General features: G+C 39.0%; 3 protein-coding genes and 2 pseudogenes across 3 annotated transcripts; all 5 read right to left on the minus strand.

The window, feature by feature from the left end:
* Nucleotides 1-5,709: 5,709 nt before the first annotated feature.
* On the minus strand, nucleotides 5,710-25,282 carry LOC127436623 (solute carrier organic anion transporter family member 1C1-like; annotated as a pseudogene).
* A 6,780-nt stretch (nucleotides 25,283-32,062) lies between these two features.
* On the minus strand, nucleotides 32,063-52,059 carry LOC127436750 (solute carrier organic anion transporter family member 1C1-like). The gene is made up of 15 exons (XM_051691081.1): nucleotides 51,999-52,059; nucleotides 51,410-51,530; nucleotides 49,751-49,892; nucleotides 47,008-47,140; nucleotides 44,459-44,565; nucleotides 44,210-44,362; nucleotides 43,315-43,413; nucleotides 42,646-42,846; nucleotides 41,954-42,118; nucleotides 41,610-41,805; nucleotides 41,078-41,243; nucleotides 37,993-38,177; nucleotides 37,120-37,184; nucleotides 32,650-32,767; nucleotides 32,063-32,559 (listed from the first exon to the last, which is right to left on the minus strand). The coding sequence occupies exons 2-15, from the start codon at nucleotides 51,515-51,517 to the stop codon at nucleotides 32,334-32,336; spliced, it is 2,064 nt and encodes a 687-aa protein (XP_051547041.1). The 5' UTR covers nucleotides 51,518-51,530; nucleotides 51,999-52,059; the 3' UTR covers nucleotides 32,063-32,333.
* Nucleotides 52,060-57,522: 5,463 nt separating this feature from the next.
* LOC127436624 (solute carrier organic anion transporter family member 1C1-like) lies at nucleotides 57,523-80,460 on the minus strand (annotated as a pseudogene).
* An 11,925-nt stretch (nucleotides 80,461-92,385) lies between these two features.
* LOC127436776 (solute carrier organic anion transporter family member 1C1-like) lies at nucleotides 92,386-128,160 on the minus strand. Its single transcript, XM_051691148.1, has 15 exons — nucleotides 128,093-128,160; nucleotides 126,119-126,175; nucleotides 118,829-118,970; nucleotides 114,078-114,210; nucleotides 113,605-113,717; nucleotides 110,550-110,696; nucleotides 103,280-103,378; nucleotides 100,096-100,356; nucleotides 99,825-99,989; nucleotides 98,055-98,250; nucleotides 96,882-97,047; nucleotides 95,015-95,199; nucleotides 94,251-94,315; nucleotides 94,045-94,162; nucleotides 92,386-93,794 (listed from the first exon to the last, which is right to left on the minus strand). Exons 2-15 carry the CDS (start codon nucleotides 126,167-126,169, stop codon nucleotides 93,572-93,574), a joined length of 2,064 nt encoding a protein of 687 aa, XP_051547108.1. The 5' UTR covers nucleotides 126,170-126,175; nucleotides 128,093-128,160; the 3' UTR covers nucleotides 92,386-93,571.
* On the minus strand, nucleotides 119,961-121,654 carry LOC127436777 (uncharacterized). Its single transcript, XM_051691149.1, has 2 exons — nucleotides 121,376-121,654; nucleotides 119,961-121,190 (listed from the first exon to the last, which is right to left on the minus strand). Exons 1-2 carry the CDS (start codon nucleotides 121,393-121,395, stop codon nucleotides 120,410-120,412), a joined length of 801 nt encoding a protein of 266 aa, XP_051547109.1. The 5' UTR covers nucleotides 121,396-121,654; the 3' UTR covers nucleotides 119,961-120,409.
* Nucleotides 128,161-144,179: the final 16,019 nt, after the last annotated feature.

Consider the following 144,179-nt stretch of genomic DNA (forward strand, 5'->3'; position numbering starts at 1 on the left):
GCAAGGCTCCGGGGCCACATGGCTTTGCCGCTGAATTTTTTAGATCTTATGCTGCAGAACTGGCTCCACTTTTGCTAGAAGTTAATACGGAATCATTCAAGAATGGAAAGCTTCCAGCAACCATGACTCAAGCCCAGATCAGTCTGATTCTTAAAAAGGACAAAGATCCAAGCGAGTGTAAGAGTTACCGTCCAATTTCCCTGATCTAGCTAGATGTTAAAATATTGTCAAAAATGTTGGCTAACCAATTAAGTAAAGTTATGACATCACTTATACATATAGATCAGGTGGGGTTTATTCGGGCCACAGCTCTTCTGATAACATTAGGCGTCTCATTAATATTATGTGGTCAGTGGCGAATGATCAGACTCCGGTCGCTGCCATCTCACTTGATGCCGAAAAGGCGTTTGATATGGTAGAATGGGATTACCTTTTTAAGATTTTGGAAATGTACGGGTTCGGGAATACTTATATTGGGTGGATTAAGTTATTAAGCGGCGGTACAAACAAATTGTTTAATTTCAGATTATTTTACTTTGGATAGGGGCACCCGGCAGGGTTGCCCTCTTTCCCCTTTATTGTCCTGTCTTGCCCTGGAACCATTAGTAGCCACGTTAAGAAAGGAGGATGATTTTCCAGGGGTGGTGGTGGGAGGTGTGGCACATAAGCTTTTGCTTTACGCAGATGATATTTTATTATTCGTCTCCAACCCTACTAGATCTATGCCTTGCCTCCACAGAATTATTTATTCATTTTCTTAGTTCTCAGGACACGGAGATAATTGGTCTAAATCCGAAGCTCTGACAGCGTATTGCCCTGAAACAGCTTTTCAGCCAGGCACTTTCCAGTGGCCCAAGCAGGGCATTAAGTATTTGGGCATTTTATTTCCATCAAGTTTGAGTGATTTACTGTAATTAGTGTTAATTTTGACCCTTTAATAAAAAGGTTTTCGAGGGATGTTGACAGGTGGGCTTCTCTACATTTGTCTATGATTGGAAAGGTTAATGTTATAAAAATGAATTGTATTTCAAAATTCAACTACTTACTACAGTCTCTCCCCATTGAAGTTCCCCTCATTTATTTTAAACAATTTGATAGTATAGCCAAATCCTTTATTTGGAATGGTAAATGTCCTCGGATGCATTTTAATAAGTTACACAGGCCAGCTGACAAAGGTGGGTTATATCTCCCCATGATTTTATTTTACTATTATGCTTTTGGTCTCAGACATTTGGCACATTGGTCGCTCCCACCGGAGAGGACCCCTCCCTGGTTTTGCATTGAACAAGAAGCCCTTGCCCCTATTTCACCATTACAAAGTCTTACTTCCAAATTGCCCAGAAAGGTAAAATCTCATCCCGTCATTTCGCACTTGCAATCCGTGTGGTCAAAAGTTTCCCACATGTTCAATTTGTATATTTATCTGAATGTTGCCTCAAGCATATTGTTGAATTTAAATTACGCATTGATAAGTCCTCGTTCTGCTGGACGGAGTGGATTGAAAGGGGTGTTGCTACGCTTGGAGACATGTACAAAAACGGAGTATTGAGATCTTTTGATAAATTATACAGCAATTTGGGATTCCGAGGTCTCAGTTCTTCAGATATTTACAGTTGTGCCATTTATTATGTACTGTCTTTGGAAGTAGTATAAAGCCCCCTGAAGCAGCGGACACCCTTAGTGTGGTGATTGCTGCTTTTGGGAAAGGTCACGAAGCATCTGTGTACTATTCTTTGCTGATTCAGAGACTTTGCGATGGAGCTTTATCATCTCTCAAGGGGTTATGGGAAAAGGATTTGAACGTGGCACTGGAGGATGGCGAGTGGGAAAGGATTCTAAAAAATGTCAAATCTATGTCCAGAGACGCTAAGATATGTCTTATGCTTTTTACGATCATTCATAGTTTCTATTGGACGCCCTCTATGTTGTATAGACTTGATTTAATAGATACACCTACCTGTTGGAGATGCCAATCGGAAGATGGGGACATGGGTGGGTGGGAATAATAGGGATATAAATGATTCCATGTATTTATGTTCTGTTTGTCCTAATTTTGTATTTATCTTTTTATTTTTTTAATGTATGGAAGCAATAAAAAATGTTAATGGAAAAAAAAAAAAATGTTATTACCCATTCTTTTATTTAGTTATAACCGATAACCATTTGGAAAGGAGGCTGCAGAACTTATGAACCGGAAAGTTTTTGCTCAGAACGAACCGAAATGAAAAACATTTTGTTTTTAGTCCCTGGTTTGGATGTTGCTATGTGGTTGCTAAGGTGTTCTGAGTGGGTTTCAATGCATTGTTGCGCAGGTGCTAGGGTGTTCTTGTTGATTGCTGAGTGGTTGCTTACTTGACCAAGTCAAAACAGACCACTTTAATTTTTCTATGGTATTCATAGCTCGGGTCGCTCATTCAATGGATGTCTAATGGATGTCTTTTTTTTTTCACCCATTTTATTGCCTAGATGAAAATTTTAAGTCTGATCATTTAGAAAAAGTAATAGCACATCTCTCCTCTTTAGATAGCATTCATGTCTGAAGCACAAGACATGCATGTATGTGACAGAATGTATTACTTATTAGGGTTAGAGGTTCATATCCTTAATCCTGCCAATACTAATAGTCATGTTTGCCATAACAAACGCCACTAACTGTAGTTTCTGATTGTGTTCAGGCTACTGTTTTTCATAACAAATGGCCATGCATGATTTTACATGTGGCTAGGCTAAACAGGTGACAGGGTAAACAAACAAGACACAAACATAGAAAAGAGCATGTTGAGATATGTTTTAAAACAACATTTTTATTTAAACATCAAGATGTATTGGATAGTGTCACACCACACATTGCTTTCCTGGAATACACTGCCACCAGCTGTTACAAAGTTTCCATTGCAACAGACCTTCCAGTTCAGTGGTAGTAAACATTTTTGACTCCAGTGTCCCCATTGCCCAAGTCTGATTTAGCATTTTAATTGAGTTAAATTATTTTAATATAACTTGTAATTTTGCTGCACCACTGGAAATTTGCTGAAGGCCCCTAGTAGGTTGAGAACCATTGTTCTGTCTGCATCATTAACATCACTGCAACAGATTAATGTCTGTCAGTACTATTTGTACATCTGTTTTATGAATCTACATCATAAAAAACAGTCATTTTTAAGAATATGTAACTCATTTATTTATTTTGAAAACAAAACAGTATGTTTCACACAACTCTTATTGTAATAAATATCTCAATTTCCCTTCCCTACCAGTTTGCTTCACTGATGTTGGCATGAGGATTTATTAATGAGTGACTACCTATTATAGTGCTACAAGATTACTACAGTGCGCTTAGTAAATGGGAACAATATATCATTAATTTTACTTTTAAAAATACATAACCCCATTAATTTATCCTAATAAAAGAGAATCAAGAATATAACTGAAAATAAACTATTTAATGAAAACTGTTGGCCTTTAAACAATACACAACATCATTGTACGTCCTTATATTAAAATATATATAATTATTTATTACACATTTGTAACATTTGATTTAAAAATGTCTCATTATTTAGACTGTAAATATTGCATGCCAGTTAGCCTTATTATGCCTTTTATTATAACTGCATATCACTTAGGATATTCATTATTAGTCATCAATAAATATATGTATTACCTTTTAACAAAGGGAACTTTTAGTGTAAAGTACTACAGTTTTGAACATTAATTTAATTTAGGACCAACATATATTACATTTATGCCCAACAGTTATAATGTGTAGACCCTTTATTGCATTTAGGGTCTTTATTACATTTAGGACCAAAAGTTATTACATTTAGGAGCAAATGGTAATAAATGGGACTTTATTACATTTCGGACAAATAGTTAAATACATTAAGTGCCTTTATTACACTTTGAACCAAATGTTATTACATTTAGGACCTTTATTACAAATACGACCAGAAATTATTACATATCGGACAAAAAGTTGTAACATTTACGGCCTTTATTTAGGACCAATTATTAAATTTAAGCTAAAACAAAAAGCAAAACAAAACAAAACAAAACAAAAACACTAAGCAAAGGGAAAAGACTAGATACAGGTGCATCTCAATAAATTAGAATGTCGTGGAAAAGTTCATTTATTTCAGTAATTCAACTCAAATTGTGAAACTCGTGTATTAAATAAATTCAATGCACACAGACTGAAGTAGTTTAAGTCTTTGGTTCTTTTAATTGTGATGATTTTGGCTCACATTTAACAAAAACCCACCAATTCACTATCTCAAAAAATTAGAATATGGTGACATGCCAATCAGCTAATCAACTCAAAACACCTGCAAAGGTTTCCTGAGCCTTCAAAATGGTCTCTCAGTTTGGTTCACTAGGCTACACAATCATGGGGAAGACTGCTGATCTGACAGTTGTCCAGAAGACAATCATTGACACCCTTCACAAGGAGGGTAAGCCACAAACATTCATTGCCAAAGAAGCTGGCTGTTCACAGAATGCTGTATCCAAGCATGTTAACAGAAAGTTGAGTGGAAGGAAAAAGTGTGGAAGAAAAAGATGCACAACCAACCGAGAGAACTGCAGCCTTATGAGGATTGTCAAGCAAAATCGATTCAAGAATTTGGGTGAACTTCACAAGGAATGGACTGAGGCTGGGGTCAAGGCATCAAGAGCCACCACACACAGACTTGTCAAGGAATTTGGCTACAGTTGTCATATTCCTCTTGTTAAGCCACTCCTGAACCACAGAGTCAGAGGCGTCTTACCTGGGCTAAGGAGAAGAAGAACTGGACTGTTGCCCAGTGGTCCAAAGCCCTCTTTTCAGATGAGAGCAAGTTTTGTATTTCATTTGGAAACCAAGGTCCTAGAGTCTGGAGGAAGGGTGGAGAAGCTCATAGCCCAAGTTGCTTGAAGTCCAGTGTTAAGTTTCCACAGTCTGTGATGATTTGGGGTGCATTGTCATCTGTTGGTGTTGGTCCATTGTGTTTTTTGAAAACCAAAGTCACTGCACCCGTTTACCAAGAAATTTTGGAGCACTTCATGCTTCCTTCTGCTGACCAGCTTTTTAAAGATGCTGATTTCATTTTCCAGCAGGATTTGGCACCTGCCCACACTGCCAAAAGCACCAAAAGTTGGTTAAATGACCATGGTGTTGGTGTGCTTGACTGGCCAGCAAACTCCCCAGACCTGAACCCCATAGAGAATCTATGGTGTATTGTCAAGAGGAAAATGAGAAACAAGAGACCAAAAAATGCAGATGAGCTGAAGGCCACTGTCAAAGAAACCTGGGCTTCCATACCACCTTAGCAGTGCCTCAAACTGATCACCTCCATGCCATGCCAAAATGAGCCCCTACCAAGTATTGAGTATATATATAGTAAATGAACATACTTTCCAGAAGGCCAACAATTCACTAAAAATGTTTTTTTTATTGGTCTTATGATGTATTCTAATTTGTTGAGATAGTGAATTGGTGGGTTTTTGTTAAATGTGAGCCAAAATCATCACAATTAAAAGAACCAAAGACTTAAACTACTTCAGTCTGTGTGCATTGAATTTATTTAATACACGAGTTTCACAATTTGAGTTGAATTACTGAAATAAATGAACTTTTCCAAGACATTCTAATTTATTGAGATGCACCTGTATATTGTGCATCCTGACACCATTATAAAAACTCATTTAGAGGTTTCTGAACCTCATGATATTCCTCAGCAGAACATTTGTTCAGTGCTTTCTCCACTTCTGCATCACACAGTTTTATTTTCTCATATACTTGTTTATCATTCTGTACTTTCCTCTTCATGTGTGTGACTGTGAAGACAGCTGTTCAGTCACAGAAACAAAAACCTGACAGGGGTGAATGACATTTAATAAGCAATAATTACCTAATGTGCCTCTTTTTATTGAATTTGATATTCTTTACGAAGGCATGTACAGATTTAATAATATATTGTCCAGTCCTGTCAAGATCTGCTCACCTGAAAGTCTGCATGTCGTACATTATGCACACTCCTCTTCCGCCACATTTCTTATATAACCATTTCAGACAGGCAGAGTCCATAAGAGTGCCAATTGGAGCTGGGATACCACCTTTAATAGAATAAAAGATGTTTAATAGAAAGAATAAAAGTGCTGTTTTGCCTTAGACAGTTTCCTCCTGTCTAATGGGTGTTTCTTTGCAAGAACAAGCAGCAAAGGAGACCAGACAAAAGTCTGGCTCTATGAGTCTACAGAATTTAATGTATTAATAATCTAAATATTGATGGAATAGTGCTGTATGTTTAGTGAACTCACACATGACTCTTAAAACAAGCATTAACATGCCCACTGAGTGAGACTTCAGCTCGGGCTCCACACTCCTGGAAGAACATATGCCCATCAAATTTTTTTAAATGCATTTCATGCATAAAAAATAATTTTTTGTAAAATAATGTAATCTTCTATTGCATTTCAGATACATAAAATCTGCACAAAATTATTTAAACATTAATTTCCGACTGCAGCTTCAGTGCTATTCTAGGCATATCAGGCTAGAATGTGGAGTAAACAAATTATGATTAACCAACTAACCAACCAACCAGCCATAATATGATGGAAAGTGAAAAAGAACCTCAGAAAGATGATAAAGAGGGGAGTGCTACACAGACAGTACACAAAGAAGCTGAGAGACGTGAGATGTAGAACATTCTAGAGCAGCTTCTCTCTCGTGAACACTGTCCAAGCACTGCAGAGGAGTTCCCCTCACACAGACCTGAGCTCTGGACACATGAACAACAGTGGAAAGTCTTAGGAGACAAAAAAAAAAAAAAAAACTTCAATGACTTTGTTCTTGATTTACCAATGTGTTAAATATTTGAAGTTCCATATTATGCAAGTGAACAATTGTACCATGCTGCACTGCCAGAAATCACAGGTACAGTTTTGATTCAGGCTGATAAGATGCATACTTCACAGGAAGAAAGCAACGGATTTGTGCAAGTTTTATGAGGTGAATCTTTGAAAGTTATTCAGTTGTTTTGTTTATATGGTATATGATAAAAGTTGTATTGACATTTGCATTTTTATCATTAGACAAGACAGTTATAAGTTGCAGGGTACAGGAGTATGAAATGCACGAGCAGTTGAAACATGAGCTCATGTGTGTCCCCTGAGCCGAGGTACTGTTTAAATGAGACTGTGTTGCTCGCTGGCCTTTTATTGCAGTAACATGATGGCATGTACCAACAAAACAAACGGTGATGTGCCATTTAAATGTCTCAGATGGCTCTTTAACATGCAAGCAGGCGATTCTTGTCGCCGTCCAAGTTTTTGGGGAAATATTCCTTTAAAATAATCTTGAGTAAAAATTTGCAGTCAAAAACTGAACTCTTTTTTAACAGTTAATCATTTAACATTTGGTGGGAGAGAAGATCATTAGTATATCATAGAGATTTGAGATCAAAGGGACGTTGTTCACCATATTCAGTCTTGTGCCGAGGGTGGAATTACAGCCAGCGTGGCAGGGAGATATATAAGTGACTCCATTCTGTCCACACACTGGGTCCCATAGAGTTTCGGGACACCCACATTCTTCATTGCAGGAAGACAATAAACAGGTACCTATGTCCCAGAAACAAGAACCTGACAGGGGTGAATGACATTTAATATGCATTAATATGACTTCATTGGATCTGCCACATAAACAACATAAAAATAGAAGTTTATTTTTCTTAGCCTCTTGGAAATTTGTTTTTACTTATTTTAAGCATAAATCTCACACATTTTTTATTAGATTTAAACTTAAAAAAGACAAATAAACTTCAATTGAAGATGTATTCTCTGAAAACAAGTCAAAATATCTCATGCAATTTGCTTATCAAGTGAATTTCTTCTTTTTACAATTTAATGAGTATGAAAGGAAATAAAGGCACCCTTGAAAGGACACTGTGACCCCAACAACATCCATATTTTTGCAGCTGAGACCAAAGTTAGGCAGTGTGCAAAGCAATCCAGTGACAGAGGTGAAGAACGCCACTCGAGCAGCTCCCAGCAGACCCAATTTAAATCTCTTCATTATCACACCACTTAGAAAGATACCCAGAGCCACGGATGGCATAGTAGTCACTCCTACAAACACACACACACACAAACACACACACATACACACATAAACTGTCTGTGTAAGGTTGTCATTCCTTTAGCTATCTCTGTAATGCGTGTGTGTTGGTGTTGTTTTGAGGGGGGTCTTTTACAGATGTTTGGGGTTTTTTGGGTAGAGCTCTCGGCAGGAACCAGAAAGGCAAAGCAGCAAGAAGAGTCAGACTGCCGCAACCACAAAACCCAACCACCATGCCCCAACCCAACGAGAGTCCTGAGGGGTGATGGTCACACTCTCTAAAAATGGAGAAAAAAAAAAATATACAGACACAAACAATATATCAATATATCTGTCAGATCACTTTATAAATTATCTGCAGTAATATTTAAAGTTCATAATGTGACAGATTCTATAGGCTGGGATACTATACTCCTTACCATGGTACTACTGTGGTACATGTCCAAACAAACCTCCAAGTGACTTGGATTGGTTTTGATTTGGGAATATACAATTGTATGTAAATAACACTGTCTAAACACTGCCCCAACTCACCTTGATTCACTAAGCCAATGTCCACATAAAGACTGGAACACAGAGATCCAAGCGAGTAACCAAACAGTGGTCCAATCACTCCGATCTTGTGCAAACATCCTATAATCCGATTACCATGGAAGAGAAAGAAATAGTTGACTGAAGACTCTCCATTACATTTTCAAAATATGAATCACACAAGAGACATGGGTAAACTGGTTATATTAAAGGTTTACTTAATTAACAATTAAATCATTAATAATTCATGCAAAAAAAAGCAAAAAAAACAAAAAACAAATCTTGATATTTTGACCCTCCGTACTGAAAATAAAAAATAAAAATACAAATCATCACACTATTAAAAACTACTCGGTTGACTAACACAAAATGGGGGTAATTTCATCAAAACATCATACAGACCAGAAAAGGCATCAACAAGAAGAATAGAACAAGCATATTGTTTCACTCACAGACCAAGTATACTGTATAAACATAAAAATTAAAAGCCATATATTAATGTGAAAGCACACAGTTACATATAAGCTGTAAACAAATGTGGCTTTTCTGTCACATTTTGTGGTTGTAACTTCGTGAAACAAAGACAGTATAAAAAAACAGCAGATGCTCACGATTAAAACGAGCCCAAATACAATATATAATGCAAATGTGACGCTCCTGTTCTACCCACTCCATACAGGACTCGAACTGGCATCTCCGGCATGGGAGGCAGGTGCGCTAACAAGGAGCCTAAAGGCTACAGCCCCAGCGTCAGTCGCTAGTGCACCTCTTGAGGTCAAGAGAGTGAGGTTTATACACATTGCACAGCTATCCATCAGCTGGCTCCCGTTCCACTCACCCCCCTAAACCTCAATCCCATCCAGGTCACGGCACCATTGTGACACTCCTGTTCTATCTGCTCCGTACGGGACTCGAACAGGCATCTCCGGCATGGGAGGTGGGTGCACAAACAAGGAGGATAAAGGCTACAGCCCCTAGAGTCAGTCGCTAGTGCACCTCTTGAGGTCAGGAGAGTGAGGTTTATACACATTGCACACCTATCTATCAGCTGGCTCCCGTTACACAAAGATATTGACATACTATTGGAGGACATGCGAAGTGACCTCAGTTCAGTCATAACTACTGTCGGAATGAATTTAAGGTGTTGTAATGGATATGACAAGTCAGTAGGTTTGATGCAAGTATGAAGACTTGCTGCTGCTAGAACAAACACAGACATTCTGCATCAAGCATGTAGGACATGCTGCTGCTGCTGCATAATTAGACACTGTGTGTACAATCCCCTTGAAGAAGAACTAGACAGGTGGTGCTGGGGAGGAAGAGGGTTTCAGATATAAAACTCTCAATGTGCGATGCAGTGAAACTGGCTTATCTACAAGCAACGGAGGCAATTTAAATGTTAGACAAAGAGAGAGTACGCAAGTTGACTGGCTAACAGCTTAAATGTCCAATAGACCTATCAGATTGTGCCATGTAGAGTTTCATGACTGAACTCTAGTTACAAAGCAGACCAGTCACAGCTGTGTTTGTCAGATGTGATGTATAGTTACATTTTTGGTGAGGTTCACATAAGGTTATAGCAGTGGCTACACTGTAACAGCTGTAACCGTGCTGAGCCTATGGCATAGGGTCGTATAAATCAGCCTTTAGGATTAAACAGGCTGTAGTTTCCTGCTTTGCCTTTCAGATTTTGTAATTTGTAATATGTAAATGCCCTCTTCACCTATAAAATAAGCCACAGCATTTTGTAGTGAACTCCGGAATTTCTGTCACTTAAAAAAAACACACAAAAATTTTTTTTTTGCAAAGATTCACAAAACAAGCTGTTATGAAATATGCCACTCAAACACTCAGTCTGAAACTTTCAGGGACCTTAAAATATAAACTTTTGCAAATTGTTTGTAATGTTGGGATCTTTTTTTTTTTTTTTTAAAAAAAGGGAAATACAAAAAATGAAACATGGTAGAGGCTAATGTTAAATGAAAACAGAAACAGGGCATTAGCCTGCCCACATGCCTCAACACATACTTAATACATGCTTGTATCATTCACAGCACCCTATGCACTTAAGTACTTGTTCAAACAACTCAAAGCATCTTATGTATGTAACATATGCTTAAACACTCACAGTATTTTATGCATTTAACACATGCTTAAATCACTCAAAGCATTTTATGCATTTTTAACCAGGCTTTAAGGGCATGTATAACAGTTTAACACAATACAATTCTCATTACACATGTTCACTTAATTGAAAAACACTCTGGGCTATAAATCATTAAATAAGAGATGATTATCCCTTACAAGCCGGAGCATTCAAATTTGGGAACAATTATTCCCATGATTCCTGTCTCAATATCTTTGCCGTCTAATCACCAATTTTATTTCTGAAAACTGCCAGATACTCATGACAATATAAGCTAAAAGCACATATGATTGGTTAAGGGGTTACTGGGCGTGAATAATAAATGTATCGTCATCAGCGTCATCCTCCATTTGCCTGAGCGGAGCCAGAGAGGATACCCCGGGAAATTACCTCAAGTGTTGGACTTACTGCTTCAAATTGAAAACTGAGGCGATCTTTCGAGGTAAGACAAGCTATTGAACATGTGTTGTCAATATTGTCAATTGAAAGTCAAAATGTTTTAGTTACAAAGCATTTATTTGTAGGAGTAACGCTAGTTATTTCTGGATAAAATTACATGACCGTCGGTGTTCATCGGACAGGCAGCAAGCCTCTATTTTTAAGCAAATTTCTGTGAAACTTGCTAAATAAACATTAGCTAGCAACACTATGTACATTTTTAGCTAAATATCAATAACTTTGTTGGCCAGTTTTGTTGCTTGTGAAAAATCTGCCTGAAGTAATATGAGGCAGAGAGCAGACGCTGTTCAGACCTGCCTGGAAACTGACCTGCTAGTTAGATAAGTTATCTAGCTTGTTGATTTTCCCATGTAATAAAAGAAATGGTAGATATCTTTCTATAATTTAGCAGATAGCCTTACCCATCCATCACACAGACATGATTTTAGATTGTGTGTAGCTTCCTGTTCACAAGGAAAGTGTGAGAGGGCTGTCTGCAGTTGGACATTCTGGTTAGTCTACAAGCCTTTGGTGACTGCAAGCCTTTGTACTTTTTTTCTGTTGTAGAGATGGATAGAGACTATGGCTCCCTGCTCAGCACCCTCAAGAGGAGGAGGCAGCTGACTGCTGATGAGCTTAGGTTCATAGCAGAGGAGGACATGGCTCATGAGGGCATGAGCACACAGGAGGAAGATCTGCTGGACCAGGAACAACTGCAGGAAGACCCGGACCACGAGGAGATGGAGGATGAGACGAAACCTGATCCCCAGCCAAGACCATCAACTGGGTATGTATGAATGTGTATGTATTGTTTGTTTCTATTTCTCATATGAATGATACTCACAGTAACACTAACACTGTTACTCTTATTATTTTGGGTATGGCTAGCCATTCTCGCACAGGTCCCAAGTCAGCTAGAAAGTGTAAACGCTTCCCTGACTCTGTTTCTTATCCCTCGTACTCTGACATCGATTCACATGCACCAAAACCTCTCCCATTTAAGCCTAGCCATCCATTTGGTATTGACTTAGGTAGCATGCGCCAGGCTGTGCAGTCAACCTCCAATATGATCTTGTGAGAAATTTACTTTTTCATACTGTTTTTACTCAGGCTGTAGTTGTTGAGATATGCAGCTATCTTAACCATCAGGGGTGGCAGCTCGTCCTAAACTGTCCGTTATATTCCAGCTACCAAGGAGCTTGGATGGAGGTGACCCCTGATGAATTTTACAAATTTCTTGGGTTGCTTATTTACATCGGGTTTTCAATTCTCCCTGATTCCCATCATCATTGGGGAACCAAGTCACTTCAGGGCTCATGGGCGAGGGGATTTATGTCACGTGACTGCTACAAGGCTCTTTTAGCAGCTCTACATGTTGTAGACCCTACCACAGATGATAATCAGGATCGCCTTAGGAAGTTGCGTTATCTTATGGACCACTTCAAACAAAAATGCCAGCAGCTCTTTCAGCCTAACCAAAATCTCGCATTTGATGAATGTATGGTCAAGTCTAAAGCTCGGTCAGGATTTAAACAATACACGAAGGGCAAGCCTACTCAGTGGGGTTTTAAATTATGGGTAATTGCAACATCAGACTCGGGTTATACTCTCAACTTTAATGTTTACACAGGTAGTCATGATGGGCATGTCACTGACTTGGCCACCAAAGTAGTTGAATCGTTACTGCAGCCATTCAAAGACCAGGGCCACAATGTTTGGTTTGACAACATTTACACATCCCCAGCTCTTATGGTTAAGTTGTTAGAAATGGGAACTAATGCCTGTGGGACATGCAGGGTGAATCGTAAACTGTTTCCTGCAAAATTTAAAGACATCAAAAGATAGGAATGCAAGACACCTCGTGGGGATATGAGGTGGTGTAGGATTGAGGGGAATATACTTGTAATTCAGTGGAAGGACACGCATGCAGTTACATGCCTTTCCAATTTCCACAATGCAAATGGCTCAACCAGAATTACTAGGTTTGTAAAAAATGATGGCGACTGGACAAAAGAAGTAGCACTCCAGCCCACTGTCATCAGCGATTATAACTAAAACATGGGCGGTGCTGATAGGTCAGACCAAATGATAAAATCTTACGACATCCTACAAAAAAACTCAGAAGTGGTGGAAGACTCTTTTTTTCTACTTCATAGACATTGCCGTCGTCAACAGTTTCATATTGTTTAAGGAATGGCAACACATTCATGCGGCACCAGGGGATGAGCATAGACCGGTGAACTTAACCCAGATAGATATCAGAGAAAACCTGGCTCGTCAACTGGGAGGTATCGATATTCACGCAAGTTTCCCTTTGCATACACTAAAGCCTGTAGTCCCTCCTTCGTCATCACTCCACACAGCCCATGTCCCTAAATTTGAAGAGTCCTCTAAGAGATGTTGGCTATGCTATTGGAAAAGTAGGACTGAAAATAAAACTAAAGTAGCTTGTTGCGTGCCAGAATGTAATGGCAAAAGACTTTGCTTGGTTCGCGATACGAACTGTTTTCAGTCTTGGCACTCAGCTGAGTGTGACCAGTTACGCGGAGAGGCCTCGGTTGGGCTATGTTTACTGGTGTTGTTGTCCTCCCCCTCCCCTTTTTTCTCCCTCTCTTCTCTCCACAGGTATTACAGTTGTTGAGTATTTATGAATTTATATATATATATTCTGTTCCTGCACTCTTTATTAAAATATATATTTACTGTAGATAGTTCGAAAGTTTGATTTTGTATGTTTTGCTGTGTAATTCGTGTGTAATTCTAATGTTCAAATTAAATAAAGTGTGTGTTTTATTGAACACATAAAATGTATATTTCAGTGTTTGTGTCGTTCAATTTCAGATGCAATCTCAATTTATTATTACAGTTGCTCAAAAGGAGTATTTGAGGAGTGATCATGTGAAATGTATCTTAACATTCTGAATGTTTGTTTTATTCTGTTTACCCACTAATCACTAGAATGGTCATAACTTTTAAACAATAGATTATATTTCTAATCTGTCTGCTATTCTACACTGCCCACAAAAGTATTTATATTTCATACACTCTAGCTTGTAATTAAAATGGTTGAAAATGCAGTTGTCTGATGAAGTATGGTGGCCGGAGAAGATTTTTGTAAAAATTGCTGTGTGAAATCTTATTGATAAAGGATGATTAGCCTTAAATAATCATTCAAATATTTATATCATTTGAAAGCCCAAGTTATTCTCTTCAATATGGTATATACAGTTCAGGTGTATGATGTTATATGAATATGAATATAATATGAATTTGGATATGAATATCATATTCTGGCACAGAATGGAATTTTTGGAATTTGGGGCTCAGGCTTTAAAGGGTTAATACTAAATTATAAAATACCCAGTCATCACATGTATGCAAAAACATGGCCAAACTCCACATATGCATCCATCAAAAAGAATCCATAACAAACACTTAATTTTAACATATGACTCTTTTGAACACTTATTTAATGCAGTTTAACAACATTTTGTGTAAAATATTTACCCAAAGAACTCTCAAACGATTACAAAAACGGGAACTCTCCTGCACAACGCATGTTTCTCACATTTTTAACGAGAGAGTACCGGAAAGCGGGTGTTGAAAAACTCTTAAAGGGGTCATGTCCAATTTATGACTAGAGTTAAATTACGTGAAAGTTCTCCACTTGGCTACATACATGTACTCTACAAGGACATAGTTCTTCATAATGTGGCCCTTAAGAGCCAAGGCATCTACACAGTTATTTAAATAAAAATGATCTGTGTTATTTGGATTGTAAAATTAAATCATCCTTTAGCTATGGGATTACTTTTCTGGCAATCGCTTTTAACATTTATTCCTAATTACTAGAATCTATTTTTATGTTACTAGTACTATAAATATTCTATTAGTGACAAGAATCCTTTTAAATTTTACTAGTGTTAATTCATTAGCTACTATTACTTATTCCAATAGACCCTAGTATCTATTCAGTAGTGCATAGTACATATTGTTTATTCTAGTAATGACAAGTAACAATATTATTATTTTTTTTTTTTTACTGGTGACAAATAGAAAAACATTTCATTGAATTCTATGGGGTCTGTGGTTCAGATACCAACTATTCAGTTTTGACTAGTATGTATTCCAATAGTGACTAGTATTTGTATTCTTTAGATACTAGTATTTATTCATTAGATAATAGTTGTTCTTCCAATAGAGACTAATAACTCAGGTTACTCAGACTACTAATTTAATGTCTTAAATTGGTGTAACATGGCATAATTGTCAAGATCATAAGGCCCAATTGTCACAGTCTCTCCCCCATATTCTTCAAGGACTCTTATTTTGAAGTTTTCCCCTGCACTACATTTCCCAGATTCCACTGCCCTCATCACTTCCACCTGTTTCCAATCCTCCTCACCTGTCCTCCATTTCATCATTAATTCCTTTTTGTATAAATACCCTCCTGTTTTGTTCAGTCCTTGAAGTGTTATGTTTAATGGTTACAATGAGTGTTATTTGTTTGTTCCATGCCAGTGTTTATTATTAAAGTACTTAAAGTATCTATCTACTCCTGTGTCTCCTCTCCAAGAACCAATGTTACACCAAAATAAGTATATTTTACAAAGACAAATCAGAGTCTTCACAATGCAATGATGGAGTGGAGAGAAATAATATCAAGGAGGAAAATAAAGATGGAGTGAAAGGAAGTCTATTAGATGGAGGGATCAATAATTATGTTTAAAAACCTAAAATTGGTGTGGGACTTGTGTGCGTGGGAGCAGGAGAAAGAAATGACTCGCAGAATATTTTGTTTCACAAAATATAAATATGTAAAACATAAAATAGATGTTACTCAAATTTACTGAATGCATTTAAGGGACAGGCAGAATGTTATTCGTGTATTGCGCAAGAGCAACACAAAAATAAACAATTTATAGGTGCAGGGTTAGTGGCTTATTCATACAAATTCTTCCTTGTGCTCCATGAAGCGGAAAGTCTCTAAGTGCTATACTGTATGTTAACACTTTATTAAAGAAAGGTACAAAAAAAAAAAAACTTTGAAACCAACCAAAGGTCAATCAAATATTTGGCAATGTTAGAGTGTTTTTCTCTCTGTTTTAGTTTTTTTGTTTTTCCAGGTGGGAATTGAAAAAAAAAAAAAAAATTGCCTATGATACCAGAGCAGGACAGAATCTTAGAAGAGTGGGAGTGAAAAAATCACGTAGACCTCTCTACCTGCAGGCTTTTGCGGGCAGGAGCGGGACAAAATATTACATATTTTCTGCATGAGTGGGACAGAATCTCACGGGAGCGGGTCTGAAAAATCCATTCCACACAGACCTCTACTTTAGAATATAATTTAGGTCCAGTATTTCATGAACACCCGCAGCGCGATTTTGGGGAGCTGATGTGGAGGAAGATATTTGAGAAGAGAGAGCGCCTGTGGTACATTAACAGCAGCCACATGATCACTGCTAGGGACACCACCAGGCTTCTTTATGGGCACTAAAAACCTATGCATTGCACTAAAATATCTCTTATTACCGTCCTCGCTCGTGACGTCTCTGACTCTCTGGTTTGCAGCAGCTGCTTCTTGAGTGTGTCGTTGCTTTCGGCCAGTGACAAAAATAGAAAAATACTTCACATATCTGGTGCTGTTTTGTGATTGGTTGGGCGGTCTACAGCCCACTCTCAATGTCTGCAACACACAGCCTGCCCCGATATTGCTTTTAACCAATGCAAAAATTGGAAAAAAGTCTTTTATTTAAAACCGCGTTTCCCAAATGTTTAATTGGGTGGGCATGACTCACGTTTGGGTGGGCTCAGCCCACCCCTGCCCATGCCTACATCCAGCCCGATAGACACTATAAAAAGTAAAAGTACAAGTTTAATAAATAAATAAGTACAATTTTACAATAAGTAATAGTAACATGGAATAAATACTATTGGAAAAAAGTACTAGTATCTGATGAATACGTATGACTGCTGTATCTAATGAATAGTTACTAGTAGGCTTAAAAAAGATACTAGTTGTCACCACTGGAATACATCCAAGTCAGAAGTGAACAGTTGATATCTGAAACACAGATATCCCAAAAATTTTAATGGCAATAATTTGCAATTTGTTAGCAGTTATAGTGAAATAGTCATTACTGGTATAGTGACTAGTAGCAAAGGAATAAGTACTAATATCTAATGAATAATAATAATAATAATAATAATAATAATAATAATAAAACATTTGAGTTACTATTGTTAAACTTACTGGTAACTAAAAAAAGTACTAGTAACATAAAAATAATTTAAACTAATAAATAACTTGCCATAGCCATAATATTTTCTAGGTGAATCAACTTGATTACATATGTAATTCCTGTGTTTGGATTTTCTCTATGTAAACAGCACATTTCTGGTATTCTTTACCAGGTATCTGGTCGTGAAATAATTATTTGACATAACTTGACAGGCACAGACAAGGCTAATACAAATTTTATCACACTAGTTCTGTGTTAACATGTATAATGTTTTGGACTAGTGGCTATATTTTCAAAACCGTCTATATTTTATTGTTTCCTTACATACAGTGCTTTGCCCCATAGACTTTCATTGTCACTGCAACACAGTTTTTGTTTTAACAAACTTTATACAATTTTATGTTACTCACTGGCCCATGAGGAAGTGTGGTAGCACCACTAACAGCATTCTGGCAGCCATCAGCAGGGCTGCTCCAATCATCTTGGGCCTATGAAATTTAGCACCAAAGTAGCTTAACACAGTAATAACCAACAGATTACCTGCAAACAAATCTGACTCTCAATATTTACTGGATTAGTTCACCTATAATTAAAAATTCTGATACATGCTGTTATTTTTCTATATTTCTATTAAATATAGCACGAGTCATATGGACTACTTTTATGGTGCATCTTTTACAGCTTGATAGCCATAGTTACTGTAAAATGTCACATAACAGCATCAGTCGTCTGGCTCACTGGTATAAGTGTTCATCTAATGTGTGTTGCTTTCAGAATGAACCCTCATTTCTCATCAGTGTTCGACACATCTCAACTCACCCATTTCAAAGCTGCCATCGATGATGCCAACTGTTGAGCTTGGGATCTCAAACCATCTCTTAATCTGAGTGATGGTGCTTTTGGTGTAACTTGCCATCAGGGATTTGGAGAAATAAGCAAAGGCGAGCGCTGTAATGAATATCTTTCCAACACAAAGGGCAGAAGTAAAAACATTTAAAGGATTAGTTCACCCAAAAATAAAAATCTTTATTTACTTGACTTCATGACGTTTTAAACTTGTTTGCTATATTTTTCCAGTGAAACACAATAGAATCAGTTTTTGAAGAATCGTTAAATAGCTCTTGCAAAACAATGTTTGGCGCACAGCAAATAGTGGCCATGGCTGTTAAGCTCTAAAAGGAAAAAAAAAAAATACTGTATATATAAATAATAATAATAATAATAAGAAACACCATTAGAACAGTCCATATGAATTGTACGCTATTCAAAATCTTAGGAAAGCTGCGGGTGTTATATCGTCCGACCGTGGGGTGTACAGACAATGTGAATGTGTCCTGCTGTCCTAGGTTCGAGTCCGTAGTGTGTATATATATATATATATATATATATATATATATATATACACACACACCGGTCAAAAGTTTTGAAACACTTGACTGAAATGTTTCTAGTGATCTTAAAAATCTTTTGATCTGAAGGCGTATACTTAAATGTTTGAAATTAGTTTTGTAGACAAAAATATAATTGTGCCACCATATTAATTTATTTCATTATAAAACTAAAATTTAATTAAAAAAAAAAGCTTTTGAAATTGATGACTTGGACCGAATAATTAAGAAAAGCAGCCAATATGTTCCCAACATAGATGGGAACTCCTTCAATACTGTTTAAAAAGCATCCCAGGGTGATACCTCAAGAAGTTGGTTGAGAAAATGTCAAGAGTACATTTCTGCAAATTCTAGGCAAAGGGTGACTACTTTGAAGATGCTAAAATATAACACAGTTTTGATTTATTTTGGATTTTGTTTAGTCACAACATAATTCCCATAGTTCCATTTATGTTATTCCATAGTTTTGATGACTTTACTATTATTCTAAAATTTGAAAAATAAAAAAATAAAAAATATTAATAATTATAATTATAATAGAGTGCTTCAAAACTTTTGACCGGTAGTGTATATATACACTATATATATTTAAGCAATATAGTGAAATTTAAAAAAATTAGGAAAAACTGAGTATGGTCACAAAAAACACATTTGTGCATGGATCTACTTTCTTATGCGACAGATCAGAATCTGCCATTGCTGGTTCAAGACAAATGATGTGTCCAAGCCAGGGGCGGACTGGCCATCGAGAGAACTGGGACTTTTCCCAAAGGGCCAGCCATGAAAGGGGCCAAATGGGCCACGATAAGCTGAAATGGGCCGCCACGTTATGCAGAACAGGCCACAAAACGGCACTGCGATATGCCGAAGGGGGCAGCGATATGCAGAAAAGGACAGCGACACCCCCCCCACCTCAACAACTTTTGGGCCAGATTTCCCCCCCACCCCCGCTAAACAACTTTTGGGCCAGTTTCTATGTAAAATCCTGGGCCAATTTCTTTCCCAGTAAGCCCCTGGTCCAAGCCTTTGTTAGTAATTCAAAAATTTCAATTTAAAACTAAAATCACGGCTTGGGCTGTTTTGAACAAGTTATTGGAGAAACAAGGATGTGTGTGTTTGTGTGAGAGAGAGAGAGAGAGAGAAAGAGAGAGATGGAGCGTGTGCTATCACCTGTTGATGATGCTGTAGTCTGTTAGTCAGCTTTCTGAAGATAATTTCATTTTGGTCAAATTCATCCTGTTTTCTCAGTGGAAAAATAGCCATCCAAGCAGGGGTATACCTCCCTATTTCACGGTAGCAGGTGCGCAAGAGTCATTCACTATAGAAACTGCAATCTCCTCAACCATTTTGTCCTCTCCAATGTGGAAACTCCAGTAAGAAGTAAGCACCTTGAGTTTGTGTAATTAATCAGTCTGTTGTGTCTCTCAGCTTTGATAAGCCTTAATGCTGAAGTTGTTAGTTTAAAGCCATTTAAAGCTATTTCCTAGCTTTAGTAGTGTAGTAGTAATACAAGCGATCACGATGTGCTGTTGAATATAAACACTAAAAGACGCTGACTCACTTCACGTCAACCAACTGGCTTATACTACACACAAAAATTGTCTTTTGCCTCCACGTGCTGGGTAAAATATGTAATGTCACAATATTAAATGTAAAGATACAGATGGCTCTTAATACATCTGCACTGCTCTTACACTTTAGTTTAGAACAGCACGAACACAAGCAGAGTGATACACACAGTGAAGTGTCCGAGTGCTGATGGTATGAGACCATCAGTACTCATGGAATGTCTCTCGTCCAATCAGATTCGAGGACCGGAACTAACTGTTGTATATATATATGTTTCTGACAAGTTATTGGATAAACAAGGATGGATGTGTGTGTGTGTGTATGTGTATGTGTGTGTGTGAGAGAGAGAGAGAGAGAGAGAGAGAGAGAGAGAGAGAGAGACGGAGCCTGTGCGATCACCTGTTGCCACTCCCAAGCAAAGAAGCTGTCAGCTTTCTGAAGATCAGCTTTCTCAGTGGGAAAATAGCCGTCCAAGCGGGGGTATTCCTCTCTATTTCACGGTAGCCAGTGCGCTAGAGTCATTCACTATAGAAACCGCAATGTCCTCTGCCATTTTAAACAGTATGTATCCAATGTGGAAACTCCGGTAAGAGGTAAGCGCCTTGAGTTCTGTAATCAATCAGTCTGTTGTGTCTCTTGGCTGTGATGAACCGTAATGCTGAAGTTGTTCGTTTAAAGCTGTTTAAAGCTATTTCCTAGCTTTAGTAACATAGTAGCGATCACAGAGCACTGTTGTATGTAAACAGTGGCTGACGCGGATTCACTTCACGTCACCAACTGGCTCATATTACACATAAAAATGATCTTTTGCCACCACCTGCTGGCTAACATATGTAATGTAAAAAAAGACAAACAGTAGCTCTTAACACATATGTACTGCTCTTACACTTTAGTTTAGAAAGGCACGAACACAAGCGGAGTGATACACACACAGTGAAGACACAAGTTTGTTAAGTTTAGAAAGCAGAATTTTCCCCCACTCATCCATTATGTAGGTCTTCAGCTGCACAATTGTACCGGGTCTTCATTGCCATATGGTGTGCTCCATAATGCGCTACACATTCTCAATTGGAGACAGGTCAGGACTGCAGGCAGGCTAGTCTAGCACCCACACTCTCTGCTCACACAGCCATGTTACTTGTAATCCGGTCAGTATGTGGTTTAAAGTTGTCTTTCTGGAAAATGCAGGAATGTCCCTGGAAAAGATGGTGCTGGATGGCAGTATATGTTGCTCCAAAATTTGTACATATCTGTCTGCATTCATGGTGTTCTCACAGATGTGGAAGTTACCCATGCCATGGGCACTGACACACCCCTGGCCCATACAGACACTGGCTTTTGAACCTGATACTAATAACAGCTAGGATGGTCCTTTTACTCCTTGGCCTGGATAACACAATGCCTGTGTTTTTCAAAAACGTTTTGAAATTTGGACTCTTTGGACCAAAAAAAAAAACCAAAAAACAAAAAACACACAGTTCCACTGTTCTGCTTTCCATCTAAGATGAGACCGAGTTCAGAGAAGTCGGCAGCGCTTCAGGACAGTGTTGATGTATGAAATCAATATCAATATTTCAGAAATCAATATTTGGTGGAATAACGTCTTGGTTACTGATGTAACCTCTGTTCCCTGATGGAGGGAACGAGACATTGTGTCAATGTAGTGACACTAGGGGTTCGCGCTTGAGAGCCCCAATCACCTTTGCTTTATTCAGAAAAGGTCAATGAGAACTGGTGAGCGGAATTTTCATGCCGCTCTCCGTCCCGGACATATGGGTATAAAAAGAGATGGCGTGCATCACTCATTCAGATTTGTGCTGAGGAGCTGAGAGAGAGTCCCGGCCATATCAGCGGTTGGTTCAGTGCTGCAGCAGGAGGGACACAACGTCTCATTCTCTCCATTAAGGAACAGGTGTTACATCAGTAACCAAGATGTTCCCTGTCTGTCACTCACTCAATGTTGTGTCGATGTAGTGACACTAGGGGATCCTATAGGAGACACCGCAGGCGCTGAACCATGTCACAAGGTACGGAGGAGCAGACACGGGCAAGCTGCTGCGTGTCTCGCAATGAGCGCTCGACCACATCGTGACCTTTCAGTGAGTTATGTAAGGCATCTCCCTGGTTCCGTTAAGGGTGGGAGGAGGCACTTACCCAAGTAGGCTACAGGCGGTGGCCCTTCCTGATTTTGTATTAAGCAATTTCCCGCTGAGCACCTGCTAGAATAGTGCTGGGAAAGTGCTCTTCCCTCTCCAGGAGGGAAAGCACTACGGAGACCACATCCTACCTTCTGCTGCCCTCCAAAACAGAAAAAAGAGCTGCTCCGAGTATCTAAAGCTCTGTGTGCGGTCCAGATAGATGTGCAGGGCGTGAACTGGACACAGCAAGGACAAAGCCAGGTCTTCCTCCTCTGCAGGTTCACCACCTGAAGGGAGTGGTGGGAACATTGGGCACATAACAGGGCCGGGGTCTAAAGATCACGTGAGAGTGTGCTGGCCCGAACTTCAGGCATTTGCTGGTGACAGAGAGCACCCAGAGGTCCCCTTATAGAGGTGAGTGCCACCAGGGGGGCCGTCTTCAGTGACAAAGTGCTGAGCTCGGCCTGCTCCAGGGGCTCAAAGGGGGCACTCTGTAGGGCAGACAGAACCACAGAGAGATCCCAAGAGGGAATCAGGCTCGGCCTAGGAGGATTCAATCTCCAAGCACCCCTGAGGAACCTGGTTATCAGGTCATGCTGCCATGAGGGTCTCCCATCCAGTGTATCGTGATATGCTGTTATAGCAGCTATGTACATTTTCAGGGTGGAGGGAGACAGCCGTCTCTCCATCCCCTCCTGTAAGAAGGACAACACAGACCCGACCGCGCATCTCTGTGGATCTTCCCCATGGGAAGAACACCAATTTGCGAAGAGACGCCACTTCAGAGCGTACAGCCACCTCGTGGAAGGGGCTCTGGCCTGAGTGATCATGTCTATCACCGCTGGCGGAAGGCCTGCTAGGTCTTCTGCATCCCGTCCAGGAGCCAGACATGGAGGTTCCAGAGGTCTGGCCGAGGGTGCCGGAGCGTGCCCTGCCCCTGAGTGAGAAGGTCCTGCCTCAGGGGAATGCACCAAGGAGGGGCAACTGCCAGGAGCATCAGGTCTGAGAATCAAGTCTGGTTGGGCCAGTATGGCACAACCATCAGGACATGCTGCCCATCCTCCCTGACTTTGCACAATGTCTGTGCAAGGAGGCTCACTGGGGGAAACGCGTGCTTGCGCAGCCCCCGAGGCCAGCTGTGCCCCAAGGCATCTGTGCTGAGGGGAGCCTCAGACAGGGAGTACCAAAGGGGGCAATGAGAGGACTCTTGGGAGGTGAACAGGTCCACCTGCGCCTCCACGAATCTCTCCCAAATTAGCTGTACTGCGTGGGGGTGGAGTCTCCACTTTCCACGGATCGTTACATGTTGTGAGAGCACATCTGCTGCATGGTTGAGGACGCCCGGGAGGTGAGTGGCTCGCAGAGACTTCAACATCTGCTGACTCCAAAGGAGGAGGCGAGTTGCGACATGCGACGTGAGCGTACGCTGCCCTGGCGGTTTATGTACGCCATGGCCGCTGTGTTGTCCATCCGGACCAACGAGTGCTTGCCCTGAATCAACAGCTGAAGCCTCCGCAGGGCAAGCAATACTGCCAGCAACTCTAGGCAGTTGATGTGCCACTGCAGGCGGGTCCCTGTCCAAAGCCCCGATACTGCCTGCCCATTGCACATTTACACCCCAGCCCGAATTCAATCTCTGCCCATAGAAATGCCAGATCTGACCAATCGTCACACGCTGGGTGCCGTGGCGCCATGCCCACCTCGGGACTCGAGTCCATAGCCAGTGCTGGAGCGGTCTCATATGCATCAACCCGAGGGGGAGTACCACCGCCGAGGATGCCATATGCCCTAGGAGCCTCTGAAATTGTTTCAGTGGCACCGCTACCTTCTGCCTGAAGGTTTTCAGGCAGGCCAGCACTGAATGTGCACGCTTATTCGTAAGACGTGCCATCATGGTGCCATCAGTCAGTCGAGGTGCTGAAGCACAAGGTCCCTGTGCGCACACAATAGATCTCGCGAGTGAGCTAGGATCAGCCAGTCGTCGAGATAATTGATAACCTCCCTTAGCGGGGTCAGGGCTGCCTCTGCGACTTTGGTAAAGATGCGAGGAGACAGGAACAGACCGAAAGGGAGGACCTTGTACTGGTATGCTTGTCCCTTGAAGGCAAACCAAAGAAAGGGTCTGTGTCAAGGAAGGATCGATACATGAAAGTACGCGTCCTTCAGGTCGATGGCCACGAACCAATCCTGATGTCGTACTGACGCCAGGATGTGCTTCTGTGTCAACATCTTGAACGGAAGCCTGTGTAAGGCCTTGTTCAAGGCACTCAGATCCAGAATTGGGCGCAACACCCCCCCCCCCCAACCCCCCCTTTGGGCACGATAAAATAAGGGCTGTATAAGCCCTTGTGCGACTCGGCTTCCGCCCGAAGCTCGACATATCCCTTAGCCGCTCCGCCATCAAGGGTAGTCAGGGTGGACGAGCCCGCGAAGCGTGTACGGGCAGAGAAAGGCACCTTCCACGACTTCATGAGCTCCCCGTGCACTTCTGGGAAGGAGGGCACCGGGGCGGAGCGTGACCGTGAGTCATGTTCCGAGCGCAGAAACCAATCATTCAGCCGCGAACACTCAGGGCAGGGCGGAGGGTTCCACTCAAGACCGTCTGCATCGCTCGTGAACTCTACCGGGCAGAACGAGCATGCTGGATGATGGGAGGACTGCAGGGACTGAGCCGGTGGAAACAATCCCATATCCACATCCAGATTGCCCACGGTGCTCGCCGACCCAGCCATCTGAGTTTCAACCCAGGACGGACCGGGTCAGGAAGCAGCCGTGGTGGCTCTCTGCTTCACAAAGAAGGAAGAGAGCCGCGACCGCAACATTCTCATGGGCATGTTCTCACAGTGATAAAATGACCCCTCCACAAAAGCTGCCTCGGCATGCTGGTGACCCAAGCACTCGAGACAGATTTCGTGGCCATCCGGTGGAGAGAGATAACAGCCACACCCAGTAGCACAATGGCGAAAGGATATCTTTAAAAAGACACCAATCGTTTGTGTGAGCTCTTTTAGAGAAAACATACTCTTTTGAATATACTCTTTTTTTACACCTGTGGACTCAGCCACCGAAGCACCCAGGGGGATGCACAACACTCGATCGTGCGAGGGTGACTGCTGATACGCGCCGTAATTTTAGCAGCAAATAGCGAGGTGACGGGACGAACACACATATGCGCTCGGCTCCGAAGAACAAGTCTGAATGAGTGGTGCACGGCATCTCTTTTTATACCCGTATGTCCGGGGTGGAGAGTGGCATGCAAATTCCACTCACCAAATTTCATTGGCCTTTTCTGAATAAAGCAAAGGTGATTGGGGATCTCAAGAGTGAACCCCTAGTGTCACTACATTGACACAACACGAGTGAGTGACAGACAGGGAACCCTGATTTTCAGTCACAGCTTTCATGCATCTTGGCATGCTCTCTACCAGTCTTTCCCATTGCTGTTGGGTGACTTTCTGCCACTCCTGGCACAAAAATATAAGCAGCTCGGCTTTGTTTGATGACTTGTGGCCTTCCATCTTCCTCTTGATCACATTCCAGAGTTTTTCAATGGGGTTCAGGTCTAGAGATTGGGCTGGTCGTGACAGGGTCTTGATCCGGTGGTCCTCCATTCACACTTTGATTGACCTGGCTGTTTGGCATGGAGAATTTTCCTGCTGGAAAACCAATCCTCAGAGTTGGGGAACATTGTCAGAGCAGAAGGAAGCAAGTTTTCTTCCAGGATAACCTTAACGTGGCTTGATTCATGCGTCCTTCACAAAGACCCCCAGATCATCACCGATTGTCCACCTGGTCATCTAATGGTTTGACGGAGACCTGGAAACGCCTTCAAGCCACAGTGTCTCACACCCACTGTGAAATTTGGTGGAGGATCGGTGATGATCTGGGAGTGCTTTGGCAAGGCTGGAATCGGGCTCCTTCTTTTACTGATTATTCTGATAGATGACTGACTATTGCTTTGGTCTGTGACTTGTTTCAAGCTACTGTAATTATAGCCAGCATTTGAGAAGGGACCACCACTGTGAAATGTGGTGGAGGATCGGTGATGATCTGGGAGTGCTTCAGCAAGGCTGGAATCGGGCTCCTTCTTGTACTGATTATTCTGATGTAAAGTGGAAGAAAATGTATTTAGACTGAAAGTTTTCTGATATATGGGTCTTTGATAATGAATTGAAATGGTTCAATATATAGTGGTCATGGGTACTTGATATATGTTACATTTTATGTTTTCACTGCAAATGCTGGAATTGCCATTGTAGCTCTGTGATTGGCCAAAATGCTCCATTCAACTTCTCTGAAACCCTCTACTTTTCCCTGTGGAACACGGATGCTTGACCTCTGGCCTACTTTCTGTAAGATCTAAGTTTCTGTATTCTGAATTTTAGAATACTGAATTCTATATTGAATTTTTTAATATTGAATATCTTCTTCAGCTGCAATTTTTTGAGGTGATTATAAATCTGAATATTTACAGCTAATTTCACCTCTAAAACATTCAGAACACAAAATCTGCTGTTTAAAAATACAAATCTATAAAATACCCCACAAAAACAATTGGGAAATTCAATTTTGTAAAATGCCACATGTCTAAAATTCAAATTCACAAAATTCAAATTCACATTTTTTTGTCTTTTATTTAGCTCCTTAAACTTCAGGGGCAGGATGTGGAGTGAACTGAATAGGTAAGTCCACTGGTTCATTGTCAGTAACATCCACAACAGGTGCAGGTGCAATGGATCATGTGAGGAGAAAAGCAAGCCAGTTCTTCCCATCAGACAACAGGTAAGTGTAGTACCTGTGTAAGTGTAAGTGTAACAGGTAAGACAAGGACTAAGTTTTCGCATGATTTGAAGATGTTTGTAAAATCTTGAATGTGCTTTTTGTTGGAATGCACATACGCACCCAATCTCCCTTTTTGAAGTCAGGAGTACGAACTATTTGTCTAGAGTCCATGTAGGTTTTCATTTTTCTTTGTTGAGATGAAACACTCTGACTCAGCACACGAGCATCCTTGCAAGTGATGGGAGGAGAAAGGACATTAAGATGAGTGTGCATCTTTCTGCCATAAAGCAACTCAAAGAGAAACAGTCACGAGGAAGAATGCGATGTGGAAAGGTAAAATTAAAGAAAGTCAGTGACCACTGGTTTCCACAGCTTTTCATTCAGAACAGCAAACAGAATGCAACTTTTGAGCATGTGATGGACCCTTTCAATGGCTCCTTTCATGTACAGTGAAATGTGCAAACTCAGCTGATTTGAACTGGCATCCATTGCCAGACACAATATAGCGTGGGTTGCAATATAACAGGTTGCAGTGGCACAGCAGAGGGGCTAGCAGAATTGTCAGAGGACAGGCAAATTTGACAGTTCTTGATTTGCTCTTTGACCAAACAATCAATATCTGGCCACCAGTACAGTTAACTGATGCTCTATTTTGTGCGCACAATTCCTTGATGGCCTTCGTGTGCCAACTTCACCAAAATTTGATGCAGCGAGACATGAACAACAAGATGTGAACCTCTGAATACATAGTCCTTTTGCACACTCATTTCATCACGTATTTGAAAATATGGACGCAGAACTGTATCCACAGCAGCTGAAGAGGAAGACCACCCGTAAGCAATTTGTGTGCATAACGCACTCTGTTCAGAACAGGGTGCAGAGGCAGAAACAAACTCAGCAGGAGACATAGCTGACATTTCGAAGACAAAAATGCAATGAATTCAGGTTTGGCATCAGAGAAGTCCTCATTAGAAGCAGGGGGAGGCAGAAGGGTGGTAAGTCACATCGTAATTAAAGCACAACAATTGCGCTGCCCAGCATTCTGGCGCAGTCAGTGCCTTTAGAAGTCAGGAGCACAGTTAAAGCTTGGTGATCTGTACGCAGAAAAAATTTACAGCCCCACAATTAAGTTCACCATTTTTTAACAGCCCAGACACATACAATGGCTTCCTTTTCTACCGTTGAGTACTTGTGTTCATAGGGTCTCATGTCCTTGTGAATCTGAGCGAGTACAGCACCCAACCCGTAGTCACAAGCATCAGTCAATACCAAAGTAGGAAAGTCTGGGTGAAATAATGTCAACGCAGGTCTCTGGACTACCAACTGTTTAACAGCACCGAAGCTTTGCTGAGCCTCGTCCGACCATTTGAACTCTGTGCCTTTTTGGATGCAAGCACATACCGGCTGAACTACCATGGCAAAATTAGGCATGAATTTGTTGTTCCATGATAACAGTCCAATGAAGGAACGGAGCTGGTGCACATCTTTTGGAGCCGGGGCATGTAGAATTGCACCGAGATAATCCTCATCAGGTTGAATTCCATGTGCAGTCTCTGTATGGCCAAGTAAGCACAGACTTGTTTTTTAATTTGTTCAGCTGTAGGCCTGCCTCTTGTTTGCATTGAACAACGGCTTTGAGCGTGCGATTGTGTTCAATTTGTGTGTGACCCCATAAAATAACATCATCCAGATAGGTATCCACATTAGGCTGTCACTGCAAAACTGTTTCCAGCATATTCTGAAATGTAGAGGGTGCTGATGCTAGCCCATAAGGTACCCTTCAAAATCTAAACAGGCCCTAATGGGTGATGAAGGCAGTCAGATCACAGCTCTCTTCATGTAATGGGAGCTGAAAATACGCACTCTCCAAATCAATTGTAGAGAAGACAGTCGCTCCATGTAACATAACAGCTGTAATAACAGCCTTGTTGGGCTATTGCAAATCTAAGAATACCACCCTGCTTTTCCATACAACAACAACTGGGGAGACCCATGGTGATGCATCCACCCTCTCTGTGATTCCTAATTCGAGGAGTCTGTGAATTCCCTCACTTACAGCATTTAGAACAGACAAGGGTAAGCCGTGAAGTTTTGGGTGTACAGGACTGACATCTGTAGAAATGTTTTATTTGTTCACGAAGCCTTTGGCACATCCCAGCGCAACTGATGAAGTAGAAAGTCACATAACAAGAGCATACGTTGGCGCTGATGCTGGCAGAATAGAACAGCCTTTATTGCGTAGATGCAAAACCTTTTTAAGATCAATTCAGAGCAGAGCAGTGCTGGATTCAACTATGAAGACCGATGTGGTGCAGTTGACATCATCCTTGGTAACACTGACAGGTAAGCAGCCAAGTACAGGGATTGGAGGCTGCAAGTAATCTTTTTTGAAGTGTGCATCATCGTACACAGATTTCGGTAGGATGGAAACGGTAGACCCAGAAACCACAGTTAACTCAGTGGCACTTCATAATCATAATAGTAGAAGTGCATCATATTTTATCAGACAGCGAGTCATGCATATAAAGGATCTGAAGCTCAAGTAAGTCAATTTCATGTACTGAGTGTGCGACACACCTACGAAAAATGTCAGATTTTTTGACAGTTATTACACTTTGACGATGCAGCAGGACAACTGTGATCATTAGCGAGGTGTTTCATGGATCCACAGTGGTAACATGCATGGGCTGATGTAGCTGGTGAAGGAGAGGCAGAAGACTTTGAAGACCCAGCTACAGATAGTGGTTTTGGAGGTGGTCTATCTTGTGATCAGTCCAAACAGCAAAAGGGACCCCCGAACCCTCTAACCAATGGCGCCACTCCCCCAACGCCAAACTGACAGCCAGTAATTCCCCATTCCTGATGTCGTCATTCTGTTTCTCTGGGGAAAGATGGTGAGAAAAGAACATGCAGGGGTGCATTCTCTCATCTGACAGAGAGCTCTGGGACAAAATGTCCCCTACCCCCACCTCCTACACATCAACCTCCACCACGAACTGATGAGATGGGTCTGGGTTAATAAGAATGGGAGCTGAAACGGAGCAGCTCTTTAGTTTATGGAAAGTGGTCCTTGGCCTAAAATAGGTTGAAGACCCCTTCGTTATTGGAACATGTCCTTAGTTATTGTACTGAACTACACCTGTGGTTACTCTGTTAGGACACCTGTGTAAACTTGAGAAGAACTGACATACACTTAAAAAAATCACATAGAGACGTAGCTGCGAATATGCCTCAGAAACATGAAATTTGTTCTGAGAAACCTCTAGCTTCAGTTGTTTGCATATTGTGTTACCTATTCCAATTTAATCCATTTTATGTGTAGTTTAAGTGCCTAAATTCAGTTTGGGGCAACTGTTCAAGGCTTTGCCACCACAATTCATTTTCATTACAATGTCAAGTGTAGTGTCAAGTCAGTATAGAACCCATTGTTTCAGTACATTGATCTAATCATAATAATGAGAAGCCATCCATTATTTTCCCTGTGTTTTCTGTGGTGTAACAACAATTTCTACATTAAACTGAACGTACAATGCAAAAACAAAATTTTTATAGGAGCAAGCATCTTCCTGTAGCCTCAGTTCCATGTTTTCATGTTGACAACTCCTTCACTGAGTTGAATGTATATATGATCAGTTTAAAAATCCTTCAACAATTTGGATTTAATAAATATTTTTGGCTAAATCTGAAAGTCTTCCTTTACCTGTCGCATTGCGTTAATCACAAGCAGGCTTGATGATGTGCTAGCATGATACTTATACATGCCACAGCTGATTGGCTTGAAAAGTTACCTTTGATAATGATTTTCATTTAGCCTCCAATTTGCCTTTTTCTGACTCTTTTTATATGGAAACAAATAATGTTGCTTCATTTTAATATCCATTCTGATTGGTCAGTTTACTAATGAGAGGAAGCATTATGCCGCCAGCCTCCTCTGGAATTCATACCGATTCATACAGTGATGTAGACTCGCCTGGGCTGTTACACATAAAAAAAATATATATATATAATAATTAAATTTATTTTGTATTTTATTTTATTTTATTTTTATTTATTTTTTACATTATATGCATTCATAGGTGAATATATTATTAAACAACTGTTTAATTGGTAATTGTTGTTGTTATGTTCATTTTGAATAAATTTTTGATGAGGCTCAGCCTCCCTCTGACGGACCACCACTGTGTATACTGTAGTATTCTACCACATGTTCCTTTACTGGAATGTACTGCAACCAAGTGTTACAAAGTATCCATTGCATCTCAACAGACCACCTTGCTGCATAATTTACAATATACCATCAATTTATTGATGAATACACGTACATATGTCAGGTACAAAACAGTATGCTTTTCACAAACTATATTTTTGTGACAAATGTGTCTCAATCCATAGTGTTTTTTCTCTGATTTCAAAGTGTGAAAAATTCCCAATACTGAGTTAAAACGAGGGAAAAATACTTAATACCTATAAAAATTCCTATTTTTTGTGTTTGTGATTCTCAACAGCAACAGAACTCAACAAACATAAAAATAAAATAAAAATATTAAAATGCCTATATATATATATATATATATATATATATATATATATATATTTATATATTTCCCCAACATCAGATCTCAAAACAATAGATCTCAACAAACATGGACACAAAACCAAACAATTTCAACAGCATCAGATCTCTACAAACACAGACACAAAGCAAAGCACAGCAAAGCAAAACAAGACAATCATTATTAAAAATGCCTTTATTCTGTGTTTGTGAATTTAAATAGGATCAGATCTTAACAAATATAGATGCAAAGCAAAGCAAAACAACCATTGTTAAAAATACCTTTATTCTGTGTTTGTGAATTTCAATAGCAACAGATCTCAACTGAAAAATAAAAACACAAAACAAAACAAAACAAAAACATTATTGTATTTGGATTAACAACTTTTTCATTGTGTTTTGATGACATAAAAAAGCCATGGGAAAAGACTATATACATCTTTGAGTCTTTATAAAACCTCCTTCAGAGGTTTCTGAACCTCATCATTTTCCTCAGCAGAACATTCGTTGAGTGCCTTTTGAGGTTTTGCATCACACAGCACAGGTTTCTGCAGTTCTATGTTCTTGGACACTCGTTTGTCCATCTGTATTTTTTTCTTAATTTGTATGACTGCAATCCAGAAGAGAGCATAGCCAAGCACTCGCAGACAGCCAATCAGCCCCAGAAACAAGAACCTGACAGGCGTAAATGATACATTTTCATCCTATAGATGTCTTCTACAAATGTAATGCTTAAATAATCTAAATTTGTCCAGTTCTGCTCACCTTAATGTCTGAATGTCGTACATTCTGCATGCTCCTCTTCCGCCACATTTCTTACTGCCCCATTTCAGACAGGTAGAGTCAATAAGAGCACCGAAATAAATAGGAGCAGGGATACCACCTTTAACAAAATTAAATTGGAATAAAAGCAATGCTGTGCCAGATCATAATGCATATGGCATCTAAGACAAAAGAGTTCTGTGAAATAGTTTAAGGGCTTTCTAGCTAAAAACAGTTTTTTTTTTAAAGGTGAAGTAAATTCTGCACTATTAGCAACACCAAACACAGAAATTGCAAAAATAATGATTGTTTCCATGATTGCTTCCAAAAAGGTTTCACAAACACTCCCCCATCTCCATTAGTTGGACAAACAGGTAGTCCCAACCCAAACTTATTGGTTGAGCCAGAAATTGACATGCCAGACAACTTTTTCATAAAAAAAAAAAAAATAATAATAATTGTTGTCTTAACACTCTTCAACCCATGAATGACTTGCTTATCGTTGACTGCACATAAAAGCTGTTGCAATGTTGCAAAAAGTGCATAAAATGTCTCTAAGCATGACAGATGTAATTGAAATAGGTGTTTGAACACCACAGTTGTCTCTGTGACAGCCCTAAACTCTCTTAAAAAAATAAAAATAAAAAATAGAATCTGCCCCTGCCCGTGTGTGTTAGCCAATTTACATGGCCCATAAGTGATAATGGGAAGGAGCCCCATGTACGTGTTACCCTGGCGACCACTAGGGGTAGCAATGTATATCTATTGCTCACTTATTGTCTTTCGTTTGCTTATGGGTTTTGTAGTTATTGTTCATTGGTTCTTGTGCTTATAAGTTCCAGCTGTTTCTTGTTTTCTCATTAGTGCCATGTGTATTTAATCCCTGCGTTCCCCTATGTTCTTTGTCAGTTCTTGTCTATTGCTGGATGCATTTAGTGTGTGAGTGGTTGTTCTGGTTTTTGTCTTGTCTGAGCCTTGATTTGAGTTGTATTTTACCTTTTCTTTAATAAACTGCATTTGGATCCACACCCTCACTCTCAGAGTCGCCACTATGTTACAGAAGAACTGGCCTCCTATGGATCCAGCAGTAAACCTCCTTTGCCTCCATTAAGGAGCTCTCCCCATAGAGGAATATGTGGCTGACATTGTGATCTTTCCAATCTTGTGAAATGGGATACAGGTAGTGATAAAGGGCATTTTTAGGCATGGTCTGGAAGAGCCCACCCAGTCTGATATGCCAGGTGGCAGAGTGGGATGGTCACTGGCACATTTATTGACATTGCCATGTATTTAGAGGGATCAGATCTTACAGTGGGTGAGATGACTGATTCCATGCCTGAGTCCATGCCTGACTTACCTCAGCTTGTGTCCTCCAAGAAGAGGAGGAAGAGAGGGAGAAAAGGTGTTGATTTCCCAGAGACGCTAGAGGCCGCTGCAGCTCCCTCTTCTCCAGAAGCAGCCTCTACTCCCTCTGTGGCTGCTAACCCAGAGCAGTCACATAGGTGGTCCTGGTGGTCTCAACTTTGGTGGTCCCTGCCAGTGGTCCCGACCTCGGTGGTCCTGTTGGTCTCATCTTTGGTGGTCACTGCCTCGGTGGTCTCAACTTCGGTCCAGCGTGGAAGGTGGGGATCTGTCAGTTGTTCAACGGGTGGGGGGGGGGGTCCATCAACATGTGCTACCCGGTGGCTTTCGCTTTCGCTGTTGCGCACTGTCTCCGTGTTTATAATCACGTCTCCCGCTGACTGCGTTTGGATGCGCTCTACAATATGGAACAGCCTTTCAGTGGACAACCCCCCCCCCCAAGCCCGGGCCTGGGACAAAGGTGACCATACCCTTTATGTCGCTGGCTGCCCTGACCATGCCCTCTATGTCACTGGCTGCCCTGACCTTTCCCTCTGAGTCTCCGCTTCCTGCGGCCTCACCCCCAGAATCTCCAGCGGCTCCGCCCCCAGAGTCTCCAATGGCTCCTCCCCCAGAGACTTCAGTGACTCTGCTCCAGCGGCTCTGCCCCCAGAGTCTCCTAGTGTCTTGCTCTCTGAGTCCCCTAGTGCTTGATCAGTTAGTCCCCTAGTGCCTTGATCTTTGAGTCCCCTAGTGCCCTTACCTCTGAGTCCCCAGCTGCTTTGACCTCCGAGCCCTCTGAGTTCCCAGCTGCTCTGACCTTTGAGGCCTCTGAGTCCTCATATCCCATAACCTCTGAGCCCTCTGAGGCCCCAGCTGACCTGACTTTTGAGTCATCTGATTCCCCAGCTACCTTGACCTATGAGACCCCAGCTTCCCTGACCTCTGAGCCCTGTGAGTTCCCAACTACCCTGACCTCTGAGCCCTCTGAGTCCCCAGCTGTTCTGACCTCTGAGTCCCCAGCTGTTTTGACCACTGAACAATCTAAGTTCCCAGCTGCTTTGACCTCTGAGCCCTCTGAGTCCCATGTTGCTTGACCTCTGAGCCTCATATGGCCTTGACCTCAGGATCCCCTGTTGCCTTGACCTCTGAGCCCTCTGAGTCCCCAGCTGCCCTGACCTTTGAACCATCTGAGTCCCCAGCTGCCCTGACATTTGAGCCATCTGAGTCCCCAGCTGCCCTGACCTTTGAACATCTGAGTCCCCAGCTGCCCTGACCTCTGAGCCCTCTGAGTCCCCAGCTGCCCTGACCTCTGAGCCCTCTGAGTCCCCAGCTGCCCTGACCTCTGAGCCCTCTGAGTTCCATGTTAACTTGACCTCTGAGCTCCCTGTTGTCCTGACCTCTGAGCCCACAGCTACTCTCACCTCTGAGCCCTCTGAGTCCCCTGTTGTCTGGACCCTGTCAATATCTCCTGTTGCCTAGACACTGCCAGCATCTCATGGCCGTCTGCCGGGTTCCCAGTGGTCACCTGCTGCTTCGCCTGGTCTACCCTGGTCACGTGGACATCAGCCGGATCCCCAGTGGTCACCTTCTGCCTCGCCTGGTCCATCCTGGACACCTGGCTCTCTGCCTGGTCCGCCCTGGACTCCTAGCTGTCCGCCTGGTCCACCCTGGTCTCCTGGCTATCCGCCTAGTCCACCATGGTCTCCTGACCATCCAACCTGGTCTCCTGGAAGTTTGCCTGATCCACCCTGGTCTCCTGACCATCCACCTAGTCCACCCTGGTCTCCTGGCCATCTGCCTGGTTGACACTCGCCTCCTGGCCGTCATCCTGATCCCCCATGGTCTCCAGCATCTGCTCCTGATACCCTTTGTCTCCAGCATCTGCTCCTGATACCCTGTGGTCTCCAGCATCTACTCCTGATCCCCCGTGGTCTCCAGCATCTGCTCCTGATCCCCTGTGGACTCAAGCATCCACTCCTGATTCCCCATGGTCTCGAGCATTCGCTCTGGATCCCCAGTGGTCTCCTGTTGCCACACCTGGTCCGCCCTGCTGTTCTGGCCTCCCACCAGATCTCCAGTGGTCTCCTGCTCAGTCCGAGCCCCTGTGGTCTACTGTTCCACCCAAACCTCCATGGTCTCCAGATCCATCTGGATCCACTGCTCTGGAGGGGGGGGGGGGGGGGAGTCTGTGTAAGGGTTACTCTGGCGACCACTAGAGGTCTGTATGTATGTTTATTTTTCACTTATTTTCTTAAGTTTGTTTATGGGTTTTGTAGTTTTTTCCTTTTCTTTGTTCATTGGTTCTTGTGCTTGTTAATTGCAGGTGTTTCTTGTTTTCCCATTAGTTCCCTGTGTATTTAATCCCTGTGCTCCCCTGAGTTCTTTATCAGATCTTGTCCTTTGTTGGAATTATTCAGTGTGAGTTTATGTTCTAGTTTTTGTCTCATCTGAGCCTTTCTTTGTTTTGTATTGTACTTTTTCTTTAATGAACTGCATTTGGATCTACACCCTCACACTCAGAGACTCCACTACGCTACACCCCATCTATCTATCTCTGATAGATATGGCTGAAAAATGTTAACAAAGACATCCTTGTATGAATGAGTAAAGAAAAACCCAAAGTATTTAAATTTGCTAGATGCTATTTTAAAAGGAAATATGGATTGGAGGAGATTCTTTGCCCTGGATCAAACAAAAAATCAACCATTTTATACCCTGATAGTTGACTGAATTTATCAAGAATGATCAAGACTGAGTAGGGATGAAACTGGGTTGGCGATGAAAACTAAAAGTTAATCTGCATAGAGGAAAAGTTTATGAACTATGCCACAACGAAGATGCCCTCAAATCCATTATGACTCCAGGGGTGTAAAGCCATCAGGTCCAATAGATTTCCCCTTTTCCATTGGCATGATTGGCTCAGTATTTCTGATGAAGAGATGGGGCCACCAATGTCGTAAGCAGTATTTTCATCAATTTTGGGATAATTTAATAGTCCAAGGAAATGGGGCTCATTAGTGTAATCGAAGGACAGAGAAAGTATTAAATATAAATGTAAACAAAATGCACCTTTAACTTAAAGTACAGTATTAACAGCAGTCTGTAAATATTTATTGTAAGTGTACTCACCCAACACTCGTAAAACAAGCAGTAACATGCCCACTGAGAGAGACTTTAGCTTGGGCTCCACACACCTGGAAGAATAAGTGCTTATCAAACACTTCATAATATGCATATAATGACTAATATTTGTATGCTTGTTAAGTCATCATTAATTTTCTATTACTTCAATTTGAACAATCCCTAATCCCTATAGCAATAAACCTCTGCAGATTCATTCACTATTTTTGCTATGGATACCTGTTGAAACTTGATGGGGGAAGGAGTGTTTTAACTTTTTCTAGGCATTAACACTTATGATTTTCGTCAGTTAAATTGACAAAGGACTGAGGGAGAGACCCAAGCCAAATCTTGGAACCACAAAATCATAAGCCCCTTTCCCACCTACGGTCCCAGTACATTTCCCTTAGTAACTTTCTAGATGAGAACTCTTATGAGGAACAGGACACCTGTGGAGAGCTTAACCCTCTTGCATTCGCACTCACAAATGTAACCAGCCGTAGTGATGTCATCTAGTATCAAACATTTTTCTTCTGACGTTATTGCATGCATGATTCAATAGCAACAACAACAAATTTTGTTAGGGTTGTCTTATACAAACTCTGGTTGCATTCAAAAACATGAGCAGCTGCATTGCAGCCTAATCATGTAATAATTAAACCGACAGTGTTTTTGGATGAATGGAACTCTTAAGGAAACTGGTCTCTGGACAGTTTAAAAACCACCTTATTTTATCCTACCACCTTATACAGCCACCGAAGTACACTGTAGTACACTATCGGTGAATAGCAGCAAACTTCTGGCAACAGTGTACTACAAAACAAAGTAAAAAAGTTTAACTGTTGCATGATGATAGTATGATGGAAAATTATTAAACAGAACCTCAGTGATATGATGAAGAGAGGGGTGCTGCCCAGACAGTACACAAAGAAGCTGATAGACTGCAGTGCCAGAAAGATGTAGAACATTCTAGAGCAGCTTCTCTCTCGTGAACACTGTCCAAGCACTGCAGAGGAGTTCCCCTCACTCAAACCTGAGCTCTGGATACAGGTACAACCATGGAAAGTCTTAGGAGACAAACACAAAAAAAAAAAAAACACGCAAAACAATACAATAAGTACAACAAAAAATAAACTAATACATTAGCTATCAGTACCCAGTATAACTGTTTGGTCAACAAATGGAACATAGGGCATCACCATTATTTTTACAATTCCGTTTGGCCAAGTTTTCTTGTGTTAATGGACTGCAAATACACCACCACATGGCATAAGATCTTTTCACAAAAATCTGTTTATGCCGCAATGTAAATTGTGTACTGCTCCGTGCAGTTGTATCCACAAAGAGCTAAAGTATGAGTAGTGCTTATTAGTGTGCTTATTGTGTTCCACAGAAAAAAAAAGTCATATGGATTTGGAACAACATGAGGGTGATTAAATGTTGACCGAATTTAATTTAACTACTCCCTTAAAATAAACTGCAGTCTAAAATGTAACTATATTTAACTGTTTAGCATTTAACATTTGGTGGAAAAGTATATCACTGGTATATCCAACATGACCACACAGGAAGTCAGCATGTTCTTTCCGAGAGTTCTGGTACCCTTGGATCAGCCATGTTATGCCGACTCACCGACAAGCAGCATCTTCTATTTGGTGATGTCTGGTTCATGAATGAATCATTCCTTTGAACCGGTTCTTTTCACTGAATTGTTTAAAACTGTTTACCAAATCAAACTGAATCATTTGGAACAGTGGACAGATCCACATGTTACTCAATCATAGCTCACTCTCGACTTGAAATGAGCCGATAACCCATAGTACTATGATCCTAGAACTAGTGATGTATAATTTTGCAAACTCTTCCTTGCAATGAACCGCTCCGACTAGCTTGCAAATCAGACTGAATGCTCTGGTTGCAACAGTTTTCAAGTCTACAGTACACTGAACTTAGAACAGCCTCTTTCAAACATGTCCGACATGCTGAGAACTGATGATGAGCTGCTGATACTGAGCATGCGTATGCCGAGGGTTTCATTCAGGGGGACGAAATGAATGTTTCTAATACATTTTGCTGAACAGCAGAAAGTATGTACTGTATATACTGTATATAAAAAATAAATTCTGGAAATATGTTTATGACTTAATTGTGTTACCATTTTATCAATGTATGATGATCTGGTCATGACAGTTCTCGAGTCAACACTACACTGAACTGAGAACGATCTTTTTTTAGATTCGGATATGTCCGAATAACCGATGATTGAGCTGCAGATGTGAGCATGTTTGTGCTGAGGGTTTGCGAGAGAGAGGGTGAAATTAATGTTTCTAATGCATTCTGCAGAACAGCAGAAAGTATAACACATTAAACGTACTGTAAATATGTTCTTTATTCAAAGATGAGTAGTCACATGTTCTGATTCCTTCTCTGTGTCCCAGTCTTGACATAACAACTACTGAACTCAGCAGGCATGGTTCTTGTGCTTTGCCCAGCACTGGTCCGGCGTGAGCTGGCCTTCAGATACATGCCCCTGGCCCCTACATTTCAGAATTGCCATCAGGGCTATTGCCCCATTGGGGTGTACGGCCGGTCGCTTCTTGATGCAGTGCATCGGCCTGGCTTTGGAGAGGCCAGTCTGATACAACTTGACACAACTTGGTGGACTCGACAAGCCCGTCGATTGGGATGTGCTCGATGACCAGAAGATTCAGCCCCTGTGGAGGCACCCACTTTCACTATGGCCCCTCTGTCCTACCAGCAACCCTCTGGACTGTTCCTTGCCTTCCTGCTCTGTTGGCCCCCCTCAGATCTGTCCTGATGGCACCTCCCTGGTTTGTTCCTTGCCTTTGTTCTGTCCCGTTGGCAACCCCTGGTCTGTTCCTTGCCTTCCTGCTCTGACAGCGGGCGCCTGAATGGTCTGTTCCATGCATTCCTGTTCTGCCGGCCCCCTTCTGGTCTGTCCTACCAGCACCTCCCTGGTCTGTTCCCAGCCTAACAACTTCCCCAGCCCAGTTGTGGACTGTTCCGCTGGCCCTGCCCTGGACTATTCCATCCAAGGATGTAAGTTTCTTTAATAACAAATAAAATGTACTGGAAACATGCTTACAACTTTATTTAATTTTAATTTTTTATTATTTATTTTTATCAAAACTTCAGCTGAGAAATGTAATTTAATTTAACTATGTAATGAGCTGGATCATAGTTTCTGTAAAAAGGGGAAGATAAGACTAGTTTATTCTCTTTATATTCTGTAAACACACAGAACCTCTCTGCGTTTATGCATCACTGACTGTATTGGGTGCTTTAGGTGCAAAATAAAGGAGAAGTATCCAAAACCTCATCAATATCTGTCAGTTGTATTCAATGTGCAAGATTGCTGAAGGAAACACTGATGACAATAAACACCCTAATTAATAACTCAACAGAAAAAAAGTATTAATCTGCAATATGTGCCCACTTATAGCTTTATTTGAGTGTTTAAGCATCTATAGCATGACACTGGGATGCAGAATTACTTAATGGTGACATCATTATGTGATGACATAAAATAACTGGTGAATCGGTTCTTTGAACGGGTTCATTGAAACAAACCATTTGATATAACCGGTTCATGGAAATGAATCAAACTTCCCATCATTATTTCCTATCAGACACATTGGCTCCGGCATGTTTACCTTACCCTGAGGTGCAACCGGAGGCACGTTGCGTCAGCAGCGTGGGAAACAACTTGGTTCACAACTTGCTTTTGGCCCCCTCTGTGAACATTTAACCCAGAAAATTGAGCTAATACATGCCCATATGCTCATATACTTTTACCGCTTTGGCCACTGGGGGCAGTGTTTCGAATTTTGGTAAGCACGATTTCAACTAAAGAAAAGTCAACCTGATGTTTCTGATTTCACTATGAGATCAGTCTGGTATATCATATGGAGTATATGAGGTCAAGAGTAAATGGGCCATTGTTTACCATATTTAGACCGTTGCCAAGGGTGGAATTGCAGCCAGCGTAGCAGGGAGAGATATAGGTGACTCCATTCTGTCCACACACTGGGTCCCATTGAGTGTCAGGACACTTACATTCTGCATTGCAGGAAGACAATAAACTGCTACCTATATTCCGAACTTTGTTGGATCTGCCACAAAAACATCATACAGAATAGAATTAGGTTTTGATTTTTCTTAGCCCACTGGCAATTTAATTTTCTTGCTTTAAGCATAATTCTTACAAAATTTTGATTAGATTTAAGCTTAAAACAAGACAAATAAACCTTCAATTCAAGATATATTAATTGAAAACAAATCTAAATAAATTATGCAATTTGTGCTCTTAAAATGCATTTGAATGGCTGTTTAGGTAAAACTGATTAAGATTTTTTTTTTTCAACGCATTTAGTAATGTCACCAAGTCAGTCTGTTACTTTAGTAATGTGACCACTACTTAATGCTAAATACTGAAATATCATGATATGTATAATGAAAATAAAAAGAGATTAATGCACCCTTGAAAGGGCACTGTGACCCCAGCGACATCCAGATTTTCGCAGCTGAGACCAAAGTTAGGCAGTGTGCAAAGCAATCCAGTGACAGAGGTGAAGAACGCCACTCGAGCAGCTCCCAGCAGACCCAATTTAAATCTCTTCATTATCACACCACTCAGAAAGATACCCAGAGCCACAGATGGCATAGTAGTCACTCCTACATACAAAAACACATATAAACACACACAAAGCCAAAAAAAAAAAAAAAAAAAAAAATGCTCGTCAGTTTATCACGGATGTTAAAATGCAGATATTTTAAGTAATCATGGCAGTGGGAAGTTTTGTGGCCTCAGTATTGCTGTCACCTATGAGAAAGTTGGTCTTGGATGTGCTTTGTCCAAACTGTTGTTCCAAGTACTTGGGTGTGTATGTTATAACTATGACGAAGGCGTTAAACATCACAACATTGGAAATCAAGTACAGAAAATAAATCTTGTTCGTGAACAAACATTTCAGAGATGGCCAAAAATCTGCAATAAAAGCAAACAGACATTTTTTAGAACAAGCTCATTTATCTTATAAATAGTGTTATCCTCAAATTAACATATGATGAATGTAAACAAATGTAAATGTCAACATCAACATATATGTCCAAATGACTTAAGTCTGTCATGCAAACATGAGATATTTACTGTATGTCATTCAATCAGTTTATTTATTTTTTATTCCTCCTTGTTGGAGGCTTCTGTAAATATTTAGTTGATTTGTAGGGTTCCGTTTAACGTTACTCTATATTTAGTTTTGCGTAGTGCCTCTGGTGCCTAACAATGGCCTTTAGCTGTGACTATATCACAAGATAGCATGTATAGCCTCCCGTACCTTATGGCTTAATCAAGCATACTGAGTAAGTTATTCGCTGTATTTGACTTAGATTCTTAGACTATGTATATTGCAAGACAATCAATCAAACATAAACCATCCGTATAGACTCAGTTAAAAAGATTTAATGAGGCTTGAATGATATTTAATCCTTGCTTCATGTGTAAGGTTGTCATACCTTTTGCTATTTCTGTAAGGCCTGTGTGTTGGTGTTGGTTTGAAGGGGGGTCTGTTTCAGGTATTTGGGGGTTTTCAGGTAGAGCTCTTGGCAGAAACCAGAAAGGCAAAGCAGCAAGAAGAGTCAGACCGCCCGCAACCACAAAACCCAACCACCATGCCCCAACCCAACGAGAGTCCTGAGGGGTGATGGTCACACTCTCTGACGAATGAGATTGTAACGTATATAGAGAGAAATATACAAAATATACAGTACATATAAAAATACACAAAAAATGTATGTTAAATAACGGTGGTGCATAGTAATATTCAACAACAGCCTTTAATCTTTAATGTTTATACTGTAACAGATTCTATCGAATTGGACATTATTACCTAATAAAAAAGTACTGGGATGGTATCAGATGATACCACAGTACTTTGATATATTCTACGGTACAGACTGATTATCATGTTAATGTACAATGGTATTAACATCAAAGAATTAGCTTCAAAGTATACCATGGTACAACCATGGTATATGTCTTAAGTAACATGGCATTTTTTTTGGCACAGGTTCACAAATCCATGCTTATCCAATGGTGCTTTTTGGTATGCTTTGTTAGTGACCACTAAAATTTTAATTTGGCTGTTATTGTAAAAAAAATCTCTAAACACTGCCCAAACTCACCTTGGTTCACTAAGCCAATGTCCACATAAAGACTAGCACACAGAGATCCAAGCGAGTAACCAAACAGTGGCCCAATCACTCCAACTGTGTGCAGACACCCTACAGAACAATTGCCACGGAAGAGAAAGAAATAACTGACTGAAGATTGCAGGTAACTTTTTCAAACATGAATAACACAATGAACATGGGTAATCTGGTGTGATGTGAGGCATCATATTTTTTTATTTTATTTTTTATCCCTAAATGCAAGTTTTTTTTGTACCAATATGGTTTTATATGACCATTTTCCTCCATCTATCTGACTCTTAGAATTAAACAGCCCTAGTATGCTGCTATGCTTTTTTAGGCTTTTATGTAAAGACCCTCTTAACATGTAAAATAAGCAACAACACTTTTCTGCAAGCTGCATGATTTCTGACAGCTTCAATAGTTTTTTGGGTTAACCTCCTTGTGGTTGTTATAATGTGGTTCTCGTTCTCGGTGGGACACGTAGTGAGTTGTGCATGGATGCCGCGGAGAATAGCGTGAAGCCTCCACACGCGCTAGGTCTCCGCGGTAACACGCTCAACAATCCAAGTGATAAGATGCGTGGATTGACGGTCTCAGATGCGGAGGCAATTGAGATTTGCCCTCCGCCACCCGGATTGAGGTGAGTCACTACGCCACCACGAGGACCTAGATTGCATTGGGAACTGGGCATGCCAAATTGGGGAGAAAAGGGGAGAAAAAACAAACAAACTAAAAAACAATCTGTGCTAAAAAGTGCTGCTTAATCTGTTAAAATCAGACTGTAATAATTAGGCACCTTGTTAAAATTAAACTTAAGCTGTTTGTTTCTAATATTGAGATCCTCTGGAACACACAGCCAGGAACAGCTGTCTAATCATTTTCTCACCAATGTAAAAAGCAGAGTTTTCCGGGCGTGCATAGTCATCTATGAATGATATTCCCAGAGGGGCAATGGTGGCTTCCCCAATCCCACGGATAATGTTCCCTGCTAGCAGAATGACCCACATAGGCGAGCCTTCCTCCTCCCCTTTCTGACATCCTATAAAACACAGTGTTATTTTGCAACAGGCTGCATTTTAAAAGTATTACCACAGGTACACCCACATGCATTCCCGCACACAGCCACAAGCATTACCAGGAATAGGCTGTTGAAAGACATTCAGTGTATTGGGTGAGCAGGGGGATCTCCAAGTGAAATTATTAGCATCATTAGTGCGGGCAGCAATTGTCTCGTACTTGTACCTGTCAGAAAACACGCACACACACACACACACACACACACACACACACACACACACACACACACACACACACACACATGTTGGTGTGGCTATCCTTATGAGGACTCTCCATAGACATAATGATTTTTATACTGTACAAACTATAGATTCTATCTCCTAACCCTAACCCTAAACCTAACCCTCACAAAAAACTTTCAGAATTTTTACATTTTCAATAAAACATAGTTTATCGAGTAAGCGATTTGAATTATGAGGACACTAGAAATGTCCTCATAAACCACATTTATAGCATAATACCCTAGTAATTACTCGTTTGTAACCCAAAAAAAAATGTCCCCGTAAACCACCCAAACCCGCCCACACACACACACACACACACACACACACACATACATGAACACAGTTTTCTAAAGCCAGTGTGAGATAATAAAAAGTAGTTTCAATAATAAACATGAGAAGCAATTGGTTAAGGATTGTTCTAGGTTTAATTAAAATTAACATCTGTGTCATGCTGTTAATTACCACAGAATACAATTTTGACTTGTCCACCAGTGTGAAAAATGTAATTGTTTTTGCAATAATGCAACTTACAATGAAAGACTCTGAGGCAACTGTACCAGAGGGTTCAAAGCATAAATGTGTAGCTTGTTTTGATAAAGCACTTATATTAATTATTTAGTACAAAAATGATTAAAAAAAATAAAACATTATTATGTATGTCTAAATTTGTGATAGACCGATATTTAGGCCAGGCCGATTTATTGGCCAATATTTGGCCATTCTGTGAGCATCGGACGATAACCTTGTTCGCTTGGCCAATTTACAGAAGTGTTAACTTTCCCTTGTGTCAGTTCCAAAGTCTATCAATAGATTTGTCAATGGATAGTCAACACTTTCTGTTTTCAAGGTTTTTATGTAACTTTGAGTAAAGTTTGCTTAAAATAAGTGTTTGTTTCACTGTAGAAATTTTGTGTATATCTGAATTGTTGTTGTTAAATTGTTTTATGTTTATCAGCATTTATATCAGCCATCCTGCTCTGTAGACATCAGTATTGGAATTGGCCATTGAAGAAACAAATCATTTCAGTCGATCACTAGTCTAAATCATCCTTTTAGCAGTGGGACTACTTTTCTAGAAGGATGAACTTCTGATTATGCATTACTGTCAAAATTCAGAGTATCAGGTTTTTTCTCTAAACAGTTCCTTTCTAGGATCATCGTGTGGATAATGGAACAGTAACTTGGGCTTTACATAGTTGAAATATGAGATACTTTTCACAGACAAAGTTAGTAAATGATTTTATTACACTAGTCATATGGCAAAACAAATTTAATTGTGCTTTTTAACATTTGCCCTATAGACTTCAATTGTAGTGCATTAATGTAAACATTATTTTTGTTTGTTTTTATAAATTGACATGCGAGTCGAAATTATTGTCTCTGGTAATGGACAGCATTTTGCAGATGCTGTCCATAGAGCATCACTTGTATTGAACCCAGAACATTTCATTAAGTTTCAGTATGAATTAGGGGTGTGCAGCAAAGCCATTATCTGTATCTGTTCATATGACAAAATGATCTTTATCTGTCTCTGTATTTGGATAGAACCGGGTGTGGCTTAAACCAGAAGTGCATCAAAACAAAACATTTTTAAATGGTACTCTTACATTTATAGTTTCTATTAAGAAAATAGGCCTTGAATATGCCTTTTCATAATAATGGCCTAATAATAATAATTATTTTTATTATTATAATTATTATAATTATTTAAAAAATATATTATTTTATTCTTTTTTTTCTTACCAGATGAAGCTGAATTTGTAGGCTACATTAACTGTGGAATATGTTTTTTAACTTTGGTTTCTCCTGTTATTAATATTAATATCTGCATGAAACATAAGTTTTGTTTGTCTGTGCATGTATAACAACATTATTCTGAAGGCAAGAGGTGTCAAGCAAAATATGAAATGTCAAGCAAACATTTTGCATGAAATACAAATTCAAACATTAAAAGAAATGAAAATCAAATCAATATAGCCTACAAACAGGTGAAAGTCCCATCAATCTATCAGGAATGTTTTAAGATAAGACACCATTATTTAGTTAAAAATGATAATAATGTTAAATTATATAGCGCCTTACCAGAGTTAGCACAGTTTAAAGAAGAAAAAAAAAGATGGGGCATGTTTCAGTTTCTTCATTTTACATAAGGAGGAATATTCCTAATAGATGAATACTCTGTGGAGCATTTAAACCTTTATGCAGCATTTCAACTTTTTTTCTGAATAAAGTTTTAACCAGATAATTTCCAAAATCGCTGATGTGAATATAAATGTGTTCAACTTTAAAAGATGGATAGACGTGCTCCGACGTGAAATCATCACTTCAGGTCAGGAATTTAACATCGCACTTCGGGCATATCCCAAGTATGAATGTTACTCACCGGCCCATCAAGAAGTGTGGTAGCGCCATTAACAGCGTTCCGGCAGCCATCAGCAGGGCTCCTGCTCCAATGATCTTGGGCCTGTGAAACTTAGCACCAAAGTAGCTTACCACAGTAATAACCAACAGATTACCTGCAACAAACTTCACTGTCAATATTTCAGTCTGATCTCATAAAAATTATCTGACTGTGGCTATATTTTTAACAAAATGATAAAACGTGGCTTCTTGCAAGTAATGTGACAGTTGAGAAGTGAGTTGTCCACTAAAAGCAAGTTAAGTTTTCTCCCAAACAGATGAGATTTTTTTAAGGTTAATGGTTAATCCTGTTTTAAATCAACAAAATGTACATCTCTACAATAAACCTAAATGATATTGTAATACAAAGCAAATGTGAAATGAAATACAGATGAAAGGTGAATGCTCTATTGAGTTAAAAAACAAAACAAAAAAACAAAGACATCCCTACCCCAAACCTTAAATTAAAACTTCACATATTGTGTCATAAATGCATATGTGCGATGAAAAGCACAACTGCCGAAGCAACCACGTCATTTTGTGATGTGTTGAGCTTTGGCTCACATGTCAAGTTGTGTGCTCTTTAGAACTCAAACCCTTTGCATCGCAAGTACAACGCTCTATCCGTTGACCTACCTTGCAATTCGATTGCACCTAAACAAGCTTTTAAATGTAATTGGTTATGCAATGTAAAGGTTAAAATGTATTCATTTACAAGTCATGTGCTGTAGTAAAACTGTTTTTATGTTTGTCTGTGTGAACAATTTCCGACTGGCCAACCCCAGATTGTTTTTGGGAGGTTTTATCATTTCTATAGGCATTTTATAAAGATCTACAGCCTTGTAGCTGTGCCTCTAATATGAGTCTGACCTCCACTAAATCCATTTTTTTGTTTTGGTCCCGCCAGGCCCAGTCTGCTTTTGTGAGTCTTAAAGCTTGTTTTACTTCAACTCCCATTCTCAATATTCCTGACCCATCTCGTCAGTTTGTGGTGGAGGTCGATGTATCAGAGGTTGGTGCTTGAACGGTTCTCTCCCAGCTGTCCCCCAAGGATGGGAAGGTGTCACTGTGCCTTCTTCTTCCATCATTTGACACAGGTAGAGTGGAACAATGACATTGGCAACCGTAAGCTGCTGGAGATTAGGTTGGCTTTGTGGGAGTGGCGTCACTGGCTGGAGGGTTCAAGGGAGCCCTTTTTTGAACTAGTCACCAGAACTTGGAGTACTGTCAAAGGTTGAACTCCAGGCAGGCCTGTTGGACATTCTTCTTCATGCAGTTAAATTTTACCACCTTGTACCACACGGTCCATGAACCTCAAGCCCAACATGCTTTGAGCATACATGTTTGATGGCCCCGATCCCCCAGACACCATCCTACTGTCTAAAATGGTTCCTGAAGTGGTTGTCTGGGAAATCAAGTCACAGATACAGTGGGCGCTGCAGTCGGTGACAGATCCGGAGGGATGCATAATGCATCTACTTTTCATGAAATGATTTTTGGTCTGGTCCACTTGTTTCCAGTGGGGTCATGCCTCCAAGGTTGTTTGCCACATGGGAATTAGGTGCACCATGTCCATCATTCGGCAGCAGTGGCCATCTATGGTGTGTGACATGCATCGTTTTGTTCTGGCCTGCTTGGTCCATACTGTCAACAAGTCCTCTAACTGGCACCCAGCAAACCTTCTCTAACCATTATATTTGCATTCGAGACCCTGGTCACACATTGGCTTGGATTTTGTGATAGGGCTGCCTTTGTCCCTGGGCAACACTGTTGCTCTTACAGTGGTGGACTGATCTTCAAAGGCAGCCAGTTCCGGAGATGGTGGCCGCTGTTGAGAACCATGTCTTCCACTTTCACAGCCTCATGATATATGTGGTGTTTTTCAGGTATCTTGGGGCCTCGGTTAATCTTTCTTCTGGTTATTGAGCGGATCAATCAGGATCCCAAGCACATACTCCATTGTCTGGCTTCTCAGAACCTCTCCTTGTGGTGCCAGCAGCTTACCTGGGCAGAGTTTATTTATAAATCTTGCCAGTAACATTGACTTTATTATTGCTCCTGCAGGCCTCCCCCACCACAGATTCCTGGGAGTCTCTACTCTGCCCTGGCAATCACCGATCCAGCCCAGTCTCAGCTGTTCTCCTACTGTCGTGTGCTGTTCTCAATTAACCTGTTATTGCCTGAACTCACTGCCCATGGGTCTTTCATCCCCCTGACTAACATTTAATATAGAGCTATATAATTAAATTTGCACACAAGTCATATGGACTATATATACACACTCAGTGACCACTTTATTAGGTACACCTGTACACCTACTTATTCATATCCGCGTCATCTGGTCAATAAAGTGTTGATTTATGGATAAAAGCTTTATTTGAAGATTCTATAAAAATGATCCTTTTGTGTTCCATGGATAAAATAACATACAGGTTTAACAATGGCATCAAGGTAAGTAAATAATGACAGAAATGTTCTGGGTAAATTGTTCCTAGTTATTTCATGGAATGTGTTGCTTTATGGCACAATAACGAGTTTGACAGAAGTTTTACAGCAAATCACCAATCAATCAACTCTCTCAGAACTTTATTTAGATAGTTTGAATAGTAATTCACTCACATTACAGCATTAGTTGTCTGACACACTGATATAAGTGCTCATCTAATGTGTGTTGCTTTCAGAATGAGCCCTCATTTCTCATCAGTGTTCGACACATCTCAACTCACCCATTTCAAAGCTGCCATCGATGATGCCAACTGTTGAGCTCGGGATCTCAAACCGTCTCTCAATCTGAGTGATTGTGCTTTTGGTGTAACTACCCGTCAGGGATTTGGAGAAAAAAGAGAAGGCGAGCACTCCAATGAAAATCTTCCCAATACATGGGCAGAAGAGAGGAAGAGAATAAATTAAGAAGAGTTAAAAGATTTAAAGAAGATCTCAGAAGATTTAAAATAATAACCCTAAATCGAAAATTTAGTAATTATTTACTACCTCATGTCATTCCAAACATGTATGCTAACAATATGCTGTATTCACCAAATCTCATATATAGCTTACGTACATGTCTTGATAAAAAATAAATAAATAAAAATTAGTTGTTGACATCATTAATGCCAAAATAGCATTGGTTCTCACATGTGCAGTAACGGAATGTGATGTAATTTTTGAATGTGAGTTATACAGTATATAAGCTTTGGCGGAGGGGAACATTATTAGAAAATAACCATTTAAATGTATGTCTGTTCCTCACACAAATGTATTATATGACTAATGTATTATCAGAACACCTTTATGGTGCGTTTTGGAGCTTGACAGATGTGTTCACTATAAATGGTCGTTGTATGACAAGAGCTGTGTAATGATTCATACATTTTTTTTTTTTTTTAATTTGTGATCTACATGAAACAGCATGACATGGGGGTGAGTAAATATTGTTTGAATTTCTTTTTGTCAGATATTATGGAAACATATTCCATACGTGAGTGTGGTTTAACTGACCATCAAAATTTAGATTTTTTCAGTGCTTTGCTTGTGTTCTTATGTTGAATCTTCAATTTAAAAAAGCAAAAGTCATTCAAAAGAATATGATTTTCCTTTTCAAGGAAAATACAGTAATGTACATACAAAACACTGTATTACATACAAAAAATACAAAAATAATTTGTTAGGTTTTAAATTAAAATACATACTGCTTTAAATGAAAAAGTGTTGTGACAATTTCTGGTTGTCAAATGTTAGTGGAACATGTCGACAGTCAATATGAACTACACCTGTATTTATTATGCTAAGACACCTGTGTGAACTTGAGAGGAACTAACTTCATACATCCAATAAAGATAACCTTGGGTCCAGTTGGTCTAGTATAATTTGTTTGCAGATTCCACTTGGTTGGATATTTGGTATCTAATTCAATGAGATTCAGATATTTTAAAGTGTGACTTACTGTAAATGTCCAAATACTTTTGAGGGCCACTGACTCTACAGAAATATTCAGCAATAATACAAATTTCTCCCTGAGCTTATATGGACTTTGTATGGTAAATACAGTAGTCAAAATTATTTGAATTTTATTATTATTATTATTATTATTATTATTATTATTATTATTTTACAATTCTACAATAACAGACTACAATGACAGAAATGAAAAGCCTACATTGGGTACAGACTACGTTTCATAAAATTGTGTCTCACTTTGAAAAAGAACTGAGTTATTGTTATATTTCAAATTGTATAATCAGTACTTTATTATGATGTGTAAATTACAATTAGTATTCTATTTTATTTAATAGTAAAAAAAATACTTTTCTACTCTTAAACATACACAAATAGAAATGTTACAGTGGTTGTTATAAAGATGAACCATATGCTTTTATGTGTCTTGCCTTCAGATTCAGCGAGCAGCATTTGGCTTGAGCCTTTTTCTGATTAATGTCTGAATACTCCATTGGCTGGGGATCAGTGAACCCCTCTGGCCTGCTCTCTGCTGTCATGCTGAATGGTTATCTACAAAAAAAAAAATTGGAAAAAGTAAAATATATAATACATAGAATAAATAGATATAATAAATGTAAAGTAAAAAAGATAGTAAATAATAATAATAATAATAATAACAATGTGACTAATTCAACCTGAATACATTAGACTTTAGACACAAAAGCCATTTTTAATGGGTCAGATTAAGTAGAAATGGCACCTTAAGATAAATGCGTGTAACCACTTTTTTTTTTACATTGCGTTTTACAGTATGTAAAAACATAGCATACAATCCTACACCACGGACTGCAAAACATATCTCTATTAATAAATAAATCTAAATTTATACTTTATACCTATGTAAGACTAAACTCTCCTGTTTATTACAGACTTTGTTATAAAAGTGTAGTCCAGCCTGTCAAAATAGAAAGGAATCAAATATGTACATCATATTACAAACATTGCAATACCTTTATTTCACATAATCCAAATACTTACGTGTCCAGTTCAGTCTGAGCTGTATTCACATGAAGAGACAGTTGGGAAATGGCCAAAAGAGGGTTCTCCAAAACTTACTGGAGGACTTTATATTTACCCAAGAGCCATCGAACAGATCAGCACTAACCATTAACTAGCATTGATCAATAATCCTTTCAACATCAGGGCCACTCAACTTGGGAAAGGTCAGGGGCCCAAAGCAGGATCCATTTGACATCAAGTGACACACTTGCAATTTTTAATAGTAATTCTTATATATTAATGAGGTGAATTGATTATGTGTGGTATGAATTGTGACCAAACTCGTATGTCATGGTATGAGTAACTGCGTAGCATGTCATGATAAAGTTATTTTATCAGTTGATTATCTACACTAATTGGCGTATATATTATTTTTTGCATCCAGAATTGTGACACATAATTTTTATGTAGCAATGATGAAAACGATCACGCTTAAATGCAGAAGTTTTATTGCCCTAAACAGGTTTGCTGCATTTTTGATGTCTTTAGAGGTCATTTGGTCAAAATCAATTTATTTAAATTCAAAGGCAAAATTCAAAACACTTCGCTCAAAATTGTAGAAATATATAGACTTTGTGATTGTGATAAGCTCTTTTTGAGAATCAAACCTGCATGCATTGTTTTGTACTTCAGAAACAATGTAATAAAGCAAAATCCCACTCAAGGTTGCATTTCCTCACAGGGATGTTCTTCTTCCTAAAACCCCCTTGATAAATCACTGTAACGCAAGGCCTTAAGTGACTTATTGATTTTTTATTTATTATTTTAATAAAAAGGTGGCAACAGTAACATGATCTTTCAGTAATCCCTGACCTTTCCCAAGTTTTATAAACATATATTTTTACAGAGCAATAAGAATTTGTGTAGTTTACAGACATAGATTTTACAATTTAAATGTCCATCACCTTTCACCCTGGCCCTGTTTCTCTGTGAAATGTTACAATCAAGGCTAATAAGGCTGTGACCTGTCTGATAATGAAATTGGTACTTGTGTTGGTTAACGCGTCCTCTTCATTACCTCAACTACTCTTGTTAAAGATATGAGTCAATTAAGGTCAGATCTCTTGTTTTCAATCAGGCATTGACACATGGGCTGAATGCAGCATTCACAGCCATCCACTGTACTGTCCTTAATACTTAAGGTAATAATTAGGAGTGATTACACGTACATACACAATGGCATAGAAATTAATTTCAGGTACATAATGGAGCTCTTGCTTCAAGTGTTGCATGGTTGCCAGATTAAGATATAATTTTAGGAGAAATTTTAATTTTTAGACACCCCCTCCTTCCAGGTACTTGAATAATTCTTTAATGAATGAACTGCAATGCAATTCTACTGCACACATTTTGATGGTACATGATAAAAATGATTCCACATCATTTCTTGGTTCATTTGGGAACATTTTATTGATAAAACCTTTTTTTTTTTTTCGAGCAACAATGGTACAGAACCACAGAGAAAATTATTAATTCACATATCATAAGACAATGCTCAGAGAGCAATACAAAATCAAAAATCTTTTTCAATCATTAAGTACACTTGAAACACATTGATATATTGGATTTGATACAGGCATAGGTTTGTATCATGTAGTGTGTCGTGTCAAATCATGTACTTCATGTAATGAGATTTCACTCCGTGTGAAACTTCAAAAAAATAAAAAATGCGCCTTTATGCCTTCAAGTCCCTAATTGCACACAGTCTGTGCAAATCCAAAAAAGATGCCAGGAAGAGAGGGCGAATCAGTGGTGGGATTTCCGAACAGTATGAGGAGAAGAGGAGGAAGCAGGGGCCCACGGCTCCCATCCCTAACCAGGATGTCCGCTTGGACAATACCTCACACTGGCAAATAATGTGTGACTAGAAGGGAAGATGCAGGGTTCCTGGGTGCACAGGAACACCCAAAGTGAAAAAAAAAGAAAATGGGTATCAATAGCTTACTTTAAGAAACACTGGTGTATACACACAAGTGATTATGTGGTGAAGTAAATATAGCAGAAAGATTAAGTACTTTACACAAAGAATAATTTAGTTTAAGTGTGAACTTGAAAATATTATCAATTCAAACATGTGAAAAATTATGCTCTAGTAAATATTATTTATGACTGTTATCTTTACAATGTCTCATCAAGTATTAATCCTAAGTAGAAAACCTTGTCATATTTATTTGCTAGTTTAAGTAATTTTCACAGGTAAATAAAATAAGTATATTTTACTTAACTTTCCGAAGCTGGTGTTCCCAGCATGCACCTGGCTTGAATAATTAATGAGGTCCTCACAATGCAAAGGAATGGGAGCAAAAAGTTTTATGTTCCAAAATCCACATAAAGGGAGCATAAAAGTAATCCATATGACTCCAGTGGTTAAATCCATGTGTTCAGACATGATATGATAGGTGTGGGTGAGAAACAGTCCCTTTTCACACTCCGGGTTTGGAACGCCGAATAAACAATTGCAGGGTAAACTTTGACTGCAGTGAATGGGAGTGAATGGGAGATCACAGCACATATTATTTTCAATTACCCATTTGCTCCAAGAGCAAAAGAAACAATCCACTATTACATTTAAATGACTTTCCAGAAAAAAAAGAGAGAGAGAGAGAGAGAGAGAGAGAGAGAGAGTGGTGGACTAAGATAGTAAAATGGAAGAAGATGCCAGTCTTGCTGAGTCACTCTCTCAGCAGCTGTAATCAAAATCTTCTCGCAGCTGTGGTAATTCATTTTTTAAAACAAATTCCAAGGGTAATATAACAAAGCATAATATTACTCAATATTTTCAAAAATGATCTTATAAAAATGTTTTACGCTGCTAAATAAGGCGGAAACATGTCATCACAGTCTGCGAAAAGGTCTATCTTTAAGTCATTTTTTATCGAAAATTCTCATCCCTGCCCAGTAGGGGGCGATATGCATGAAAAATGTGAATCAACAAAAACACAAGAAGAAGAATGGTAAAGTGAAACTGAAGTGGAGATTGACTAAGCAGGGAGGAGAATTTATAGTAAAAGATATTTAAATATTAATTTGTTTCTCACCCACACCTATCATATTACTTCTGAAGAAAAAAAAAGATTTTGGAGCTTCACTTTGGCACCCATTCACTTACATTGCATGGACCTACAGAGCTTAGAAAATCATATACAACTTAGATGGCATGAGAAAATCATATACATCTTGGATGGCATGAGAGTGAGTAAATGATGAGAGAATTTTCATTTTTGGGTGAACTATCCCTTTAAAGCAAGGTGATGTTGTCTAATAGACTACATGTCTTGCATTAAACTTACTTGTGGAAGGCTTCCGTGTGTCATGTGGTTCATGACTAAGTACGATAAAAAAATCATTGAAATGCCAGTACACTTCTAAAAGCATTGCTTAATTCACTGCTACCTTGCTTGAGTAAAATGCACAAACAAAGAGTGAGTAAAATTTACTTAAAATTTACCGCAAACTAAACTTTACTTGAGAATTTCCAATTAAAGCCACAAAGAATTGTGTTTAGGTCTTCCTTTAAAAAAAAATAGTTATATTTACTAGCATTTTCGGTAACACTTTATTTTAATGTGTCCTTGTTACACATAGTACATGTATTTACTATAGTAATAACAGTCAGTTATGCGTAATTACAAGCAACTAACCCTAAACCAAACCCTTACCCTAAACCTAAACCTCTAGTAAGTACATGTTGTTAATTAGTAATAATCAGTAATTACTTTTGTAATTACACTGTAACAAGGACACATTAAAATAAAGTCTAACCGCAATTTCTGCATGGACATTTTTTTTTTAACACTGCTCCAGTAAATTTTTCAGTGTAAGGGAATAATATTTTTTTTAAGTTTAAATATTTATTACATTGCGCTCTGGAATACTTGATTCTGATTGGTCAATTGTGCCATCTTGTGGTCTGAAATTTCTGAGTAACAACCACACATCCACAGATTAGTGGTAACAGACCGTTTATCTGGCATTGCTAGTCATCTTTCCTACTTCTCATATAACTCTGCATTCTCTAATAATTAGAAGATAATGAAATAATTTCATCTCAAATCAATGTTTTATGTCCATTTATTTATTTGGCAAACAGTCTTGTAATAAGGGGTATAAAAAGCAGTCAGACTGCTTTTTTTTTTTTCTAAAATAAACTAACAGAATTTTGATGCAAACTAGAGTTTGAATTCAGCCGTTTATAGTCTCTAGAGATTTATTTCTTCTCACATAATTATTTAATTTCAACACAATTCAATATTTCATGTCCATTTATTTACAGTATTTAATTGGTAGGTAGCCATGTAATAAGCGTGATAATGTACAGTCACACAGTCATTATCAAAAAATAAACCCCTTCAGAGTGATACAAGATATTGTTTGCATCATGGTTTTGATCACCCCGTCTGGGTTTATTTTACGATGATGATTGGTTAACTGTACATTATCCATTCCTTCTCCTATCCCTACTCCCAAACTATAATTAAGGCATTTGTAGGTTGATTTTACCTAAAAGTGTAATACTCTGGTGCATTCAAAATGTGACCAATGGGCAGTGTTTGGGAAAATTGTTTGGAAACAATCATTAGTTTTGCCATTCTGTTTGGTGCATCTAGTGGCGCACAAACACCTTTCCCTTTAACTGTTCCTTTTAAGATAAAACAGGAAAGGTTACATTCTGACTCTGGTGACATTTTTACCAAACGATATTACAGGGTTCCTTAAACCAGTCGTGCCAATTCCGAAGTGAAATGTCCACCGTGTGGTACTTAAAGAGAGTTTATCGCAAACAGATGAGGTTTTAAGGTTTATGCACTATTACATTTTTAAATCAACAAAACCAACCTACCTACCCTAACCTTAGACCTAAACCTAACTGATAGTGTCATAAGTGCAAGCATGAGATGAAAAACTCAATTGCTGAAGCAATCACGTCTTTTGTGGTGCTTCTGACACTTTTGGCTCATGTGTTGACTTTGGCTCATTGCATGCTCTTTAGGACTCGTACCTCGGTTCTTTGTATCATCAGTGCAAATCTCTACAAGTTCAACTACTGCACAATTTGAGCTTGAAATGTAGTTGGTTATGCAATGAAAATGCTTACATTTATCACCTTGCAACTCATGCACTATAGTAAAAGTATTTAGATGTCATAGGATAACATTGTGTGAGGAAAAGGGTGAAAAGTAAGTGAACTGATAATCTGCCTTTTTTATGATTTGTGTGAAAGGAAATACAAGTTCATGTTTTTTAGCAGCTCTAGTGTTGATTTCACCAGAAAACTGCCGCGATGCGTACAACAAGACTCTTAAAAATAATTTTGCAGAAATGGAGGTATAGTAACAGGTTGAAGGATTAAAGCCATGAATATATGCTAAAGATTGTTTCTCACTTCTTATTTTGAACACTACAAACTCTGGATCATTGAACATTACTAGAGCGTAAACCAAGACATTTTGAGCCTGTTTTGGCTCCTATGGCCCTTCTGATTTCTCATGGCCTTCTGTTCCAGTCAATGATTTGTTGCTTGACCTCCTTTCCATGAAGGGTTCAGTCTTCCTATTAATCTGCCATAACTGTTCCCTGAATTCCCTGAATGAGCAACAGAGGGTGATAGCTGCTCTTTAGCCTTCCATGCTGGTTGTCTCTGTTGTCTTTTCTCTAGGACTGGAGTAAGTTTGGATCCATCAGGGTTGCACATTTCTGGGGCTTGAAGCTCAATCTCATTAAGCTTGCTGATTGTTTGCTGCAATTCGTTGACCTCCTCTTTACTAAACTGCTTTCTCAGGTGCAAAATGACAGCAATGGCAAAGAAGTATGAACAGCCGCTCAAACATGTGATGAGGCCCAGAAATATGACTCTGAAAACAGAACATCAAATGAGATCCAGGTATAGTAAGAACAAATATAATCACAATCACACATACACACCTGTACATATCTGAGTCATACATACGACAGGCCCCTCGGCCTCCACACCACTTCATTCCCAATTTCAAACAGGCTGAGTCAATAAAAGCTCCAAAATACATTGGAGCAGGAATACCACCTTCAGAAAAATAATTCCAGTTAAAAAAAAAAAAAAACTTTCCAAGTATCATTCTCAGGAAACTGTGCCATTTATGTCCTGGGTCATTCTACAGAAACGTCCACATTTCTGTCCACAGAATTTGCAGAAGGCACACACTTTAAATACAATGCTTAGGCAGAAATAATTTGCATACTTCAGTATTATAAGATGTTCTCTGAACAATAATACCTGCTTGAGTAAGGAATTGGGCAACATTTAAAAACATTTTTTTTATCAATTATCAACAATTCCAAGTACCATACCATTTTTCTAAATGTCAGTGATAATCTGTGTCTATGACCACACTGTCAGAGAAACATTCTTTTTGAAACATATTAACAAATATGAAACATTTTATTATTTATTCCATAAACTGACTAATACAGAGAAACTAAGATATGTACTTGGAGAAGGTGACAACACATCCACACTAGCAGCTAAATATGTGTCTGCCATTCACAATATAAGAAATGTGTCTTTTGTGTGCTCCTTTGTTTAATGTAATATTTATTAGTATTTAAATGATTCACTTTACTATTAATTCTCCTCCCTGCCCAGTAGGTGGCGGTATTCAGGAAGAAGCCGAATTGCCAAAAACAAATGAAGAAGAATGTAAAAGTGGAGATTTATATTAAAAATGGACTTAAATATTGATCTGTTTTTCACCTACACATTATATCACTTCTGAAGATATTGATTTAACCACTGGAGTCATGTGGATTACTTTCATGCTGCCTTTATGTGCTTTTGGAGCTTCTAAATTTGGGTACTCATTCACTTGCATTGTGACGACCAACAGAGCTGAGATATTCTTCTAAAAATCTCCGTTTGTGTTCAGCAAAAGAAAGAAAGTCATACACATCTGGGATGCCATGAGGGTGAATAAATGAAGAGATAATTTTCATTTTTGTGTGAATTATCCTTTTGAATATTGCTTTTGTGGAAATGAAAATATCATGTTTTTGCAGTCTATGTAGTTTCTCCTCCTAAAATGCTATGCACATTTGCATAGAATTTTAACATTTTGTTCAACCCTTTTATACTGGGATTTTTCTGTTTACAATTGTAAAAAAAAATTCTGATTAATCAGAAAGTGTATCATATTTTAGGATAATTACCTCTCATTGTCTTTATCAGTATTCATTGTATTCATATTTACATTTGTCTCGTCAAGCTCAATAGTTCAACTCTGTTATGGGTAAAAAAAAATAAAAATAAAATAAAATTGTGATTAATGTTTTTACAGAAAAACCTTAATAAGTATAATATAATGCCCAGTAATTATGTCTGGAAATAATGAGGTTTGATGCAATGTTATAAGATATTTTTGCACTGATTTGTAGTACTGTAACATTTTAAATGTAACAGTATTGGCACAAAAAATGTTGTTGTTGTTGTTGTTGTTGTTAATATTTTTATCAATATGGACTTTTTTCTGAGAATGACCCCCAAACATATAACATATGCACACAAAATATTGTCCAACCTGCGATTTATTTTATTTTTTTCCTGCCTTGGTTAGATAAATTGTGATCTAAATCTATGTATCTAGCGTTCGCATCATGAGTGTTTGAATGCCCAAGGCCAGTGACTTCAGCTCGGGTGTAATGCATCTGAAAATATATAAAATATGCATACACAATATTCATTTTTTCATGCATAATAAACCCAACACATCTTTACAAAAAACAAAACAAAACAACAACAATAACATGCATTTGAAAGCAGCTGCCTTTTTTTTTTTTTTTTTTTTTTTTTAACTAAAGTAAAATTAAGTTAATTAACTAATTTAATTAAAAATTTACAAAATGGTGGTAACTGACTGTATAATGACAATGTATCCAGGGGTTGTGCCTAGAGAGTTAATGAAGGAGCTGAGGACAGACACTGCCATGTAGAAGGTGAAATTTCGGGTGCATTCCGGCCCTCTGGGACACTTGCCCCGAAAAACAGACTTGCTGCTCTCTACTGGTGAGGGTGTCAAGACACAGCTGTAGTTGTGGAAAACCTGTGATTATCAAATGCAAATATGTGGATAAAATGTTTTTTATTTTTTTTTAGGATGAAGGTTAACCACTAATAAAGGACTACCATCACTGTCTCTAACTTATGTTAAAGTCTACATTTGCACTATATCGGATATCTATGTGTTTCTTACAATACTTCCATGTCTTATCTTCATAAATGTTGTGATTTAAATTAGGTTTAATCCCAGTTTCATATGTTTATGGATGCATTGCATATGTGTAAAAGTGTCCTTACAAAAATGTAGTCACTACAGTAAAATCAAAATAAGTTAATATCTACTGCACAGAATGTTACTGTCATTTTGATTTATTTTCTTTGCTTTCTCTCTCTCTCTCTCTCTCTCTCTCTCTCTCTCTCTCTCTCTCTTATACTGTATATATAATATATATATATATATATATATATATATATATACACACACACACCAATCAGTCACAACATTAAAACCACCTCCCTAATATTGTGTAGGTCCCCCTCGTGCTGCCAAAACAGCACCAATAACATTCTGAGATGCTATTCTTCTCACCACAATTGTACAGAGCGGATATCTGAATTACCATAGACTTTGTCAGTTCGAACCAGTCTGGCCATTCTCTGTTGACCTCTCTCATCAACAAGGCATTTCTTTCCACAGAACTGCCGCTCACTGGATGTTTTTGGTTTTTGGCACCATTCAGAGTAAATTCTAGAGACTATTGTGCGTGAAAATCCCAGGAGATCAGCAGTTACAGAAGTACTCAAAACCAGCCCATCCGACACCAACAATCATGCCACGGTCAAAATCAATGAGATTATATTTTTTCCCCATTCTCATGGTTGATGTGAACATTAACTGAAGCTCCTGACCCGTATCTGCATGATTTTATGCACTGCACTGCTGCCACACGATTGGCTGATTCAGTAGCTCATATGTTAATGTAATCTTGTGTTGAAGCAGTAAACATATTTGGCTTGCTGTCCGTATACTGGAGGGCTCAGAGCTTGAGACTCGACTCGAGTCCCGATTACCCCCCCAGACTTTACTTATTTAGATAATGAATCTAGAGAAGAGGTGGAGATGGGGTGGAGGTGGGATGTCAGGAGAGTTGTCACAGGAAGCAGGTAAGCAGCGGCTTATATACTCCTGCTCGTGGGCTGTGATTTGTCAGATTAAAATTAACATGCTCCTCCCGAACCTCTGTTAATTAACTCCATTTAGATAATCGCATGGATGATTGGTGGTGCCAGACGGGCTGGTTTAAGTATTTCTGTAACTGCTGATCTCCTGGGATTTTCACACACAACAGTCTTTAGAATTTATTCAGAATGGTGCCAAAAACAAAAAATATCAAGTGAGCGGCAGTTCTGCGGACAGAAATGCCTTGTTGATGTATATAACAGTGATGACTGTTACCAAGGTAGCATAATTTTATTGTTGTAACAGTAATTTTAATTCATTTTTAAGTTCAGTTGTGAAACTCTACATGACGCAAGCTGATAAATCCTTGACGTGTAATCTGTTGGCCAAAAAACTTGCATACTCCATCTACCTCTCACATTTAAATTGTCTTGTCTTGTCTTGTTTGTCTTGCCTATCATTTACAGATAAACCGGTCTCACTGCAGTGCACTACAAGAGTTTTCCCACTAAAACCCTCTTCTTTCCCAGCACCATTTGTCTAGATCTCAGGGGGACTTTATGTATGTCTATTTGTGCAGCCACACCAGCATGACTGTGTACTGTATGATTTTAGTAGTAGCAGCCTATCCCGCCAACACAGTAACTTGTCAAAACCATTATAATACTTTAAAATGTATTCTACCATGGTATATTTTTTAAGGCTTCCTTTACTTTAATAAAAGACCTGACAGTTTTGACTTTACATGGTGCCTTTTGTATTGAGATGTTGTTCTACATTGCAATTGATATCCAGCTACACTGGAATTACCATATTTTTGCCATGCCCAGTGGAGCCCGTGCATCCTGCCAAACATGGTGACACATTACATCATGATGGCGCCACGGATGGCCGCCTCGGTGTGGAGCGCTTCTATTGTTTTGTTATTTTTGTTTGTTTGTCCTGTGTTTAGTAATCTTTTTTCAGTCAGTTTTACCAGAGACGAACTGCTGAACATTCGACAGCATACACCAGTCAATATTTTCCCGGATTTTGAATATTCGGACGTTTTGTTTGACATTCTAGTCGGAGGCGCGGCTGTGTTGTTTAAACGCACTATGAGACGCAGGCGAGGGAGACGAGCAGGCACGCTGGTCAGGCTCCGTTGGCGTGGCTTTCGAACAGTGCTGACGAGCATTCATCTAGCAAATCTCTGCTCTCTCCCTAACAAAACGGACAAACTACATCTCCTCACCCACACAAACAAGGACTTTTCAAACTCTGCTGCCTTGTGCTTCACAGAAACCTGGCTGAGTGAAGCCATTACGGACAGCGCGTTACATCTGCCGGGCTTTCAGCTGTTCAGAGCAGATCGCATCTTGGAGTTAACGGGGAAAACGAGAGGCGGTGGAACATGCTTTTACATCAATGAAAGTTGGTGTACAGATGTAACAACATTAAAGAGGATGTGCTGTCCTAATTTGGAAGCGCTCTTTATTAACTGTAAGCCTTTCTACTCGCCACAGGAGTTTTCCTTGTTTATTCTAGTGAGTGTGTATTTTGCGCCAAACGCGTGTTTGAACACAGCGCTGCAACAGCTGGCTGTTCAAATCACAGACACAGAACAACAATACCCAGACTCAGTTATTATTATTCTTGGGGATTTTAACAAAGCAAACCTCACACATGAACTGCCCAAATACAAACAGCACATTACATGCCCCACCAGAGACAGAAATATACTGGATCATTGCTACACAACAATAAAGGATGCATATCACTCTGTCCCTAGAGCAGCTTTGGGACTATCTGATCACTGTCTGGTTCATCTTCTCCCAACCTACAGACAGAAATTAAAATCTGCTAAGCCTGTATTAAGGAATGTAAAGAGATGGACCAACAAAGCAGAGCTGGAACTACAAGCCTGCTTTGACTGCACTGATTGGAGTGTTTTTGAGGCTGCAGACACCAATCTGGACGAGCTCACAGATTCTGTTACATCATATATCAGTTTTTGTGAGGATATGTGCATTCCTACTAGGACTTAATTAACATTTAACAACGACAAACCATGGTTTACAGCGGAACTCAAGCAGCTTCGTCAGGCCAAAGAGAATGCTTACAGAGCTGGGGATAAAGTCTTGTACAATCAGGCCAGGAACACACTGAATAAGGGAATCAGAGTGGCTAAAAGAAGATACTCCGAGAAGCTGAAAAAACAGTTTTCGGCTAACGACCCTGCATCAGTGTGGAGTGGCATTAAACAACTTGCCCAGAGTCCTGCCCAGAGCCCTGTGGTGGACCAACAACTGGCTGATGACCTGAATGTGTTCTATGGTAGATTTTAAAGGCCCAATCTCACACCCCACACCCACTCTGACCTTCACTTCACACAAACACCAACACCTCCTGCAACCCCCCTCCTCCCCCCTCCTGCTACTCAACCTGCACTTAAGATCTGTGAAGATGATGTGAGCCGCGTCTTTCGACAAAAAAGGATAAGAAAAGCACAGGGCCCAGATGGCGTTTCACCTGCATGTCTTAGATCCTGTGCTAACCAGCTGGCCCCCAACTTCACACAGATCTTCAATAGATCACTGGAGCAGTGTGAAGTCCAATGCTGCTTCAAACATTCCACTATCATCCCCATCCCAAAGAAACCAAAAATCACAGGACTTAATGACTACAGACCTGTTGCCCTGACGTCTGTGGTCATGAAATCATTTGAGAGACTGGTGTTGGCCCACCCAAAGAACATCACTGGACCCTTTCTAGATCCCATTCAGTTTGCTTATCGAGCAAACAGGTCTGTGGATGATGCAGTCAACATGGGATTGCATCATATCCTGCAACATCTGGACAGATCAGGGACATATGCAAGGATCCTTTTTGTAGACTTCAGTTCGGCTTTCAACACCATCATCCCAGCTATACTCCAGAATAAATTACACCAACTCTCTGTTCCCTTGTCTATCTGTCAGTGGATTACCAGCTTTCTGACGGACAGGCAGCAGCTTGTGAGACAGGGGAAACTCACTTCCAGCACCTGTACAATCAGCACTGGTGCCCCCCAGGGATGTGTGCTCTCCCCACTACTCTTCTCCCTCTACACCAATGACTGCATTGCCAAGGATCCCTCTGTCAAGCTCCTGAAGTTTGCGGATGACACCACTGTCATCGGCCTCATCCAAGATGAGGATGAGTCTGCATACAGAAGGGAGGTTAAACAGCTGGCTGTCTGGTGCAGTCAAAACAACCTTGAAATGAACACGCTCAAAACGGTGGAGATGATTGTGGACTTTAGGAGGAACACCCCAACACTGACCCCCCTCACCATTCTAAACAGCACTGTGGCAGCAGTGGAGTCATTCAGGTTCCTGGGCACTACCATCTCACAGGACCTGAAGTGGGAGACCCACATTGACTCCACTGTGAAAAAGGCCCAGCAGAGGTTGAACTTCCTTCGCCAGCTGAGGAAATTCAACCTGCCACAGGCGCTGCTGATACAGTTCTACTCAGCAGTCACTGAGTCTGTCCTCTGCACTTCAGTAACTGTCTGGTTTGGTTCAGCAACAAAATCAGACATCAGAAGACTACAGAGGACAGTTCGGACTGGTTGCCCCCCACCCTTCAAGAACTATACACTTCCAGAGTGAGGAAAAAGGCTGAAAAAATCACTCTGAACCCCACTCACCCTGCCCACTACATTTCTGAACTGTTGCCTTCTGGCCGACGCTTCAGAGCTCTGAGTACCAGAACCGTCAGTCACAGGAACAGTTTTTTCCCTCAGGCTATCCATCTCATGAACAGTTAAATTGCCCCATTGAGCAATAACTATGTGCAGCATACAGTTTAGTCTTTCTTATATTTATCCAACACATCTAACCTCTTCTGCCATATCATTCCTGATTTGTATTTACACTGTACATAACAGATTGTATTAGATTTGCACTACCCATGTGTATGTGTGTATGTACGTATGTGTGTGTCTGTACGTATGCGTATAATTATTTTTTATTATTATCTATGACTTGCTGCTGTTTTTGTATTGTTTTTGTATGGTTGTACACAGGAAGCTCCTGTCACCAAGACAAATTCCTTGTATGTGTAAGCATACTTGGCAATAAAGCTCATTCTGATTCTGATTCTGATATGTAATGCCACTGACAGAACACACTGGATCCCATTCAGATGTAGAGTAGGAACAGTTTTGGTTACACTGAGAGATGAGTGAATGCTCATCAATCAATATCTCAGCAGTCCTGAGGAGGAATTCTGAGATTGGTGATTGTTGCTAGTGAAAAATGCACTTGTCCTTTAGGACATTCTACAAAAAAATCCTAGCAAGTCTGCAAACACCACACCTACAAAGTAACTAGAGTGCTTAGCAATGAAATTACTTTGCCCCTGATTTGGCAATTTTGGTCATTTTCTCCCTTTTTCAAAACTGTTAGACCTTTTAAAGACCCCCCACAATTTGATGAAAACAAAATGTATATGGAAATATTAGCAACTACTCTGTATTATTTTCTCTATATAAGCCTGCATTTTTTTATATATATTATTAAAAAGACTTGAAGTTGTGTCCACACATTATATGTCATCCCTTTTATTATCATATACATATATATTCACCATATTAAAGTAATGAACTGTTTTAAATCAAAAAGTCTGTCATAATGACATCATCATCCTTTCAAGAATTGAACTCTATTGATGACAAGTACATTTCTCATGTTTATCACTTTATCTTATGTTTAGTGGTGTTTGTCATTGGGAGACAGTATTAAAATGTCCAAGCCATTGCCCTGATTTTGTTTAGTAAACAATTTATAATTGTAAAGTGGATTACTGTGGCAATATCAACATAAATAAATATTTTTTTAATAAGCACCTTTACCTCCTAAACTGTCTGCCCTGTTTCCTTTTTTAAGACATACTGTACATATAGCCACAAGCAGCAATTATCAGGGTAAGAGATGACCAAAATAGCCAAATTTGACAGAACAGATCCTTTGGATGGAGGGGACCTAGAATGTTTTGCACTCAAATTTGAAATGCTTTGATCACAGTTGATTAGTTATAGCACCCCCTACCACTGGAAATTGATTAAATATTGCATGTGACCTCAGAATGTTTTCCATGTGTATTATGTTTTTAGTTTGAATATTGCACTCACCAAGATACAGGCCAATTAGTCATTATGGGCCACACCCAAAAGTATATCAGCTTATATCTTCTGATAGATTCTATTCAATTTTGGGTCTGCAGATGATGTATACCAAATTTCATGCAAATCTGACAATTATATCATTTATGTACAGAGATATTTAAATGTATTGTTTTACAGTAGCTTAAAGGTGAAGTATGTATTTTATTTCAAAATATGTTCTCCTATCCCAGTTTATTGCTCATTGACAACTGTAAGTAAGCAATTCATGTGTTTACCTCCCACAAAAGTGTAAACACTGAGCCTCCCAGGCACTATCAAAACATTGATGTTTATATTTTGAGCGGCTCCATTTTCAGCTCACCCATCCCTTTCTAGCTCAACCTATAGCATGAGTTAGCTCATTATTTTTGAGCTCCAGATAAATTCGTAAGATACTCAGAATATGTATCTTTACTCTACCTAGTTAGTTACTTACTTACACTTACTAGTTACCAGAAGAACCATCCTACTTCATGTGCTGGATCCCTCGCACACCCAGCTGCCATTCAATCCGGCGATGTCATCGGACAACCCAATTCCTCTACAACGCTTTCCAACTGGTGTATGTATGTTATAGTGGTCTTGTTCGTTACGACGTTAAACATTTATCACCTTTTATTTAGTATGGCCTAATTATTCATAGGGAATCAGAGAGTTCAAAAGGGTGTTTTGAGTCTAATGGGTGTTGGCAAACGTTGTTTGAAAACATACTTTATTTTTTTATTCTGTTTGGTGCCACTAGTAGTGCAGAAAATACATACTTCACCTTTAAGATGGCACAATGCAATTTTACACTTGTCAGTATTCACTTATACAAACATATACAAACACTTTACCCACTGTAGGACAGAGTGAGGTCGGCCACACGCATATTGTCACACTTTGTGCCGAACTGGAGGAGGAGGAGAAGGAAGGCCATGAAGGAGGTGATGAAGGAGAGTTGGGCCCCCGCCACCACACTCAACTTGTACCTCTTCATCAACAAACCGCCCAAGAATATTCCCACGGCAACCACAGACAGGTTCATAACACCTGCAGGGCATGACATGTATTTAGTTTCAATTAGTGTCAAATCTAACATGCTTCTTTGGCTATGTTGGGAATGGAGTACTTACTAGCATTCTACATATTAAATACTGAGCAGTATGTAATTTGTACTGCCTACTATTCTTAAAAATAGCATTTGAAACAGTATGCATTATGCAATGATTTAGTAGCCGACACAATGTGCTCTACAGAATACTGCATATTTTACCAAATGTAGTGGGACTCAGTGTTAATCCTGTCAAAGTAATTAATGACGAAAAAGTTTGTTGACGAAAGTTTAAAAATTATTTTTTTATAATACTGCAATAATATTGCAAGATATTAACATTGCACAAACATTGTTTTTAAAGGAAGAAAAGTCTAAAAATTAATTGATTCAAATAATTCTGTCATAGTATGTTGGGATTTCACTTGTCAGAAACAGCTGAACACTGGCAAAATGAACTGCTTTATAAAAGCATTAATTACCTTACTCAAACACATCCAATAAATGAGATTAATCAGCTATATACACAACAGACATGCAATATTACAACTTACTCCTGCACAAACAATGAAGCAAATGAACATATTACTTGTTCTATGTTACGTGCAATTTAGAATGCATAACTTGCATTGTGAATACGCTGTTTTCGTAAACACCTGCTACCTGTAATGCAATATCCTAAACTTTCTAAAACATGAAACAAGAAAAAGTCTCTAAAGCATGAAAAAAAAAAAAAAAAAAATACAGTAACTAAAAAAGTATCGACTGCACCAGGCCCCATGCCCTGTTCACACATGCAGTGACTTTTAGCGACAAAGTGCCATGATCTCATTCATTTTCAGTGAGACCTTGCGATTTCTGGTGACATGAGTGACAGCGACCTCTGATGATTAGATGTATGTGTGTCCAGCAACTTTGGAAAGTTGAGAACATTTATGCAAATGAGAAGCAACTTTCCACAGTGACAACCAATAGGAGCGAAGATGGCGTCAGTGGAGCTCATGTCATCCGTCTCCTGTGAGGCAATGGCATCGAGTGCAGAGGCAAGATGTTTGTGAGCGATTTTACTGTTTTACATTATTTTTCTGTGACTACATACATGGATATAATAAAAAATATTGCATGGGAAATACATTTTAGGGAATCTGAGTAAGTTGTACATTGATAGATTGTTCTTCTTGTTTATGATATGATGCAATGAGTACTGTTGCAGTACATACACTAGTGGCCAAAAGTTTGGAATAATGTACAGATTTTGCTGTTTCGGAAGGAAATTGGTACTTTAATTCACCAAAGTGGCATTCAACTGATCACAAAATGTAGTCAGGACATTACTGATGTAAAAAAAACAGCATCATCACTATTGTCATTTTGAAAAAAAGTCATTTTTGATCAAATCTAGACAGACCCCATTTCCAGCAGCCATCACTCCAACACCTTATCCTTGAGTAATCATTTTAAATTGCTAATTTGGTATTAGAAAATCACTTGCCATTTTATCAAACACAGCTGAAAGCTATTTGGTTTGTTAAATGAAGCTTAACATTGTCTTTGTGTTTGTTTTTGAGTTGCTACAGTATGCACAAGTCTGGCATGTCTTAAGGTCAATATTAGGTCAAAAATGGCAAAAACAGCTTTCTCTAGAAACTCATCAGTCAATCATTGTTTTGAGGAATGAAGGCTATACAATGCTTGCAATTGCCAAAAAAACTGAAGATTTTATACAAAGGTGTACACTACAGTCTTCAAAGACAAAGGACAACTGGCTCTGACAAAGACAGAAAGAGATGTGGAAGGCCCAGATGTACAACTAAACAAGAGGATAAGTACATCAGAGTCTCTAGTTTGAGAAACAGACGCCTCACATGTCCTCAGCTGACAGCTTCATTGAATTCTACCCGCTCAACACCAGTTTCATGTACAACAGTAAAGAGAAGACTCAGGGGTGCAGGCCTTATGGGAAGAACTGCAAAGAAAAAGCCACTTTTGAAACAGAAAAACAAAAAGAAAAGGTTAGAGTGGACAAAGAAACACAGACATTGGACAACAGATAATTAGAAAAGAGTGTTATGGATCTTAATCCCATTGAGCTTTTGTGGGATCAGCTAGACTGTAAAGTGCGTGAGAAGTGCCTGACAAGACAGTCACATCTATGGCAAGTGCTACAGGAAGCGTGGGGTGAAATGTTACTTCAGTATTTGGACAAACTGACAGCTAGAATGCCAAGGATCTGCAAAGCTGTCATTGCTGCATGTGGAGGATTTTTTGATGAGAACTCTTTGAAGTAGTTTAAGAACTTCTGATTTTTTTTTTTTCAAATTGTAATAGTAATTTTTCACATTATTAATGTCCTTACTATACATTGTGATCAGCTGAATGCCATTTTGGTGAATAAAAGTATCAATTTCTTTCCATAAGAGCAAAATCTGTACATTATTCCAAACTTTTGGCTGCCAGTGTACATATTTATGTATTGGGTATAAATATTTATAAATATTTGTTTTTAAATATTAAGAGAACATGCAAATGTTTGACACCCCTGGGCGGTCTTAAATCAATATTTTAAAACTTTCTAACACAATTATACTGGTACATTTTGCTAGGTATGCCTACTGTCCTGTTTTAGCTGGCACATCCAGTTTTTTTGCTTAAATGAAGACTTACTGTATTTAAACGGCAAGATTTGCTGGGCCTTTTTCACAATGGAGTCAATGTGGTCTCCCACTTCAGGTCCTGTGAGATGGTAGTGCCCAGGAACCTGAATGACTCCACTGCTGCCACAGTGCTGTTTAGAATGGTGAGGGGGTTCAGTGTTGGGGTGTTCCTCCTAAAGTCCACAATCATCTCCACCGTTTTGAGCGTGTTCAGTTCAAGGTTGTTTTGACTGCACCAGACAGCCAGCTGTTTAACCTCCCTTCTGTATGCAGACTCATCGTCATCTCGGATGAGGCTGATGACAGTGGTGTCATCTGCAAACTTCAGGAGCTTGACAGAGGGGTCCTTGGCGATGCAGTCATTGGTGTAGAGGGAGAAGAGTAGTGGGGAGAGCACACATCCCTGGGGGGCACCAGTGCTGATTGTACAGGTGCTGGACGTGAGTTTCCCCTGTCTCACAAGCTGCTGCCTGTCCGTCAGAAAGCTGGTAATCCACTGACAGATAAACATGGGAACAGAGAGTTGGTGTAATTTATTCTGGAGTATAGCTGGGATGTTGGTGTTGAAAGCCGAACTGAAGTCCACAAAAAGGATTCTTGCATATGTCCCTGGTCTGTCCAGATGTTGCAGGATATAATGCAATCCATGTTGACTGCATCATCTACAGACCTGTTTGCTCGATAAGAACATTTAAGGGGATCTAGAAAGGGTCCAGTGATGTTCTTCGGGTGGGCCAACACCAGTCTCTCAAATGATTTCATGACCACAGACTTCAGGGCGACAGGTCTGTAGTCATTAATTCCTGTGATTTTTGGTTTCTTTGGGATGGAGATGATAGTGGAACGTTTGAAGTAGCATGGGACTTCACACTGCTCCAGTGATCTATTGAAGATCTGTGTAAAGATGGGGGCCAGCTGGTTAGCACAGGATCTAAGACATGCAGGTGAAACGCCATCTAGGCCCTGTGCTTTCCTTATCCTTTGTAGTCGAAATTCGGTGCGGGATTGTGAGATTTGTGTGCAATTATAATAATTCCCGCACGTTCCACGTTCAACAGGGAATTCTCACACACTTTTATTCACTAAAACATTAGCTGAGAATCGGTAAACCAATCCAAACAGATGAACAATAATATTGTCATTGTGTCAAACTGTAATTCCAGAATCTGCGAGAATACATCAGCTCTTCCAGGTCCATCTCTAGTGCAGCAACTCATAAACTCTCAATACCTTAAACTCTTACTAACATAAACTCTTACCAACGTAAACTGTTAATAAATTCTCAGTGAACACGCCAACACCACACTCTTGTGTCGCTCTCCCCCTTCTCTGGCATGTTTGGCTTCTTTTTAAGGTCTCCCTCTGGTCTTTGATAAAGGACCAATTAAAATGGATTCCCTCCATCAGGGAATGGAGGTTACACAAGTAACCATGATATTCCCTATCTGTCACTCACTCGACGTTGTGTCGATGTAGTGACACTAGGGGTCCCTATACTTGTTGAGACTCAAGATGGCGCCGAGTATGGCTGCTGCGTTGCGAGCTCCAACACAACATAGCAATGTTTTGTTTGTTTTGTTCACAATTCTTATGTTTTTTGTCTTGGATGTTGTCTGCCTTATTGTCTATGACAGACAAACACTTTTGGACATTGGTTCAGCGATCTCACACCGAAAACTGGACTTCACATTCCTCAATGCCGACCCTCTGTTTACAAACACGCAAGCAGAGCCCTTTGTCTGGGCAGCACGGCCGCGGAAACGCAGGAGGAAAAGGGGAAACAGAGCCGGCGTTCTCATCAGAGTAAGACGCCGCGCAAATCAACCCCCGCTACCCACTATTCTACTGGCAAATGTTCAGTCTCTGGATAACAAGCTCTGCGAGCTGAAAGCGCGAATCTCTTTCCAACGATAGACGAGGGACTGCTGCATTATCTGCCTAACAGAAACTTGGATGTCTGCGGAGATTCCAGACTCAGCCATTGAACCCACGGGGTTCTCCGTGCACCGAGCGGACAGAGCGAAAGACCTCTCAGGTAAAACTAGAGGAGGTGGTGTATGTTTTATGATCAACAAATCCTGTGATCAGAGGAACGTACATTCCATCAAGTCTTTCTGTTCTCCTGATCTGGAATTTCTTATGCTTCTGTGTCGACCATTCTGGCTACCGAGGGAATTCACAGCGGTCATTATCACAGCTGTGTACATTCCCCCACAAGCCGACACAGACCGGGCACTCAAGGAACTGTATGGGATTATAAGTGAGCAGTAAACCGCGCACCCTGAGGCCGCGTTCATTGTGACCGGGGACTTTAATAAAGCCAGTTTAAAATCAGTCGCACCAAAATATCACCAGCACATTAGTTTCAACACACGAGGGGACCGGGTTTTGGACCATTGCTACTCTCCGTTCCGGGATGGCTACAAATCCCTCCCCCGCCCACCATTTGGCAAATCGGACCACTCTTCCATTCTGCTTCTGCCCGCTTACAGGCAGAAATTGAAACAGGAAGCACCCACCCTCAGAACGATCCAGTGCTGGTCGGACCAATCAGACTCTATGCTACAGGACTGTTTTGATCACATGGACTGGGAGATGTTCCGGTCCGCCTCTGATGACGACATCGAGCTTTACGCTGATAGCGTAATGTGTTTCATCAGAACGTGCGTAGAGGAAGTGATTCCAACCAGAACTGTACGAATCTATCCGAATCAGAAGCCATGGGTCAATAGCGATGTTCGCGCGGCACTTAATGTGCGGACCTCCGCTTTTAATTCCGGGAACACGGAGGAGCATAAACAAGCCAGTTATGCCCTCCGAAACAGCAAAACGCCAGTACAGGAGCAAGATTGAAGGACAGTTTAACACCACCAACTCTAGAAGCATGTGGCAGGGAATTAACATCATCATGGACTTTAAAGGGAATAAAAACTCCACCATGAACACCGCTGCATCTCTACCGGATGAGCTAAATACTTTTTATGCTCGTTTCGAGGGAAATAACACCGCCCTCGCGGAGAGAGCTCTCACGGCTGAAGCTACAGAGGTTAGTTCACTCTCCGTCTCTGTAGCGGATGTAACCCGATCCTTCCAACGGGTGAATATCCGCAAAGCCGTGGGCCCAGACGGCATTCCGGGCCGCGTCATCAGAGCGTGCGTGAACCAGCTGGCTGGTGTTTTTACGGACATTTTCAACCTTTCCCTCTCTTTGTCTGTAGTCCCCACATGCTTTAAAACATCCACCATTGTGCCTGTACCAAAACAATCAAAAATAACTTGTTTAAATGACTGGTGTCCTGTTGCTCTGACCCCCATCATCAGCAAATGTTTTGAGAGACTAATCAGAGATTACATCTGCTCTGTATTGCCACTCAATCTTGACCCGCTGCAGTTTGCTTACCGCAACAACCGCTCCACTGATGATGCCATTGCATCTACAATACACACTGCTCTCTCCTACCTGGAAAAAAAGAACACTTATGTGAGAATGCTGTTTGTAGACTACAGCTCAGCATTCAACACCATAGTGCCCTCCAAGCTAGAAGAGAAACTCCGGGCTCTGGGCTTAAACAGCTCGCTGTGCAGCTGGATCCTGGACTTCCTGTCAAGCAGACGCCAGGTGGTTGGAATAGGCAGCAACATCTCCTCATCACTAACCCTCAACACTGGAGCCCCGCAGGGCTGAGTTCTCAGCCCACTACTGTATTCCTTGTACACACATGACTGTGTGGCAACACATAGCTCCAATGCCATCATTAAGTTTGCTGATGACACGACGGTGGTAGGTCTGATCACTGACAATGATGAAACAGCCTACAGAGAGGAGGTGCACACTCTGACACACTGGTATCAGGAGCACAACCTCTCCCTCAACGTCAGTAAGACAAAGGAGCTTGTGGTGGACTTCAGAAGAAAAGACAGAGAACACAGTCCCATCACCATCAATGGAGCACCAGTGGAGAGAGTCAGCAGCTTCAAGTTCCTGGGTGTCCACATCACTGAGGAACTCACATGGTCCGTCCACACTGAAGTCATTGTGAAGAAGGCTCATCAGCGCCTCTTCTTCCTGAGATGGCTGAGGAAGTTTGGAATGAACCGCCACATCCTCACACGGTTCTACACCTGCACTGTGGAGAGCATCCTGACTGGCTGCATCTCCGCCTGGTACGGCAATAGCACCGCCCACAACCGCAAAGCACTGCAAAGGGTGGTGCGAACTGCCAGACACATCATCGGAGGTGAGCTTCCCTCCCTCCAGGAAATATATACAAGGCGGTGTGTGAAAAAAGCTCGGAGGATCATCAGAGACTCCAGCCACCCGAGCCATGGGCTGTTCTCACTGCTACCATCAGGTAGGCGGTATCGCAGCATCAGGACCCGCACCAGCCGACTCCATGATAGCTTCTTTCCCCAAGCAATCAGACTTTTGAACTCTTGATCTCCCACCATCAAAATACATCAGCACTGCACTTTATTACCTTTACTCTTATATCTCACACCGGACTGTCATAAATTATATTATTATTATTATATTATGTTCTCTCTTAACAACTGACTATCAACCGACAGCCTGAATGTCAATACAGTACAATACTGTACATTATATATATACTTTTTTTTTTATATATTTTTATTTTTAATTTTTATTGAATAATGTGTATCTATATAGTAAAAAAAAAAAAAAAAAAAAAACAGCGTATTGTATACTGTACAGTGTATGTTATTATTTGTATATTGTTGAGTGTAATTATGTGTATAACAGATGTTTAAACTGTGTTGTGTTAATTTGATGTTTATTGTAAATTGGTATATGTCTCATCACTGTCACAACTGCTATGTTGATCGGAACTGCACCCAAGAATTTCACACACCATTGCACTTATGTATATGGCTGTGTGACAATAAAGTGATTTGATTTGATTTATACAAAACGCCGCAACTGGCTGAACTGTGTTCCGTGAACTGGCGGTGTGTGATGGGCAGACCACTGTGTGCCTCGTAGCCAGCACACCAGGCCAACACGTAACCTCCCCCAACATAGTTATGAGTGTTGAACGGCCCTTTGGGGACAAGTCGACTACCCAAAAGATCGAGACAGGCTAGCCCAGTCCTGGCCTCTTTTCCCCTTCTTTTTTTCCACTCCCTAAAAAAAAGGGGGAATATCTGACTGGGCCGACCAGGTCTAGTCGGGGGGGTGTCCCTCCCAAGGGGAGGACACCACGGAGACCACATCTCGCCCAGAGAGAGGGGGGGATATTTAAGTGGAAAATACATCACATGGTCTTGCCGAACTATGTCGGAAGTATGTCATGTGGAGAAGTCTCATGGTAGGTCCTACCCAATGGGGGAGGAGTTACTACAAACATAGAGACTGTGGCAGAGGGGCCTCTGCCCAAGGAAGACGCAGTTTGCCAACAGGGAAACGAATTAGAGGAAGATATACATCGCATGGGGTTGCCTACAGGGAACCACCACATGCGGAGCACCTACCCCAGAACAGGGCTTTTAGTTAGCACGTGTACTGGGCCGGCAGCAAGTCTCTCAGAAAACTCGACTACCACAGGGCTCGGAGGAAGTCAACCAGGGAACATAGTTTGTGAACACTACTGGGAGTTAATGGCGCACATCTCCAGCTCAGAGAAGGTGAAAGGCACTATGTGCAAGTGATACACCCGGCCGGCTATCCCGGGCTTATCCGCTTGTATTGCATGCCACTACCCGGGATGAAACCGGGGGGGGGGGGGCTGTCCGAGAACCACGTTTGGGTGGGCCAGTAGGGTGCTACCAGAATGACCTGCTCCTCATCCTCCCTGACCTTGCACAGGGTCTGTGCAAGTAGGCTCACTGGGGGAAACGCATATTTGCGCAGGCCAGGGGGCCAGCTGTGTGCCAGCGCGTCTAGACCGAGAGGTGCCTCGGTCAGGGCGTACCAGAGTGGGCAGTGGGAGGATTCTTGGGAGGCGAATAGGTCTACCTTTGCCTGTCCAAAACGACTCCAGATCAGCTGGACCACCTGAGGGTGGAGTCTCCACTCTCCCCTGAGGGTAACCTGCCGTGACAGCGCGTCTGCTGCAGTGTTGAGGTCGCCCGGGATGTGAGTGGCTCGCAGTGACTTGAGGTGCTGCTGACTCCAGAGGAGGAGACGGCGGGCGAGTTGTGACATACAACGAGAGCGCAGACCACCTTGGCGGTTGACATATGCTACCATTGCCGTGTTGTCTGTCCGAACTAACACGTGCTTGCCCTGGATCAACGGCCGGAACCTCCGCAGGGCAAGCAGAATTGCCAGCAACTGCAGTTGATGTGCCAACGCAGCCGCGGGCCCGTCCATAAGCCGGCGGCTGCGCACCTGGAGACCTGCTCTAGGGGAATGCCTGCCCGTAGAAACGTGAGGTCGGTACAAGGGCTGAAGAGGCAGTGACAGACCGGCGTGATGATTACGCGATGTGTCCCACGGTGCCATGCCCATCTCGGGACTCGAGTCTGAAGCCAGTGCTGAAGCGGTCTCATATGCATCAACCCGAGTGGGCTGGCCATCGCTGAGGATGCCATATGCCCCAGGAGCCTCTGAAAGAGTTTCAGTGGAACCGCTGTTTTCTGTTTGAACGCCTTCAAACAGGCCAGCACCGACTGTGTGCGCTCGTTCATGAGGCGCGCTGTCAATGAGACTGAGTCCAACTCCAAACCGAGAAAAGAGATGCTCTGGACCGGGAGGAGCTTGCTCTTTTCCCAGTTGACCCGAAGCCCTAATCGGCTGAGGTGCGAGAGCACCAAGTCCCTGTGTGCACACAACATGTCCTGAGAGTGAGCTAGGATTAGCCAATCATCGAGATAGTTGAGAATGCAAATGCCCACCTCCCATAATGGGGCAAGAGCTGCCTCTGCGACCTTCGAGAAGACGTGAGGGGACAAGGACAGACCGAAAGGGAGGACCTTGTACTGATACGCCCGACCCTCTAATGCAAACCGCAGGAAAGGTCTGTGTCGAGGTAGAATCGAGACGTGAAAGTACGCGTCCTTCAGGTCTACCGCCGCGAACCAATCTTGATGCCGGACGCTCGCCAGAATGCGTTTTGCGTCAGCATCTTGAACGAGAGTCTGTGTAAAGCCCGGTTCAGTACTCGCAGGTCCAAGGTTGGTCGCAACCCACTACCTTTTTTCGGTACGATGAAGTAGGGGCTGTAAAACCCCTTCTTCATCTCGGCCGGAGGTACCGGTTCTATTGCACCCTTCCGTAGGAGGGTGGCGATCTCCTCGCGCAAGGTAGCAGCGTTTTCGTCCTTCACCAAGGTGAAGTGGATACCGCTGAACCTGGGCGGACACCTGGCGAACTGAATCGCGTAGCCGAGTCGGACGGTCTGGAGCAGCCATCGCGATGGATTGGAAAGCACAAGCCACGCATCCAAACTCCGTGCGAGGGGAGTTTTAATGTGTTTTCATTATTACAAAAAGGAAATTTACTCTGCAAACACCTTCAGACAAGGAACAAATCGAACTTCAACAAATCGAAAACAATGCATTTAAAAGACTAATGAGATGTCACATAAATAGTACAGGAGAAGCCACATTAACTGCACCAGATGCTTACCAATACTGACAAATCCAATATCCACATACAGTTTGGCACACAAGGACCCCAGCGAGAATCCAAACATGGGACCCAGTAATGTAATTTTCTGAAGGCAAGCTGAACATCAAGAGAGAGTTTAATGTAATATTATACTGCAGGTCCTCATTCGACATTAGAAATAATGTTTAAAACATCTAACCAGTTTGGATACCTTATTTACTTACCAATGTAAAAAGCTGAGTTTTCTGATTTGCAAAGTCATCAATGGAAGAGATGCCGAGCGGTGTCATTGGTGTTTCTCCTATTCCTCTCAATGCATTGCCCAAGAACACATAGATCCACATACTAGATCCAGAGTCCTTGACACATTCTTGGGTTGGAATAGCAAACATGTTAAAGTTTGAATAGCACATTATAGGAATTTTACGATTAAAGTATGAGTTAAGCTGACACCATTTGTTATGCTGTTGATGACCTCACATAATTATTTTGATGCCTTAGTTTGTAAAAACAAGCAAAATTGCATTCACAGTAATGAACTTGGAAGTCTACTAGGTCCAATAATTGCACTAGCATAAATATTAAAATACATATTGTGTCAAAATTATAGCCATAAAACATGTAAGCATCATATTATTATTATATGAGTTAACATTAGACTAGTGTGAATTTTTCCCACAATATGCTTGAATATAAAATTCTAATATGAATATAGAAAAAGTCATTTTCTCATTCAAAAAAGTGTGCAGTTCTCCTGATAGTTTTTCTAAAAATCTATCAGGCTCTGTATCAAGAAACAAATTAAGTAAACTAATAAATGTACCTATTCCAATGGTATTAGAAGGCTTGATGTGCACATTTGAGTAATCACTTGGAACCGTGGGATATTGACAAGGAGCTATAATGACAGTTTCATTTACTGAGCCTTGTGTTACTGTGTCATATTTGTACCTGTAGGAATGAAACCAATAAAGAAAGAAACTTGTAACAAATGATAACCACTGACAATACATGATGAAAGCATGTATGTATATGAATGTACCGCCCCATGAAGAAGTGTGGTAGTCCAGTGAGAGCTGAGCCAATGGCCATGAGGAAGCAGCCCATCACTATGAGCCGTGGTCTGTGCAGTCTTACACCATAATGACTGACCAGTGCCAAAAATGAGCAAGTTACCTGTTAAAGAATATTCAAAGAACCAGTTAATAATTTCCACCTTTGAAAACAAAGCTGAAATGAGAATACACAAAATATGCAGTCTGGTCAGTGAATTCAGAAAAAAAGGTAGAAAGTTTTGCTCCTGAAATCAGTCTGTGTTTAACGAAATTCAAACCACTGCCCCAAGTGGGTAAAGCAGTGTGACCATTGTTGTGACCAAGTGTTGTTGACCATTTTCTGGGTGAAATGTTTACAAGGTGACACCAAAAACAAGTTGTATCTTTAGTTGAAGTTAAATGGTGTAATACAGTCAAAAAGAATGCATATTTTATCAACTCTACCCCCTAACCCTAAATCTAACTATCAGTGGAGTAAAAATGCAAACCTCTAAAAAGAGCTCACCATTGTTTACGTGAGTGTGATTACATTCTGGTTTCCATGGAACCAGAACCCACATCTTGAAAAGAACGCAATTACTTCTTACTTTTCATGAGAACAGAACCTATGTCTTGAAGTGAACATGATTACTTCTTGGTTTCCATGGTACCAAAACCCAAATCTCAGAATGAACACAATTGTTTCCTGGATTCCATAACCAGAACCCGCACCAAAAATAAATACAACTACTTCTTGGGTCCCAAGGGGCCAGAACCCACACTCTGGAGTGAACACAATTACTTCCTGCTTTCCATGGGACCAGAACCTATGTCTCAGAGTGAACATGATTTGCTCTTGGAGTTAACACAAATATGTCTTGGTTTCCATGGGAACAGAATCTGCATCTTTGACTGAATGTGACTACTTCCTGGTTTCCATGGGACAAGATCCTACATCTCAAAATGAAAGCAATTACTTCCTGGTTTTGATGAGAACTGAACCCACATCTCAGACTGAACGCGATTACATACTTCTTGGAGTGAGCACAAATACTTCTTGGTTTCCATGGAACCAAAACCCTCGTCTCAGAGTGAACACAATTACTTTCTGGTTTCCATGGGAACTGAACCCACATCTCAGTGTGAATAAAATTCAAACTGCTGCCCCAAGTTCAGTAGTTCATATGTTAATGTAATCTTGTGTTGAAGCAGTAAACATATTTGGCTTGCTGTCCGTATACTGTAGGGCTCGGAGTACGAGACTCGACTCGAGTCCTGATTAAGATGAAAGATCGGTACCATGGCTATGGCAGGAAGTATTTAGGACAGCAAGCCAGCAACAATTCTATTTGGTAAATTGGCTTGGCGGATGCTTCTGAATTGTTTTCCCCCCCAAAATCTGTATAGACGGAGCGCTTTACATGTTTGTTTGAAGGTGTGTTCTTTTTTTTTCTTTTTTGGGGGAAGGGGATTTTCCCCCTTTTTCACCCAATTTGGAATGCCCAATTCCCAATGTGCTTTTAAGTCCTTGTGGTCGTGTAGTGATTCGCCTCAATCCGGGTGGTGGAGGACGAATCCCAGCTGCCTCCGCATCTGAGACCGTCAACCCGCGCATCTTATCACGTGGCTTTTTGAGTGTGTTGCCACGGAGATATAGCACGTGTGGAGGCTTCACGCCATCCACCATGGCATCCATGCTCAACTCACCACACGCCAAACTGAGAACAAACCACATTATAGCGACCACAAGGAGGTTACCCCATGTGACTCTACCCTCCCTAGCAACCGGGCCAATTTGGTTGCTTAGGAGACCTGGCTGGAGTCACTCAGCACGCCCTGGGATTCGAACTAGCGAACTCCAGGCGTGGTAGCCAGCGTCTTTTACCACTAAGCTACCCAGGCCCCCCTTGAAGGTGTGTTCCTGTACGATGGCTGGTCGAGAGGGCTAAGCTGCGAATTGAACGAGAGACCACCACTCATCATAGAAGTGGATGGGCTCATGGCATGCGAACAGGGAAGGTGAAAATGAGAGTTGGCTCATGCTGCGTTCGAATGGGAGGGCTCACACTGCGATTCAAACGGGAGATTGTTCTAAAGGAAGGGAGGTTTAGCTCGCGGCATTTGAACGGGTAAGCCCAGCATGCATTCGAATGGGAAGGTGAGAATGAGAGTTGGCTCACGCTGCGTTCGAAAGGGAAGGCTCACACTGCGATTCGAACTGGAGACTGCTCTATGGGAAGAGAGAGCTCAAGGCATTCGAACGGGTATGCCCAGCAAGCAATCAAACGGGGAAAATTAGAACGAGAGTTGGTTCATGCTGTGTTCGAAAGGGAGGGCTCATACTGTGATTCGAACGGGAGGCTGCTCTATGGAGAGAGACCTCGTGGCATTCGAACGGGTATGCCCAGCAAGCAGTTGAATGGGAAAGAATTAGAATGAGAGTTGGCTCGCACTGCGTTCGAAAGTGAATTATTCTTCCTCCAAAAATCTGTATAGAGGGAGTGCTTTATGCGTTTGTTTGAAGGTGCGTTCTTGTACGATGGCTGGTTGAGAGGGCTATGCTGCAATTCGAACGAGAGACCACCACTCGTCGTAGAAGTGGATGGGCTCACGGCATGCGAACAGGGAAGGTGAAAACGAGAGTTGGCTCATGTTGCGTTTGAAAGGGAGGGCTCACACTGAGAATGAGAGTTGGCTCGTGCTGTGTTCGAAAGGGAGGGCTCACACTGCGATTCGAATGGGAGACTGCTCTATGGAGAGAGAGAGCTCATGGCATTCGAACAGGTAAGCCCAGCATGCATTCAACCAGGGGCCACTCTGTATCTGAATCGGAAAGCGCATTGACACAGAGAGGAGAGCCCGTGATACGAGGATGTGGAAGAGCTTGCGCGGCATTTGATCAAGAGGGCTATGCTACGATTCAAACGGGAGGACTTTATATATATATATATATATATATATATCTATGCGCGTGCATGTAGGATGTATCGAGACGGCGGCGGGTGGTGACGTGAATGATGGTGACAGGTGGTACTGATAAGGGATTTAGCTGATTAGTGATTGATGAGCTTTCCTAATGTGGAAACGATATGCATTGCTGTGATATGCGTCTGAGGACCAACGATCAAGAGATTTAATTTGTTGTTCTAATAAATCTTTTTGGGCAGCTGTGGTTGTTGCGCCGATATGGATTGAATGACTGGAGTAAAATTTTGCCAGGATGCCGCAATAGAGGAGGACGGATTTAAGGTGCTTTTGAAACCAGAATCTTGAAACTGCATGGTTATTATCATCGGTGAATAGCGGATCAAGAGGGGACTTAATGTGGGAAAGTCTGTAAGCAAGAAATGATGTGAGAGATTGGTAAGGTTGGATGGGGGAGGGTAAGTTGAAAATGTAAATCCAATGCCCCTTTTTAAATTGATCTGTTTTTCTATGTTTAATGAAGAGTCTGATTGTTTCGTTATCTATCATTTGCAGGTCTGAGAAGGTGGGATGGATTTTGGGATCGAATTTTGTGTTGACAGTGATTTCTGAGCAGCGCAGACAGCCGATAAAAGCTAGGATAAATAAGCGTCGAGCGTGCGGGCTGTGTTTAATGAATGGTAACCAAGGCAGAGGGTTGTTAAAATGCCGATGGTTAGAGGCATTCTGATGTCTGGGCGTACGGGTTGGGATTTTTTAATTCCTTTAATGAGCAGAAAAATTTGGGGGTTATTGATTGCTGGGGCTGACTTGCTGAATATTAATTTGTGGAAGAAATGTATGCCGCTCTGATAGCCTTTGATGGTACCTGGTTGAATGCCTTTGAATTGATTTAGGAATGAAATAAAAGATGAAATGGAAAATAAGGAAAAATGTGGGAACTGCAGCTTATAGGTTTGGTGAAATTGTTTGAAGCTTTTTCAGGCTGTCCAGTAGGTTTGGAGAGTTCTCGGTGAGACTGCTCGAATTATGGAGTCGAGTGATGAAGTTGTTTGAGGGGATGGTCTATAGAAATCTCATCTCCAAACAGGGAGGTACTGGGATCGGGGTCGAGTCTGCCTCTGGAGCTAATGCTCTGAGTTTCTGAAAGGAAAAGCATTAAAGTGAATCAGCGATTTGGTTCTTTGATACTGGTATGTGTCTAGCAGAGAACTGGTTACAGGCTGAAATCCAAATTAGACGTCTTAGAAACGGCATGATTTCAGGGGCACGAGAATGGCCCTTGTTGATGCAATGAACTATAACCTGATTATCACAATGGACTAGGATGCTTTTTGAAGTCCATTTGTTTCCCCACAGAAAGGCTGCGACCACGATAGGGTATAATTTGTGCAGGGCTGAAGAAGCTGCTGATTGTGGAAGGCTGGTGAGCTCTGGGAGCCAGGTGGAGGCGAACCAGTGACCTTGGTAGAATCCCCCGAAGCTGACGGATGGGGCAGCATTGGTGAAAAGTTGGATGTCTTCAGGAAATTAAAGCCAGTACTCGTAAAAGAAGGTAAGTCTGTTCCATTGTTTTAGGAATGTTAACCATAGCTGGAGGTCAGCGCGGCAGTATGGGTTTAGGGTTATTGTGTTGTTTAGCGCAGCGATGGATGAGGTGAGGGTGAGGAGGTGCGAGATGAAGGGACGGCCTTAGGGAATGATGCACATAGCAAAATTGAGATGCCCAAGGAGGGAGAGGAGCTCTCAAGAGCAGCTTTTGTTAGATAGTAGGTTGGACATGATTACGATTATCCTGTCGATTTTATCTTTTGGCAGGGAGGCTTGAAAGACGTCTGTATCAAGAATGATACCTAAGAATTTGAAGGATGAGGAGAGACCCGCTGTTTTCTCATGGGAAATTGGAATTCCTAAATTGTCAAAAAGTGTCTGGACGGTACAGAGGTGGGCAGCGGGAGGGACGTCGGTGGGCAAGATGAAGAGGAAATCGTCTAGTAGGTGAATTAAGTGGGGAACGGAGTATTTATTTGACAAGATCCAGCAGATAGCTTCGGACAATAAGTCAAAAATCTTGGGGCTGCTTTTGCAGCCGAAAGTAAGGCAGATGGAAAAATAATAATTCTCTCACCAGCGAATTCCGAAAAGATGCCAGAAATCAGGGTGGATGGGCATTATTTTAAAAGCTGAAGTGATGTCAATTTTAGCTAGTTAGGCTCATTTTCCGACATTTTTTATCATTTGGATAGCTTGGTCGACGCTGTAGTAGTGGAGAGAGAATTCTTTGAGAGGAATTAAGCTGTTAATGCTTGAGTATTGGGATTCGTACGGGGCTGAAAGATCAATGATGGTGCATTTTTTGCCTGAGAATTTTTTAGTCACGACCCCGAGAGGGCTGATGCAGAAGGTTTTGAAAGGGGGACTTCGAACGGGCCGATCATAAAACCTGACTTTAGCTCTTTATGGATTAGTTCGTCCACCAATTCGGGTTCAGCTAGTGTGGATTGCAAATTATTGCAAATAACGCTAGTAGAGGGCAAGCTTTCTAGCCCGGGGTTGAAGCCAGATTTTAAACCATTCAGGAGGTAGTTTGTAAATTGGGCATCGGGATGGTTTGCAAGTTCTTTAGCAAGAGAAGAAATATTGACAGGAGTGCTGAGATATTTTTTAAGATTTTTATTTTTGAAAGGTTTCAATACAGGGCAGATAGGGCGGGCATGCGCGCCACCGCAATGGGAACAGACATGTAAGAAATGACAGCATTGCCTAGAGCAACCAAACTCATTGAAATTGTTGCAAACTTGTCTACCGGTTGAAACACTTACTACCCTTCCTCTGAAATCACGATCTGGTTGATCAATGGGGGGGGGGGGGTTGTTGGAGGGGCGTGAGACATAGCTGGTAGAGTTTTCGGATCTTTGGGCTGACCGAGTGAGATGGTTAGAATTTATGAGAGGGCATAGTTCAGTTTGATAGTCTGATGATCTACATACTGCGCAGGAAATTCTGCAGCAGCCCAGAAAAACTCTGTTATGGAGATCTAAGTCAAGGGCTCCCCAGTATGGACACTGTTTCCACTGTGTAACTCGAACAGTGCATTTGGCAGTGAACAGTTTATAGTAAGTGTAGAAATGACTGCCGCCGAAAGAGAGAGAGAGCTATGCAATAATCGCCATGTAATCATTTAATTTGTGTCGTCTGTGTGGAAACACAGAGCAAATAACTTGTGTATAATGGCTAAACAAAATACAGAATTCTGCCAAGGAAAGCATAAGAGTGGATGTGATTTTTGTGTTTCTTAGCGTTACTGAAAAGTTGCCACAATCTAAAAGGCGTTGCGGTTCATTGGTGGGGTAGAGAGAGAGCAGAGCAGAAAGGTCTATATCTGCACCTGACAAAATCTGGGTCCAGAGATTATTGGACACTTGCGGAGGCTCCGTGGCTGCGGCATTTGGGGGAATGGCTAGGAGTGTAGCTGTATGGAGGGTGAAAGTAGGAGGGCGGGCTGGTTGAGGCCCGCCGAGAAGGAGTGGGGGCAGAGTCGGTGCTGAAGGTGGAGGCATCCTCATGCCTGGGGTGGCTCTGAAGGCAGGATAGAGTGAGGGGGAGGAGCTGGAAAAGTTAAACATTGGGCTGGAGCATTTGTTGTTAGCGGAGGCAGCCTCACCCTCGATTCCACTCCGAAAGCCCAAGGGTAGGACAGGGGGAGAGAGCTGGAGAAGTCTGGTTGAGGAGAAGGATTTAGAGCTTCTGAGGTTGGTGATATTCCGAGCGGTGGTGGCGGGTAGACTCCTGCGTCAGGGTGCCCGGTGTTTGGGTGCGAAGTAAGCGGAAGCTGGAATGGGAGAGAAAGGAGAAGTGGTGGCTTGCTAGGCACTTGGCCTGATGCCGACTCTGTGCTGGCTGAAGGCCTTTTACAGGATGGAAGTTTGGTGAGGGAGAAATGGCCTGTACCTGAAAACCCGGAGGGTTGTGAGCAGTCAGGGTGTTTGCGAGCTGGAGCATCGCATCTAGAGGATCAGGTAGAAGGTAAGGATTTGGCTACCACGTTTTCAGGGGTTTTAGAGGTAGAGGGAATGTCAAGTTAGGAAGAGACGTATAAATCATATAATTGGATTTTACTTAGCCTTCGAGAATAGTGGATGTTAGAAGCGGATAGAGTGTGGCGAAGTTTGTTAACTGTCCATTTCTAAATGACAGGTATAGTTGGGCAGTCGGCAGAAGTTGAAGATTTGAGTGATCTGGACGGCAGAGGAGAGGGTTGATTCCTACGTCTTGGTGTGTGGGTTGCTGAGTGAGAAGCTCTGGGTCCTTGGCTTGGAGCAGTCGGATCGATAATGGCATTGGACAGAGAAGTGTCTTTGCCGGGATTGGATGGTTGCGATGAAGCATTGATGGGAGATTTGAAGAGTTCCTCATCGGAGGGAAAGAGATCCAGTTCAGACATATTGCTGGCTTGAGGGTGGGACATAATTGTCAGGAGAGTTGTCACAGTAAGCAGGAAAGCAGTGGCTTATATATTCCGGCATGCTTGCTGTGATTTGTCAGATTAAAATGAACATGCTCCTCCTGAACCCCTGTTAATTAACTCCATTTGTTAAAGCGGGAAGTGTTGTTAACCAGTTTGCGGGTATAATGTCCACAAGGTGGCACCAAAAATGAGTTGCATCTTTAGTTATAAATGATGTAATCTAATGATGTAATCTATTACTTCTTGCTTTCCATGGGAACAGAACCTACATCTTGGAGTGAACACGATTACTTTCTGGTTTCCATGGAATTAGAACACAAATCTTGGAGTGAACGCGACTACTTCCAGTACTCCATGGGACGGGAACCAGCATCTTGGAATAAACACAATTACTTCCTGGTTTTCATGGGATGAGAACCTATATCTTAGAGAAAACGTAATTAATTCTTTGTTTCCTTGGGACCAGAACCCACTTCTAAGAGTGAACACAATTATTTTCTTGTTTCCCATGAGAACTGAACCCACATCTCAGACTGAACGTGATTACATTCTTCTTGGAGTCAGCACAAATTCTTCTTGGTTTCCATGGAACCAAAGCCCGCCTCTCAGAGTAAACAAGATTACTTCTTGATTTCCATGGGACCAGAACCCAAATCTCAGAATGAACGCAATTACTTCCTGGATTCCATGAGACCAAAACCTACATCTCAGAGTGAACACGATTTGCTCTTGGAGTTAACGCAATTACATCTTGGTTTCCATGGGAACAGAGTCTGCATCTTTAAGTGAATGTGATTACTTTCTGGTTTCCATTGGACAAGATCCTACATCTCAGAATGAATGTAATTACTTCCTGGTTTCGATGGGAACTGAACTTACATCTCAGACTGAACATGATTACATACTTCTTGGAGTGAGCACAAATTCTTCTTGGTTTCCATGGAACCAAAGCCTGCCTCTCAGAGTGAACATGATTACTTCTTGGTTTCCATGGGAACTGAACCCACATCTCAGTGTGAATAAAATTCAAACCACTGCCCCAAGTTGCTAAAGCGGGAAGTGTTTTTAACCAGTTTGTGGGTATAATGTCCACAAGGTGGCACCAAAAATTAGTTGCATCCATAGTTGTAAATGATGTAATCTAATGATGTAATCTATTACTTCTTGCTTTCCATGGGAAAATAACCTAAATCTTGGCGTGAACATGATTATTTCCTGGTTTTGCATGGAATCAGAGTGAACGCAATTACTTCCTGTACTCCATGGGACCAGAACCAGCATCTTGGAATAAACACAATTACTTCCTGGTTTCCATGGGACCAGAACCTACATCTCAGAATTAATGTGAATATTTCTTGGAATGAAAACTATAACTTCTTGATTTCTTGAACCCACGTCTCTGAGTGATAGTGATTACTTCTTGGAGTGAATGCAAATTCCTCTTGGTTTCCAGGGGACCAGAACATGTCTCTCGGAGTGAACTCAATTACTTCATGGTTCCCATGGGACTTCTTAGAGTGAATGTGATTATTTCTTTGTGTCCATGGGACCATAATCCACATCTCAAAGTGAGCACAATTACTTCTTGATCTCTATGGAACCAGAACCCACATTTCGGAGTAAACATGATTACATCTTGGTTTCCATGGGACCAGAACCCAAATCTCGGAGTGAATGTGATTACTTCCTGGACTCCATGGGACCGGAACCAGCATCTTGGGATAAACACAATTAATTCCTGGTTCCCATGGAACCAGATTCCACAGCTTGGAGTGAACACAATTGCTTCCTGGTTTTCATGGGACCAGAACCTACATCTCAGAGAAAATGTAATTAATTATTTGTTTCCTTGGGACCAGAACCTACATCTCACAGTGAACACAATTACTGTATTTTCTGGTTTCCCTGAGAACTGAACCCACATCTCATAGGAATGTGAATACTTCTTGGAGTGAACATGATAACTTCTTGATTTCTTGAACCCACGTCTCTTGAGTAATTGCAATTACTTCTTGGTTTCCATGGGACCAGAACCCCCATCTCCAAATGATAGTGACTACTTCTTGGAGAGAATGCAATTTCCTCTTGGTTTCTAGGGGACCAGAACATGTATCTCGGAGTGAACGCAATTACTTCCTGGTTTCCATGGGACTTCTTGGAGTGAATGTGATTATTTCTTTGTTTCCATGGGACCATAATCCACATCTCAAAGTGAAAACAATTACTTATTGATATCAATGGAACCAGAACCTGCGTTTCGGAGTAAACACGATTGCTACCTGGTTTCAATGGGACCAGAACCTACATCTTGGAAAAAAATCTAATTAATTCTTTGTTTCCTTGTGACTTGAACCCACGTTTTAGAGTGAACACAATTACTGTATTTTCTGGTTTCCATGGGACCAGAACCCACATCTCCAAGTGATAGTGATTACTTCTTGAAGAGAATGCAATTTCCTCTTGGTTTCCAGGGGACCAGAACATGTATCTCGGAGTGAACGCAATTACTTCCTGGTTTCCATGGGACTTCTTGGAGTGAATGTAATTATTTCTTTGTTTCCATGGGACCATAATCCACATCTCAAAGTGAAAAAAATTACTTCTTGATGACCATGGGACCAGAACCAACACTTTGGAGTAAATGTGATTACGTCTTGATAACACAATAACTTCCTGTTTTCCATGGGACCAGAACCCAAATCACAGAGTAAACACAATTACTTCCTGGACTCCATGGGACCGGAACCAGCATCTTGGAATAAACACAATTACTTCCTGTTTTCCATGGGACCAGAACCCATGTCACAGAATGATCACAATTACTTCTTGGTTTCTATGAGATGAGAACCCACGTCTTGGAGTGAACACAATTACTTCCTGGTTTCCATGGGACCAGAACCCATATTTTTGAGGCTGAAAATACAACATCAGAATCAGCTTTATTGCTAAGTATGCTTACACATACAAGGAATTTTTCTTGGTGACAGGAGCTTCCAGTGTACAACAATACAAAAACAGCAGCAAAACATAGATAATAATAAAAAATAAAATATAATTATACACATACGTACATACACACAGACACACACACACATACATACACACATACACATACGTAGTGCAAATCTAATACAAATCTGTTATCTGTTATGTACAGTGCAAATACAATCTGTTATGTACACTGCAAAAAAAAATTTTTTTCTTTTTTTTCTTTTTTTCTGTCAGTAGCACCACAGAGATTAACACATTTAAATGTATGCAAAAATGTCTGATGGGGAATGATGCTTGTCAGTAATTTGGCAAAATGGGGTCGATATCAAGTTATATGAACATTTGGAAGCAGCATGTCGATTTCCTGTATGATCATATTGAAATATAGAAGCATCCAATGGGAATGGCTTGTTTGATAGCACCCTAACTTAAAAAAAATCTTATTTTAAGTAATTTTTATCGTAAACAGTTTTTCACAATTCATACATTGTGAAAAGCAGCATTATAGAAAGTCATACTGTCTACAATCCCCTAGTGAACAGCTTTATAGAAATCATGCCTTATGTCTTTGTCTTTAAGCCCCCAGTGAGCAAGCCATAGACGACTGTGGCAAAGAAAAAACTCCATAAGTTGTTAGTTAGTGGAGGCGGAAAAAAACAGAGGAACCAGACTCAGCTTTTGGACCAAGTTCTTCTCTGGCTTTACAGCATGTTTATAATGCCAATATTAGTGTATAGTATGCCCCCCCAATATTAACCAAAATCACTATCATTAAACAATTTCTCTTTCAGAAAATTTTTAGTGTCAACCCTGTTACATTCAAAATGTTCTAAGATTGAAAAATATTAGTAACCAATATCACTATCATTAATCCATTTATTTTTCAAAACATGTTATGCATCAACCCTGTTACACTCAAATTGTTGTGATATTTAAAAAAATAATCCCATATCACTGTTAACCAATTTCTTTTTTAAAACATGTTTAGTGTCAACCATGTTACATTCAAAATGTTTTGAGATTTAAAAAAACAAATATTAGTAACCAATATCAATATAACTAACCAATTTGTCTTTCAAAACATGTTTAGTGTCAACCCTGTTACATTCAACATGATATATTAGGGTTGGGAGGGTTACTTTTGAAATGTATTCCACTACAGATTACAGAATACATGCTGTAAAATGTAATTTGTAATGTATTCCGTTAGATTACTCAAGGTCAGTAATGTATTCTAAATAATTTGGATTACTTCTTCAGCACTGGTAGATTTTTTCACTTGTTTTGACTATAAAAACTCTGCCAGCACAGTAAGACAAAATACACGTTAAAAATATTTTTTTTCTGAAAAACCTAAATATCTTATGCAGTGTTGTTTCTAAAACAAGATATATCAAATTGATCTTGTTTTAAGGATTTTTTGATATTTTTACAGGAAAACAATAAAAAAATTATTATCAAGAATACAATTTTTGCCCTAATATCAAAGGTCTTACTAGAAAAAAAGAAATTATGATCTAACGTGAATTTTCTTGATAAAAAAATATGATTGTGTCTGGTAACGTGCATGTAAAATGGCTAGAAATAGCATTTTATCTTAGTGTAAAGCTGACAATTTACACAAGGTTTATTTCTATTTCTTGTGCTCCAAACTTACTTCAAACTTACTTCTCTGTCTGCTCGTATGAATGTAACACATCATAAGAAAGTGTTTCACCGCTGTTATATGTATAAATGTTTTCCATCTGAAAGGACTAAATATTAAATGAAACAAATGACAATAAAATGCAAAGTAATCTCTTCAGTAATCCAAATACTTTTTGAATGTAACTGTATTCTAATTAGCAATGATTTAAATTGAAACTGTAGTGGAATACAGTTACTTATATTTTGTATTTTAAATACGTAATCCCGTTACATGTATTCCATTACTCCCCAACACTGTATATATATATATATATATATATATATATATTGTATATTAGTAACCCATTTCACAATCGTTAACCAATTTCTCTTCCAAAAAATGTTTAGTGTCAACCCTATTACAATTCAAAATGTTTTGAAAATAAAAAAATAATTAGTTACCAATATCACTAGTACTTACCAGTTTGCCTTTCAAAACATTCTTAGTGTCAACCCTGTTACATTCAACATGTTTTATGATTGAAAAACTATTAGTAACCTATATCATATTTGCTAAACAATTTATTTTTCAAAACAATTTAGTGTCCACACTGTTACATTCACAATATTTTGAGGTTGAATATTGTGGGGTTGAAGATCAGTGCAAAAAATGTTTTTTCCATATTATTTACATATGGTTATCTTGTGGTTTGTTCCAAGAACAATATATATATATATATATTCTTTTTTCTTTTTTTTTTCTGAACAAAAAGATCACTAGGTTTTATATTTTTTATTTATTTATCTTTTAATAACAGAGTTATAGAATACAGGGACAAAGACAAATTATGTATTTTAGGAGGAAAAAAAACTACACAGACAATGAAAGCATGGTATTTTAATATCATGCACATTGTCTGGCATCCCTATGAAAGCAGTGTAATGCACACACAGTCATATGGAGTATACTCTGACAGGCTTGCTTTCGATTGTATGCAGGCGCTGAGCGTTCGCATCAAAATCGAAGTATTCTTTGGGCTTAAGCAGGGTTAAGTCAGTACCTGGATGGGAGACCTCTTGGGGAAAAACTATGGTTGCTGCTGGAAGAGGTGTTAGTATGGCCTGCACAGGGTTCTCACCCTGCAATCTGTGTGGGTCCTACTGCCCCAGTGTAGTTACGAGGACACTATACTGTAAAAAGGCACCATCCTGACTCACTGTGGTCACTAAAAATCCCAGGGCACTTCTTGTAAAAGAATAGGGGTGTAACCCCGGTGTCCTGGCCAAATTCCCCCCAATGGCCCTCATCAATTGTGGCCTCCTAATAATCCCCATCCATGGATTGGCTCACTCTCTTCTCTCCACTAACAGTTATTCCATCAACGTACACTACCCCGACAGCTTTCGCTGTTGCAAACTGTCTCCTGTCTCCAGCGTCTCACACAGAACACGTTAGTATGCGCTCTACAATATGGAACAGCCTTTCAGTGGGCTCCCCTCCAGTCCGGGTCCCCCTCAAGCCCAAGCCTGGGACAAAAGGTCCAGCTGTCCTCCCTTATTGGCGGCCCTGTTGAGGAGATCCCCGTTCACTATGTTAAATGCTTTGAGTGTAGTGTCAGAAAAAGCGCTATATGTGTAACATTCATTCATTCATATGAATAACAATCATTAAAAAAATTAAATTTTTAATTTTGAAAAGTTCTTTAGCATTAAAAACAGTAAAAGTTTAGTATCCTGTTAATTATCAGTAGTTAATCATTGAAACACACAAATAGCACATGTAACAAATGGGAATGTTTCTTGAAAATGGCTGAGATTTGTTTGGTGTCATTGTTTCAGTCTTTTCAATATTTTGAGGAGATGAAATATAAAAGATTTAACCTTAGTCAAAACTATTGTCATCTATTAATTTGCTCAGAGGGTTGGTCAAGTTGGTTATTTCATATCAGACTGATCTTGCGAGCAATTTGTGACAGGATGCAGAAATTTTGTCTGCTAAAATCGGTCCATGCTTTCCAAATTTATGAACTTCCCCAGTGGCCGAATCTGGAACTACAGTTGAACGCATGTGCACATTTGCACAATGCACTGCGCAAGACTTGACCAAACATTAATCAAATGGAACATTCGAGTAGTAGTTACATTGGAAAAATGACATTGTGCACCTTTAAATCTGAGAACTACTGAAATAATGCAAATCCCTCGAAAATTCAGGTTTACTTCTTGGGACTTATACTTAATGTAAAGTACATAATGACAAATTAATCAGTTCATAAGCAATGTTAACAAAGACTCCAATGCTCAAAAACATATTTTCCATTATTTACAGCCACACACACAAGATTTGATTCAATAAAGAAATTCACTTGGTTTTACAAAACAATGCAATATACATATAAAAATGACAAAGAATGATGATATTTGCCACCTTAATAATATAATCAAACCACTGATAGTAAACAGTGAACTCAGTGACCTCACACTATAACAGTGATTCTATGTAACAATGGTTTTGAATGCTATTATAATATTTGCATAACCCCTTTCACGCATAATTCATTCACTGCAAAAATTCTCAAAGGGTATTTTTTGATACTGGTTGAATGTTGGTCTACATGTGCATATACTGTATGTATTTGATCCAGGATATAATAACTATACATGTGTATTTTACTTGCAAGTCTGTAAAAGTTCACAATCTGCATCTAATACTTGTCTTCGTCTAGAATCTCATATATGCTTATCAATTAATGTACAAATTAACAATTTCATGACCAAAATCTTAACATTTCACATCAATATGTGAATTATAGCTTGAAATGTAATTTCTTTGGTACATATCACGTCTTCGACTTCAGATAGTGGTCTCCTGGTCGGGATCTTCTTTGCATTTTACAATTGCTGAAGGGGCGTTCCCATTACCATTAGCTGCTACATCATTGCCATCTTGATCGGGGGCTTTTAATTGTTCCTTCAGTGTGAGTTTCTTTTCACGGTGAGACAGTCTGTTGTAGAGGATTCCCCAGAGCAGGTAGGACAGAGTATATAGGCCATAAATAAGACCCAGGAAAGTATTTCTAAAAGGCAAAACAAACAGAACATGTTTGTCATTTATTATTCTCTTGAATTTGAACAGTAGGGTTCAATAGTTTGAAACCACATTAAAACCTGGGATTGTTCAGAAGGATCACAACAATAAGTAGTTGCACTGTTCCAAAGCTTTGTCGTGAATGTTTTCCATGCTTGTCACACTAGATTTTCATCAAATGCAATTTATAGAATGTTTTGTTTTTATAACTACTGCCAATGAATATTGTATGTACTCACCTGAAGGCACCAGAGTCATAAATACGACACGCCCCTTTACCACCACACCGTTTCACGCCCCATTTCAGACACGTCCTGTCAATCAAGGCTCCAAAATAAATGGGAGGCGGGATGCCACCTGGAAAATTTTCTCAGATCAGCTAAACATTCTGTTTCTTTTGTTTTACAGTCTTACATTAAGAGAGAATGCAAATAATTCCTCTTACCGAGAGTCCGTACTATCAAAGTCTGCATACCAAGAGCCAAAGACTTCAGTTCTGGTGTTATGGATCTACGAAAAGAGCAGTTATGGGGATGTATTCATTTATTTTATTTTTGATTTTTTATTCAAATTTTAAAATAACTTTTCTTAGATAGATTTAGATTAGATTTAGATTCACATGGGTCATTCTCTGTATGCTGTGCTTTTTTAGCCTTTAAATTTCCACCCTGTTAGTTTACCACCCAATTAGTCAACAGTATGTTAAGGGTATGATATTTTGTTATTAATTTTTTTATTTCCTAGCTAAATGTAACATATTTTTAAAGACAAGAGATTGGTGTTACTTCCACCCTGTTATTCTCCCTTTCAACCCTGTTATACCACATTCCAACCTGTTATGTAATACATTCTTTATCTGCTGCATTATTAATGAAATAAAAATTAGTTTGAAAGTCTCCAAATAAATACAAATAAATAAATAAATATGACAGACAAGTGACAACAGTTTTGATGCATTTGTAAATTTTTAGCATTTACTTACAGTAATGTGTGTGGCACTAACAGGGTGGAAATATCTAAAAATTAGCTAATGAAATCCTCTACTCGGCAGCTTAAGCTTAACCAGCCTTTATATATGTATATATATAAAATAAAAATAAAAAAAATTCAACATGTTAGGTCAAGTTAAAAGAAGTACAAAGAATGACCCATGTAATATAGAGTTTCCATTAAAGGCACAAAAGTTACTCAAATATGTCCATTTAATACCTGAGCAGAATAATGTAACTTGGTGTGGCCCCACAAGCCGAGACAAAAGCGCCGATAACTGTCACCCCCATATAGAACTTAAACATGTAGTCACAGTCACCCTTGCGAGGGCACTGTCCCAGCACTGCCGACATGTTTGCATAGGAGAGAGGGGACTGGCCAATACAGGTGCAGTTGTGGAAAACCTTTGCAAAGAGTGACATAATATCAGCCACAGCAATCTTAGCAAAAATCATTTCTGCAATTAATAACATTTTCAGGATTCCACAATGTAGAGATGCAAATGCAACATTATAATTTATTTTAAAACTGGACAATGTTGTTATATACTGCCCAGTCGGGCCACTCATAAATTTTTGCCAAAATTGCAAAAAATATATATTTTTCAAACTGCTGAATTACCAAAAGTGTATCAGATAGTTAGTGACCCGAGATATGAAATAGTATTGGTATATACAGTATATTTGTGCTTCCATAAATCATATTTTTATGACTATATCATATAAGTTTACTATCACAGGATATCTATTGCTTTGTTTATTATATAAAAAAATAGTTCTATATTCATACAAATGACTGCTGTATCATGTCGATTTCCTGCACAATAATGGTACTTTCAGTATCCCATATGAGTGTACACATATTGTACATGCTATTTGTTCCTTAAAGGGATAGTTAACCAAAAAAATGAAAATTCTGTCATCATTTACTCACCCTTTTGCCATCCCAGATGTGTGACTTTCTTTCTTTTGCAGAACACAAACAAAGATTTTTAGAAGAATATCTCAGCTCTGTAGGTCCATACAGTGCAAGTGAACGGGTGCCAAAAGTTTGAAGCCCCAAAAAGCATATCAGTAATCCATAAGACTCCAGTGTTTAAATCCATATCTTTAGAAGTGATATGATAGGTGTGGGTGAAAAGCAGCTACATTTTTAAGTTCTTTTTTTACACTAAATTCTCCTCCCTTCCCAATTGGTGGCAAAATGCTCGAAGAATGTGAAACATCAAAAGCCCAAGAAGAAGAATTTGAAAGTGAAATTGGAGATTTATAGTTAAAAAGGACTTAAATATGGATCTGTTTCTCAACCACACCTATCATATCACTTCTGAAGACATGGATTTAAACACTGGAGTCACATGGATTACTTTTATGCTGCCTTTATGTGCTTTTGGAGCTTCAAAATATTGGTACCCATTTATTTGCATTGTATGGACCTACAGAACTGAAATATTATTTTATCTTAATTCTATGTGTTCTGTAGAAGAAAGAAAGTCATACACATCTGGGATGGCATGAGGGTGAGTAAATCATGAGAGTATTTTCATTTTTGGGTGAACTATTTCTTTAATGTAGCATCTGTTGTTTCACTGATTGAGTTACATTTGACATTGCTATTTGAATAGGAAGCAATGTGGAAGTAAACTTTAACAAGTACAACACATGAACAGTATGATATTTAAGTGTACTATTGAGATTTTTTAAGTTTTACTCTATTAAAAAATATATATATACTGTATATTCTATTATTTTCTAATTATATTGAAAATGACTTGAAAATTTTACATTTTAATCTTTAAATTACATATTTTATCTGGTTATTTTGTTGATCATTTGTAATAGAAATACTACGTGACGGGTTGCTAAAGACCTGAGGTTTGTAATAATGATTAGCAAAACACCCATGCAATTAATGGTTTATATTGTGTGTATACTCATTTGCAATTGCTATAGGTAAAGATGCATGTAGTTTAACATCACATGAGTCATGTAACACAGAAAATGTGGGAAAAGTAAAAAGGCTTATAAAAAAAAAAATACTGATTCAGTGACACATGTAGCTGTCTGGAAGAGTGGGGATTGCTTACCATGTCCCTGCCAACCCCTGTGGAGGTCTGACAGCCACCAAGGCAAGGGGAGGCATAGGTCAGGCCATTAGTGGCACATATGGGATCCCAGTGCTTGAGAGAGCAGGAGCAGCCCATGTTACACTGAGATATCAGAGAATTCGGCTGGTATGACACCTCTGGAGCACTGTCAGAAATATAGAGAATAGTAAGACCAGTTCAATTAAGTTCAAATAAAGTTAATAGAAATAGTAAGATGAGTATTTCTTCCTCAGTTCTGTAAAAATAAGATAATTTTATCCCCCATGTTTTGTTCAACATAATAATACGGCAAGTCAGTATGTTGTTTCCGAGAGTTTCAGTACCCTAGGGAACGGCCACATTATGCTGACTCACTGACAAGCGGCATCTTCCATTAGACATTATTGTGTCGGCTCAAGTGTGTTTACCTTCCCTTGTGGCATGACCGGAAGCGTGTCGCTTCAGCAGCATGGGAGACCCGGGTTTGGCCACTTTGAAACCAGGAAGTAATTATGTCTGCATAATCAGTGACAAGCACGATTCGAAGATTGTATTTTCCCCCCTAACATTACATTTTACTCCTTTGGGATATGGGTTGGGGGCTACAGTTTATAAAATATGCATCCCTCTTCACTGCATTACACCTTGTACAGCTGAAAATAACTCTCTCCGTGTACATTTCACCCAGAAAATGGAGCTCACATGAGCCCATACGCCCAATAACTGTTTTGGCCACTGGGGGCAGTGTTTCGAATTTCGGTTAGCACAGACCGATTTTAGCTAAAGAAAAGTAAACTTACTGTTTCCGATTTCACTGTGAGATCAGTCTGGTTTTGTTTAAGATGAAAGACGCCAAAGGCCATTTTAATGGCTCAAAATTCAAAATTCTCAAAAAACTCCTTATTTAGGAATTTGATAAAGTCCACCATCCTCAATGAAAAATGTAACATTACTTCTGTATGGGATCTCAGAGACCCCAAATATAACTACTGTAATAACATATAAAAAACCTTACTGTAAAGTGTTATCATTATTACAACACATTGTTGCATTTGGGGTCTCCGAGACTGTAAACAGAACAGCAATTCATAAATTCCTATGTTGCTCCAAGCTGCCAAGCAACATGTTGATGACCAACACAATGCATTGTATGAAGTTTTCTGGAGTATTTACCCCTGATATGATACTGTAAGTCCAGCCACTTGTGAGTTATCGCACTGCAGGAAATACTGTATAAGCAGCGAACAGAAAGCCAAAACAGAAGCACCGATGGAGATCTTGGCTGCACCAAGAACATTCAGTTTGAACCTCTTCATTATAAAGCCTCCGGTGATTATTCCCAAAGCCACAGCTGGTAGATTCATAATACCTGAAAAGACAAAACATGATTCATGATTGCTTGGGTGTAAATATGGGTACATTTATTTCGTTTAAATACTGTTTACTGGGACAAGTTTTGCTCCCAGTTGTTCCAAAGTGGTGACAAATACCTGCCTTGTACTTTGTGTACAAGCATAAATAGGTAAAACCCATAACACATAGACTATCTAATCACCACTACAGTTCCAATCTGGAGCTTTTGTAAACATGAACTGTGTTCAGTCTCATTTGTAATCCATTGGGTCATTCTATGAAACTGGTGCTTTTTCTAGTTTGATAAGGTAATTTGTTTAGGTAAAATTTTAAGCCCTCTTTCAGACAAACAATGCGTTTTAGTGTTAATAAATCTCAAACCAAAACAAGTTGTAATATGTGTTTGAACTACATTTTTTAGAGTTACATTTGCCATTACAAGCCTTGTTATCAAGGCCATGAAACTATAAGGTGCTTTTTAAAAGAGAATTTAATGCTGTTTAATAATATTCTACAAAAATCGCCTTTCAATTATTGTTTGTTTACTGGACCAAAGCAAAATATAAGATAAATTGATTAAAAACAGAAATAGACTTTAAATAGTTTTTTTTTTTTTTTTGACAGAATAGTTTATAAAAAAAGAAAATAAAAAAAACAAAGTGGTACCAGAATTGACACACAACTTTGGAACACAACATTTCAACAATACATTGTGAACTGTAATATATATATAATCTACAATACAGGAGAAGTTGGAAACACGGGGGTGGGAGCAAGCCAAAAATAAATAATTAATTACATGAATTAACAATTAATTGTGTGTGTGTGTGTATGTATGTGTGTGTATATGTATATATATATATATATATATATATATATATATATATATATATATATATATCTACAGTACCGTGCAAAAGTTTTAGGCACTTGTGAAAAATGTTGCATAGTGAGGATGTCTTCAAAAATAATGCCATAAATAGTTTTCATTTATCACTTAATGTCATACAAAGTCCAGTAAACATAAAAAAGCTAAATTAATATTTGGTGTGACCACCTTTGCCTTTAAAACAGCACCAATTCTCCTAGGTCACCTGGACACAGTTTTCTTGGTTGTTGGCAGATAGGATGTTTCAAGCTTCTTGGAGAATTCTCCACAGTTCTTCTATCTATTTCTTCTTTCTCAATTGCTTCTGTCGCTTCTTGTAATCCCAGACTGACTCAATATTCGGTGGGGGGCACTGTGGGGACCATGCCATCTGTTGCAGGGCTCCCTGTTCTTCTATTCTAATCTTTTCTATTTGCAAAAGTAATGTTTGGGAGTCTAAAATGTATATTTCCTATTGACACACTAAAGCTGAAGATATAAATAACCATCTTAAGACAAATGTTTTTGTGACTTTTGCACAGTACGGTATATAGTTACTTTATTTATTTATTTATGTTCAAATGTTTATATAAGCACATAATAAATGCAGGCATCAGCTTTTATTCATTGTTTAAGTCACAAATGGCCCCACTATTGGAAATTCCTATTTATTTATAATTTCTATATTCACTCATTAGTAATACAAGTAAATCTAAACCCACCTATCAAAAAGATGGCCCTTGATGCTGACTGGCCATAGGTTTGCTCCATGAACTTTGGCTTGAATGTGATCATTCCTATAAAGCCGTTGACTTGAATGAAAGAGGTGCATATCAGGAGCAGGTAAATCGTGTCACTGAATAGTTTCTTCAATGATGGCAGAAAGTCTAGAAAATATTGGAAATGTGAAAGTATGTCAGGTTAAAGGACAAAGGATCTCAATCAAATTGTATGTATAAACAAATATCTTTCAAAATGGAATGAAATGCGCACCTTTGGCAAGAGCCCCCATGCTGACCGGAGCCGGTTTGTTGGATGGTGTGCCGTTTTTGTTGCCGTCGGGAATGAAACTGTCCTGCTCACCTTCTTGAGCTTTTGAATTTGTTTCTGTTTTAGTCTCACCCTGCTTAGGAAGCGACTTCGGAAGAAACCAAAATGGTATCCCGGCCAATAACATCACCACACCAGTTATCAAAAAGCCCAGCCACCAGGCGCCAACCCAACGCGAGTCTTTGTGGTTGATGGCGATGGTATCTGCAGAGAAAAGAGGCATACACAGTGACATCAAAAGTATTTGAACACTTTTGGACATTTAAGTTACACTTAAAAATGACTTTAATACAAAGGCATTCATACATTTTGCATGTGTCTTAAGTGTTCAAATACCTCTTGGGGCAATGTTTTACTCAAGACCCCATATGCAACTTGATAAATAACTGGGCCAGTAAGTCAGTAATTATGTATAAGACGAGTTGAATTTTACCCAAACAACACTGTAAATATGTCACATATATGCTTTACCATAAAGCCAGGTCATTCATTAACACAGCATATAAGCAGAGTGAATGCATGTATGGCTGAAGAGTTATGATCGAGACTCCTCTTGAGCAAACAGAGGGCTGTTACACAGTTAACCTTCAGAACTGAATTAGCAGGTTTGACCTGGCAAATCGATGAGACTGAAGGACAAACATCTACCTTTCACACAATTCACATTAAGCAACTATGACAGAGTCTAAGAGTGACAGAATACTGGGTTACAACCATATCTATAAACTACCGGTCAAAAGTTTTGAAACACTTACTCATTCTTTATTATAATTTTTTTTTTTTTTTCACATTTTAGAATAATAGTAAAGTCATTAAAACTATGGAATAACATGGAACTATGGGAATTATGTTATGACTAAATAAAATCCAAAATAAATCAAAACTGTGTTATATTTTAGCATCTTCAAAGTAGTCACCCTTTGTCTAGAATTTGCAGACATGTACTCTTGACATTTTCTCAACCAACTTCTTGAGGTATCACCCTGGGATGCTTTTTAAACAGTATTGAAGGAGTTCCCATCTATGTTGGGCACTTATTGGCTGCTTTTCTTTATTAATATAATGAAATAAATTAATATGGTGGCACAATTATATTTTTGTCTGCAAACCTAATTTCAAACATTTAAGCATACACTTCAGATCAAAAGATTTTTAAGATCATGAGAAACATTTCAGTCAAGTGTTTCAAAACTTTTGACCAGTAGTGTATATATATATGTATGTATGTGGTATATTATATCGTTTTTTTTTTTTAATTATTATTGTTGTCCAGTAAATACATCTAAGCAACCTTTAAACAAGATAAATTTACTTACAGTCGGAAGCAAAATTGTGCATGATACTAGAGTTGCCAACTTTTCGCCATACAAATATGGGACGCTTGAGCATTTTGAGCACTTTATTTCGAGACGGGGGTCCACTTCAAGCATTTCGCTTTAATACGGGACACAATGCATTCAAAATGGGACTCTATGCAGTCCGTCTGGGGACGGGCGTTCACCCTTGAGCACCCTGCCGCTAAAATACCGTACGATAGGTATACCATACGGGACATCTTCATTTTGGCCAAAATATGGGACGTCCTAGCTAATATGGGACAGTTGGCAACCCTACATGTTACTGTGTATGAATTGTATATAATAAGGCCTGTTTTCAAGGAATACATCTTGAATAAAGTTTATATTTCTTACCCAGTTATTTGACTGTGTCAAATGGTTAAAATATAAACTTAACAAAACTGTGGTAGATTTATCCTTCAAAACAAGAAAAAAAAACAACAACAGTTTGCCAAGATATATTCTGTGACAATGAGTCTTAATCTAATGCAATTTTGCTTCTCAAGTAAATTGTCTTTGTTTTAAGAATGTTGAGATATTTTTACTCGAAAACAAGAGAAAAATATTGATTAAGAAAATAATTTCTTACAGTTTAAAAATTGTCGGCAGTGGTCTGGTTAGGCTGATATTAGAAGCATATAATATCAAGCCAGGTTGTAAAAGTGCTAAACAAGTATCAATCATTTATTTACTTTATTCATTTTGATGCCTGATAGACTTACAGATAGTACAATTTTAGATCAGAGCTTTAGTTTGAAGGTTGCTCTTATAAAAAAAAAAAAAGCCTAAATAGTACAGATAATATCATCAACTTATCAGATATCGACAATAACATAAAAGTTAGCCTGATCTTGTGAAATTACATGACTGTGGCAACATTTTTGCAAAATGACAATACGTGGTTCATAACACATATCGCAGCAATTTTGAGGTGAAATGTCCACTGTGTGGCACTAAAAGTGAGTTACATTTTCTCCCAAACAGATGGGGTTTTTAAGGTTAATGCTCTATTGACTTTTAAATGAACTAAATCTACCAACCTACCCTAAACCTTAAACCTAACCGATAATGTCATAAAACCAAATGTGAACCATGTCATTTTGTTGTGCTTCTATAAAACACTCAACTTGCATGTCACTTCACATGCTCTTCAGGACTTGCTTCCCTGTCTTTTAAATGGCAAATGCAATGCTCTGTCAGTTGAGCTACCGTGCTACCTTATCATGCTGGAATAAGCCTGTAAATGCATTTGGTTATGTAATGCAAACATTACAATGTATCACCTTACAAGTCATGTTCTTTAGTAAAAGTGTTTACATGTCATAAGATAGCATTGTGTGAGGAACAGGACAAAAAGTAAGTGTTTATAAACTGATAATATGCTATTGTACTTGTGATTTGTGTGAAAGAGAATAAAAGTCATTGTTGTTGTAGCGCCTCAAGTGTTCATTTCACCAGTAAACTGACGCGATGTACAACGAGCCACATCAAAATCATTTTGCAAAACATTTAGGTATAGTAATGTGATTCTATGAGACCAGTTTGAAAAAAGTAATTATCAGCTATTAGAAGAAATTTTGTTATATATTTTTTTCTTCCCATATTCTTATCACCCTGCAAAGATGGATGTTGATTTTAGATGAACAATCAGTCACATGTATAATTGTTGTGTGTAAGATCAATGCAGAGCAAAGAGCCACAATCATTTTGATAGAGCTGCTATCCTCATTGGTCAAACAACAGGTGAATACTGGCATCTGATTGGTTGGAATTTGGTAGAAGAGTGTTACCTAAGTCCACGGCTCCAATGTCCACATAGAGTTTAGCACAGAAAGATCCCAGCATGAATCCAAACATGGGCCCCAGAATTCCCATAGTCTGTATGAAAGCTGAATTTAAAGAGAGAAAATACATCAGTCATAAAAAAAAAAAAAAAAAAAGATAATTCTCACAGACATGGTTTTACATAACCAGAGTAACAGCTGTTGGGTGAATCTCACAAAACCTGTCAAGAACATGTCCAGGTCATTTTTCAGGCCAAAATCAAAATTAAGAAAATAAGAAATAATATTTTTGCATTAAGAAAATAAAGCCTATTTTTAGGACCAAGAACGACCATTGTATTATTCTCATGACAAAAAGCACATTTCCTAAACTCTGTTTACGGTTATATTACGTTTTATATATATATATATATATATATATATATATATATATATATATATATATATATATATATATATATATATATTTACATTTTATTTATATTTAGAAAGTATTTACACATCATAGTGCTATTTGTTTTATTGCCTTTATGTTGATTCAATAAAAACACTTTGCATGACAGTAATCTCTTTCTGTAATACTGTTTTACAGTATTGAGAATCTAACATAAAACCTGTCAAGAAAATATCCTGGTCTTATTCTACTCAAAAAAAGCAACAAATAATAAATGCCAATTTGTCTATAGAAAGTGAAGCCTTTTTTATGGCCATTAATATTTTTTAACATTGTGACATTATTTTCATGCAAGTTACGCACATTTTAGTCCTCAGTTCTCATGACAGCAATGTGAAAAACAATGGTCATTATAATATTCTTATTACTGCACCATGAAAAAATTATATTATTTAAATTGTGAATTATTTATACATCATAGTAGTTCTCCCTTTGTACTGCCTTTCATTTTCACAGATTTTATTTAAGAAAATCACTGCAGTATCTTTTTTATTGTAAAATATTAAAATCATGACCATGTTAGGGTAATGAGAATCATCTTTTAAAACAATGAGAACAGTAAAAGTTAAACGTCCAGACATATTATGGTAAGGAGAATCAGGGCGTAAAATGTTCTTAGTTGTCCTGAAAATAATAAATCTCCATGGCCATAAATGTAGGCTTTATTTTCTTATACAGTAGTAAGCGTATATAAACAGCTGCTTACACCCATGCTGCCACGATTCCTCCAGCATTTGGCTCCACCCAGTTACCCACGACAGATCCATGCAACAGTTTTGGATGGCACACTACTCTGCGCAAAGCATTTGCCCTCATCAGATAAGCTCTTCCATCGCAATCGTTACGTTATTCTCCAAGCTGCCACAGTATCCACTATTCATATTTCATGGCAACGCTGGCTGCCAATTTAACCATTGTTTTTGCACTGTCTTTCTTCTCATCTTTCCTCACCGAAGCAGACCTGGCATTGAGGCTGCCTCTGCACAGGCCACAGCCCCCTATGGCTGTACACAGGTCCTCTCATCCTATTTCTCATCCTATTTTTCTGCCCGGAGCGGTCCCTATAGCGTGAGGCTGCCTCTGCGAATGGGCGCTGCTCCGGTTTCATGCCACTTGAGCTCTATTACAGCTTTAATTGAACGCAAAGATTCAAATTGAATTCAAACATTATTCCAACACACTCCAAAGTTTCAATCCGGTTCTCCCGCATGGGTGATTTCTGTCAGCCTGATTACCTCGCCATGCAGCTCGTTTAGGGCATTCCATTCAGTTCCCATGCCCTGTTCCCTTCGTAGACTTTACCATCAACCGTGAGATATTTGGAGGGCTAAGAAGTAGGGACCTCAAAAAAGTCAGAACACACTTTTAAGGCTTTATTGTCAGAAATTCCATTTGAACTTATCTTCCAACATGACTATCATGACTGTTCTACCTTCAAAGTGCCCTTGGGAGTGTGATATATTCCATTTGGAACACAGGGGCAATAGTGCAACAAGTGAACTTCCTTTCAAATGACTGCTACTCTAATTACAAACATCTTTCCAAATCAGTGCAGACATTTTAGAGCGAACTAGCTGCCACAGCAGTATCTGCTCTGACCATGCTACAGCTCACTATGGCTATATACAGCTTCTGTCTGAACAGACCCGAGCCGATTTTGGCTCCGCAAGCGGCGGGTCCCGCTCCGCATCACAACTCGTTCACGAATCATTCCGCAAATATGTCTCACCTCCTCAGAGCATTCGAGCTCGCCGTGCAGCTCTGATAACTATGAAGCAAGCACTTCTACAAACTTCTATTCATCTGTAGACTATAACATGACTCTCTCCTCCCGCCCAGGACAAACGTTTCACGCAGGTGAAACCAATCCATCATTTTAATTTTAGAGCCAAATCTTCTCTACATTTGCCTGAATCATTGGACTACAAACTCTTAGCAAGCTTGACCATAGTACCTAATTGCTGCATGACTTTCAACAATCTGTCATTATCTTGAAGTGTTTCAACAATCTGTCATAATCTTGCGCTCCATTCAAGCTTAAAGTAACAGGCTGAAATCCGAGCCAGATGATTCGACTTCACATTTTGCTTCATCCTCACAATATTTTAGTTTTTCTGTAGAATTTATTACAGGTTATCAGTATAAATAAGTTGTATTTATTCACCACACTACTGCAAGCAGCGCCCATATAGTATCTATTAAATCCAATTCTCAGGCACAAACTCCAAATGATTTTGTACATCCTCATCAAAATGAGACGAGTCACCCCGTGCCAATAATACAGAGTTAACTGAATTACTCGCATTACATTGGAGAACAATCTACAAAGCTCCAAACCATATGCTTAAGTTAAATATTCATCTTGGTACTTAGTTTCAGATGCCTTCTAATTTAATGTCTAATCACAACTTTAAATGATGTTGTACATATGCACATGCAAGCATGTATCCTGACATTGCTTCACATATGTTCCAGATGTTTAATCTAGCAAACAATTAAGTTTAAAGTGTCCGTAGACGCTACATTTAATTATGTCTCCTTCAACAAGCATTTGTACGAGCATGTTCGCAGGTGTCTTGCAGCACCTAATAGTGAAAATAATATATAAAATCAAATTCAAAGTTCGAAATATTTCCATACAGGGGATCCCCTTTTATGATCCTGGCTCAACTATTCGTCTGTTACCCCAATCGCCAGCGCCATTTAATGCTAGGCGTTTCTGCAAATGCATGTTTTCCATATTACTGTTTACATTATCCGTAAATGTTATATTGTCCATAAACCCGTCCCTCTAGGAAGCAGCAAGTAGTGGTAGCCCTGCTTCCAATGTTTCTAACAATGTACACCCACTATCAGAGTGCTGGACTAGGCCATTATCTCAGCGGAACGCAGATGCCTGCCCAACCTTGAGCACAGGCTAGCCGCAATGTTAGCTGTGGACCAATGCAATCTATGTCCGACCGCTTCAGGTTCCTTCGACCACATTCACTAATGGCTCTAATACCAACCCACTGCAGCCTCAGCATTTTACCATGCTTCCGCCAAAGCCCTTTTCGTCTATGCCCCACCGCAGCTTTCAGGCCATTCGTCTAAGCATCCATGGCTCCGTAACTGTGACGTATTTTTCTGCTTAATCGTCCCATATTATGCCACTCATACCAAACAAACCATTACCCACCTAGTGATTGACAACAATTGGGCTCTTTTAGGTCTTCCCTAAACAGTTCACCATAAGCCTGCATCTCTGTATCAATTAATTTCATTCAAATATAGCCTACTATACGCCCTCCCATCGAATGCCGTGCTTGACGAGTTCTCGTTTATATGCAGCGTTAACTTTTAACACAAAAAAATGGGCTCTTCCTGTTAAACACCGAATGGTCCCGTACTTGAGAATTCAGCCTGTTCATTTTGAATAGGGACTTCTTTTAAAATGCAGCATATATCACTTTCACTAGAATCAAGTGTTCTCCCATCGAAAGCTGCTCGCAGTACTGAGCGAGCTCAGTAAAATACAGAATAAACCATTTTTACATGAATCGTATGCTATCCAATTGAACGCAGTGTAGTACCGAGCTCAGGATTTAGCCCGTTCATATTGCAAAGAGGGGGAGGGCTCTCGTTTTAAAGCAAACTTCATCACTTCATTTGAATGCAGCATGGGCTTTCCCGTTCGAATGCAGCGAGAGTCACCATGTCCAGGATGTGGGCTCTCATGTTCGAATCGCAGTACGGTTCTCCCGTTCAAATGCAGCATGGGCTCTCCCGTTCAAATCGAAGAGCTCTCCTGTTCGAATGCAGTGAGAGTCACCACATGCAGGCCGTGGGCTCTCCCGTTCTAACTGCAGTACGGCTCTCCCATTCAAACGCAGCATGGGCTCTCTCGTTTTGAATCACATTAAGAGCTTTCCAGTTTGAATGCAGCGAGAGTCACCACGTGCAGGCCATGGGCTCTCCATTCGAAACGCAGTATGGCTCTCCAGTTCAAACGCAATACGTCTCTACCGTTCAAACACAGCACGGGCGCTCCCATTCGAATCGTAGTAAGGGTTCTCCCGTTCGAATGCAGCGAGAGTCACCATGTCCAGGCCGTGGGCTCTCCTGTTCAAATCGCAGTGAGGGCTCTTCCATTCGAACGTGGGAGGACAGTTGGGAGGTCAGTAGGATGCAGGATACGCAGCAGAGTAAATCATTTACATGAATCAGATCAATAAAACATTCAATTTATTTTTTCAACCTGCCGAATTCCTTCCGGCTCTCCAAAGTTAAATCCCCACGAAATCTGCTCTTCGCAGACAATTTTTTTAAACAAATAAATAAACAAATAATATATACAACCCCAGTTCTGAAAAAGTTGGGACAGTATGAAAAATGCTAATAAAAACATATTAACATATAAAAATGCTATATGGAAAGCACTGCAACTACACATTATATGATGTCTTAACCTGTGAATTTCATTTTTTTATTTTTTTATTTTTTTTATGTACAGTAATTTAATGTAAACGCTCCAAAAATTTGGGACAGTCGAGTGTTTCCTACTGTGAAACATCACCATTTCTTCTAATAACACTTATTAAGCATTTGGGCACTGAAGACACAAGTTTGTTAAGTTTAGAAAGTGGAATTTTCCCCCATTCATCCATTATGTAGATCTTTAGCTGCACAATTGTACGGGGTCTTCGTTGCTGTATGGTGTGCTTCATAATGTGCCACACTTTCTCAACTGGAGACAGGTCAGGACTGCAGGCAGGCCAATCTAGCACCCACACTCTCTGCTCACACAGCCATGCACTTGTAATCCAGGCAATATGTGGTTTGAAGTTGTCCTGCTCGAAAATGCAGGGACATCCCTGGAAAAGATGTGCTGGATGGCAGTATATGTTGCTCCAAAATTTGTACATATCTGTCTGCATTCATGGTGTTCTCACAGATGTGCGAGTTACCCATGCCATGGGAACTGACACACCCCTGGCCCATACAGACACTGGCTTTTGGACCTGATGCTAAAAACAGCTTGGATGGTCCTTTTCCTCTTTGACCCGGATAACATGATGTCTGTGTTTTTCAAAAACCTTTTGAAATGTGGCCTCTTTGGACCAAAAAAACACAGTCCCACTTTTCTACTTTCCATCTAAGATGAGACCGAGACCAGAGAATTCAGCAGCTTTGCATAGTAAAGTCTTAACTTGTATCTGTAGATGCAGCAGCGAATGGTGTTGACTAACATAGATTTACTAAAGTTATACCAAGCCCATTTTCATTATATCCATTACAGATGAATGCCATTTTTTAAGACAGTAATGTCTGAGCAATCAGAGATCACGCGGATTCAAAAGAGGTTTTCGTCTTGACCTTTACGCACCGAGATTTGGCCAGATTCCTTGAATATTTTATGAATATGGGTGAAATTCCCAAAATCCTTCCAATTTGTCTTTGGGGAACATTGTTCTCAAAGTGCTGGATTATTTGCTGAAACATCTGTTGGCAAATTGACAAGTTTTGAACGATCCTTGCTCTTGAAGGACTAGGCAGTTTTTGGAGGCTCCTTATCCAGTATACAGTACTATGACACAATTGCCTCACCTGTTTAACATCTCCTGAATCACATCACCTTGTTTTTTCAACTCATCAAATTGTTATTAGTCTTAAATTGCCCCATCTCAACTTTTTTGGAGCATGTTGCAATCAACTGATTTGAAATTACTGTACATTTAAAAAAAAAATGAAATTCACAATGTAAAACATCATATAATGTGTAGTTGTAGTGCTTTCAATATAGCAAATGCTGAATATAATTTACAAATCACTCTTTTTTGCTTTTATTCGCATTTTTCATACCATCTCAACTTTTTTGGAATTGGGGTTGTAAATAAAATAAACTTTTTATGGGTCCCCCTGGCTAGACCAGAAGCCCTCCCATTCGTACCACTGTGAAGGCCCTCCCACATACATGCATTCAAGGGCTCTCCCATTCGAATCGCAGTGAGGGTTCTCCCATGCGAATGCTATGTGAGCTAACTCACTCACATATCTGTAAACGTGGGCTCTCCCGTTCGTAACGCTGTGAGGACTCCTCCCGTCGAATGACTTGCGTCTGGAGGTGGCATAAGGTCGAGTCCGAGATGGGGCTGGCCCGCCTAAGGTGGCAATGGCCCGCTCTTGACACGGGCAGACCTGCCCAGGCAGTGGGAGGTTTACCCCCCTTCCTCCAAAGGGGCTGGGGTGGGGGGAGCCTTCCAGCCACGGGCATTGCGGAGTCCTCCAGAACAACAGTAGCTCCCGCGAGAGCTCATTTCCATGCGGCAGCTACCACCACTATTTCTGCAGTGTTTCCGCCTATTTTCACTCTATTCATTCTCTACCTATCCTGTAGCTTTCAGTTTCCTATCCCCCAAGCAGACCCTAGCATGAGGCTGCCTCCGCAATCAGCAATTGTTTGTTCTATCATCTGTGGCACTTCTGCCACTCTCACACACAGGCTCAGCAGACCCCCCCCCCCCCGAAAGCCTATCCTCGTGGCAAGATTACATTAACTTGTGAACTACTGAAATGGCCAAAGAGGCGCACACAGTTAATGTTCATAAATTTAGTAAATAATTCATCTGAGGAACAAACTGCATCTGGCATGATAAAAGTGTTTTATGATGTAATTCAGTTGGGATTGACAGTCAGTGTGAAAACCATTGGAAGGTGATGACCTCAGCATTGCTGTGTAGTATATGGAAGAGTTTGAAATGTAACTATCAGGATGTTAATGGAACTTTAATGCATTCCAGAATAGCTGATTTAATGTTTACGAAGCAGGTTAAATAATCATACCTAGGTAGAACGCAGTGTTTTCTTCTCTCGAAAAATCATCTAGGTAAGACAATCCAAGAGGCATGACGGGCGTCTCTCCGATCCCACGGAGCATGTTCCCGAGGAACACATAGATCCACATGGAGGAACCGGCTGCTTTCTCACACTCTACAAGACCAAAAACACTATAGTTAGACAGAAGTCAGAGGAAAGAATCGAAAAAAAATGTACCTGTTATGGTCTGAGCGTATCAATTACGTTTTTGGTTTCACAAGTCCACAAATGTGAAGCTAGAGAAGCAGTCTTGTGTGACAGATCAATGTTGCTGTGGATTGAGGGGAGTAATGTCATATTACAAGCCACACATGTTTCTGAGCATGTTTTGAGTTTCCCAACACTACATTTATACCAAGAGTGATTGCTTTTTCACATGAACTTCTTGTAATATTTTTGACCTTATGATTTTTCTAGCAGAATTAACATGAATCTCAATAAAATTGCCAAGAACATGTCTGGCCATGTTTCAGCCCAAAATCAAAAGAAAGAAAAAGGAAACATTTGCATTTTGCTCTTTTTATTGTTTGTGACATTATTTTCATGACTATTAATCACATGAAGCATTCCTGAAGCGTTAAAAATATGGAGATATATACTGAGAGAGTGATGAATCGCTGTATAGAAGAGGTTGTGTGGAAAGCCCTTATATGGAAATTGTATTTTATGGAACTTTAACTGTTAGGTCGTGCTTCTTCATGTAGATTACAACTTATTCATCAATATTAGGTAAGAGAAATTGTGAATCAGGTGAAAATTTAGAGTACAACTTTTATGTATTTATTAGTGAATGAGACCCTTAGTTTACTGACAGGATGATTTTTATTTCTTTATTATGTAAATTAGATGTTTTTTTTTTTTTTTTTTTTTTTTTTTTGCATAACGCAATGAGAATTTGGGGGGAAATATGATTTAATGTGATAAAAAATAATGTCAAAACATAACAGGAGGTAGAAGGTACTGATCTTATCTGCAAATATCAGTCTTTATTATTCTAGTGAAAATTGGTATGTTAGTAGCTGTACGCCTATGGTTAAACATCTTATCTCAGGTCTTTCTCAGGGACAGAAGCAGTATTGCGGAAGGAAACTGTAGCTTCCCATGCTACAAGCTACTTATGACTTAAACTAGAGTACTTAAACTACAGTACAATCAAGCTACTCTTGACTACTCTAAAACTTGTTAGCCACTCTACAATCTACTAACAAAAAGTACCTAACTACACTGTAGCTTTTTTTTTTTTTTTTTTTTTTTTTGAAAAATAAACTATTAAATGATATTATTTAATTTTGATTTAATAATGAAGTTCTGACAGAAGAATTCAATAATATCATGTTATTGATTAGGGCAACATTTTGTTACTACTGTCATGGTTACTACTACTACTATTGTAAACTTTTCTAAAGGTTAAACAAATAGGATGACAACACTGAGTTGAATGTAAATGTATACTTCATATACACAATAAAACTAGAAAACACCATATTTTATATAACTGAACCGAAATATAGTGATTAACATCAGCAATACGCTAATATTTTGCTTCAAAAAAGAAGGCCAGTTCCTTTTAAGGCTGCGAGTGGCTCAAGTGAATCAGTGAATAATTTGTATGTGAATTAGTTCATTTAAGCTTGTCCCACACTAGCAGACTCCAAACAACTCGATTTTTTGGCTGAGGGTGTCATACATGCAGACTGTTTTGGTGAGATCTTGCTCTCTTCAGTCGGAGGTCTGACACACTTGCCGATTAAGAGTGGTGGAGGGGGTGACAAAAATACCAACTCACTCTCACTTTCTGATTTACTGTCACTTGGAGCTTGCCAAAATAACAAAAGGAGTACCGTGTGAGCATAAACTATTGTAAAAGAGCAATTTAGGATGCGATTCATGGAGTAACTTTACCTTGTGAAAGTGTGTGATTGTGTACTTATCCCCTCGAGGCTTGCCGGAGACCGTGTACATCCGTATGTAGCTTTCAGTGAGTAAAGAAATTATGTTCAGTAAAAACAGAGTGTTGTGTCTCTGCTTTTTGATGTCATTAGATATTTAGTGTAGGAGAAAAACGCAGGTAAAACGTTTGGTGACAGAATCACTAACAATTACAATCAGCGTTTGTGATGATATGCAGCTGAGTGTGATCACAGATGAAAACATTCAGATCAGCTTGACGTCTTGTCAGTTCTTCAGTAAAAGTTCAGTAAAAGAAGCTCATTGGTCACTTGAAGAGAACACAAGGCCCCGCCTCAGTGACAGAACTATTTTTCAAGCAAGCCTGAAGTGCTTTTTCAGTCTTTGAAGCCATTAACTCAGCAGGGAGTCCTGCCGGTCAAGACCTACCACTGAGAGACACTAATGTGGGCCTCGTCTCCCTCCGCCTGGCCGGCGATAATGTAAATGAAGCTCACACCTGAAAATAACTGGAAAAATCGGCTAGTGTTGCGCCGGCTTAACATGAACTGTCTGAACAAATCAACTTTCTAAAATTAATCATATATCCTAACGCTACATAAGGAAATAATTTTTCAACCAGCTCATTTACATGAAAAGAGAGGATGGTCTAGATGAATATGTTTGATGGGGTTTCTAATGCAGCTGCTGAGGAAGTGACAGAAAATTTGGCATCTCTCATCTGACTGATGTAATCCATCTCACTCTATTTTTTCCACTTGTGGAAAGTCATGGAAATGTCATGGATTTTTTAAAAGTAATAGTGGATTTTTTCTTTTGCTGTTGGAGCAAATGGGTAAGAAACAATATTTTTGCTGTGGTCTCCCATTCACCACTATTGAAGATTCCTCAGCAGTCATTTACTTCAGTGTTCCAAAACCCGAAAATGTGAAAAAGGTCTATTGCTGCATTCACAATACAATGTGAAAAATAGTGCTTTGTGATGCTACTGGAAAAGCTACACTATTGTGAAAATAGCTCAGCTACTGTCACTTTACTGAAAAAATGTAGTTAATTTATTTATGTCACTACTTTTAGTTATACACCCCAGCACTGGATACAAGATGTGATTTACCTGCTCGACTTTCCTCAGTGAAATGTTCATTATCTGTGTTGACTGCACATGGTAGAATACTCTCTGTCCCGTTAGAGTCAGAGGACTGAGAAATTGTCGTCTCATATTTGTAGCTGTGAGAAACACACACATTGATACATATTATTTGCACTATCATTTGTTTCCATAATGTTTGATTACAGACAAGAACATCTTTTTATACATCAACAAAATATGTATAAAATTTGCTGACCAAGTAGGACGTCCTGGATTAATATATTTTGTTGGTACTGGAACAGACATGCTTCTTACCCTAACCCTGAAATTGTTTTTTGGGGTGTTGTTCTAGGACCAACAAGGATGTTGATCCAGAAAAATGTCATACTGAAATAACAGTAAGCAAAGCTGTTGACAGTATTTGACCAGTGTCTGAAAATGACCCAACTTACTGTATATGCAAAGCCTTAAATGTGTTTGTGTGGATGCAAACTTACTGTGCCTGGAAGAAATGTGGCATTGCGGTAATGAAGGATGCCACAGCCATGACTAAACATCCAGCTCCTATTAGTCGTGGTCTGTGAAGCTTAGCGCCAAAATAACTCACAAAAGCTATTACCAACAGATTACCTGACAAGAGACAAAATGGTGCTTAATTAAAATGGCTGCTCACCAACAAGAGGACAACATATGACAAATGTAATAGGGGAAATTGGGTCTACCTTTCAAATGCTACAGTATATCTCAGTTTCTACGGTACAATGTTTTTGGTCAAAAGTGGAAATATGTTGTAATTATTTTATACAATTATGCAATTACTTTATCACAGTACAAAATAATTTAGAGTTCTGGCAAACTTGCCACAAAATTGCTGCAAACTTGCCACAAATTGGCCACTCATTATTTTTACATGCAAAAGAGCTTGCAATTCGCTGCAAATGTTTGCCAGAAGTTTGCTGCTCTTCACTGGTAGTGGTGAACCTGCAGCAAGTTTTTGGCAACTCTGGATTTTTTTGTATGGGTGAAATGTTTTACCATTACCATTTCCATTTTTGTTGTTTCATGAATTGTTTTGTGTTTCATAATTGTCTAAATGTTTAAATATTGATGAAAAGCCATTATAATGGGGATGCACCAAGGCCGACATTTTTAATTGGATTGGGTAAAGGTCTGACGAGCCCGATCCAAATGCGATACTGTGTGTTAGTCATGGTCGTTACTGTCAAGCTCCAAAAATGACATAAAAGTTTACACAATAAACGCACCATTAAAGTAGTCAATATAACTCGGTTAATTTTATTTTAATTTAAAGTCGCTTGAAGACAAATGATAGCTTTGTGAATCTCTAAAGATTGCGTTAAAGAAGTAAATAAATAGTCTGCAAATGCAGTGCATTTCAGTGAATGTGCGCTGCTCTGTTGACGCACACTCATGACACGAGCAGGACTGTCATGATGCACTGGGACATATTGCAAGGGGTGTCAGGATCCTGTCACTTTGTCAGTCATGTTTATTGATCCTGTCACTTTGTCAGTCATGTTTATTGCTGCGACAGGATCCTGACACCCATGTTCTGTGTTTGTGTTTTCATGTTCAGAGCATGGTGTCTGGGTCCTGTCTCTTCAACCTAGTACGGTTTCTGAGTCGGGATCCAGACACTCGTGTTCCATGTCTCGTCTTTGTCAGCACATGGCTTTGGGTTTCAGTTTGGTTCTCTTGCCATGCGCTCTTCTGTCGGTCTTGTGTGTTGCGTGAGTGCACATGGCTGTGTTGATTCCTCATTGCCATGGGCACTCATGTCAGTTTGTCTTGTAGTTAGCATATGGCTATGTGCTTGTTCTGCCATGTGTTTCCCCGACTCCGCCTCCTTGTTCCCTTATTACTCTCCCTCGTTGAGTTCTTGTTATGTTAAAGCTACACTATTTAAATTTTTATGTTAAAAAATAACAAAATGTTATTAATGAAAGAGTGCAACAAAAATCCATCTTCCAAACCATGTCTTTACCCAAATACACTTTGATAAACCTATAATAATGATATTATATTATAAATATTTTAGAGCTGTCGCTATAGATTTAGCCAGAAATTGCATACATACGTCATTCGACCGTGCGTGTTGATGTCATATCCGTGCACAGAGAAAATAAGCTCCAGCTACTGTAGCGCATGTGGGAGTAGCTAAAGCTGAATGTTTGTTGTCATAATGAATGAGACAAATTGACCATGGATCATTCAAAATGGCAAACCTCTGTGGAATCACCAGTTGAAAAAACAAAGAAACCCCGAGCAGAGCAGAGGCTACAAGCAAAAAGGGAAAACAACAGAGTCCGTAATAAAACCCGAATCAACATCGGCTTGGCTTTTCAGAGGTGGTGACAACGCCGAGATCTGAAAGGATTTAAAAGCGACCCAGAGATGGCTTTTTTCTTACTCAACAGGTAAGATATTTTATTGATTTGATTTATGTATAGTTGTGTAATCACGCACACATCTGTGTGTAGTGAAATACAATAATTATACTGTAATCGGTGCAGAACTTTTCACTTGCTAGCACATGTGTGTATTTTTCTTTATAACAGCAATAATTTATATAAATAAATCCTTTAGTCCTAGGCTTGCCAAGGACATGTGAGTCTTGGAATGATGTTGACCACTGGTTGGTCACAATGACAATCTATAAATGAGTTACTATCGTGGTCTGTTTGGCCAGAATATCCTGCAGTTATAAAAACTTTACAATGTTTGACCTTATCAGACTAGCAATCATTTTGTCTAATGTTAACGAACGTTACCTAACTTTTGTAATGTAATTAATTTCAAAACATCAATGTTTCCAATAAGTCAAAACAACAGCATAAGATCTGGCACTTATCTGCTCAGATGACATGTTTTCGGATATCTGTCTTTTCCTTTCTTTCGTTATTTATTTGTCCATTTGCTCTGATAAGATGTCCTGTATTCATGTGTACATCAGTGCCTCGAACCACATTCATCCATGCAGAGGAGCAGAGCCAAAGCACAACTTACGTCATTACATGCAGTTTTATGTTTTAACCGCTAGAGGGCCAAAAGTTATATAGTGTAGCTTTAATTAGTTTCATCTGCTCCTCATGTGCCTTCCTGCCTATATATTGTGCCCTCTTCCCTCTGCCAGACTGGCTTGAGTGTTCATGAATTTGCCAGTCCGTGTTTCCAGTCGGTTCCTGTACTCCACAGTCAGTCTTTGGCTTTATTTTGATTTATCTTGTTTGTGTTATCTTCTCCCTCGTGACAGTGTTTGTCTCTGTTTTGTTTTTGTTTTTTTATCCCCTTTTCTCCCAATTTGGAATGCCCAATTTGCACTACTTAGTAGGTCCTCGTGGTGGCGCGGTTACTCACCTCAATCCGGGAGTGGAGGACAAGTCTCAGTTGCCTCCACTTCTGAGACAGTCAATCTGTGCATTTTATCACGTGGCTCGATGTGCATGACACCACGGAGTTTCACAGAATGTGGAGGCTCATGCTACTCTCTGCAATCCACGCACAACTTACCACATGCCCCATTGAGAGCGAGAACCACTAATCATGACCATGAGGAGGTTACCCCATGTGACTCTACCCTCCCTAGCAACCGGGCCAATTTGGTTGCTTAGGAGACCTGGCTAGAGTCATTCAGCACGCCCTGGATTTGAACTCGTGACTCCAGGTGTGGTAGTCAGCGTCGATACTCGCTGAGCTACCCAGGCCCCCTTATTTCTGTTTTTTAATTATTATTTTAGTAAAAGTCCTTTTTTACTTGCCTCCTTTGTTTGGGTTCTACCTCAACATTTCGTGACGAGGAGGACATTATTCAACTGGCCAATGCTAAATTCTTAACTTGGGATGGCAGTCAGTTGTCTGTGCAGTTATACTAGCATTTTAAATCCTGCACCTCTAATCAAACTCTTATCTGGCACTTCAAATTCAAAGGTGTTTTCCTCAAGAGTGCGTTTACTGGCAGTAAAAGCAGAATCTCTCATTGGGCTGCATACAAAACTCAAGATGTTTTTTGACTTAGTCTTCGAAAACATTTGTAAAAGAAAAGTCATCTTGTTTAAATCTATTAGTTTAAAGGATTGGACCTAAAATAAAAATGAAAATCCACCTGTATAATATTCAGAGAATGATTAAAAAAGCCCTTATACAGTAATCACAAATGACTGTAATTGGTGCATCCTCAACAGCACTGAGAAAAGAAACAGGTGCCACCTGACAGCCTTTAATGTGCCGCTTCAGAAGACGTCAGACAATAATTTACACATGAATAATGATCCTGAGAATTTTTAATGTTCATTCAAATTTAAATAAAAACACATTATGAATGTAAAGTATTTTCAAAGTGGTAAAATTGCCCAAATGTTGGTAGGGACATTTTTTATTTACTAAAGTTACAGCTTTGTGTGTGTGCTACTCATGAACAACATCTCAGATGTAGATGCTCAATAGTTCAGTTTGCTTATATGCATCGATAACTACATATTAAGTTGAACTACGCTATACACACACTCAAAGGACTTCCTGGAGTATTCCGCCAAAATGCCAACATTTTAAGTTAAGAAAGCATGACTGAACATATATTACTACTATAAAATAAAATTATAAACCTTAATAAATAATAAGAATAATTATCGTTATAATTGTGTCAATAAAGTCCAGTTACAAGTTGAAAAAAATAAATAAAAATGCGCAAAGAGAACTGGCTTCTTTTTTTACTGAAAAATGTTACCGGAATTACTGTTAATTTAGCTGCTGCATTATCCAGTACACTGGCTACACATTTACATTGAAATACTGTGTAGTTAGAGGGTTGTACTTTATTTCATATAAAAGAGAATCCCCAATCAGTTCCACACAGTGAGAACAACCCTGGTATTGGATCGGAAATGGTATCGGCCAGTACCAATAGTTCAGGTAACAGAATCGGATCAGGAGAGAAAAAATACGGATCAGGTATTGGTGCATCCCTAACTGAAATACAGATATGTGTGGAAAATAGCTGTAGCTATTCTTCTCAAATCAGTGTCAATATACGGCAGGTTCCCATTGTGACAACCTACCACATATAGTGTGACAACTTATCTAGTCCCCCCACAACACTATTGTGAAATATATTACAAAAAATACAGTATTAGAATAGACACAATGTACTTGTCTTCAGGCTTTCTTGTAGCACTTTTCCAAATGAAGATCTAAAATATGTGTGAATGGAACAAGATATCTTTATTCTCACCAATTTCAAAGCTTCCATCAATGACACCTATCAGTGAGCTGGGAATGTCAAAGCGTCTCTCGATCTGTGTGATGGAGCTCTTCATGTAGCTGCCTTGAAACGCTTTGGCAAAGTACACAAAGGACATGGCGGCCAGAAACATCTGAGGGAGAGTCGCACACAAACACGGAGACACACACACATTTGGTTTGCTGTTCACAGAGAACCTACTAAAATCAACTAGTGTATACACTAACAACAAAGTAGATTTGTACGTTTTCTGAAGAAAAAGTGAGTGGTGCTTGCCTGTGCAAAACTCACCATCAAAATGCTAGGGTGTTGTAGGTGGTTGCCAGGGTCTTGCTATGCAGTTGCTAAGATGTTATGAGTGGTTGTCAGCATGTTGCTGTGTGGTTGCTAGGGTTATCTAGGTGGTTGTTAGGTGGATGCTAACTGATTCATGTCAAAACAGCACACCTCTATGAAGTCTTTATGATATTCTGCTCACTAGAAATGGCTTGGGTCACTGCTTGAATGTAAGTTTATGTGATTTTTTTTTTTTTTTTTTTTCAGAATCAGTCCATTCACTACTGCGGGGGAGTAGCAGAATTTGCCTTAGTTATTGCCAATTTTATTATCCACCAGGCCAAAATCTTCAATTGAATTGCTTCAAAATTTAATTTTCGGGCCCAGGGTTCAGGAGTTTGTTCATATAGTAAAGGTAACAGCAATAGCAGCTTGCTAAAACAAACACCACTAAAACTATCAAAAAAGTTCCAAAAATAACAAGGTGTTGTCATGTTTTTTTGGACACGTGTTATACTACTAGCATGGTATTTTCTGAAGTGCATTGGGGTACAATATACACCGATCAGCCACAACATTAAAACCACCTGCCTAATATTGTGTAGGTTCCCATCGTACTGCCAAAACAGCGCCAACCCGCATCTCAAAGTAGCATTCTGAGATGCTATTCTTCCCACCACAATTGTACACAGCGGTTATCTGAGTTACCGTAGACTTTGTCAGTCTGGCCATTCTCTGTTGATTTCTCTCATCAACAAGGCATTTCCATCCACAGAACTGCCACTCACTGGATGTTTTTTTTTTTAATTATTATTATTATTATTTTGGAACCATTCTGAGTAAATTCTAGAGACTATTGTGTGTGAAAATCCCAGGAGATCAGCAGTTACAGAAATACTCAAACCAGCCCATCTGGCACCAACAATCATGCCACACTCCAAATCACTGAAATCAAATTTTTTCCCCATTCTGATGGTTGATCTACATGATTTTATGCACTGCGCTGCTGCCACACGATTGGCTGATTAGATAACACTATGTAACACAATTTTTGTTTCTGGGTAGTAAGTGTTATTTCCTAATTGCTTATGCCTCAAAAGTATATAAAAAGGCTATTATTCCCCACAAACTTTGCTTTTGTGACCAGGACAGTGATATTTTGAAATGTACCTATTTCCAATGAGAAAACGGGCAAATTTGTGTCTTTTCGTTCAGATAAAGTCAGAAAAAAACAACATATGAATCCAAATTCACATGTATTTATACTAAAGTAATACAAAAATGACTACAAAAGATTTAGAAGTGAGTAGTTTTTCGAGATTTACGATTATATTGTAAATCACTTTCACGAATCAGCCCCCAAATGTACTCATCATACTTCAAGGCATCCAGCAAGGCCTTGATGCTGTTGTAATCTTCTTTGAGGTGAACCAAGTGAGCCAGGGGAAGAGACGGGTAGTTGTTACCATTATGGAGCAGCACGGCTTTGAGGCTCCTGGATGAGCCGTCAATGAAGAGGCGCCACTCATTCTGGTTACAGGCGATTCCGATTGCCTCGAACAGAGTGGTCACATTGTAGCAGAAGCAGAGCCCATCTTGACGGGTGAAGAAGCAGGAAAATGGTTGGTGACGCTTCCTCTGATCTGCGACTTGCACACTTTCATCCAACAAGTTCCACTGCTTGAGCCTAGACATCAAAAGCTCGGCACTGGACTTGGTGAGACCAAGATCTCTAATCAAGTCGTTGAGGTCTTTTTGGTTGGGGTAGTATGGGTTTCTCTCCTCAGCTCCACCTCTGAAATTGTCATCTGGATCAACAACGTCTTCCTCGCTTTCTGACTCGCTACTCTCTTCTAAAGGCAGCTGCTCTCTCTCCGGAGGAGTGGGTACGGGGAGCTCATGGCAGTGTGGCACCGGGGCGAAGGACGAAGGAAGGTCCGGATACGTGATATCTGGTGCATTCTTGCCAGTCCGACATTTGGAAGGGTCCACCATACAGAAGTAGCAGTTGCTTGAGTGGTCAGTGGGTTCCCGCAAAATTCTTGGGATAGCGAACTTCATGGCTCTCTGTACCATCCTACAAAAATACATTTATTTCACCCATGACTAATGTGTAAGAGATTTTCGCAACATTTTTCATATATGATATATTTTTTCAATAACATTGAAAATTGTAAAACATTTTAAAATTAAAAACTTTACCATTTTAAAAATTAACAAATTTTATAACAGAGAATTCTGAGCAACAATTATCCATCTTACCCTCCAGAGATTTTTTGCATTGCACGCAGGTGAAATGAGGTGCCCAGGGTTTGTCTTGATCCCCGACAGTCATGCCGAAATATGCCTTGTAGGCCTCACACATCTTAGCAGTACTTTTTCGCTCTTGTCTTGATAAATTGGCTGCAGACATAGCAAAATATGTCTGCCTGATGCTTGCAGCCTCTTGATGCCATCTCCGAAAAATGCAGATATGTATCCACTTAGGCAGCTGGAACTAAACCGAACTGGTGGGCTTAAGGTCCCTGTATTTATACTACTATTTACAGTACATCCGGAAAGTTTTCACAGCGCTTCACTTTTCCACATTTTGTTATGTTACAGCCTTATTCCAAAATGGATTAAATTCATTATTTTCCTCAAAATTCTACAAACAATACCCCATAATGACAATGTGAAAGAAGTTTGTTTGAAATCTTTGCAAATTTATTAAAAATAAAAAAAAATATCACATGTGTATAAGTATTCACAGCCTTTGCCATGACACTCAAAATTGAGCTCAGGTGCAACCTGTTTCCACTGATCATCCTTGAGATGTTTCTACAACTAGATTGGAGTCCACCTGTGGTAAATTCAGTTGATTGGACATGATTTGGAAAGGCACACACCTGTCTATATAAGGTCCCACAGTTAACAGTGCATGTCAGAGCACAAACCAAGCCATGAAGTCCAAGGAATTGTCTGTAGACCTCAGAACAGGATTGTATCGAGGCACAGATCTGGGGAAGGGTACAGAAAAATTTCTGCAGCATTGAAGGTCCCAGTGAGCACAATGGCCTCCATCATCCATAAATGGAAGAAGTTTGGAACCACCAGGACTCTTCCTAGAGCTGGCCACCTGGCCAAACTGAGCGATCTTGGGGAGAAGAGCCTTAGTCAGGGAGGTGACCAAGAACCCGATGGTCACTCTGACAGAGCTCCAGCATTTTTCTGTGGAGAGAGGAGAACCTTCCAGAAGAACAACCATCTCTGCAGCACACCACCAATCAGGCCTGTATGGTAGAGTGGCCAGACAGAAGCCACTCCTCAGTAAAAGGCACATAACAGCCTGCCTGGAGTTTGCCAAAAGGCACCTGAAGGACTCTCAGACCATGAGAAACAAAGATTGAACTCTTTGGCCTGAATGGCAAGCATCATGTCTGGAGGAAACCAGGCACCGCTCAACACCTGGCCAATACCATCCCTACAGTGAAGCATGGTGGTGGCAGTATCATGCTGTGGGGATGTTTTTCAGTGGCAGGAACTGGGAGACTAGTAAGGATTGAGGGAAAGATGAATGCAGCAATGTACAGAGACATCCTTGATGAAAACCTGCTCCAGAGCGCTCTGGACCTCAGACTGGGGTGAAGGTTCATCTTCCAATAACCCTAAGCACACAGCCAAGATAACAAAGGAGTGGCTACAGGACAACTCTGTGAATGTCCTTGAGTGGCCCAGCCAGAGCCCAGACTTGAACATCTCTGGAGAGATCTGAAAATGGCTTTGCACCGACGCTCCCCATCCAACCTGATGGAGCTTGAGAGGTGTTGCAAAGAAGAATGGGAGAAACTGCCCAAAAATAGGTGTGCCAAGCTTGTAGCATCATCCTCAAAAAGACTTGAGGCTGTAATTAGTGCCAAAGGTGCTTCAACAAAGTATTGAGCAAAGGCTGTGAATACTTATGTACATGTGATTCTTTTTTTTTCCGTTTTATATTTTTAATACATTTGCAAAGATTTCAAACAAACTTCTTTCACATTGTCATTATGGGGTATTGTTTGTAGAATTTTGAGGAAAATAATGAATTTAATCCATTTTGGAATAAGGCTGTAACATAACAAAATGTGGAAAAGTGAAGCGCTGTGAATACTTTCCGGATGCACTGTACTACCCAGGAAAAATGGTGTAATCGCATGGACTGTTGATGTCAGACGGGCTAGTTTGAGTATTTCTGTAACTGCTGATCTCCTAGTATTTTCACACACAACAGTCTCTAGAATTTACTCAGAATGGTGCCAAAAGCACAAAAAACAAAAAAAACAACAAAAAAAAAAAAACATCCAGTGAGGGGCTGTTCTGTGGACGGAAATGCCTTGCTGATGAGAGAGGTCAACAGAGAATGGGCAGACTGGTTTGAACTGACACAGTCTATGGTTAACTCTTTAATGGTTTACTCTCTATGATGTACAGAAGCAATCCATTGGTAGAACAAATACTTAGACCATAGTGTTATTAGTCATCAACTTTGCTTGTATCGAACAGTCTAGTCAATGTAATATTGGATAAGTACTCAATTCAGTTATATTTACTTTTGTTGGATGCACTAACTGGCCTGAAAATGGCCTGAAATGTTGTTTCTTTGTAGTTCAGTCTCAAAATTATTCTTCATTGTCAAAAGCATATGTTATTTCTGATTATCATTGGTTCAACAGAACTACATAGCTTTACAAGAAAGTACTTTGGCAGTATCATGATATCAGATGGTAATACTGAAAGATTATCATATTCTATACCATGGTATTTACATTGATCAGCCACAACATTAAAACCACCTGCCTAATATTGTGTAGGTCCCCCCGTGCCGCCAAAACAGCGTCAACCCGCATCTCAGAATAGCATTCTGACATGATATTCTTTTCACCACAATTGAATAGAGCGATGATCTGAGTTACCGTAGACTTTGTCAGTTCAAACCAGTCTGGCCATTCTCTGTTGACTTCTCTCATCAAAAATGCATTTCCATCCACAGAACTGCTGCTCACTGGATGTTTTTTTTGTTTTTGGCACCATTCGGTGTAAATTCTAGAGACTATTGTATACCAACAATCATGCCACACGCCGAATCACTTGAGATCAAATTTTTTTCCCCCATTCTGATGGTTGATGTGAACATTAACTGAAGCTCCTTACCCATATCTAAATGATTTTATGCACTGCACTGCTGCCACATGATTGGCTGATTAGATAATCGCATGGATGATTGTTAGTTCCAGATGGGCTGGTTTGAGTACTTCTGTAACTGCTGATCTCCTGGGATTTTCACACACAACAGTCTCTAGAATTTACTCAGAATGTTGCCAACAACAATAAACATCCAGTGACGGAAATGCCCTGGATACGTCACTGGATGAGGTCAACAGAGAATGGCCAGACTGGTTTGAACTGACAAAGTCTACGGTAACTCAGAAAACCACCCTGTGCAATTGTGGTGAGAAGAATATCATCTCAGAATGCTATTCTGAGATGCGGGTTGGCCCTGTTTTGGTGGCACGAGGGGGACCTACACAATATTAAGCAGTTGGTTTTAATGGTGTGGCTGATCAGTGTAAATACCATTGTATAGAATATGATAATCTTTCAGTATTACCATCTGATTTCATGGTACTGCCAAAGTACTTTCTTGTAAAGCTTTGTAGTTCTGTTGAACCAATGATAATCAGAAATTACATATACATTTGAAAATGAAGAATAATTTTGAGACTGAACTACAAAGAAACAACATTTCAGGCCATTTAGTGCATTCGACAAAAGTGAATATAACTGAATTGAGTACTTATCCAACATTACATTGACTAGACAGTTTTATACAAACAAAATTGATGACTAGTAACACTATGGTCTAAGTATTTGTTCTACCATTGGATGCTCATTGCTTCTGTATGTCATAGAGAGTAAAACATTAAAGAGTTAAAGCCGTGGTTTAGGCCAGAAGCCACTGCTGTAATTGGTTTACACAACAGGTAGTACACTAATCATCAACTGCCCCTATAACTCTCACTTTGCCCCAGACCGGTGAGGAACTCAATCCTGAAGACCACTGAGGTCAGATTTGTATCCTTGTAGAGTGTTTAAGGGTAGCTTCTAACGATTTTGCAGTTTTTGGCTCAGTTGACTACAAAAACTAGTAAACATAGTACATACAATACATAGTAGACACGTGAGATTAATGCAACTTTTATCTCAGGAGAAAAATCTAAGACTTAAGCAATACACTGAAAACATTGCAGGAAACCTAAAAAATGTGCTGTTTACTCAAAATAAAAAAAATTATAATCTGACTAAATCAATCTGACAAATTATGTTACACCAACAAAAGTCATTTTTATGGTTTAGATCAAGTAGAAATAGATTATTTAATTTACTTTTTTTTTTTCAAATGCTGTCTAGGTTGAACAGATGAAAGAGAATAGGTGTTAAATAAATCTCATTTGTGATTTTTCTTTCCATGTGTTCCACTTGATTGATCCCAATATCTTTTTCAGATACTTTTTATCTTTATTTTTTTACACTGTCATTGTAAAAAAATGTCCATTATTTTAGCAGAAAAAAATATAAAACACTAAAGTAAAAATTTTTTAATTAAATTGGTTAATGGGTAGTTCCCTTAACATATATGGTAAAAATATTATAATATATTTAACAAGACAATCTTTTTTTTTTTTTTTTTTTCAGACATTGAATCTGTCGCTTTGTTATTTACATCAAACATCTTTTTGTAAAATGTTTTGTATTTATCTACTGCATTTACATTCTAAACATTTTTAATAGTGGCTTAAGTGTCCAAATACATTTTGAGGTCACTGTATTTAAATGAAATCTCAGAAGAAGAGCTGAAACTATCCAAAAAAGTTAATAGTAACTAACTCAACAAGAGACGAGATGGGCTGTTAGCAGCTTCATTCCTTTGATCATGAGGGCCCTATATAAACAGGAAATTGACATACATTAGGAAAGGGGTGAAATTACCTTTAATTTGGAGCAGCATGGCTCTCGTCCCGTTTTCTTCTCTGCACTCATGTTGCCCTGAAAGCAAACGATACAAATGAAAGATGACAGAAAACTGCACAACAATGCTTCAACTGCAGGATCGTTCTTCCAGCAACATGATATTGTCGTGCAAAACAGCCATTGTTCAAGGGAATAAGAAAACATCTGAAGGGGAAAGACCCCTCAGGGTGGAGATGAGAGTGCATGGGTTTCAGAAATTGCACCACATTTCCTGCAAGAGGAAGGGTGTATGAAAAAAAAAAATCAAAGTTTTCAGGAATCATGGATAGCAGCCAGACACACATTGTTGATGTTGGTTTGATGATGAACACAATGAAATGTGGTGTGAGGAATGTTTTTTTATTTTTTTGGCTTTTTTTTGCAAAACACAAATGTTTGATGCGTTTTGCAAAAGCAAAGAAGTTTATATTTAGAGAACAGGGATATTTGTCAAAAGTACTATATAGTACTGTATCTCAGTAATTCTAAGGTTTTGAGTCAAATTCCAGTCAAAATTCAAACACCCATTCAAACATCTAATTCAAAAACTGAATTTTTATAGTGTCATCTATTATTTTATATCATGTTTTAATTTATTTGAAATTCTACTTTTCTGACAAAAAAATAAACTGAGCAATGGTAAATGGAAGATAGCACAGTTAATTCCTCCGATGAGCTAAGCATGTGCTAGGCTTTATTGACAGTGAAATTGACATACATAATCGACAATATTAAAGAATGCAAGATAATGATTCTCTGAATTTTAGTTTGTAGGAGTTCAAATTGTATAAATACATCAATTAAAAATAATAATTTAATTCAAGTATAAATTGATATTTAAAAAAGAAAATTATTTTGACCATTTTCCATTGTGGTACAGAGTTGCCATATGGCAATGTTTCCCAATTATTATTATTATTATTATTATTGTTATTATACTTTTTTTTTCTTTCAAAAATTGTTTTTTGTTTTTGTTATGTTTGTTTGTTCAGTCCAAAGTGTTTTTAATTTATTTTAAGCTGTAATGTTTATACACTACCGGTCAAAAGTCTGAGGTCACTTGCCTGAAATGTTTCCTCATGATCTTAAAAATCTTTTGATTTGAAGGCGAATGCTTAAATGTTTGAAATTAGTTTTGTAGACAAAAATATAATTGTGCCACCATATTAATTTATTTCATTATAAAACTGGAATGTAATAAAAAAAAAATTTAAAAAAAGCTTTTGAAATTGATGACTTGGACCAAATAATAAAGAAAAGCAGCCAATAAGTGCCCAACATAGATGGGAACTCCTTCAATACTGTTTAAAAAGCATCCCAGGGTGATACCTCAAGAAGTTGATTGAGAAAATGTCAAGAGTACATGTCTGCAAATTCTAGACAAAGGGTGACTACTTTGAAGATGCTAAAATATAACACAGTTTTGATTTATTTTGGATTTTGTTTAGTCACAACATAATTCCCATAGTTCCATTTATGTTATTCCATAGTTTTGATGACTTTACTATTATTCTAAAATGTGAAAAATAATAATAATAAAGAATGAGTAAGTGATCCTAAACTTTTGACCGGTAGTGTATATATAAATAAATGTAAATATATAAATATGATATATATATATATATATATATTTATTTATTTATTTATTGTAGTCAAGACATTAATTTACAGGGATTTAATTTCAAAACTAAACCTACCAGCAAATATAGGCTATTCACTGAAAAAACTGGACAAGCAGCCCCGTTCTCCCCTATATCTAAGCCTTAAGAAAATTTGATAACAGCAATAAATGTTCATCAGTACATAAAATCATGTATAATTAGGAATCCTACTCTTATACACATGACAATAACACAAACTATGACAATTCCATAAAAAAAAAATAAAAATAAAAAAAAAAACAGTTCATACTTTCAGTAAAAGCACAGTGAAAGACAGAGAGCCCATATTTACCTTTGCTGTAGCTTGCGTCCCTCAGAATGGAAGGAGGACTATGGGACTTTGCTCACAGGTAAAGTCTTATCATTCAATGTTATAATCTCATCTAATCAGTAACCAGTCATGTCCATTTGCTGATCATGTCAACAGATCACTCTGCAGTTACAGAGGACACCACAGACAAACAAACATGCCATCTAACACAGTGGCATGTATGTGTCTGTGCTGGACAAACAGAGTCGGGACGCTGCAGTGAAAGGTGGCTGATGGAAGACTGTACTGTCACTGCAAATGGTGCGTGTGGTTTATTGACCAGCCAGCGCTTACATGACTGTGAAATCACCTTTTACTTCAATTCAAATACTCCACATGACTGCGTAACAGCGGGTGTATAGTGACCAGTGCGAAATATTACATTTGCAGAACATTCAAGGAACCTCTATGTCCATGAACTACCAATATTACAATTCATACTGAAAAGAAAAGAAGTACTTTATCTACAATATATTGTAATAATAATAATAATAATAAAACTCATGGAACTTTAAGGTAGTGATCAATAATTGGCCATGTATTTATTTATTTATAATAATAATTATAGCCGGTGGTTGTAAAGAAACCACATAGAAAAAAAAAATGGGGGGGGGGGGTTTATTCTGACGGCTGTGTATAAAAAAGACAAAAACAGTAGTCGATATATATGTACAAAAATAAATAAAAGAACGTAAATGAAATGCAAAAAATACAAAAATGAAATATGGTACAGTGAAATATGGTAGAGGCTAATGTCAAAATAAAACACAAACAGGGCATTAGCCTACCCCTGTGCTTCAGCAAACATCACCTTAATTTATGCTTATATCATTCACAGCATTTTATGCATTTAACACATGCTTAAATCACTCTAAGCATTTTATGCATTTCTAACCAGACTTTAAGGCCATGTATAACAGTTTAAAACAATACAATTTTCATTATTTATTTATTTTTATTTATTTATTTTTTTCACATATAATACTTATTACACTTATTCACTAAACACTATGGGCTATAAATCATTATATAAGATATGCTTAATTCTAAATGTACATACCCAGTTCCTGCACATGTGCACCAGACTTGGTCAAACTCCACACATGCAATCCATATGCATCCTTCAAAAATCTTTCATAACAAACACTCAGTTTTAACACATATACTCTTGTGAACACATATTTAATGCAATTTAACAACATTTTGTGTAGAATTTTGATATTTACCCAAAGAATTGTCAACCGATGAACAAAACCGGGGGCTCTCTTGCCCAACGCATGCTCTCACGTTCTAATATGCTGGGTTTCCTTCCAAAATGTTTAGCGTTTTTTAACCGCATTTCTAAAAGTTTGACTTAAGAAAATACGAATTGTTGCATGTTTCCATCCACTAGGTAATGCACATTATCATGAGGGAGCCGCCTCGTCATGATTGAGCAGCTGAATGACCTCTCCCTGCTTTGGGGACAATTTTATTTTCAAGATTGGAGCAAGTATCTCATTTTATTAAATGCATCCATGAGACACAGCAGAATAAGTGTAATATCTGATATATGTGGGCTGAAATAGATAGGATGCCCACACAGCGCCAGTCTCTGCATACCTGGGAGTGCCCGCTCTCAAAACTGTTCTAGCGGATTGTGAGGACCCACTTTATCGACCAGCTGTGAGTTAAACACTTCCGAATGACAAGCGCTATGTTCAAATGTGTGCCAAGGTCGGACCTTTTGTTGGGACAGTCACATCAAACTATTGCACACACACAACACATGCACGAATGGTCAAAACACATCATCGTTTTGCGAATAAACCATTTCCATCACCTTAATGTGCATTTTAACTAATGCGAAACTCTTGAAAATCCTCCTCCTCCTAGTGCATTCAATTTTAAGTGAATTTAGGAAGTTTATTCGCATATCAAACTTTTCCATTCAGGATTTCTTATGCACAATTTCAAAATGCGCATAAAAATAGTTGATGGGTTGTTCATGAACGATTTGTTCATTTTGAACAAATCTTTTATATGACTCGAAAAAACGAGTGATTCGTTCATTTCGTCGTGGCCACGCATGAGCAAAATCCATGCTTGTGTTTCGTTCATTTGATGCGGGACAGCATCATAGGCTCTGTACTGGAAACAGAAATAATTAGTTCACCTCACGAGTCGGTCTTCAGATCTGAGTCTTTCATTCATTTCACATGTGACAGCTGCATAGATTTCACAGAGCATTTCTGGTCTCAAATTTTAGCTTCTTTATTACTTGCAATGTATAACTTTATGAATGTTTCTGTCATGATGGATCTTTTCCATAACATTGAATCTGGTAATAAAGTTTTAGATGAAGCTTTAAACTTTCTAAATGATGGGAAAAATAACATTTATAAAGCAAGATGCCTTAAATTCAAGTCCAGTCCCAAACTGTGCAACTTTTATCTTTTCTTCATAAAATATCATAGACTATAAAAGCTATTAGAAAACCCCATTTTATTGACTTGACTAATGAATTGATTTTGAATAAACTGTAATTAAATTTTCCCTCATGATGCATCCTCTTGTTGTATTATTTATGTCCTTATTGTTAACTGTAGACCTAAATCAAGTATTCCTTAAAGAATGTCCCTTGAATTTACTGACAGTCATCTAAGACCATTTTACTTTAATTTTACACTTGGCAGAAAAAATATTGTAAACACTTCCTGCATTAAATACATGAAAATAATTAATTATGCTGATTCTTATGATTTTAAAATCTAATTTATTGTCACACTATATGTATTTATCACGATACAAACAACTGCAACACAATGAACTGTAAGCTTTAAAGAGAAAAATGAACATCGTTTGTCATCTATGCAGAGCCTAGTAGCTGTCACGTGACAAATGAACGAAAGACTCATCAGATCTAAAGACTGTGTCTGGAGGTGAACTAATCAAATCTATTTCCTGTACAGATCCTATGCAGCTGTCACGTGACAAATGAATGAAATGGCTTGAATAAAGATTCGTTCATTTTGCTGAACGAGATTCAAAGACCCAAGTCAGTAAAATGATCTGATCTTCCCATCACAAAGCAGATCTACGGTATCATTTTCCTACAGTAGCCTATTTAAACTGCTGATCATGGCTTTTATCAGAAAAGACCACAATAATAGACAAATAATAATAATTCTGTGTTTCAATAATGTTCTTTCATTGTAAAGCACATTTCACACGAGTTGAGTCGAGGCGTCAACGCTCCGTTCAACGCCAGCATCAAGCGCCGCATTGCCCTCCACATGACGAGTTGCAGAAAGCGTCATAGAGGGCCAATTTACGTGTTTGCCACGTAAAAAAGTGGGAGGTGTGCACAATAAACATTGAAAACTTGTATATGGAAGAGAGAAAAAAAGCTTGCAGTTGCTTTGATAGCAGAAAGTAATAAAAAGACTCGCTAATGTTTAAGTCTAAGCGTTTTCTTGGTGAATTTAAATTAGTTCAGTAACTGGGGTCTCTGATATTCGTAAACGATAAGATAATATTTAATTAAAAGAAATGATGAGACATTCAATGTCTTTTCACAAAATTGGACAGTTTTTAAATAGTTCTTGTTGCTTAGTACTCTCAAAGACATTATTGGTGAAATTGTGTGTGTGAAAAACACTTTGGTGTAAAGTGACGTCACCTCATAGATTTCAATGTATTCTGCAGCGCTGACGCGAGTCATGTAAAAAACCCTTAACGTGTATAAATATCAGTCACTTTTGCTCATTAATTATTGCTCTTCACAATCACAAAAGTGACCGATTATGGTTTCAAAACGGCGAATTTCTCCGAAAGGTGAGGAGTTTGAATCCCTGAAATTATTTATTTATTTAATTTTTATTTTTATTTTAATTTTTTTTTTTTCATGCATTTATTTATTTTGTGGAATTTGATAATTTTCCACGGCACACGTAACAATCTTTCACGGGCACAGTGATTGATCTAGCACGTGTAACACAGCGGGCATATCAAAACTCTTAAAGGGGCCACATCCAATTTATGACCAGAGTTAAATTACATGAAATTTCTTGGCTTCATAATAATACAAATAATAATAATAGTAATAGTAATAATTGATATTAATAATACAGCTCTCATGGAACTTTAAGGTGTTTGTTTTTGTAGAGAGTGAAGTGTAAAAAAATGTTTTTATCTATAATTTAATATTTAGTATTAGTAGTATTTTCATTATTACTTAATATCAATAATACAACTCTCATGGAACTTTAAGGTATGTGTTAAAAATTAAAATAATAAAGAAAAAAGAAGTAATAATCATATTTTATTAATGTTAAAAAAATGTTTTATTAAAAAAGTTTTTTATCTATAATTTGATATATACATTTTAATAATAAAAACTCTCATGGAACGTTTTTGTAAGGTATTTGTTTTTAATTTGTTATTGAGAGGGAAGTGTAAAAGTAAACATTTTTAATTTTGACAAGAGACACATTAATGTATTAAATGATCGTATTTAATTATGAATCCATAAATTGGATTACAATAGCCATTAAGCATTTACACCTGAAATCAGGTTACAATCACATGTCTGATTTACAAATAGTCATGAAATCATATTCATATTACAGATACTTGATTACAAACAAGATATGTATAGTGTTATTGACATTATTCAGATAGGACAGAAAAACAAAACAGTTAATAAAAAGTACTAAAAATTAACGTGAAATGACATTTTATTACAGTTAACTCCAACAGTCCTGACGTATAAATATTCAATGTAGTCCCTTAATTAATATAAGGTAATTCAAACTGCATAATAATTATAAATAGACAACATTTCTTTAAAAAAGTTTTAGATGTTTCATTTCAGCTACTCAACTGCAGTTAGTTCATGGAAAACTGATAAAATGGCAGAATGGACTTGGCTATCATTTAGACAAGAAAAAGCATTGATTTTGGCATACATTGTCAGACAGACACTAAACATTCAATTGTGGCTCTTTAAGCATAAAGTTTTCACAAACAGCACAGAATGAAAAGTAGAAAATACAGTAATGTGTTGATCACTTAATTAGTTCACTGATCAAATCAATAGTGTTAGACCGATTGTGTCTCTAGGCTGCGATTTTGTGTTACTTAGTAGTTAACAGATGACAAAAATGGAAAGTTGGCTTGGCCATGCCAACTAAGCCCATACATCACATCAGTAGCTAAATATTAATCACACATAAACATGAAAACACACACACATTAATCACACCACTACATTAACCAGTATTCTCATACATCATAACATGCTGACACATGAAGCTCACATCTTGCATTCACAGCCTGTGATGTGTCTGTATGTGAAGTGTGTGGGGTTGTTTTTTCTGCAAGTCAGTTTGATTTCTCTCATCTCATAACTTCTCTCCTTACAGCACTTGTGATCCTGTTCTAACTGAAGTGTCCCATGAGACTGAACCCACCTGCAACACAACAGATACAGCTCTCAGCACTGGGGCCACACAAACAGATAATAATTGTAATACATCTGTGAGGCTAATTCATCTGAAACTGGCTTTGAGTTTGTGCACTTACACAAAATATATGGCATCATACGGACTTTTAAAATGTTAATTAGAGCTATTATTGTAATATTGGATATAATAATAATAATAATAGTTGTTATTATTATCAGCAGTATTATTAGTAGTCGTATATTTTTAGTATTCTTTATTTTTATACTGTTTAATATTATGCATTTTATCTTTCTTTTTAAATTGTTACTTAAAACTAAAGGTTTGTAACATCAGAGAAAAGCCACAAAACCGGTGTTCAGTATTCTGATATTATTTTTATTATTATTGCAATATTGTATATACTACTACTGCTACTACTACTACTAATAGTAGTAATAAAAATAATTATTATGAGCAGTATTAATATTATTACTGTTATTTTTTTCATTATTTTCATTCCGTTTAATATTGTCCATTTTATCTTTCCTTTTAAACTGTTGCTTAGAGCTAAAGGCTTGTAGCATCAGAGAAAAACCCCAACATTTTGTCCAATATTACTATATTAGTATTAGTGGTAGTAGTCGTGGTAGCAGGGCTCGAGTTGAGGGGGGAGTGAGGGAATGGCATCCGCCTTGTAAAACCTCCATCCTCCCTTACCATCCCCATTAGATTAAATGTGTCATGTATTACTTAGAACTAATCATGCAAGTAAAATATGTAATATTTCATTTTAATACGTTTGATAAATAACAGACTTTAATTCAGGGCAATTAGCCGGTCGGAATTAGATTTCGACATGTGTGAGGTTGCCAGATTTCTATAGGTGAAATCCCCCAATCAGATCTGGAGTTGTACAGTTTGGATATATGCTGCCAAGGTAACGCTTTAGTCACGCAATCTGGCAACATTGAACGCGTGAGCTCTTTCGCCACTGTGAAAAAACACTCCGGTTTTCTGAAAACACTGGCAGGTATGTCGGAGTTTGCTATGGGTTGACTTGTCCTTCCTAGTGTTCACATGAAACTTATGCCACAAGTTTTCAAATGTTTCACGCACTTTCAAACATGGTCAAGTAGTAGATTGGAGTAGAAAAAATGCATGTCTGCAGTGGGCGAACAATCTAGAAAAAACTCTTCATGATCATAACAGGGATTCTTTTTACAAGATTCGTCATAAAATACAATAACAGAGGGTAACAGGTGCATATTATGGCCATGTTTCCTAAGGGTCAATGAAGTGACGCACGTTTTTGTCCAGATCTATTAAATTAAAAATAAAAAAAAATGCAGTTCACACAAACCATTAACTTGAATACACCTCTATAATGAACAGTTTAAAGTCATATTGATATTTTTTTCTAAGGTTAAAGTCAAAAATTTAATGTGGTGTCCAGAGATAGTAAAGAAAATAATATATATATATATATATATATATATATATATATATATATATATATATATATATATATATTTCTTAAAATATGATTAAAAATTCATAATATTTATAAATTATTATTATTGTTTTATTATTATTTTCTTGAAAAATGTGTTTGAAAACTTTGGAAATTAATAATTAAGTTGTTTATACTTTCATATATTCAAGGTGCAAAGAAAGAATTATAATACTTTTTACTTAATGGTTACACCACATGACAATTTTAAAGTTATTTTTTATTTATTTATTTATTTAGTTTTTCCAAAAATGTATGAAACCTTTGTGTCTTTGTGTCCAAAATGTATGGACACAAAGATTACATTTCTGAGAACATGACACAAGTGTTTTAAACTACATTTTTAAAAGATTTCTCATTATAACCGTGTACAACCTTATTTGTCAATGACCCATAAGTATTAGACAACCCCCCCCATCCCCCCCCCCCCCAAAACACACACACAAAATCTTTGACTACACCATCCCCCTTGATTTTTTTTTTTACAAATCGACCACTGAGTAGTAGTAGTACAAACATTTTTCATGCCAATAAACCAAGTTAAAAGTAACTTACAAGATCAAACAAAAACTGTTCAAATCAAGCAATAGTTTTCTTAAATTGAAAATGTAAGAAAACAGTCACAAATAATGAAGAGTGAAACATATGTAATCCTACATAACTAGCAGCAATAATGTTCTGATAATACCCTCTAGTGGCCAAACAGCTATTTTCTAAGGAGCTAATTAATATTTGGCAGAAGTGGGGCCCTCATTTATGTTTAGTTGCATATCAGCTTTGGCTTTCAGCAGACAGTTAACAGACCCAAAATCAACATCCTGTAGCGAATATAGTTTACAAGGATCGAGCAGTGAAATATGTGCAAAAGACAAGATCAAATTAGGCTTGCTAGAGGAACTTTTTAAATTAATGTAAAATAATTAAGAGTTTTAGGATAAATGGGCAGTAAGTCTGATAATATGTACAACTTGCCTGTGGTGTGTCTCACACTGGCCTTCACAGCTGGGCAGCTCAACTTCCTGTGTGCAGTTTGCAACCGTGACATTCATCCTGGTCATTCTGGCAGTACAGTTAACATTACCTATGATACACAGAGGAATAATGACAAAACAAAACAACATCAACTTATGGCTCAAGTAAATCTTAATATATATATATATATATATATATATATATATATATATATATATATATATATATATATAGTTTTAATTTTACTTAGCTAAGAAATCTAAGATACTGGATAATGTAATCAAGCAAGTTAAAAGACAAGTATAGAATGTCTCATTTTGAATAAAGGTAAGGTTCACACAGTGGTAAAGGTAAGAGCTGATATAGAGTTTGTGGCTACATGAGACATTTGTCTTTGTTGTCTAACAGAGATCATATTTCATAAAGTGATTCTTTTGATAATCATTTGAACTGTGGTGTTATAGCAATAAAATGAGCTTTCATTTGATATGCCTTGACTATTTTAGGTCTATTTGAACAACTTTCATATTCAAATTCATATTTCTACATCATTACCACAGGGTGATGCTCATTTGAGACATTGTGATTTTCAGTGTTTGTATGTGCGATTTTGCTGGAACATATGGTGGTGACATCATGGTAACATTACACCCCATTGTAATGATTACTATAGTAAAGTTGTACCGAGAAATACATACATCAACACAGGACCAAATAGAAGAATGAAACAAGTCAATAAACCTACATGTATAGCAGCAATGATGCTTGTCCCATTCGCGTGAATCCTGCACACACAAAAGGCATGATATGTTGAGTTGCATTACAAAAAATTACAAAGCAAAACTATGGCTGATTGGCTGTACATTGATGTTGTTGATATGACTTGATGTGTTTTTCTGCATGCACACCTCAGCACAGGTCTGCAATGGACATATTCTTCTCTCCACCTCAGTTCCTGTCTCACTGCAGCTGAAAGACTCACATGGGCGTGAGGGGTCTTTCCAACTGTCACCCACCTGAACCCACCGGAGAGATAATTAAATCACATTCTGTTCAGATATTTAAGGAGGGCCAACTTGAATAATGTATTTAAATGTCACAAATACAGTATGTGAGCATAACTTCACCATGATAACCACAGTTCCCTCCACAATACCATACTACGTTTTTGTTACTACACTTGCTACAGTTTTGCTACAGTATTGTTACTACATTAAAATCCTAATAAATGAATTGGGGGATCTCTTTAAAAGTGTAACAGGCTTCCAGAATATTTCTGTTAAGCTGAAATTTGACATTTCTGTGCCACTGGTGGGTCACCAAACTGCAAAATAATTATCTTTGGCAAACAGGTATGTGCAAATAACCTGTCTAATATTTATGTTAACATGCATATGTAATGTTGACTGAAAATAAACATGATATAGTAGTTGTTTTTATGAATTTGTATTATAATAAACAAAGAAATATATATCCAGTTAAAGTAAACTTACATAATCATAAAAATATTATTTATGGAAGCGCAAATAGATTTTAGAAAAAAGCAGCCAATAAGTGCCCAGCATAGATGGGAACTCCTTCAATACTGTTTAAAAAGCATCCCAGGGTGATACCTCAAGAAGTTGATTGAGAAAATGTCAAGAGTACATGTCCGCAAATTCTAGGCAAAGGGTGACTACTTTGAAGATGCTAAAATATAACACAGTTTTGATTTATTTTGGATTTTGTTTAGTCACAACATAATTCCCATAGTTCCATTTATGTTATTCCATAGTTTTGATGACTTTACTATTATTCTAAAATGTGAAAGAAAAAAAAAATTATAATAAAGAATGAGTAAGTGTTTCAAAACTTTTGACCGGTAGTGTGTATATATATATATATATATATATATATATATATATATATATATATATATATATATATATATATATATAGTAAATCCCCCAAAAAACACTGATGTCGTAAGGGGGTGGAATGAGGTCTCAGTTTTGTCATAGTAACAACAGTATTTTGGCAGAAACTACAGCTACAATGGTAGTTTTTATAAGGCATACAGTACAAAATATATTAAGGGAGTCATATTTTTAAATCACCTAATTTTTTTTCTATGTAAATGTACATATATTTTTATGTAACTTGAATGTAATTCACAACTGTTTGTTACCACAACATCCCTTAGATGAGGCTTCTAAAACTACACAAAACAAACAAGATTCCCATTGTGAGTATAAATGCTAACTATATCCTTTACCTTGTAAGTCGTTCCATTGTACTCACAGGTCTTCTCAACTGTAATAGAGCAAAACAGACATTCAAAATCTGTTTTTGCAGCACTATGGCTTCAAAACTTAGATTAAAGCCAGAAGAAACCAATGTAAATAAGAATTATACACTTGTTCCCTGCGCTATTTGCAGTCTATGTGGGGCTTTAGACAGAGACGGAGAGATTTTACACATTACCGCAGATTTGATTGTTACAGCAGTCAGACACCAGTAAGGAGTTGGGGCTGCACACTGGACTGGGTTCTGTAGCTTTGGGTCTGCATTCTTCAGTTTTGGTTTGATTGTTACATTTGCATATGTGACAGTTTGATTCCCATACTGACCCCACCTTACACACAGAGAGAAACAGTATTTGCAATAAACATCTATTTACAGACTTGCCGTCCTAATATGTGATTTGGAGTATGTTGAAGTTATCTCTTACCGGCATGGGCTCGCCCAGTGGCCCTTTACAATCTGAAAAAGAAAACAAATAGGAAATTCAAGTTAAAATTTCCAAGTGATATAATATTTATATAACTGACATAACATACTCTTGGGAAGTTGATTGCATAAGGTGCATTGTTACTAAAAAAAAAAAAAAAAATTCTCATTCACATATTTCCAAATATTTTTGCTATTAAATGAATAAGCTAATTTAATAAAACAGTGAACATTAGTCAGAGATATGTAGTGGTTAATGTTCTGTAAAATTATTATTGTATCATTAATAAAGTTTTATTTAACATCAAGGCTATTTAACACATCCAGATATTAATTTTGTTAATATTGTTATTAACTACATTGTAGCATTTGATCATTTTAGCACGTGACCATGACACCGAACTGATGCAAAGCGTGAAAAGCGGAGTGCCCGTCTGTGGGTGTTTATGCACCATCTGCACAACGGATGACACGAAACAATAATGCTCTGCAAAAATTCAAAAGAAGGACATGATGGATATATTCGTTTGGAACTATATCAGATTGCAGGTGGATTTTTTAGCCCAGAGCCTCCATTAATTTCCGACCCTGGATGGAACTAGAGATGGAGATGAGAGATGTAACAGGTGTTTAAGTGTCTCTCTTCATCATGCAGCTGGAACATTACACAAAGTATTTTTTTTATTTCTGCTTTCTTGCAGATGTGCTGCATTATGAAAAATGAGGGAGTGCCAAGAAATGAATGGTGTTTGTCATCACGCATTTGCAATTTTAACAGCTTTGTTTATTATAAACAGGAACTATATAGTTTTATTGCGTAGCAAAGACGTGGTATAACAATATTTGCATGTGGAATTAGCAGGTTTAGAAAGGTTTATACATCTGTAACATCTTAAGTTCAGTATCTATGCAACAAAGCACTTTTTCACTTCGCGCGCTCACACTTCTGACACTGCTGACAGCTGCACGAGAGAGAGGGGAGACAGAGCGGATTTATTTGCGCACCTTTTGGAATTACAGTTTGATACAAAAACAAGTTTATTGATTTGATTTGTTCATCTGTATCTATTTTATTTACTAATTTGCAGCTGCACTGTAAAGTGAATAAAAGTGTGCGGGAATTTCCCGCATTATGAACGTGGAAATTGCGGGAGTTATTAAAATCATGTGCAATACCTGCAATCCTGCGCCGAATTTCAGGCTCTGTAATCTGATTTATATTAATATATTAAAGTTGCCCTGGTTCCCCTCCTTTATAATTTCATTCACAAAAAAAAACAGAACAAAAAAAAAAAACACATTACTCTACAATCTGCTAAATTAATGCAATGAAAAATCCGTCAATAGCATTTTTTTATTTTTTTTCACTCTTGTCATATACTTCAAGGTGGGCCAAATAATAGGTCATTTCGGGTCCTAGTTTTGGCATCCCTGGATTAGAATATACACTTTTATTTATGCATTGTAAACTAAAATCTTGAATTAATAAAAGTATCATAAAGTAAACAAAAAATAAATAAATGTGTACATTCAGTAATTATAAATATTACTAGAGGCCAAAACAATACTTCTGCCATAGTACGCTCAAAACTTGGTTTTAAATGGATTTTAAACAATGGTTTTATATTATTTGCTTGAATTTGGCAAGTGTGTAAATGAAGTCACTCACAAGGGCATTCATGCAGACAGATTTGCTTGTGTTCCTCGGCAAGGGCTTGTCCGTCTGGGCAAAAGCAGCCTGATCTCAGATTAACCACAGATGTTGCAGGCACGCGCATGCTGCGGAGACAGTAAAATGATGCCATGAGCTCATAAAGATTTAAGTACAACATAACGCCCACCAGCATAACATGCAATTCTAGTCCCTAGTAATTAAAAAAATTTAAAAAACACTTTTTAAGAGGTAAATGGAAAAAATCAACACAAAGACAAGCTAAACAAAATAAAAGGTGGCACGGTGAACACTGAAAAGAAAATAGGCTTGTTTCCTTGAAACTTGAACTTTAATTGATAGGTGAAATATGACACAAGGCCTGCACTGTGGGAAACGCTTAAATCACTTAAAGTGAAAACTTTCTCACCCGCCTTGACACACGTCATTTGGAGTCTGTCGACACTCATCATAGATCATTCCTTCAGGACATTTGACCTCTGGAACAAAAACATAGAAACATTAGAAGAGAGCAACACAAAGTCTGCTAACTGCAGGCAAATACATATGGTCCTTGAAGATTAAGTTACAAAGTCCAATCCAGGTAAATGATAAAAAAGTTTCTTAAAGTTATAGAAACACGCTGCATCCCAGTTCACACACTAATCGTCCTACATTTTAAGCGAATTAAGCTAGATGTGAATGCTAAAACAAAAACAGTATCAGATAAGGGATAGTCTTTAAAAGAGGTATAGGAATTGCAGTGCAGAATTTTGACTCCCTAGTATCTCTATGTTTAGTGTTAGGTGTAGGGATGGACTTAAGGGTAGGGACCAGTGAGGTTAGGATTAGGGGTGGGCTTAAGGGATAAGGGCAGGTAGCGGGGAGTCAGAATCAGGTAGCGGGGAGTCAGAATCAGGTAGTGGGGAGTCAGAATCCGGCACACAGTCGGAGTGCTATTCTGGACCGTTCTGCCCCAATTTAACCCCTGAGTGTAGCTACACTGCCAGTTACTGACAAAAAGTAGCTACTATATTGGGGCTATTTTAGAGGGCTTCACATATTTCTGCATTAAACATCAAATTTGCTCTGACTGGCTATAACTGTGCCGTATTCACACAGCAGTATCACATTTATGGATACTGGGCATATGAAATTGTTATTCTTATTGCAACTCGTCTAGAGTGAGTGAGTGAAACTGGAAGCAGCTTCACAACAATAAACAGAAATGAACACATATTATTCCTTGTAAGACTGAGATACGGTTCTCTTACCGCAGAGGCCATTGGTGAAAGGTCTCCAGTGCACACAGATGCCAATCCTCTTGCACTCGGATGCTGCGTACTCCAGAGAGGAACAGGAACTATTGGTTAAGCAGTGGTCAAACCTGCAGTTATTCTCCACGGACGTGAGGTTGATAATTTTGCTGCACTCCGCGAACACTCTGAAAAACAAAAACAAAAAACAGATTTCACTCACAATTATTACAGACACAATGCATGCAACAGACAGCTTGAGATATTTTTTTTAATCGATAAGAAGACATGCGCATAAACTATGATGGAAACACATTTATGGAATAAATACACAAATCATGTGACTGAACAATTCGCTCATAACTGGAATAACCAGTGGACTAAGATCATTGCATAACATCTCAAATGTTGCTCTGGTTATTCTGAATTGCCGGACAAAAAGCCTGTGATCAAAATGATTGGGTAATTTTATCCCCCAGAACAGTCTGACATCTGTGCATAATCTGCCACCGATTGTATAAAAACATGAGGTTTGTGAAAGTATTTTGTCTGCACACTCTAAAAGTAATATTATATTGAACAAAACTTACAATTTACACAGAAGTGAGTTTTTTTTCTCTTGAACACATAGGATGGAAACGCTGCTTTATTAGCAAATAAAGTTTTTCCGATATTCCGATATTTTGCATAGATTAAATTCCTAACTTGGATGGAAACATGACTAGTGTAAGGGGAAAAGTTACTATAGTAATAGGGGTGGGCGGCATGATCAAAATCTTATATCTCAGTGTATATCACAATGTATAAACATTCATTATTGGATAATTTCTGTTTTTACATAGAGCCTAACTGATGCATATCACAGATTATTCATTATAAATGAATGATTGCCACACATGAGTGAAAAACAAAAGACTCAAAACAGTCAAATCAATATTATTAAATGGATAATTCAGACTCTAAATTCTGGGAACTTGAAGTTTTAAGCCATTGTAAAATAGCAGACTTGCAATATTGCTTTGCAACCATAAACACTCAGTACGTTTACATGCTCTTTAAAAGTTTGATTTCAGTCAGACTAAAACAATAATTTGCTTTAAAATGTCATGTAAATGCTTTAGTCCGAATGAATCCCACTCGTCCGATTTTTGTTTAGTCGGACTAACAAACTGAGGTAATGCGATTGTAGTTCAACTTCGTCCAGTTTATGTATACATCTCAATCTCGGACCGTAGCTGGCCTTGACATTGTACGCATGGTAAGTATTATTAACAAATAGTCTCCCTTCTTTACTTTAAATGCCCATTACAGACTATACTTTGATCTGTGACGTATTTCAAGCTTATTGCATTTGTGACCAACATTTGGGAAGTGATCATTTTGACAAACTTGTAATATAATAGACATTTATCATCTGTGAAAGAAGCGGCCAATGCAGTCTTTTGTGATTTAGCTATCGTGGAAGGGCGATATTGCGATTTTAGTCTTAATCAATTGTGCAGCCTTAATAGATAACATACTGATGTCTTTACCCTTTAAGTACTAGTAGCCTTGAACCAAACCAACATCTACTACATGAATCACAAAGTTACAATCTTTGATTTAAAATGAAAAGTATATAACTGTGTACATAAATTATTTTATGAGAGAATGAACTACTCATCATATGAAGCGTTGCAAATGATGTATCTGAATCAAAAGTGAAAACATAATGATTGTAAGTATAAAAACAATACAATTAAGTTTTAATATATTAAAAAGACTCAGTTATGTCATTTACAATGCTTAATGGGAGTAGACTGTCACTACTGAGCTATTTTTTCAATTTTCATTTCCATGGTAAGAACGACTTCTCTGATTGGTTAATCTCTCTTCAGGACTATGGGTTGTGTAGTTTTCTAAACAGATTTCGACATATAAGGTTGATTTAATTATAAATAAAGTTGAATTCAAACTGAATTGTGGCTTCAGAAGCATATACGTATTATCGCTTATGGTAGATCTGTCTTTGAAGGTTTATACATTATTGCTATATAAGAAAATGAATAGGATTTTTACTTCCAGAACCCAACTGTTACGCTCTATGGACATAAGTGGATTGAAAAACATTCATCAGTTGCTTACTCATGCTGAAGGAGATCGCATATTGGTGCATAGCAGGGAGGTGGAGGAGTTGGTGGGTCATGGATACAACTAAATTCTTGAGGAGGAGATTTACAGTAGGGCTTCAGAGGATCTTTTACGACCCAGTCATATGCAGTCTTATCACAGCAGTAATCCTTTTCAACTACACCATTTCTGCGTATGCACGACTGCCCACCGCAAACACCTGTGAAGCAAATCAAGTGAAGCAAGAGAGACCAAGTTGACATTATCTCTTAATTCAATACATTTGTAGTATTAGATTACCATTATCAGTTACATTATGAAAATCTGATGATTTCTTCAAGCATTAAAGGAGAAATAATTATAAATGGCATACCACACTGTCCTTGGGTGTTGTTGAGAAAGTGTTCTCTTGCCAGGTTGACTACTAGTGTGTTGA

Source organism: Myxocyprinus asiaticus, chromosome 47 (genome assembly GCF_019703515.2).
Source record: "Myxocyprinus asiaticus isolate MX2 ecotype Aquarium Trade chromosome 47, UBuf_Myxa_2, whole genome shotgun sequence".
NCBI classification, from domain to species: Eukaryota; Metazoa; Chordata; class Actinopteri; order Cypriniformes; family Catostomidae; genus Myxocyprinus; species Myxocyprinus asiaticus.

What these genes read in the sequence shown, in the direction of transcription:
- LOC127436750 (XM_051691081.1), bottom strand. Translation starts at nt 51,517, where the DNA reads ATGACAGCAGAGAGCAGGCCAGAGGGGTTCACTGATCCCCAGCCAATG. An exon ending in GCTGCTCGCTGAATCTGAAG is followed by an intron (nt 49,893 to 51,409) that starts GCAAGACACATA and finishes TGTATTGGGAAG; the next exon opens with ATTTTCATTGGAGTGCTCGC. An exon ending in CCTTACAGAAATAGCAAAAG is followed by an intron (nt 42,119 to 42,645) that starts GTATGACAACCT and finishes CTTTTATTGCAG; the next exon opens with ATTTTTGGCCATCTCTGAAA.
- LOC127436776 (XM_051691148.1), bottom strand. Translation starts at nt 126,169, where the DNA reads ATGAGTGCAGAGAAGAAAACGGGACGAGAGCCATGCTGCTCCAAATTA. An exon ending in CATTGGAGCCGTGGACTTAG is followed by an intron (nt 100,357 to 103,279) that starts GTAACACTCTTC and finishes TTTTCTCTGCAG; the next exon opens with ATACCATCGCCATCAACCAC. An exon ending in TATGACTCTGGTGCCTTCAG is followed by an intron (nt 93,795 to 94,044) that starts GTGAGTACATAC and finishes TTTGCCTTTTAG; the next exon opens with AAATACTTTCCTGGGTCTTA.
- LOC127436777 (XM_051691149.1), bottom strand. Translation starts at nt 121,395, where the DNA reads ATGCAAAAAATCTCTGGAGG. An exon ending in ATGCAAAAAATCTCTGGAGG is followed by an intron (nt 121,191 to 121,375) that starts GTAAGATGGATA and finishes GTATTTTTGTAG; the next exon opens with GATGGTACAGAGAGCCATGA.